General features: G+C 41.1%; 2 protein-coding genes across 2 annotated transcripts; one reads left to right on the top strand and one right to left on the bottom strand.

Moving 5' to 3' along the window:
* Positions 1-57,730: 57,730 nt before the first annotated feature.
* Positions 57,731-126,630, bottom strand: LOC308241081 (uncharacterized protein; the record flags this gene model as incomplete). The annotated part of the gene is made up of 2 exons (XM_080654641.1): positions 126,144-126,630; positions 57,731-57,781 (listed from the first exon to the last, which is right to left on the bottom strand). Exons 1-2 carry the CDS (start codon positions 126,615-126,617, stop codon positions 57,731-57,733), a joined length of 525 nt encoding a protein of 174 aa, XP_080510767.1. The 5' UTR covers positions 126,618-126,630.
* DORIP1 (dopamine receptor interacting protein 1) lies at positions 126,237-140,163 on the top strand. Its single transcript, XM_080663840.1, has 5 exons — positions 126,237-126,563; positions 129,745-130,269; positions 132,821-132,910; positions 135,612-135,746; positions 138,231-140,163. Exons 2-5 carry the CDS (start codon positions 129,746-129,748, stop codon positions 138,412-138,414), a joined length of 933 nt encoding a protein of 310 aa, XP_080519966.1. The 5' UTR covers positions 126,237-126,563; position 129,745; the 3' UTR covers positions 138,415-140,163.
* Positions 140,164-141,500: the final 1,337 nt, after the last annotated feature.

Genomic DNA, 141,500 nt, shown 5'->3' with positions numbered 1-141,500 from the left:
CAAAAGCCATAACAAGAGACAAATAAGGTCACTTCATAATACTAAAGGGAATGACTCAATAAGAAAAAATAGCCCTTGTAAACATATAAACATATAAGAGCACCCATGTACATAAAAACTCTTAACAGACTTTAAGGAGAGATTGACAGCAATACAGTCATAGTAGGGGACTCTAACACCCCACTGACATCATTGGATAGATAGTCCAGACAAAAAATTAACAAGGAAACAGAGGCCTTAAATGAGACAATAGATCAGATGGATCTAACTGATATTTACAGAACATTTCACCCCAAAGCAATGGAATATACATTATTTTCAAACACACATATGACATTCTCAAAGATAGACCATGCATTAGTACACAACACAAGTCTCTACAAATTCAAGAAGATTGATAGAACACCAAGCATTTTTGCAAGTCACAATGGCATGAAGTTAGAAATCAACTACAATAAAAAAAAAACACTCAAATACATGGAGGCCAAATAGCATGTTATTAAATAATGAATCAGTTACCAATAAGATCAAGCAAGAAACTGAAACCTTCCTGGAAACAAATTAAAATGAACACACAACCAACTAAAACCTATGGGACACAGCAAAAGCAGTCCTGAGAGGGAAGTTCATAGCACTACAAGCCTACCTCAAGAAACAAGAAACTGGACAATAAAATATATGACCCTATAAGTAAGTTAATTAGAAAGAGAACAACAAGAAAAAAGCCAAGAAGAAGTAGAAGGAAGGAAATAATAAAGATCAGAGCAGAAGTAAATGACATAGAGACAAAACAGAAAGTACAAAAGATCAATAAATCAATAGGTGGTTGTTGTTTTTGTTAAGATAAACAAGATTGATGAATCCCTAGCCAGACTCAACAAGAAACAAAGAGAGAGAGCTCAAATACATAAAATCAGAATTGAAAGAGGCATTATAACAATGGACTACCATAGAAATACAAAGGATTGTAAGCAAATACTATGAACAACTGTATGCTAACAAACTGGACAATCTGGGAGAAATGGACAAATTCCTAGAAACATACAATCTTCCAAAACTCAATCAGGAAGAATTAGAAAATATGAGTAGGCAAATAAAAAGTGATGAAATTGAAGCAGTAATTAAAAAACTTCCAGAGAGAAACCAAGAGGTAAACACCTAAACTGCTGCCTCGCACAACAATATCAAAACAACTAAAAGACAAAATGGACACGATCTAGAACCACAGGAAAGCTGGCTGAGTGGAAATTTTACTACTAGAAGAAAAGAGGAAAGCACATTGAACTCAGAGGACCTGCAAAACGGTGAGGTACAGAGACTTGCACGCGGAGAGGATGGGCAGCTGTGTGCACGGGCGGCTGAGTGCGCGGCTGGCTTTCTAAAGCAGGAGGGAGAGAGAAGCTCCTGACTGCACTGAACTCCAGTCCTGGGTGAGACGCTGGGAAACCAGACTCATTCGGGGAGAAACTGGACTGTCTGGCAGCAGGCGAAACTCGAGGGCGGCTTTCTCTCAGAGGTGCTTGCAGCGATTACTGAGGGACACTGAGACCCAGGGGCCTCACAGGGCAGGGCTGATGGGAAACGAAGGCTGTCTGCTCCACCCTGAAACTCCGCCCCATCCAAGTTAAGAACAGAGGTTTTTGCAATTTTGCAAGTCTTGTCTCATAAGACTGTCTCCAGCACAGAAGTTCTCCCAGCGTAGACACAGCTGATCCTCACAGCCAATTGGCCTGGAGGTCAATTCCTCCCAGTGATACCAACAACAATCAAGACTTAACTACAACAAGGCTAAGCACACAGTCCACAAAGGGGTGCACCAAGAGTGTCCACCTCAGGTAACTGGGGAGGCTGAGCCACTGTGCCCTAGAGGACACCTACCACACAAACCTACTCTACCAACTCAGGGAAGCAGCAAAAATGCGGAGACAAAGAAACAGATCACAAATGAAAGAAATGGAGGAAAACAAACGACTGGATATAGAGTTCAAAACCACGGTTATAAGGTTTTTCAAAAATTTCCTAGAAAACGCCGATAAATTTAGCGAGACCCTCAAGGATATGAAAAAGGACAAACTAGAAATTAAGCATACACGGACTGAAATAAAAAATATTATACAGAGGAAAAATGGTGGCGGAATAGACAGACGTATTCTGAGCCTTGTCCCGGAGTAGAAAGAGAAAACAGCAGAGGGTCGCACGAGGAGTGTTTGTTGGCAAGTTAAGGGACAGCTAAACTCCAGAAAAAGGTGGGGGACTGCTAGAAGGGGTTCCCCTGACCTGACAGCCCCCACTGCGGCTGGGTCCCCTCCCGGAGCTGCAGGCTTGGACGCGGAATCTGCGCCATCTTGAACGGGAAAGTGGAGCTTATAGGAAGCCTGAGAATCCACAACTGCGGCACCCACGGAACAGTTGCGAGCCCCAGAACACTGGTCACCAATTGGCGCAAATATGCGGATTCAGAGGAGCTCTACACTCCACCACAGAAAGGTCAGATTTAGCCTGGGATAAGGTGAGGTCTCTGGTCCTGGCGGGAGAGAGGAACGCACGTTTTGTGGGAGCTGGAGGACCAGGGAAGACTGAGCCTAGAAAAATCCGTGGCTGTTGGGGCTGGCGTGATCCGTGAACGTGGAAGGGGGTCCTCAGAGCTGCTAACAGAAGGGATCTCTAAAAAGCAACTCATTTTGATCTAAAGTGCATGGACAGCCTAAGAATTCCAAAGGTGTGCCAGCTGCTTAGACTTGCGCGCAGACCCATTGCTTGCACACTTGGGCTTTTTCCTCTTCAAATCCTTGCTTCTGATTACTAAGCCCAATACATAGGATCACCCAGTTGGGGAAACCCTGGGAGACTGCAGGGGAAAGTTGTTTTTCTGGAACCTGGGGATCGAAGCGGGGAGTGACCATCAGAGAGCCAGCTCTGAGGCAGCCCACTCCCACAAACCAGTAGTGAGTGCCACAGGGAAAGAAGACTCTAACACTGACTAGAGAGGCCATATATAGACCCGGAAGTCAATCCAGAAACACTGCTACCCAGGGGCTGAATCACAAATTGACTCTTGTATAATCAAAAATAAAGGAATACGAGAAATTAAGACACACCGTCTGCTTAAAATCAGGACTGGTTTACAACACTGAAAAGTAGTGGAACACAGGGAACTGCAATACTGTCCGGACTGAGAAACAGGCAAGCCAAACAGAACAACAGAGGAAGTGAATGACCTTCACTACTCCACATTTTATTTTTATTTTTTATTTTTTTATTTTCATTTTTTGCATCTTTTACTCAAGAAACTAATTTTTTTTCTTTTTTGCTCACTTGATTTTACTTTTTTAATTATTACATTTTTATTTTCAATCTGTATTATTACTACTTCTATTTTATGTTTTTTTTTTAAGTGTCATTTTATTTTCTCTTCATTTTACTTTGGGATTAGTGTTCTACATTCTATTTTCATGTTTCCTTTAGCATCGTTTTACTTTATCTCAACTCTACCTTTATGCCATCACACTCTTCCTAACCTTCCCCTTTTCGGTGTCCTGTTTATCTTACCCCTTTCCTGCTTTAGATTTCCCCTATTCTTTCTGTTTACCCCCTATTAAAATTTCACCGTACTTACATATCTAATCTCCAATCCCCTGCTCCAAGTCCTTACACACCTCACTCTTTGCTATCTTAACTATCCAAAAAATTGTTTTTCTCTCTGTCCTTTTGTAGTTGTTTGCTTGAATGTTGATTATATCGAATTTTTATGCTTTTTGTGAGATTGTTTTGCTTATTCTTCTTTTGTTTGTTTATTTTTTTGTTTGTTTTGTGCTTCGGTTTTCCCTTGCCTCACTCAATATTAGTTGGTATTGTAGTTTGTATTAATCCCCAGGTACTTGTTGCTGGCATTTACTGGGATTAGTGATTGTTCTATTGGAGTTTTATACCCATATATATATTCTGTTCCCGTTTCTCTTTTAGTCTCTTTCTTTTCTCTCTTACTTTTTTTTCCTTTTCCCAATTTCATTTTGACACTCCTTTTTTTTCTTTCTCTCTTTCTTTTTCCTCTTCTTCTTTTTCTCCTATCACCTAATTTACCTTTCTCTGGTGGTCACCTTTATTGGAGGTTATTAATATCGTGAATACATTTCTGTTCAGTGCCTTGTGTGTTGTACGTGGTAGTGCTGTATTTTGTGCATTTAAATCAATGCAGGAGAGAGAGAACTACATAACCAGACATCCAGAGAAGAGAGACCATGGGAAGACAAAGAAACAGCCCGCATATGAAAGAAAAGCAGGCATCACCAGAAAAGGAAGTAAATGAAATGGAGGCAAGCAAACTTCCAGAGAAAGAATTCAGAGAAAAGGTCATAAGGTGGCTGAAAAAAATGGAAGACAAATTCGACAATACGAGCAAGAACCAAGAGGAAATGAAAAATGACATCGCTCCTGTAAAGAACTCAATAGAAAACATCAAGAGTAGACTAGAAGATGCAGAGGACCGCATCAGTGAGCTAGAAGACAAGATGGGAAAAAATACCCAAGTAGAGCAACTCCTAGAAAAAAAAATTAAAAGGCATGAGAAGAGCCTAAGGGAACTTTGGGACAACACGAAACAAAACAACATCCGCATAATAGGGGTTCCAGAAGGGAAGGAAGCTGAGCAAGGAATAGAAAACCTCTTTGAAGAAATAATGACAGAAAACTTCCCTAATATAGGGAAGAAAAAACTCACACAAATCCAAGAAGCTCACAGAGTCCCAAGCAAAATGAACCCCAAAAGAATGACGCCAAGGCACATCATAATTAAACTGGCAAACACCAACGACAAAGTAAGAATCTTAAAAGTGGCAAGAGAGAGACAGAAAGTTACATACAAAGGAACCCCCATCAGACTAGCAACTGATTTCTCAACAGAAACACATCAGGCCAGAAGGGAATGGAATGAAATATACAAAGTCATGCAAATGAAGGTTCTGAATCCAAGAATACTGTACCCAGCAAGGCTCTCAATCAAAATTGAAGGTGAAATCAGGAGCTTCACAGACAAAAAAGGACTAAGGGAATTTATTACCACCAAACCAGCAATGCAAGAAATGCTAAAGGGTCTGCTGTAAAAAAAGAAAAAAAGAAAAAAGAAAGAAAGAAAGAAATAGGAAGCGAAGAAGGAACACAGGGGTAAAGAATAGGAATGGCGACAAATAAGTACCTATCAATAATAACTTTAAATGTAAATGGATTAAATGCCCCAATCAAAAGACATAGGGTAACGGATTGGATAAGAAAACAAGACCCATATATCTACTGTCTACAAGAAACCCACCTCAGAAAAAAAAGATGCACACAGATTGAGGGTGAAGGGATGGAAAAAGGTATTCCAGGCAAATGGAACTGAAAAAAAAGCTGGGGTAGCAATACTTATATCTGACAAATTAGATCTCAAAGTGAAGGACATAACAAGAGATAAGGAAGGCCACTTCATAATACTAAAGGGAGCAATCCAACAAGAAGAAATAACTCTGGTAAACATATATGCACCCAATACAGGAGCACCCAAATACATAAAAAAACTCCTGGAGGATATTAAGGGAGAGATTGACAGCAATACAATCATAGTAGGAGACCTTAATACCCCACTATCACCATTGGACAAATCCTCTAAACAAAAAATCAGCAAAGAAACATCAATCCTAAATGACTCACTAGAACAGATGGAATTAATTGACATCTTCAGAACATTTCACCTCAAAGCCACAGAATATACATTCTTCTCAAGTGCACATGGGTCATTTTCAAAGACAGATCATATATTGGGACACAGGCAAAGTCTCTTCAAATTCAAGAAGATAGAAATCATATCAAGCATCTTCTCAGACCACAGTGGCATAAAACTGGAAATCAACTACAATAAAAACAACCCAAAGAAATCAAACACATGGAGACTAAACAGCATGCTATTAAACCATGACTGGGTTACCAGAGAGATCAAGGAAGAAATAAAAAACATCATGGCAACAAATGACAATTAAAACACTACAATCCAAAATCTATCTGGAGAGGGAAGTTCATAGCTCTACAAACCTACTGCAAAAAACAAGAAACAATGGTAATAAATTACCTAACCCAACAACTCAAAGAGTTAGAAAAAGAGCAACAAGAAAAGCCCAGTGTAAGCAGAAGGAAGGAAATAATAAAGATCAGGGCAGAGATAAACAACCTAGAGACCAAAGAAACAATACAAAAGATCAACAAAACCAAGAGCTTGTTCTTTGAAAGGATAAACAAGATTGATGAACCTCTAGCCAGGATCACCAAGAAGCAAAGAGAGAGGACCCAAATAAACAAGATCAGAAATGAAAGAGGTGAAATAACAACAGACCCCACAGAAATACAAAGGATTGTTAAAAAATACTACGAACAACTCTATTCCAACAAACTGGACAACCTGGAGGAAATGGACATATTCCTAGAAAAATAAACCTTCCAAAACTCAATCAGGAAGAATCTAAACAGCTCAATATGCCAGTAACTATGGAAGAAATTGAAGCAGTCATCAAAAAGCTTCCGGCAAACAAAAGCCCGGGGCCAGATGGCTTCACAGGTTAGTTTTACCAAACATTCAAGGAAGAACTAAAACATATCCTCCTCAGACTATTCCAAAAAATTCAAGAGGAAGTAACACTTCCAAGCTCCTTCTATGAAGCCAGCATCACCCTAATACTGTGTTCCCCCAAAAATAAAACATCCTCTGAAAATAAGACCTACTTACAGGTTTCCTTCTGAGTGAAATATAAGGCATCCCCTAAAAAAATAAGGCCCCCAGGCTTTGTCTCAGAATGAAAATTAATGTACCGTAAACTGTTCGCTAGGGCCACCCCGACTGGCATCTAGCAACCAGTGACGTTACGCAGAGTCCTGACGTCACTGCTGTGTGGAGGCGGAGCGGAGGTCGGAGTGAGCGGTGAGCACGGGGCGGGAGAGAGGAGGAGACTTTCGCAGATGCATGTAGAAGAACAGGAGGATTAGAGCGGATGGGATGTGGCAAAGGTGGTGAGTGCTGGTCTGTCTCTGGTGACACTACCTGATGCTCGTGGCCACCTTCATGATGACTGAAGGTTCTCAGTCAGTGGCAGACCCTGCTCCAGCCCAGATCCAGGCCCCAGCAAGCCCAGTGATAGTCCCCAGGCAGGCCCCAGGGGGTAAATGTCTGATAAAGGGGTAGGGGGGATGTCTGGTGAAGGTGTTCAGTGGCACAGAGGTGGGGGGAGGGGGATCACTTAAAATGACACAGGAGGATCAGAGGGGGCAATCAAAATGACAAAGGAGGATCAAAAGGGGTTACTAAAATGGTAATCCCCCTCTGATTCTCCTGTGCTATTTTGATTCCCCCCTCTGGTCCCCCCTGTGTCATTTTGAGTGATCCCCCTCCCCCGACCTAGATACCCCAATTCCTTTTTTTTTTTATCCCTAGAAATGAGCGCAAAAACAAAAAGCTACTCCATGGAGTACAAGAAAGGAATCGTGGAAGACTCTGGGGGCCAAAATCTTACTGCTTTCTGCAAAGAGAAGATATTGAGTATCCGATTGGTCCGAAAATGGCGAGCAGAGTATGGTAACCTCATTGAACAAGTGGACAAGGGAAATGCTAAAAAGCGCAAGTGTGGATCAGTTCGGCAACCATTATTTTCCGAGCTGGAAGACCTGATCTGTGAATGGGTTGTTGACAGGAGAGCAAAGGCTTTGGTTGTGAATAGGGCTCAGATTCAAGAATTTGCCCTTGCAATGGCACCACAGTTTGACATAGCCCCCAAAGACTTCAAAGCATCACAACACTGGCTGGATAATTTCCTTCAACGAAGTAAACTGTCTTTAAGAAGATCTACAACATTGTTTAGGTTGGAAGATACTCAAGTTATTAAGCAAGCACTTGCATTCAAGTCCTTTATTGATGATGCTGACTTCTCTAAATACAATCTTTCCAACATGATTGCTATGGATGAAACTGCAGTGTTTATGGGCCAATCATCTCAAACAACAATTGAACAGCGGGATGCCTCCTTAGCGTACATTCCCTCCACTGCTTACGAAAGTGCACGTGATTCATGTATTTTGGCAATTCCTCTGGATGGCACTAAAATCCCACCTTTAATCATTTCTAAGGGCAAGAAGGAAAAGATTGAACATGTTTTGGGCATTTTTATTCTTGAAACTGAAAAAGCCTGGGCCACACAAGCAGTTATAAGGAAGTGGGTCGATTTAATGCTGCCGCTTGTTATGCGAGGGAGCCAAAGAGGTCTGCTAGTCTGGGATGCAGCCAGCACTCACCACGCTAAAGACATGAAGACATTTCTTCACGAAAGAAAAATAGATCAGATAATGATTCCCGCAGGAATGACGGCCTATCTCCAGACTCTTGATATTGCAATAAACAAGCCATTCAAAGACAATTTGTGCATGGAAATTAATGACTACATTGAAAATAGAATGGAGAGAAATCAGCGTGGAAACTTTGTGAAAACTAAACTGCAAGAAGTTGTGACTTGGGTGAAGAATTCATGGGAGAAAATCACTGACAGTTGCATTGCAAATGCACTGCGAGCAGGCTACCTTGACAAGAAGTACTCATTTAAAGACAGTGCTATTGCTAACCATGAGAGATTTGGTCCACTGATTCTGAAAGAAATGGAGTCACAAGAAATTCACCAGGAAATTCAGGAATTGGATTGTTATGATGATGTTCCAGAAGATGATGACATGATTGTCATTGAATAAATGAGTAAATTCTTGATACTGTAGGATTCACAGTTCGTCTGGTTTGTGTTGACAACTACCGTACTACCGTACCGTATACAGGTAATAAATTTCCTTTATTTCATTTAACAATAAATGTGTACCGTATTCTTCTTCGTGGAAAAAATAAGACATCCCCTGAAAATAAGACCTACCGTGTCTTTGGGGGCAAAAATTAATATAAGACATTGTCTTATTTTCGGGAAAACTGGGTACCAAAACCAGATAAAGACAACACAATGAAGGAGAATTACAGGCCAATATCCCTCATGAATGTAGATGCCAAAGGCCTCAACAAAATTCTAGCAAATTGGATCCAGCAGTACATCAGAAAGATCACACACCATGACCAAGTAGGGTTTATCCCAGGAATGCAAGGATGGTACAATATCCGCAAATCAATAAATGTGATATATCACATAAACAAATTGAGAGATAAAAATCACATAGTCATATCAATTGATGCAGAAAAGCATTTGACAAAATCCAACACCCTTTCTTGATAAAAACTCTCAACAAGGTGGGAATAGAAGGATCATACCTCAACATAATAAAAGCTATATATGATAAACCCACAGCTAACATCATACTCAATGGGCAAAAACTAAAACCATTTCCCCTAAGAACAGGAACAAGACAGGGATGCCCACTCTCACCACTCCTGTTCAACATAGTACTGGAAGTATTAGCCATTGCAATTAGACAAGAAGAAGAAATAAAAGGCATCCAAATTGGAAAAGAAGAAGTAAAGCTGTCCTTATTTGCAGATGACATGCTATTGTACATAAAAAACCTGAAAGACTCCATCAAAAAACTAACAGACTTAATAAATGAATTTGGCAATGTAGCAGGATACAAAATTAACGCCAAGAAATCTATGGCATTTCTATACACCAATAGTGAACTTACAGAAAGAGAGACTAAAAAGGCAATCCCATTTACCATAGCACCAAAAAAAATTAAGATACTTAGGAATAAACCTAACCAAGGCGGTAAAAGACCTATATGCGGAAAACTACAGGACACTGAAAAAAAGAGATAGGGGAAGATGTAAACAGATGGAAGAACATACCATGTTCATGGATTGGTAGAATCAACATAATTAAAATGTCCATACTACCCAAAGCAATCTATAGATTCAATGCACTCCCCATTAAAATACCAACGGCATATTTCACAGACCTAGAAAGAACTCTCCAAAAATTCATCTGGAATAAAAAAAGACCCTGAATAGACACAGCAATCCTGAGAAAGAAGAATAAAGTAGGAGGGATCTCAATACCAGATTTCAAGCTGTATTACAAAGCCACTGTCCTCAAAACAGCCTGATACTGGCACAAGAACAGACATATAGATCAATGGAATAGAATAGAGAATTCAGATATCGACCCAAACCACTATGCGCAATTAATATTTGACAAAGGAGACATGAACATACAATGGAGTCAAGACAGTCTCTTCAACAAATGGTGTTGGGAAAATTGGACAGATACATGCAAAAAAAAAAATGAAACTAGATCACCAACTTACACCATACACAAAAATAAACTCAAAATGGATCAAGGACTTAAATATAAGACGGGAAACCATAAAAAATACTAGAGGAATCCACAGGCAGAAAAATCTCAGACATATGCCAAAAGAACTTCTTCACTGATACTGCCCCTAGGGCAACGGAAGCCAAAGAGAAAATAAAAAATAGGACTACATCAAAATAAAAAGCTTTTGCACAGCAAAAGAGACCATCAACAAAACAACAAGAAATCCTACTGTATGGGAGAACGTATTTGCAAATGTTATCACTGATAAAGGTTTAATCTCCAATATCTACAGGCAGCTTATACAACTTAATAAAAGGAAGATAAATGATCCAATAAAAAATGGGCAACGGACCTAAATAGAATCTTTTCGAAAGAAGACAGAGGGAAGGCCAAGGGACACATGAAAACATGCTCAAAGTCACTAATTATCTGAGAGATGCAAATCAAAACGACAATGCCATACCATCTCACACCTGTCAGAATGGCTATCATCAACAAATCAACAAATGACAAGTGTTGGTGAGGATGTGGAGAAAAAGGAACCCTCGTGCACTGCTGGTGGGAATGCAGACTGGTGCAGCCACTGTGGAGAACAGTATGTAGTTTCCTCAAAAAACTGAAAATGGAACTCCCCTTTGTCCCAGTAATCCCACTCCTAGGAATATATCCTAAGAAACTAGAAACACCAATCAGAAAGGATATATTCATCCCTATGTTAATAGCAGCACAATTTGCAATAGCTAAGATTTGGAAACAGCCTAGGTGCCCGTCAGCAGATGACTGGATCAGAAAACTATGGTACATCTACACAATGGAATACTTTGCTGCCATAAAAAAGAAGGAATTCTTACCATTTGTAGACACCTGGATGGAATTAGAGAACATTATGCTAAGTGAAATAAGCCAGTCAATGAAAGAAAAATACCACATGATCTCACTCATTTGGGGATAATGAAAAACAGTATAAACTGATGAACAAAAAGATAGATACAGAGGCAGTAAAGCATCAAACAGACTGTCAAATTACAGCGGGAAGGTTAGGGAGAGGTGGGGGAAATAAGAGATCAACTGAAGGACTTGTATGCATGCATATAAGAGTAACCAACAGATGCAAAACATTGCGGGGTGAGGGCATGTATGGGATTGGGTTGGGGGGGGGGCAATGGTAAGATATGTACACATATAATACCTTAATAAAAACATTTTTTTTTAAAAAAAATACTATACAGAGACCTAACAGCAGACTAGAGGACCACAAGAATCAAGTCAAAGAGTTGAAATACAAAGAAGCAAAAAACAGCCAGAAAAGCAAAAAGAAAAAAGAATGCAAAAATATGAAGATAGTGTAAGGAGCCTCTGGGACAACCTCAAGTGTACCAACATCCAGATTATGGTGGTGCCAGAAGAAGAGAGAGAACAAGATACTGAAAACCTATTTGAAGAAATAATGACCGAAAATTTCCCCCACCTGGTGAAAGAAATAGACTTACAAGTCCAGGAAGCACACAGAACCCCAAACAAAAGGAATCCAAAGAGGACCACACCAAGACACATCATAATTAAAATGCCAGGAGCAAAAGACCAAGAGAGAATATTAAAAGCAGCAAGAGAAAAACAGTTAGTTACCTACAAGGGAGCACCCATACGACTGTCAGCTGATTTCTCAACAGAAACTATGCAGGCCAGACGGGAGTGGCAAGAAATATTCAACATGATGAATAGCAAGAACCTACAACCAAGATTACTCTACCCAGAAAAGCTATCATTCAGAATTGAAGGGCAGATAAAGAGCTTCACAGATAAGAAAAAGCTAAAGGAGTTCATCACCACCAAACCAGTATTATATGAAATGCTGAAGGGCATTCTTTAAGAAGAGGAAGAAGAAGAAAACAGTAAAGATAAAAATTATGAACAACAAATACATGTCTATCAACAAGTGAATCTAAAAATCAAGTGAATAAAAAATCTGATGAACAGAATAAACTGGTGAATATAATAGAATCAGGGGCATAGAAAGGGAGTGGACTGACAATTCTCGGGGGGAAAGGGGTGTGGGAGGTGAGGGAAGAGACTGGACAAAAAAGTACACCTATGGATGAGGACAGTGGGGGGGGAGGTAAGGGCAGGGGTGGCAACCGGGTGGAGGGGAGCTATGGGGCGGGGGGGAAGAGGAACAATTGTAATTATCTGAACAATAAAGATTTATTAAATTTAAAAATAAAAACAAAAAAAATAATAAAAAATAAATAAATAACTTTCAGCAAACAAAATCCTGAACTGCATGGATTTACAGGTGAATTTTACCAAACATTCAAAGAAAAATGAATACCTATCCTCCTCAAACTATTCTAAAAAAGTCAGGAGAAAGGAACACTTCTTAACTCTTCTTATGAATCAGCATTATCCTAATACCAAAACCAGACAAAGACATTACAAATAAAGAGAATTACAGGCCAATATCCCTAATGAACATAGATGCTAAAATCCTCAGCAAAATTCTAGCAAATCAGATCCAGCAATATATTAGAAAGATTTTACACCATGATCAAGTGGGATTTATTCCAGGCATGCAAGGCTGGTAAAATATTCTCAAATCAATAAATGTAATATATCACATACACAAATTGAAAAATAAAAAACACATGATCATATCAATTGATGCAAAAAAAAAAAGTATTCAATAAAATCCAGCACCCTTTTTTGATAAAAACTCTCTGTAAAGTGGGAATAGATGGTTTATACCTCAACATAATAAAAGCCATTTATGACAAACCTACAGCCAACATAATACTCAATGGGCAAAAAGTTAAAGCATTTTCCTTAGGAACAAAACAAGGATGTCCACTTTCACCACTCTTATTCAACACTAGAGGCCCGATGCACAAAATTCATGCAAGGGGCTCAGTCCCTGCCACTGCAGTGGCTGCCTCTGCCTTGGCCCCCATTCCACGGTGGCTGGGAGCCTCTTCCTCAGCCCCTACTGCCACAACTTCATCTGGAAGGACATCCGGAAGGACATCTAGAAGAACATCAGGTTGGACGTCAAGTCTAATTAGCATATTGTGCTTTTATTATTATAGACTAGAGGCCTGGTGCATGAAATTCGTGCACTGGGAGGGGCTGTCCCTCAGCCCAGCCTGCACCCTCTCTAATCTGGGACCCCTCAAGGGATGTCCGACTGCTCGTTTAGGCCCGATCCCACCAGGCAGTCAGACATCCCTCTCACGATCCAGGACTGCTGGTTCCCAACCACTCACCTGCCTGCCTGCCTGATTGCCCCTAACTGCTTCTGCCTGCCAGCCTGATCACCCTTGAACCACTCCCCTGCCAGCCTGATCCACACCTAACTGCTCCCCTGCCAGCCCAATTGCCCCTAACTGCCCTTCCTTGCCAGCCTGGTCACCCCTAATTGCCCTCCCCTGCTGGCCTGGTTGTCCCTAACTGCCCTCCCCTGCAGGCCTGGGTTCCCCCACAACTGCCCTCCCCTGCTGGCCATCTTGTGGTGGCCATCTTGTGTCCACATGGAGGCAGCCATCTTTGACCACATGGGGGTGGCCATCTATGACCATATGGGGGCGGCCATCTTGTGTGTTGGAGTGACAGTCAATTTGCATATTGGCTCTTTATTATATAGGATTTTCATATACATTTTACTAATTTCCTTTCATCTCTGACTCTCCTATTATACAGAAAGGGCAAATAGCAATATTAAGATATTTCTTCTTATTAATTCTCTTTCAATGTGCATGAATTTGTGCACTGGGCCACTAGTAAATAAATAAATAAGTAATAAAAAATAATTTTTTTTAAATATTCTGAATGTTCTTATCTTGCCACATATGTTTTCAAGTTAAATGATTATTATGCAGCATCAGGTCTCCATGAATTACCCACATGGGGTTAAGCTAATTTGTTCCAGGAATGAGGACCTGTACTTTTCTCCCCGTGCAATGCAATGGGAGAAATTTGTGAAACCTGAGAAGAGGAGGGCATAAGGGACTCCTGATCTTGCTGTGTATGCTCTACTTCTGTTATATTTTCAATAATTAAACTATGTCATAGGGTTCTGGGAAACTGTATAAAAACTTTCTTATTCAGAACAGTGAAAACTAGATAATTAAAGGAAGAAAATACATAGAAATTAAATAAGAATTGTAATTGGTAAATGGAAAATAAATCCTTGAGAGAAAGATGTCTATTAAAATTATATTCTCATTAGTTTACTTTTATCTAGACTATAAAAGAAAAAAGTAGAAATCTACTTCACAAAAATGTCAGGTATCATATCTTTTTATCACGGTGTGATTGCACTTATAATGTATTCATCAGACTTGTTGACTCAAGTTATTACATTCGATATAAATTAGCTAAATTGTTGGAATACAGATTCACACTCAAAGAGAGCATGAATTTTAATATCCAATTTTATATCATAATTCTTGAGAAATTTTACTATGGTTGGAGATTCATCCTGGAAGGGCATGGTAGAATATTTTTCCCATTTGTATTTTGCATGACAAAACCAACAGGTCCGCTACTTATTCCTAACTAAAATTGAATTGTCTAGAATTGTATTAACTGTCACCCTCTAAAGAGCTTATCTCATATCTCACAGTTTAATTGAATTGTTTTCTGAGACAGCCATTTATTTTCAATTTCATTAGACCATTAGTGCTCATATTAATATTCTTTTATTCTCTGTCCTCAAAACTTAGCTCATTTTAATTTTTAGTCTAAAATGACCATGTTTTCCCTTCTAACCCAAAATTGAAGTGAACTGTACTTATGCTATCATTTGACATCTTTCCATCTATAATTCCATGGATAAGATAAAAAGCACTTAGTAAGAAAAGCAATGAGTGCATCATTTATATTTGCAAGTGATCAAAATCATAAAGGGGCAAAGCAAATTTAATTCTACATACCAATGATTCTTAAGTTATGTACCTGGAGATAAATCAGTTTATTTAGTCATGCCAAACTCATAGCTGTAAGTACTGTGACCAAAGATAGCCCTTGGGAAGCAAATAAACCACTCAACAAAATTTACTGTAAGTCAAGTATACAGGGGTGGGCAAAGTAGGTTTACAGTTGTGAGTTTGTGAAATACAGAATTTACTCCTGTATTATAATTTATTAATTTTTGTATTTTGTTTAACAACTGAAAACCTACTATTGCTCACCCTGTGTATAACCACAAATACTTTGAGAACATTAAAAATGAAAATAGGATTATGCTGGGAAAAATGTTATCCAAAAGCACATCACAATTTATTGAAGTTTTAATCATTCTTGCTACTATATTAGACACTGCAAAAATATTAAATTTTGGTTTAAATATAGTTACAGTGCAAGTGTAAAAAGGAATAAAAAAAGCAAAAATATTTTCAATATTATTTTATTATAAAAAAGTTTGTCATAAGCTTCCAGTCAAGATGGTGGCATAGGTAAATGTGGTACTTGAACCTCCCACAAACACATCAAAATTACTACTAAACTACAAAATAACCATCATTCAGAAAGACCTGAAATCTAGCTTACCAGAGTCCTACAACTAAATATATAAAAAAGAAGCTACATCATGACTGATAGAGGGGCAGAGAGACAGAAAGTGTGGTCCCATACCCAGGAGTGGCATATAAAAATCAGGAGGAATATCTTGGCTGTGGAGGACCCCTGAGGATGGAGGGGTCCCAGCCCCACACCAGAACCTTCTGCCCAAGATTCCAGTGCCAATAAGAGAAGTTCCCATAACTTCTGGATATGAAAACCAGCAGGGGTTGTGGCTGAGTAAGACAAAGGGATTCTGGAGTCCCAGGCAATTCCTCTAAAAGAGCCCAGGCACAGACTTACTTGATTCACTCCCTCTGAGTTCCAGCACCAGGGCTGCAGCTCAAAAAACACCATGAAAATACAGGAGGGACTAAGTTGTCTGGCATTAGGGTGAGAGCTACCGTGGCAGCTTTCTCTCAGACAGAAGTTCTGGCAGAGGCCATTTTTCCTTTTCTGAACCCTCCTCAACAGAGCTGGCAGGTGGGTTCTATATCTGAGTCTTCATCAACTAGCTGTAACTGCTTACGCCACCCTGGTAATTCCCTGAAACCTTGCCCCACCCAACTTGGGGGCCCACCCAAGCTGTTTCCAGTGGCATTTCCATACCTGTGCCGCGCCAGCACAGCCAAGGGTTTGGCGAGCCTAAGGGAGGGCCGATGAAGGATAAAGAAAAAGACAGACAAAGAGAATAAGCTGGGTCTAGGTCAACCATGGGCAAACTACGGCCCGCGGGCCGGATCCGGCCCGTTCGGCTGTTCTATCCGGCCCACGGAGCCAAGAGCGGAGGGTTCTCTTGCTCTCCCCTCCGCTCCTTTACTTTGAATTTATATTAGTTCACACAAACACTCCATCCATGCTTTTGTTCCGGCCCTCCGGTCCAGTTTAAGAACCCATTGTGGCCCTCGAGTCAAAAAGTTTGCCCACCCCTGGTCTAGGTTGATCTTCTGTGCCTTGCTGAGGCCACAGAACAGATCCAGACTGCAAAGCTGATGCTTTATTTATAGTCAGGGGCAAACAAGGTAATTTACAATGTTCTTGTAAGTTTCACTTGTTTTGGCAGCACTTGCTGCACCTCCCACAGCCCATTAGCTACCCAGGAAAGATCTAGGGAGCAGTCACAAGATCAAGCTTAATTATGCTTAGAGGACTGTGCCCTCCAAGCTGGGACTTGTTGGCGACTTTGCCAGCAGGTCAGTCCGAGGCTTAACCCTATAACTGCTTCCTACATCTCGCCCTTCTTTTAATTTTAAGCTACTAATAATGGAAGCAAAACTTAAACATCAAGAACAAAGTTCTGACTATTAAAACATTAACAAAACAATGCCAATGCAAAACCCAGATATGGCTATTAATAAAACAATGCCAATGCAACACAATAATAATAGAGAAATCAAACTACAGTAACATTTTTCTACTAAATGAAAGTTTCTTTTACTGATTTACTCAAGAGTCCTCGTACTTGGCTGCACAAGAGTTTGCAGAAGACTGGCAGCTAACCAATGCGAGCATGGCCAGAAACATGGTGGAGGGAGTAGCTTGCACTTCTTGCTTTTCTGCCATCTGCTAGGCCTCAGTTGTTAACTTCTTCAGCTGACCCCATGTTGGCACCTCAGTCTCTTGCGTAGCCTTCGTCATCTTCCTTTTCCGCTTTGCTGTCATCGGGACAACTCTCAGTTTTTTGAACGATGGGACAAGGAGCTTCTCTGGATCCACTGTAGTGACGCACATAACGCTCTGGCATCCAATTGGCTGTGCTGCTCCTTCTGGAAAGATACAAACACAACCTCTTCCCCACATCATTACTGGATCTGGTCCAAACCATTGTCCAGTTTGTGCATCCTTCCATCAGGCTAACCCTGCGGAGGCTATTGTATGGGAGCTCGATGCCTTTTGGCTGCTGTATGACCCTCTGCATCGCAATTCAAAAAATTTAAAGTGTAAAGAACATGACTGAGTTTGTTTTGAGGTGACACGTAACATCCGTCTCCCCCTTTCTGTTTTAGTAATTGTATTTTAAGAGTACGATTTGCTCTTTCCACTATTGCTTGACCTTGAGGATTGTAAGGGATACCAGTTTTATGACAAATTTGATATTGCTGACAAAAATGTTGAAAAGCAGAACTAGTGTATGCGGGTCCATTGTCTGTCTTTAGCTCTAAGGAAGGACCTAGTACTGCAAAGGCAGCTATGCAATGATTAATTACATGGTTGGCACTCTCTCCCGTTTGGGGAGTCGCAAAGATAAAGCGGGAGCAGGTATCTACATTAACATGTACCCATCTATGCTTACCAAAATCCGGTATGTGGGTGACAACCATTTGCCAAATTTGATTAGGTTTAAGACCCCTAGGATTAACCCCCAATGATTGTACAGGGCAATCAATGAATTACACACTGAGAGCACTGTGTAACAATTTGATGAGCTTGCTCCCTAGAAATACAGAATTGTTTGCGTAAGGCAGCAGCATTTTGATGATGCAAAGCATGGGAGGACTGGGCAAGAGAGAATGGGGTAGCCTCTTGCATTACAGCAAGGAGGCGATCAATAGCATCATTGCCTATAGCTAATGGACCAAGGAGACCTGAATGAGATCAGATATGACCAATAAAGCAGGGAAACTGTCGTTCTCTAATGACTTTTTGAAGGTTGAAAAATAAATGAAAGAGTTCCTCTGAATTAGTGTGCCCTATAGTAGCTGTTTCAATAATTTGGGCCATACTTACCACATAGGCACTATCACTATATAGGTTAATGGGCTCCGTAGCAAAATCTGTCAAGGCATAGATAAGAGCTTGTATTTCTACCCGTTGTGCTGAAATATAAGGGGTTTGAAGGACCTTTGCACCTCTGCTGCAGTAGTACCCAGCTTTTCCAGAACTGGATCCATCTGTAAAAATGGTTAGTGCCTGAGGTATAGGTTGTGACTTCACTATCTTTGAGAAGGTAAAGGTAGTAAATGAGAGAAATTGTAAAACCTTATTTGCTGAATAATGGTTACCAACCTGTCCGGAGAAATTAGCAAGTGCAACTTGCCAATTTGTTGATAGTTGCTAGAGCCAGTCTTGCTGTATAGCTGTAAATGGCACTACATAAGGTCAGGGTCTTGGCCCACTAATTGGCCTGTTCGAAGGTGGGCTCGAGCTATTAGCTGGGAAACCGAATCATGGAAAGGAGTTAATACCTTAGTTGGAGAATGAGTCAAATATAGCCATTCAACAACTCCAGTGCCAAATGACCCCAGTGGGTGTATGTGTTGTAGGGAAAATTAAAACCTGTAAGGGAAGGGAGTAATCAATTCTAGTAAGTTGTGCTGAACTTAAGGAATCCTCAACTTTATGTAAGGCTGTCTTGGCTTCCTCTGTCAAGCAGCGTGGGGATGACGAAGATGAATCTCCCCTTAGTATATGAAATAAAGGGCTTAAGTCAGCAGTGGTTAATTTTAAAGCAGGTCGAACGCAGTTAATATCGCCTAATAATTTTTGTTTTGTTTTGTTTTAATTTTTTTATTAAGGTATTATATGTGTACATATGTTCTTATAAGTTTCACTTGTTTTGGCAGCACTTGCTGCACCTCCCACAGCCCATTAGCTACCCAGGAAAGATCTAGGGAGCAGTCACAAGATCAAGCTTAATTATGCTTAGAGGACTGTGCCCTCCAAGCTGGGACTTGTTGGCGACTTTGCCAGCAGGTCAGTCCGAGGCTTAACCCTATAACAGCTCCCTATACATACTAAAGGCCTGTCTTGGATCATGCTTAAAGCTTCCCTAAAAGACCTCAAACAAGAAGCATCTGGCCTCTGCATGCCCTATATCTCTTACTAAGTGGCCACAGGCTGACACTGGCAACAGCTGGCCTTGCTTCACAGCTTGGTCTCTCCTGTGTACTTCCAAGTCCAGCACAAGTAGCAGACATCTACAGATTGCTTTATAGCTCATACCAGGTGGCCCAAGGCAGAACACAGACAGTGGCTGACCTTGGCCTGCACCTCCCAGGAGGTCCCAGAGTCATTGGAAAGCTTCAAACCATGTCAAAGCACCCAAGCAGCTTACACACTCAAGGGGCAGACTCAGGACACCACAGCCCCACTGAAGTAAATACTGTGAGTAGATCCCTGCACAGCTGATCCTCCACAGTGGTCATTGGTCAGTGGTCACAGCCAGTACTTGCATCCAATCAGCCTGGGTGGTAAATCCCTCCCATTGAAGTGCCAACAGCATTCCAGGCTCAACTACAAGAAGAGGATATACACAGCCCACATGGGGCAGGGGTGGAAGACTACACCTGTAGTGCCCAGCTTGGGTGAACGGGGAGTGCCATGGACTCTATAGTACACCTACTATATTAGACCACTCCACCAAGCCTCAGAGACATAGTAACTCTACCTAATACATAGAAACAAACACAGGAGGGCTACTAAAATGAGGAGGTATGTTCCAAATGAAAGAACAGAGCAAAACTCCACAAAAAAGAACAAAACAAAATGGAGACAAGCAGAGTTCAAAACACTAGTTACAAGGATGCTCAATGAACTTAGAGGAAGAGTAAATTAACTTTAGTGAGAACTTCAACAGCATAAAAAGGGACATAGAAACCATAAAAAAGGACCAGTCAAAAATGAAGGATACACTAACTGAAATAAAAGAATAATTTACAGAGAATCAACAGCAGAGAAGATGAAGCTGAGAAATGAATCAGAGATTTGGAATATAAGGAAGCAAAAACCCAATCAAAACAGCAAAAGAAAAAAAAAATGAGGACATTGTAAGGAGCGTCTTGGACAACTTCAAGCATACCAACATTCGCATCATCGGGGTGCCAGAAGGAGAAGAGAGAACAAGAAATTGAAAACCTATTTGAAAAAAATGACAGAAAACTTCTCTTACCTGGTGAAAGAAGTAGACTTACAAGTCCAGGAAGTGCAGAGAGTTCCAAACAAGAAGAACCCAAAGAGGCCCACACCAAGACATACCATAATTAAAATGTCAAAGGTTAAAGACAAAAAGAGAATCTTAAAAGCATCAAGAGAATAGCAGTTAGCAGTTATGCTCTGACCAGTAGGTTAGCTTGCTGCTGGGGTCTGCCAATCAGGACTGAGTGAGGCAGGCCGGACATGCCCTGGAGCTCTCCTGCGGTCCCTCTCCAGCTCTGATCATGCACCAGTGGGGTCCCTCAGCCTGGCCTGTGCCCTCTTGTAATCCAGGACCCCTCAGGGGATGTCAGAGAGCCAGTTTCAGCCCGATCCTGCAGGCCAGGCTGAGGGACCTCACCAGTGCATGAATTCGTTCACTGGGCCTCTAGTCCTATATAATAAAGAGCTAATATGCAAATGGTCATCACACCCTCACATCATCACACCATCACGCCATCACGCCGTAACTGCTCAGACACTCAACACTGGGGAGAGAGGAATGGGGACCAGCCAGGCACAAATGAGCTCTCCAGAGAGGAATGGGGACCAGCCAGGCTGTGGACCAGGAGAGGGACAAGCCACCCACCCTGCAGTCCCAGGCACCAGCAGCTGCACCTGCGCCTGTGGCCTGGGAGAGGGACAAGCCACATGCCCCGTTGTCCCAGGCGCCAGCGGCTGGGGCTGTGCCTTTGGCTCGGTAGAGGGAAAAGCAGTCCACTCCATGGTCCCGAGCACCTGTGGCTGCGACCCAGGCAAAGCCACCCACCCATGGTCCCCTGTGGCTACAGCTGGCCCCGGCGAAGCTGGCCCAGGTCCTGGGTGCCTGCAGCCAGCCAGAGGGAGGGAAACCTAGGTCCCGGGTGCCTGTGACCAGCCAGAGGAGGGAATCCTAGGTCCTGGGTGCAGGATGATGCAGAGGCGGTTAGGGGTGATCAGGCCAACAGGGGAGCAGTTAGGGGTGATCAGGCTGGTAGGGGAGCAGTTAGGGGTGATCAGGCAGGCAGGCAGAGGTGGTTAAGGGTGATCAGGCAGGCAGGCAGAGGGGTTAGGGGTGATCAGGCAGGCAAGCGGTTAGGAGCCAGCGGTCCCGGATTGCGAGAGGCAGTCGGACATCCCCCAAAGGGTCCCAGATTGGAGAGGGTGCAGGCTGGGCTGAGGGACCCCCCTGCCCTGTGCAGGAATTTCGTGCACCAGGCCTCTAGTATATGATAAACACTCAGATAATATCATACTCAATATCAAAAAACTGAAAGCTTTTCCTCTAAGATCAGGAACAAGACAAGGATGTCCACTCTCACCACTTTTATTCATCATAGTGCTGCAAGTTCTAGCCAGAGCAATAAGGCAAGAGAAAGAAATAAAAGGCAATAAAATAGAGAAGGAAAAAGTAAAACTGTCACCTTTTTCAGATGACATGATTCTATATATAGAAAACCCTAGAGACTCCACCAAAACTATTAGAAACAATAAACAAATACAGTAAAGTTACAAAATCAATGTGCAAAAAACCATTGCCTTCCTGTGTACTAACAATAAAATTTCAGCAAAGAAATAGAAAAAAAACATTTTGCAATTGTAACCAAAGGAATAAAATACCAAGGAATAAACTTAAAGAATGTGAAAGACCTATATACTGAAAATTACAAAGTATTATTAAAAGAGATTAATAAAGACACAACAAAATTGAAAAATATCCCATGTTCATGGATTGGAAGAATCAACATAGTTAAAATGGCCATATTACCCAAAGCAATATACAGAGACCCACCTCAGAACAAAGGACTCGCAAAGACTGAAAGTGAAAAAAATTTTCAGGCAGATGGAAATGAAAAAAAAAATATGGGGTAGCAATATTTATATCTGACAAAATTGACCTCAAGAGGTCGAGGAGGAAGATGATGGCTGGCAGGATGAAGGTGAGGGAGAGGAAGTGAGTGAGTGAGGGGATGAAAGGAGAGTGTGTGGATGTGTGTGGTGAGTGTGTGAGTGAGTGAGGGACAGTTAAATCCCCGTAGGAGCAGCAGGGGCTGGCAGACCAGGCTCTCCTGGACAGGGAGAGACTACCACCGCTGCGGGCACTCCCCAGACTGCGGGACTCCAGCACGGAGCCCACACCATCTTGAAGGGGAGAACAGCCTTTTTTAGGAACTCATCAGCACCACCAACCAGACAGGCCCTGGAACTGCCCGAGACCCAGCAGCCACCCCAGTCAAAATCGTGCTGCCCCACCCGCAGACCCGTGGACCCTGGGACCTCCACCTCCAAAGGTGCACCGCTCGGCAGCAGTAAGTGCGACTCCCCCTCCCCAGCTGCAGAACTCCGGACTCCACATTCTTGAGTTTCCAGCATGTGCAGACATCCAGGACACACCACTCCGTAGGCAGTGCCTGGGAGCCACTGGAAGCTCCCGCAGTTGTGATTTTGTACAGACAAGGGCGCGTGGCCCTGCAGTAGAAATTCTGAACTCTCTCTTCCTGAATAACTACCCACGGACACCCCAGGTGTGCAACTTCAGTGCCAGGGCCCCTCAGAGTGCATCAGAGCTCTGCGCAGGCAAAGGCACCTCTACTCTCGTGCATTTCCAATGAGCAGGCCCCGAGCCCAGCTATCCACAGCACACTCTGAGGAACAGCTGTGAGACTCTGCTGGGTGTGATTCTGCACAGAAAAGCGCGTGCTGCCCCACTGTAGAAATTCTGAATTCCCTTTTCCTAAATAACTGCCCACAGCCACCCCAGCTGCTCAACCTCAGTGCCAGGGCTCCTCAGAGTGCATCAGAGCTCTGCGCCAGCAAACACACCTACACAGATGCGCATTTCCAACAGGCAGGCACCCTGAGCCCATCTATCCACAGGGCGATCCTGGGAGCCACTGGGAGCTCTCCCTGGGTGTGATCTTGGACAAACAGGGGTGCACTCTCTCCCAGCAGTAGAAATTCTAAATTCACTCATCCTGGATACCTGCCCACAGATGCCTCAATTACATGGCTACACTGCCAGGGCCCTTCAGAGTGCTTCAGTGTGCCTCGCTGGCAAACGTACTGCGGGTGCACCTGTGAGCAGTCACTGGGAGTGAGCACCTAGCCACCACAGGTGCAGCAGCAAAAGCTGAGTCTGCCCACCCCACAACTACAGAGTTTCGGACACTACAGTCATGCCTTTCTAGAGCGCAGGCCCCCTTAGCCCCATCACCAAAACAGATAGTTCCTGGGTGCCACAGTGAGTCCCTCCTAGGCACGCATGATTTCAATCAAGGGTGCAAGACAGCAAAAATTGGTACACCCCCCTCCACGGTTGCTGACTTCTAGATACCACAGTTGTGCCTCTCCAGCTTGCAGGCCTACATCAAGAGAAGCCAACTAGGTCAAGTAGGGAGCTACACCAGATTACCAAGCCCTAGACCTGGGAGTTTACACCAGTAGCACCATCCCCAAAAGAACCTGGGTAGCAAAGCAATTGGATCTACAATTAAAACATTACAGGAAAACATGGGAAGACAAAAAAGCAATCCCAAAAGGAAAGAAAAAGAGGAATCACCAGAAAGAAAGTTAAATGAACTTTAGGCTAACAACATACCAGAAAAAGAATTCAGAGTAATTGTTCTAAGGATGCGCAAACGGCTGGATGACAAATACACACAACTCAATGAGAACTATAAGGAGCTGAATGAGAATGTCGCCAACATGAAAAGGAACCAAGAGAAGATGAAGAACGACATAGCTGCAATAAAGAACACAATGGAAGGCTTAAACAGTAAACTAGAAGAGGCTGAGGACCGCATCAGCGAATTAGAAGACAAGGTAGGAAAAAACACACAAACACAGCAGCAACTGGAAAGAAGACTTAAAAAGCAAGAGGAGAGCCTAAGGGAGCTTTGGGACAACACAAAACAAAACAATATTAGAATAATAGGAATACCAGAAGGAGAGGAAGAGAAGCAAAAAATAGAAAACCTGTTTGAAGAAATAATGACAGAAAACTTCCCTGATATTGGCAAGAAAAAAACTATGCAAGTCCAAGAAGTACATAGAGTCCCAAACAAGTTGAACACCAAAAGACCGACACCAAGACACATCATAATTTAATTGGTGAACACCAACGACAAAGTAAGAATCTTAAAGGCTGCCAGAGAGAGACAGAAAGTTACCTACAAGGGCTCTCCTATTAGAATATCAACTGATTTCTCAACAGAAACACACCAGGCCAGAAGAAAATGGAATGAAATATACAAGGTGATGCAAAGCAAGGGTCTGAATCCAAGAATACTATACCCAGCAAGGCTATCATTCAAAATTGAAGGTGGAATCAGGAGCTTCACAGACAAAAAAGGGCTAAGAGAGTTTATCGCTACCAAGCCAGCAATGCAAGAGATGCTAAAGGGACTGCTGTAAGAAAGAAGAAAGAGAAAGGCAAAAAGAAACACAAACACTAAGGAAAAATATGACAACAAACATGTACTTGTCAATAATAACATTAAATGTAAATGGATTAAATGCACCAATCAAAAGACATAGGGTAGCAGAATGGATAAGAAAATACGACCCATATATTAGCTGTCTATAAGAGACCCACCTCAGAGCAAAGGATTCACACAGACTGAGAGTGAAGAGATGGAAAAATATTTTTCAGGCAAATGGAAATGAGAAAAAAGCTGGGGTTGCGATACTTATATCTGATAAAATAGACCTCAAAGTAAAGGCCATAACAAGAGATAAGGAAGGCCACTACATAATACTAAAGGGAGCAATTCAACAAGAAGATATAACTCTGGTAAATACATATGCACCCAATGCAGGAGCACCCAAATACATAAAAAAAACTCCTGGAAGATATCAAGGGAGAGATCGACAACAATACAATAATAGTAGGAGGCTTTAATACACCACTGACATCACTGGATAAATACTCTAGACAAAAAATCAGCAAAGAAACAGCAATTCTAAATGACACACTAGATCAAATGGACCTAATTGACATCTTCAGAGCATTTCACCCCAAAGCCATGGAATATACATTCTTCTCCAGTGCACATGGGACATTTTCAAAAATAGACCACATACTGGGTCACAAGCAAAGTCTCCCCAAATTCAAAAAGATTGAAATCATATCAAGCATTTTCTCAGACCACAATGGCATAATATTAGAAATAAACTATAATAAAATCATTCCAAAAAATTCAAACACTTGGAAGCTGAATAGCATGCTATTAAACAATGATTGGGTGAGCAACAAGATCAAAGAAGAAATTAAAAACATCCTGGAGACTAATGACAATAAAAACACAACAATGCAAATGCTATGGGACACAATGAAAGCAGTCCTGAGAGGGAAGTTTATAGCTCTACAGGCCTACCTCAAAAAAAAAAAAAAAAAAAAAGAAAGAAAAAATGGTAATAAATCATCGAACTCAAAACTCAAAGAATTAGAAAGAGAGCAACAAGAAAAGCCCACAGTGAGCAGAAGTAAGGACATAATAAATATCAGGGCAGAAATGAATGACATAGAGACCAAAAAAAACAATACAAAATATCAACAAAACCAAGAGCTGGTTCTTTGAAAGGATAAACAAGATTGATGAACCTCTCGCCAGGCTCACCAAGAAGCAAAGAGAGAGGACCCAAATGAACAAAAACAGAAATGAAAGAGGTGAAATAACAACAGACCCCACAGAAATACAAAGGATTGTTAAAAAATACTATTAACAACTCTATTCTAACAAACTACACAACCTGGAGGAAATGGACACATTCCTAGAAAAATACAACCTTCCAAAACTCACTCAGGAAGATTCTAAAAATCTCAGTAGGCCAATAACTATGGAAGAAATTAAAGCAGTCATCAAAAAGCTCCCAGCAAACAAAAGCCCGGGGTCAGACGGCTTCACAGGGGAGTTTTACCAAACATTCAAGGAAGAACTAAAACCTATCCTCCTCAGACTATTCCAGAAAATTCAAGAGGAAGGAACAGCTCCAAGCTCCTTCTATGAAGCCAGCTTCACCCTAATACCAAAACCTGATAAGAAGAAAACACAATTAAAGAGAATTACAGCCGAAACCGGTTTGGCTCCGTGGATAGAGCGTCGGCCTGTGGACTGAAAGGTCCCGGGTTCAATTCCGGTCAAGGGCACGTACCTGGGTTGCGGGCACATCCCCAGTGGGAGGTGTGCAGGAGGCAACTGATCGATGTTTCTCTCTCATCGATGTTTCTAGCTCTCTATCCCTCTCCCTTCCTCTCTGTGAAATATCAATAAAATATATTTTAAAAAAAAATAAAATAAAGAGAATTACAGGCCAATATCCCTCATGAATATAGATGCCAAAATCCTCAACAAAATCCTAGCATATCGAATCCAGCAGTACATCAGAAAGATCATACACCATAACCAAGTAGGATTTATCCCGGGGATGCAAGGATGGTACAATATCTGCAAATCAATAAATGTGATACATCACATAAACAAATTGAGAGAAAAAAACCACATAGTCATATCAATTGATGCAGAAAAAGCATTTGACAAAATCCAACACCATTTCTTGATAAAAACTCTCAGCAAGGTGGGAATAGAAGGATCATACCTCAACATAATAAAAGCCTTATATGATAAACCCACAGCCAACATCATACTCAATGGGCAAAAACTAAAACCATTTCCCCTAAGAACAGGAACAAGACAGGGATGCCCACTCTCACCACTCCTGTTCAATATAGTGCTGGAAGTACTAGTCATTGCAATCAGACAAGAAGAAGAAATAAAAGGCATCCAAATTGGAAAAGAAGAAGTAAAACTGTCCTTATTCACAGATGACATGATACTGTACATAGAAAACCCTAAAGATTCCATCAAAAAATTACTAGACTTAATAAATGAATTCGGCAATGTAGCAGGATACAAAATTAACGCCAAGAAATCTATGGCATTTCTATGCACCAATAATGAACTTACAGAAAGAGAGACTAAAAAAGCAATCCCATTTACCATCGCACCAAAAAAATTAAGTACCTAGGAATAAACTTAACTAAGGAGGTAAAAGACCCATACGTGGAAAACTAAATGACACTGAAAAAAGAGATAGAGGAAGACATAAACAGATGGAAGAACATACCATGTTCATGGATTGGTAGAATCAACATCATCAAAATGTCCATACTACCCAAAGCAATCTATAAATTCAATGCACTTCCCATTAAAATACCAATGACATATTTCACAGACCTAGAACAAACTTTCCAAAAATTTATCTGGAATTAATAAAGACCCCGAATAGCTGGAGCAATCCTGAGAAGAAGAACAAAGTAGGAGGAATCTCAATACCAGATATCAAGCTGTATTACAAATCCACTGTTCTTAAAACAGCCTGGTACTGGCACAAGAATAGACACATAGATCAATGGAATAGAATAGAGAACCCAAAAATTGACCCAAATCACTATGCTCAATTAATATTTGACAAAGGAGGCACGAACATACAATGGAGTCAAGACAGTCTCTTCAACAAATGGTGTTGGGAAAATTGGACAGATACATGCAAAAAAATGAAGCTAGATCACCAACTTACACCATACACAAAAATAAACTCAAAATGGATAAAGGACTTAAACATAAGACGGGAAACCATAGAAATACTAGAGGAATCCACAGGCAGAAAAATTTCAGACATATGCCGAAGGAACTTCTTCACTGATACTGCCCCTAGGGCAATGGAAGCCAAAGAGAAAATAAACAAATGGGACTACATGAAAATAAAAAGCTTTTGCACAGCAATGGAAATCATCAATAAAACAAGAAAGCCCACTGCATGGGAGAACATATTTGCCAATGATATCAACGATAAGGGTTTAATCTCCAACATTTACAGGGAACACATGCAGCTTAACAAAAAGAAGATAAACAACCCAATCAAAAAATGGGCAACTAATCTAAAAAGACACTTTTTGAAAGAAGACAGAAGGAAGGCCAAGAGACATATGAAAACCTGCTCAAAGTCACTAATCATCAGAGAGATGCAAATCAAAACAACAATGCGGTACCATCTCACACCTGTCACAATGGCTATCATCAACAAATCAACAAACAACAAGTGTTGGCGAGGATGTGGAGAAAAAGGAACCCTCGTGCACTGCTGGTGGGAATGCAGACTGGTGCAGCCACTGTGGAGAACAGTATGGAGTTTCCTCAAAAAACTAAAAATGGAACTCCCATTTGACCCAGTGATCCCACTTCTAGGAATATATCTCATGAAACTGGAACACCAATCAGAAAGGATATATGCACCCCTATGTTCATAGCAGCACAATTCACCATAGCTAAGATTTGGAAACAGCCTAAATGCCCATCAGCAGATGAGTGGATTAAAAAACTGTGGTATATCTACACAATGGAATACTACGCTGCGGTAAAAAATGGTGTTCCTACCATTTGCAACAACATGGATGGAGATGGAGAGTATTATGTTAAGTGAAATAAACCAGGCAGAGAAAGATAAATATCACATGATCTCACTCATTTGTGGAATATAATGAACGGCATAGACTGATGAACAAGAACAGATCCAGAGACTGAGAAACGTTGAACAGCACGTCATACCTCAGGGAAGGTGGGGGAGGGTGGGGGTAAGATGGAGAGATCAACCAAGGGACTTGTGTGCATGCATATGAGTCTAATCAATGGACACAGACAACAAGGGGGTGGGGCATAAGTGGGGGGTAGGGGGTTATGGGAAAATAAGGACACATATGTAAAAAATAACAATTTAAAAATAATTTTAAAAAATTATTAAAAAATTATATTAAAATAAAATATTAAATCTAATCCATACTAGTAGTCACCATAACCTTAAGAGAAATTGTTTCATGTGACAAAGATTTTTAAATGAAACTCTCTGTAGCCCAAAAATTATTTTGGAAGGAAACAAAGAGAAGTTTCCTGCAAAAGTCTTAAGGATTGTAAGTGAAAGTCAATATATTTGGCCTCTTGAACTAAAGTTAGTAATTTGTGACGGGAAACCAAGATGGCGGCATAGGTAAACACCTAAACTGCTGCCTCGCACAACAATTTCAAAACTACAACTAAAAGACAGAACGGACACCAACCAGAACCACAGGAAAGCTGGCTGAGTGAAAATTCTACAACTAGAAGCAAAGAGAAAAGCTCACAGAGAATTGGAGGTACGGCAAAGGGGCTTTGTGCGCGCAGAGAGGAAGGGCGTCTGAGAGCCTGGCTGACTTTCTCTGGCGGAAGGGGGAAGGAAGCCTCCGACCGCACTGAACCCCAGTTCTGACTGCACTGAACCCCAGTTCCGGGCGAACCCCTGGGGACCCACGCTCTTACTGGGGGAGTCTGGACTCTCGGGCGGAGACTCGAGCTGAAAGGCAGAAGTCTGAAGGCGCACGTGGGCCAGTGCGCACAAAGGCTGCGGAGGTTGCCACAGGCTTTCCCTAGTGGAAGGGAGTCAGAGGAGCCTGACTGCACTGAGCCCCAGTTCTGACTGCAGTGAACCCCAGTTCCAGGCGAGCCCCTGGGGACCCACGCTCTTGTGGGGGGAGTCTGGACTCTCGGGCGGAGACTCGGGAGCCGGGGAAGGCGGAGGACTGAAAGCGCACATGCGCGCAAGGGCATGGCTGACAGGAAGCCAAAACTGAGACTCCACCCCATCCAAGCTGAGCACAGAGGCTATTGCAATTTGGCAAGTCTAATCCTATAAGGCTGTCTCCAGCACCGAACTTCTCCCAGCATAGACACAGCTGATCCTTACAGCCAACTGGCCCAGAGGTCAATTCTTCTCAGTGATACCAACAACAATAAAGACTTAATTACAACAAGGCTGTACACACAGTCCACAAAGGGGTGCACCAAGAGTGTCCACCTCAGGTTAACTGGGGAGGCAGACCCACTGGGCCATATTGGAAACCTAGCACAAATATCTACCTTACCAACTCAGGGAATCAATGAAAATGCGGGGTCAAAGAATCAGATCACAAACGAAAGAAATGGAGGAAAACAAACGACTGGATATAGAATTCAAAACCACGGTTATAAGACTTTTTAAGAATATCCTAGAAAAGGCCGATAAATATAACGAGACCCTCGAAGATATGAAAAAGGACCAACTAGAAATTAAACATACACTGACTGAAATAAAAAATATTATACAGAGACCCAGAAACAGAATAGAGGAACACAAGAATCAAGTCAAAGAATTGAAATACAAAGAAGCAAAAAACACTCAACCAAAAAAGCAAAAAGCAAAAAAAAAAATCCAAAAAGTTGAAGATAATGTAAGAAGACTCTGGGACAACTTCAAGCGTACCAACATCAGAATTATGGGGGTGCCAGAAGAAGAGAGAGAGCAAGATACTGAAAACCTATTTGAAGAAATAATGACCGAAAACTTCCCCCACCTGGTGAAAGAAATAGACTTACAAGTCCAGGAAGCACAGAGAACCCCAAACAAAAGGAATCCAAAGAGGACCACACCAAGACACATCATAATTAAAATGCCAAGAGCAAAAGACAAAGAGAGAATATTAAAAGCAGCAAGAGAAAAACAGTTAATTACCTACAAGGGAGCACCCATACGACTGTCAGCTGACTTCTCAACAGAAACTATGCAGGCCAGACAGGAGTGGCAAGAAATTTTCAATGTGATGAATAGCAAGAACCTACAACCAAGATTACTCTACCCAGAAAAGCTATCATTCAGAATTGAAGGGCAGATAAAGAGCTTCACAGATAAGAAAAAGCTGAAGGAGTTCATCACCACCAAACCAGTATTATATGAAATGCAGAAAGGTATTCTTAAAGAAGTGGAAGAAGAAAAAAGTAAAGAGAAAAATTATGAACAACAAATACATATCTATCAACAAGTGAACCTAAAAATCAAGTGAATTAAAAACCTGAGGAACAGAATAATCTGGTGAATATAATAGAATCAGGGGCATAGAAAGGGAGTGGACTTATAATTCTCAGGGGGAAAGGGGTATGGGGGGTTCATGAAGAGAATGGACAAAAATCATACACCTATGGATGAGGACAGTGGGGGGGAGGTAAGGGCAGAAGGTGGGGTGGGAAATGGGTGGAGGGGAGTTATGGGGGGAAAAAGGAGAAATAATTGTAATAATCTGAATAAAGATTTATTTTTAAAAAAATAAATAAATAAATAAATAAATAAATAATAAATAAATAAAGTTAGTAATTTGTGTTTTTGCCTCCCTGACAAAGTTTATATAAAGTTACAAAAAGAAATTGACAGCCAGTTTGAAACTGAATTGCCATGGCCTAGAGCAAAGAATATCCTTACATGATATTATTCTACAATGTTATTATAATTTTAGATATTTACAATAGCATATTGTACAATTATACCAAACAAACTTACAAACTAATTATTTGAATGTTTGGCAGCAATTTAAAAAAAAAAAAAGGACATGAAAGGATATAATCCCTTTCAGAAGTAATTAAGGCACTGGGAAGGAACTTGAGCATTCTATATTGGCCACCTCTTGCCTTTTGTGCCAAGAGGGACCCTCTTCTCACAATCCAATTGCCCTCAGCTGTTGCCTGAGCTTTCTGTTCATGATGAGCTTGAAGCCTCGTAGTGGCTGGTACCATGGATCTGTCTCTCGCCCAATCGTGTGAGCTGGGCCCTCCCTGGAGAAGAAACCTGAGTTCCCCGAGATATGTGATCAGTACTGGGGCCCCGCCAGCAGGCCAGGGGATCCCAAGGCAGGTGCTGGGCGTGGAGGTCATGGGGGCATAGGCTACCAAAGAGACAGAACTGAACCTCACATCACCCTGCTTGGCCCCAAAGGATGAATGGTTAGCCAGAGATGGGTAAGATTCCTCAGGGAAGGAACAACCTAAGACAGGCACAGTTGCAGAGGGGCCATCAGGAGAGAACTTGGGGATCAATAGAGGTGGGGCACAGACCCTCACCCCCCCAACCTTGCAAGGGCCTGAACTCTCACCCCATCTGAGGGAGGTCTCCTGCCCCCATGGCTGCTTTGCTTCCCACACCCAGCTCAGATCGAGACACAGGTGACAGACAGAGACTTGGCCGACAGCAGCTGCCCTATATCTAAATCCAGCCTAGCACCAGGAATGCTCAGGGCCTACTCAAGAATGCAAATAATCCTTTCCACTAATATTTACAGGGTAAACTAAGATTGTTGGTAGAGTATTAAATTTGACAGTAAAATAATAAAGTTTTCAGATTAATTTAAATAGGCTAATTGAAATAAGTGAATATTCAAGAAAATTTAATTGTATTGGACAAAAAGCTGTTCCTAAAGTGGTAACTAAAATTTCTATTGGTAGTTCATCTCATGGTAAAATTCCTGAACATGCAATGAAACTAAAGCAGTCATATTTTTGTGCAAAAAAATAAAATTTAAAGTTATCAAGACTGCATTATAAAATTTACAAAAGCCTCCATTAATCAAAAAAGGGGGGATAGTAAGGTAATATCATGTAAGGAAAAATATCCTATAAGTAAATTACATCTAGAAAATTTTTACTTCATAAAATTAATTTTCATTTGTAATGCTAACAGCAAGACACCCCTGAAAAACACACATGGTGTCTAAATAAGACAAAGGAAAATCGTTTGGGCAAAAATAAAAAGGATCCCAAATCAATTATATAGAAAAGATTTCTTTATTAACTTTTGGTCAAGAATATGTTTGTATATTTTCAGAAAACAACTCCAAGACCATGTGGATTCCTGCAACAGAGAGGAATTGACAGTTCTGCTCCAACCACGAAGACAAGAGGAGAAACAGTCCAGAGATGGAAGACGCTGACGACGCCTTGCCACGCTAGTAGTCAGCAGCTGTGAGATGCAGCAGGTTGCTTAGGACCAAACCAGAGAGGGTCGGACCTGCATTGCCACCATGTGCCCACCATCCAGATATCATTGCTGACATGTACACATAAGGAACTGTTTGACATTGAAACGGGGACTCAGAACTGTTGGACATTGAAATTGGGACTCAAACATTTTTTGTTATTATATGTTTATTTCTAGTCTGCAGAGGCAAGATTTTTTAAAGGAAAGAAATGGGGAAAAAATAGATACAGAGGCAAAGAAGCATTGAACAGACTGTCAAACTACAGCGGGAAGGCAGGGAAGGTTGGGGGGGGGTGCTGTAAGAGATCAACCGAAGGACTTGTACGCATGCATATAAGCATAACCAATGGATACAAGACACTGGGAGGGAGGGGCAGGTAAAGGCATGTACTGGAGGGTAGGGGAGGCCAGGGGGGAGGTCAATGGGGAAAAAAAAGTAGACATATGTACTACTATTTGTAATACTTCAAACAATTTTAAAAAATAAAATTTCATTTAAAAGAAGAAAAATAAACATATTGAAGGCAGAAAAAAATTAAAACCATCAAAAAAAAAAAACAAAAAACAAAAGAGATAGAGGAAGATATACACAAGTGAAAGAATATACTGTATTCATGGAATGGTAGAATCAACATCATTAAAATGTCTATACTACCCAAAGCAATCTATAGATTCAGTTTAATCCCCATTAAAATACCAGTGGCATATTTCACAGACCTAGAACAAACTCTCCAAAAATTTATATGGAATAAAAAATAGACTCTGAATAGCCACAGCAATCTGAGAAAGAAGAACAAAGTTGGAGGGATCACAATACCAGATAACAGGTTATACTACAAAGCCACTGTGCTCAAAACAGCCTGATACTGGCACAAGAACAGACATATACTAGTAGACCAATGGAACATAATAGAGAACCCAGAAATCAACCCAAGCCATTAAGCTCAATTAATATTTGACAAAGGAGGCAAAAGCATACAATGGAGTCAAGACAGTCTCCTCAATAAATGGTGTTGGAAAAATTGGACAGATACATGCAAAAAAATGAAACTAGACCACCAACTTACACCATACACAAAAATAAACTCAAATTGGATAAAAGACTTAAATGTAAGATGTGACACCATAAAAATCTTAGAAGAAACCATAGGCAGCAAAATCGCAGACATCTCTCGTAGCAATATGTTTACTGATGCATCTCCTAGGGCAGTGGTCAGCAAACACATTAGTCAACAGAGCCAAATATCAACAGTACAATGATTGAAATTTCTTTTGAGAGCCAAATTTTTTAAACTTAAACTTCTTCTAATGCCACTTCTTCAAAATAGATTCGCCCAGGCCGTGGTATTTTGTGGAAGAGCCACACTCAAGGGGCCAAAGAACCGCATGTGGCTCGTGAGCCGCAGTTTGCCGACCACTGTCCTAGGACAATGGAAACTAAGAAGAAAATAAACAAATGGGACTACATCAAAACAAAATGCTTCTGAACAGCAAAAGAAACCATCAACAAAAACAAGAGAGCCCACTGCTTGGGAGAACATATTTCCCAATATTAATCTGACAAGGAGTTAATCGCCAAAATTTATAGGGAACTAATACAACTTAACAAAAGGAAGATAAACAATCCAATTTAAAAAATGGGCAAAGGATCTAAATAGACAATTCTCCAAGGTGGACATACAGAAGGCCAAAAGGCAAATGAAAAAATGCTCAAAGTCATAAATCATCTGTGAGATACAAATCAAAACAATGAGGTACCACCTCACACCTGTCAGAATGGCTATCATCAACAAAGGATAAGTGTTGGTGAGGATGTGGAGAAAAGGGAACCCTAGTACACTGCTGGTGGGAATGCAGCCACTGGAGAAAACAGTATGGAGTTTCCTCAAAAAATTTAAAAATAGAATTCCCATTTGTTCCATTCATCTCATTTCTAGTAATATATCCTAAGAAATCAGAAACACCAATTAGAAAGAATATATGCACCCCTATGTTCACAGCAGTGCAATTTACAATAGCTAAGATTTGGAAACAGCTTAAGTGCACATCAGCAAATGAGTGGATTAAAAAACTGTGGTACATCTTTATAATAGAATACTATACAGCTGTAAAAAAGAAATAACTCTTACCATTTGCAACAGCATGGATTGACTTGAAGAGCATTATGCTAAGCAAAATAAACAAGTCAGAGAAAGATAAGTATCACATGCTCTCACTCATATGTCTAATAACCAACATAAACTGATGAACAAAAATAAATCCAAAGACATAGAAGCATCAAATAGACTGTCAAACCCTAGAGGGAAGGCAGGGGATGGTGGGTGGGTGGGTGGGTGGGAAGAGATCAACCAATGAACTTGTGTGCATATATGCACAACCCAGGAACACAGACAATAGGATGGTGAAGACCTGGGGTGGGGGGCAGGGGCAAGCTGGGAGAGTTCAATGGGGGAAAAGGAGGACATATGTAATACTTTCAACAATAAAGATTTTTTAAAATAGGAGAAAATAACTTTTAAAATATACAAAAAATAATTTTAAAATTTGAAAAAATAATTTGCTGAATCCAAGAGACTCTTTGGATACACTTAGAGAGTATTATAATTAGTTAATAACTAATTCCCAAGAATTAATCATTAAACAATATAAAGCCAGTCATTTATAAAAATAACTAGGGGCCCAGTGTGCGAATTTGTGCACCTTGAAAGGAACTGTGGGCCATGAGGCTGCGGTGGGCACAGGGGCGGGTCTCAGTCCATCCTCCGTGCCCCCGCCCAGCCCCTCCCGCCACAGCCCTCAGTCCCCTCTCTCCTGGCAGCCCCGCTCCTGCTGCCATCGCTCCCACATGCTGATGGCATTGGCCCTGCTCACACCCGCTGATGGTGCGAAATGATTGGAACTGGTTCCAGGCATTGGTAGCAGATGCAAGAGATGGCTGCCTGCCCCGATTGGCCCTTAGGAGCAGTGGGAGGTGAAAAAGCCCTGAGGGGTGATCGGGGCCAGCAGCCACCGCTTGCACCCACTGACAGCGCCAAGCGATCGGGGCTGGCGGTGGGTGCCAGCAGCAGGTGCGAGCGGCTGCTCCAGCACGGGCAGTGGGTGCAAGTGGGGCTGGCGCTGGCACTAGGTGCAAGTGCCAGGTGCGACCGTGGTGCGGGGGAGCAAAGAATTTTCAGTAACCACCAGAGGCTCGCCCCGATGACAGTGACTGGTGCCCGCCTTGGTCTGGCACCCCCGCTCACCTGCTCCACCATCCCACTGTGCCCAACACCCGCCATGTTCTGCACTCTGCCACCTGCTGCCAATGCCCACCATGTTCCGCATGCCCCCTAGTGGTCAGCACACATCATAGCAACCGGTTGTTCGGTTGTTCCACCATTCAGTCTATTTGCATATTAGGGTTTTATATATAGAGATTCCTTATGTACAATAAAGTACCTAAAATTTTCTATTTTATTAGATAAAGATACCATAACAAACTGTATCTCATTGGATTACCTTATCAGTAAACAATTTTAAAAACTATGTGAGCAAAAATATTAACCAATCATTTATATTTAAGTACCAGAACCAGGGCTGCCAAATCCAGTGGACTTTTCTCTGTTCTGATCTTATTCAACCTTCCAGTATTATTTCCCAATCTCAAGTCTTCTCTTTCCTTGGTTTCCAGGACTCCATTCTCTCCAGGTTTTCTTACTGGTCATTTCTCCTCCATCTACTTTGTAGCTCTTCTTCCTCTACCTCAAAATTTTGAAGTGCTCCAGTGTTTACTCCTGGGTGCTCCTCTCTTCTCTGTCTTCATTCTGTAAGTCACCTCATCAATTTTCACAGAAGTATAGACTAGTTGTATGCTAATGATTCCCAAATTTGGATGTCTACCTCAGACTTTTTCCTCTGAGCTCCAGACTCAGACAATAGCTATTTAAAACTTTTACTTAAAGATCTTACAAACATCTCATTTTTAACATATCCAAAATGGTACTCTGCATCTTATTTATCAATTGATCCTATCTAAGTCATCCTTGCATTCCCCCTTTCTCTTGTGCCCCTCAACCCATCTCCAAAAACATCTTGAATCTACCCAAATCCCTTTTGTTCCTCTGCACCAGTTGCATGATAGGTGTCCATTATCTCTTACCTAGATTACTATAACTGTCTCATCCCTGATCTCATTTCCACTGCCCTACAACAACCCACTAGATACATGGATTCAAAAATAATCCTAACACATGTTTTGAACCAGTCATTTCCTTTCTTTTTTAAAATATATTTTTATTTATTTCAGAGAGGGAGAGAAAGAGAGAATCATCAATGATGAGAGAGAATCATCAATCGGCTGCCTCTTGCACACCCCTTACTGGGGATCAAGTCCACAACCCGGGCATGTACCCCGACCAGGAATCAAACCATTACCACCTGATTCATAGGTCGATGCTCAACCATTGAGTCTCACCAGCCAGGCAGTTCTTAAAACCTTTCTGTAACTTCCTGTTTCACATGTAACAAAATCTAAACTCCTTAACCTTTCCACAATAGCTTATAGTATCAACCCCCATCTATGTTTCCATCACTCTCCACCTTGCTCTGAAGCCTCTAGTCACTCCTCCTGTAAATCATCAAGCTCTTTCTACCTCAGGAACTTTGCATACACTACAGGTGTGGATAGATTCCAGATTTATTTTTGGAGATGGATTGAAGGACATGAGAGAAAGGGGAGATTCAAGGATAACTCCTGTTTGGTCTTCCTTTCACTCTTCACATGACTCTCCACATAGCTAGCTCTTTAGCCAGCCCTAACATCATTGAGCTCAAGCCTATCAACACTCTCAGACTGTCCCCTGCCACTCTATAGCCCTTCGTTAGGATCGGTGGGACTTCCAGCACAGGAGCAAATAGAGAAGGAAGAGCTCTGCTTGGAGATGTGGGACAGTGAGTGTTATAGCACATATGAATTAAAAAGTCATCAACAAGACAGTAACCCACAAAATGAGTCTATCTTTATTAAGATAGACTGTACATAATTTTCTTGGTTCTGAACTCCTAGTCAGCTTGAAAAAAGACTACTTAGTCTATCCCATTGTGATAAACACAGTCAAATATAATAAACTAGAGGCCCAGTGCACGAAATTCATGCATGGGGGAAGGGATCCCCTCAGCCCAGCCTGCACCCTCTCCAATCCAGGACCCCTCAGGGGATGTCCGACTCACAATGCGGGACCGCTGGCTCCTAAATGCTCACCTGCCTGCCTGCCTGAGCGCCCCTAACTGCCCTCCCCCCCCCCGCCAACTTGATCACCCTTGACCACCTCTGACTGCCAGCCTGGTCGCCCCTAAATGTCCCCATGCTGGCCTGGTCACCCCTTAGTGCCCCCCCTGCTGGCCTGGTCACCCCCAACTGCCCCCCCCCCCCGCGCTGGCCTGGTTGCCCCTCACTGCCCCCCTCCCCTGCTGGCCTGGTCGCCCCACACAGCCTGCTGGTGAGTCGTTTGGTCATCCCTCGCTAACCCCCTGCTGGCCTGATCGCCCCACACAGCCTGCTGTTTGGTTGTTACTGTGAGGGCATCTCTTATAATGGTATTAATATCAACTAGTCCAAACTCAGCTCCACAGAAACCCAGGGGCTCTTTGCCTTCTTTAGAGAGGCTGTGCACTCTGCCAGTTTTCTGCTGTCCTCCCAGTTCCAGAAATTGGTTATGCCTATGTGTTCTATTTCTCAGAGAGCTCTAGACAAGAAGCTACCACAGTGCCTGTATTAAAAATACCTCTAATTCTAAAAGAAGGGAATTTCTTTGGGAACCTAAATTCAGGACATAATAGAATAGGTAGAACATTCTCCTCTCCTTGCATGAGGTAGTAGGAAGACACAAAACACCTAACAGTAATGTTCCATAAACACTTCATGACACAGAAATTACCAACCTCCATCCACTTGCCTTAGACATCCTCTTTGGAAGTGAACAATCAAATTTTCTCACACCTGGCAAGGTCAACATCCTGTCTAGACATTACTTTGGTTCTCAGAGATCCGGAGTGGAAAATGATACGGATAAAGGAAAAAACAAGCTTTGTATTTTAATATCTGAAGTTACTGCCATGAATAAATGAGCAATATTTGTCTCATATCCCCTGTCAAAGATTGAGACCACTATTTAAAATTCTAAAATTGAGAGCACAAAGATAAAATTAATGCTTATTTTAAGTACTAAAAAGCTATGCTGGTTGGGCAGAACAAACTTCTGATCTTATAAAGCATTCTTGGGAAATGCTTATTGATTATAGAGGTGAGAGTAAGTTGACATCAACCTTAAAAGCATATTTATGTTGGTTACAAAGGCAGCAATTTTATGTCAGCTTTAAAAGTGTGTTCACTGGAGTGAAGCCACTACCCATTAGTAATCATTGTCACAAATCAATGACAGGTTTAAAACCAGTTCCAATCTTACCATAACTATATAATTGTCAATTATTTTCTAGAAGTGTGGAAAGGTGTTTTTTGTTTGGTTGGTGGGGGGAGGTATTTATTTATTTTGTTTTTTGTGTTGTTTATTTTATTTTATTTTTTTTACTCTCAATCTTCTGATCCTCTCTCAGCCAAAGCTGAAGGAAAGATCACCAAAACTGTCCGCACCTTCACCATTGTTGTAGATTCTCTTCGTAATTGATGTTTAATTTGTGAACCCTAATTTTCAGTTTGTTTATCAACATGATTTTACCTCTATTAGTTTTTGGATCATCTGTTAGGAGAGTGGTGTATAGAAACATTCAAGATGCTGGATAATAGACATGACATAACTGTGAAGAAAACAAGAATAACTAAGATACTATAAGAAGGCACTCTGGAACCATGGCCTATGATTTCACACACTGGACCAAGAAAACAAGTCTCAACAACTTCTTAATATGTAGATTGTTGCCCTGGCCAGTTTTGTTCAGTGGTTGGAGCATCGGCCCACAGACTGAAGGTTCAATTTCAGTCAAGAGCACGTAGCTTGGTTGCAGGCTCGATCCCTGGCCCTGGTCAGGGTGCATGTGGAAGGCAACCAATCGATGTGTCTCTCTCACATTGATGTTTCTCTCTGTCTCTCCCCTCCCTTCTACTCTGTCTAAAAATCAATGGAAAAAATATTGTCAGGTGAGGATTAACAACAACAACAACAACAAAAATGTAGATTGGTTCACAATCCCCAACCCTGGTGTTAATCCAGGTACAAAATAAAGTGTTACTAATGGTATAGAGTCCCTGCTGGCTGGCCAGAAGAAAAGTAAGTCTATTATTTCATCTGTAATAATTTGAGCTAAACAATGTAAATGTTCATTCCACTCACTGTATTATCTACAAGGTTGGGAACAAAATTTGAGACCATCTGGATTATTCTACTATGAATGGAATTAGTTTGTCCCACAAGACTCTTTGGAGAGTTATTACCCATACTACTAGTAAAAGTTTTATCCCTTTAGACATTTTTTTAGAAGATATAGTCTATTGAAGCTATAGGGGAATCATTCGATAGAAATTATCTAACTAGACAACTGCGGCACCCATGGGACAGCTGCGAGCCCCAGAACAACGCTCCCCAATTGGCGCAAACACACCGGTTCAGAGGAGCTCTACACTCCACAACAGAAAGGTCAGATTTCGCCTGGGATAAGGTGAGGTCTCTGGTCCCGGCAGGAGAGAGGAACGCGCGTTTTGCGGGAGCTGGAGGACCAGGGAAGTCTGTGCCTAGAAAAATCCGTGGCTGTAGGGGCTGGCGTGATCTGTGAATGTGGAAAGGGGTCCTCAGAGCTGCTAACAGAAGGGCTCTCTAAAAAGCAACCCATTTTGATCTGAAGTGCAGGGACACCCTAAGAATTTCAGGCTGTCCAGACTTACGCGCAGCCCCAGAGTTCCCCGGGCGCCTAGGCTTACGCGCAGTCCCGGAGTTCGCACACTTGGGCTTTTTCCTCTTGAAATTCTTGCTTCTGATTACTAAGCCCAATACATAGGATCACCCAGTTGGGGACACCCTGGGAGACTGCAGGGGAAAGTTGTTTTTCTGGAACCTGGGGATTGGAGCGGGGAGTGACCATCGGAGAGTCAGCTCTCAGGCAGCCCACTCCCACAAACCCGCAGTGAGTGCCACAGGGAAAGAAGGCTCTAACACTGCCTAGAGAAGCCATAGATAGACCCGGAAGTCAATCCAGAAACACTGCCACCCAGGGGCTGAATCACAAATTGACTCTTGTGTAATCAAAAATAAAAGAATACGAGAAATTAAGACACACCGCCTGCTTAAAATCAGGACTGGCTTACAACACTGAAGAGCAGTGGAATGCAGGGAACCGCAATACTGTCTGGACTGAGAAACAGGCATGCCAAACAGAACAACAGAGGAAGTGAATGACCTTCACTACTCCACATTTTATTTTTATTTTTTATTTTTTTATTTTTTTATTTTTTTATTTTCATTTTTTGCATCTTTTACTCAAGAAACTAACTTTTTTTTCTTTTTTCATCACTTGATTTTACCTTTTTAATTATTACATTTTTATTTTCAATCCATATTATTACTACTGCTATTTTATCTTTTTTTATTTTAAAGTGTCATTTTATTTTCTCTTCATTTTATTTTGGGATTAGGGTTCTACATTCTATTTTTATCTTTCCTTTAGCATCGTTTTACTCTATCTCAACTCTACCTTTATGCCATCACTCTCTTCCTAACCTGCCCCTTTTCGGTGTCCTGTTTATCTTACCCCTTTCCTGCCTTAGATTTTCCCTATTCTTTCTGTTTACCCCATGTTAAAATTTCACCCTACTTACATATCTAATCTCCAACCCCCTGCTCCAAGTCCATGCACACCTCTCTCTTCGCTGTCTTAACTATCCAAAAACTTGTTTTTCTCTCTGTCCTTTTGTTGTTGTTCACTTGAATGTAGATTATATCGAATTTTTATGCTTTTTTGTGAGATTGTTTTGCTTATTCTTCTTTTGTTTATTTTTTTGTTTGTTTTGTGCTTCAGCTTTCCCTTGCCTCACTCCATATTAGTTGGTGTTGTAGTTTGTACTAATCCCCAGGCACTTGTTGCTGGCATTTACTGGGATTAGTGATTGTTCTATTGGAGTTTTATCCCAAATATATATAGTCTGTTCCCCTTTCTCTCTTAGTCTCTTTCTTGTCTCTCTTATTTTTTTTTCTTTTTTTTTCTTTCCCTTTTCCCAATTTCATTTTGAAACTCCTTTTTTCTTTCTTTCTTTCTTTCTTTTTCCTCTTCTTCTTTCTCTCCTATCACCTAATTTGCCTTTCTCTGGTGGTCACCTTTATTGGAGGTTATTAATATCATGAATACATTTCTGTTCAGTGCCTTGTGAGTTGTACCTGGTAATGCTGTATTTTGTGCCTTTAAATCAACACAGGAGAGAGAAAACTACATAAACAGACACCCAGAGAAGAGAGACCATGGGGAGACAAAGAAACAGCCCGCATATGAAAGAAAAGCAGGCATCACCAGAAAAGGAAGTAAACGAAATGGAGGCAAGCAACCTTCCAGAAAAAGAATTCAGAGAAATGGTCATAAGGTGGCTGAAAAGAATGGAAGATAAATTCGACAATATGAGCAAGAACCAAGAGGAAATGAAGAAGAACCAAGAAGAAATGAAAAATGACATCGCTGCTGTAAAGAACTCAATAGAAAGCATCAAGAGTAGACTAGAAGAAGCAGAGGACCGCATCAGTGAGCTAGAAGACAAGATGGGAAAAAATACCCAAGTAGAGCAACTTCTAGAAAAAAAAAATTAAAAGGCAGGAGGAGAGGCTAAGGGAACTTTGGGACAACACGAAACAAAACAACATCCGCATAATAGGGGTTCCAGAAGGGAAGGAAGCTGAGCAAGGAATAGAAAACCTCTTTGAAGAAATAATGACAGAAAATTTCCCTGATATAGGGAAGAAAAAACCCACACAAATCCAAGAAGCTCACAGAGTCCCAAGCAAAATGAACTCCAAAAGACCGATGCCAAGGCACATTATAATTAAATTGGCAAACACCAACGACAAAGTAAGAATCTTAAAAGTGGCAAGAGAGAGACAGAAAGTTACATACAAAGGAACCCCCATCAGACTAGCAACTGATTTCTCAACAGAAACTCATGAGGCCAGAAGGGAATGGAATGAAATATACAAAGTCATGCAAAGGAAGGGTCTGAATCCAAGAATACTGTACCCAGCAAGGCTCTCAATCAAAATTGAAGGTGAAATCAGGAGCTTCACAGACAAAAAAGGACTAAGGGAATTTATTACCACCAACCCAGCAATGCAAGAAATGCTAAAGGGTCTGCTGTAAAAAAAAAAAAAAAGAAAAAAAGAAAAAGAAAGAAAGAAAGAAAGAAATAGGAAGCGAAGAAGGAACACAGGGGTAAAGAATAGGAATGGCGACAAATAAGTACCTATCAATAATAACAATAATGTAAATGGATTAAATGCCCCAATCAAAAGACATAGGGTAACGGATTGGATAAGAAAACACGACCCATATATCTGCTGTCTACAAGAAACCCACCTCAGAAAAAAAGACGCACACAGACTGAGGGTGAAGAGATGGAAAAAGGTTTTCCAGGCAAATGGAACTGAAAAAAAAGCTGGGGTAGCAATACTTATATCTGACAAATTAGATCTCAAAGTGAAGGACATAACAAGAGATAAGGAAGGCCACTTCATAATACTAAAGGGAGCAATCCAACAAGAAGAAATAACTCTGGTAAACATATATGCACCCAATACAGGAGCACCCAAATACATAAAAAAAGTCCTGGAGGATATCAAGGGAGAGATTGACAGCACTACAATCATAATAGGAGATTTTAATACCCCACTATCACCATTGGACAAATCCTCTAAACAAAAAATCAGCAAAGAAACATCAATCCTAAATGACTCACTAGACCAGATGGAATTAATTGACATCTTCAGAACATTTCACCCCAAAGCCACAGAATATACATTCTTCTCAAGTGCACATGGGTCATTTTCAAAGATAGACCATATGTTGGGACATAGGCAAAGTCTCTTCAAATTCAAGAAGATAGAAATCATATCAAGCATCTTCTCAGACCACAGTGGCATAAAACTGGAAATCAACTACAATAAAAACAACCCAAAGAAATCAAACACATGGAGACTAAACAGCATGCTATTAAACCATGACTGGGTTACCAGAGAGATCAAGGAAGAAATAAAAAACATCATGGCAACAAATAACAATGAAAACACTACAATCCAAAATCTATGGGACACAGCAAAAGCAGTCTTGAGAGGGAAGTTCATAGCTCTACAAGCCTACTGCAAAAAACAAGAAAAAATGGTAATAAATTACCTAACCCAACAACTCAAAGAGTTAGAAAAAGAGCAACAAGAAAAGCCCAGTGTAAGCAGAATGAAGGAAATAATAAAGATCAGAGCAGAGATAAACGACCTAGAGACCAAAGAAACAATACAAAAAATCAACAAAACCAAGAGCTGGTTCTTTGAAAGGATAAACAAGATTGATGAACCTCTAGCCAGGCTCACCAAGAAGCAAAGAGAGTGGACCCAAATAAACAAGATCAGAAATGAAAGAGGTGAAATAACAACAGATCCCGCCGAAATACAAAGGATTGTTAAAAAATACTACGAACAACTCTATTCCAACAAACAGGACAACCTGGAGGAAATGGACATATTCCTAGAAAAATATAACCTTCCAAAACTCAATCAGGAAGAATCTAAACAGCTCAACATGCCAGTAACTATGGAAGAAATTGAAGCAGTCAAAAAGAGCTTCCGGCTAACAAAAGCCCGGGGCCAGACAGCTTCACAGGGGAGTTTTACCAAACATTCAAGGAATAACTAAAACCTATCCTCCTCAGACTATTCCAAAAAATTCAAGAGGAAGGAACACTTCCAAGCTCCTTCTATGAAGCCAGGATCACCCTAATACCAAAACCAGATAAAGACAACACAGTGAAGGAGAATTACAGGCCAATATCCCTCATGAATGTAGATGCCAAAATCCTCAACAAAATTCTAGCAAATCGGATCCAGCAGTACATCAGAAAGATCATACACCATGACCAAGTAGGGTTTATCCCAGGAATGCAAGGATGGTACAATAACCGCAAATCAATAAATGTGATACATCACCTAAACAAATTGAGAGATAAAAATCACATAGTCATATCAATTGATGCAGAAAAAGCATTTGACAAAATCCAACACCCTTTCTTGATAAAAACTCTCAACAAGGTGGGAATAGAAGGATCATACCTCAACATAATAAAAGCTATATATGATAAACCCACAGCTAACATCATACTCAATGGGCAAAAACTAAAACCATTTCCCCTAAGAACAGGAACAAGACAGGGATGCCCACTCTCACCACACCTGTTTGACATAGTATTGGAAATATTAGCCATTGCAATTAGAGAAGAAGAAGAAATAAAAGGCATCCAAATTGGAAAAGAAGAAGTAAAGCTGTCCTTATTTGCAGATGACATGATATTGTACATAAAAAACCCAAAAGACTCCATCAAAAAACTAATAGACTTAATAAATGAATTCGGCAATGTAGCAGGATACAAAATTAACGCCAAGAAATCTATGGCATTTCTATACACCAACAGTGAACTTACAGAAAGAGAGACTAAAAAAGCAATCCCATTTTCCATCGCACCAAAAAAATTAAGATACTTAGGAATAAACCTAACCAAGGCGGTAAAAGACCTATACGCGGAAAACTACAGGACACTGAAAAAAGAGATAGAGGATGATGTAAACAGATGGAAGAACATACCATGTTCATGGATTGGTAGAATCAACATCATTAAAATGTCCATACTACCCAAAGCAATCTATAGATTCAATGCACTCCCCATTAAAATACCAATGGCATATTTCACAGACCTAGAAAGAACTCTCCAAAAATTCATCTGGAATAAAAAAAGACCCCGAATAGCCACAGCAATCCTGAGAAAGAAGTATAAAGTAGGAGGGATCTCAATACCAGATTTCAAGCTGTATTACAAAGCCACTGTCCTCAAAACAGCCTTGTACTGGCACAAGAACAGACATATAGATCAATGGAACAGAATAGAGAATCCAGATATCGACCCAAACCAATATGCGCAATTAATATTTGACAAAGGAGGCATGAGCATACAATGGAGTCAAGACAGTCTCTTCAATAAATGGTGTTGGGAAAATTGGACAGATACATGCAAAAAAATAAACTAGATCACCAACTTACACCATACACAAAAATAAACTCAAAATGGGTACAGGACTTAAATATAAGACGGGAAACCATAAAAATACTAGAGGAATCCACAGGCAGCAAAATCTCAGACATATGCCAAAAGAACTTTTTCACTGATACTGCCCCTAGGGCAATGGAAGCCAAAGAGAAAATAAACAAATGGGACTACATCAAAATAAAAAGCTTTTGCACAGCAAAAGAAACCATCAACAAAACAACAAGAAACCCCACTGTATGGGAGAACAATTTGCAAATGTTATCACTGATAAAGGTTTAATCTCCAACATCTACAGGCAGCTTATACAACTTAATAAAAGGAAGTTAAATGATCCAATAAAAAATGGGCAACAGAACAAATAGAATCTTTTTGAAAGAAGACAAAAGGAAGGCCAAGAGACATATGAAAACATGCTCAAAGTCACTAATTATCTGAGAGATGCAAATCAAAACGACAATGCGATACCATCTCACACCTGTCAGAATGGCTATCATCAACAAATCAACAAGCGACAAGTGTTGGCGAGGATGTGGAGAAAAAGGAACCCTCATGCACTGCTGGTGGGAATGCAGACTGGTGCAGCCACTGTGGAGAACAGTATGGAGTTTCCTCAAAAAACTGAAAATGGAACTCCCATTTGACCCAGTAATCCCACTCCTGGGAATATATCCTAAGAAACTAGAAACACCAATCAGAAAGGATATATGCACCCCTATGTTCATAGCAGCACAATTTACAATAGCTAAGATTTGGAAACAGCCTAAGTGCCCGTCAGCAGATGACTGGATCAGAAAACTATGGTACATCTACACAATGGAATACTATGCTGCCATAAAAAAGAAGGAATTACTACCATTTGTAGGCACCTGGATGGAATTAGAGAACATTATGCTAAGTGAAATAAGCCAGTCAATGAAAGAAAAATACCACATGATCTCACTCATTTGGGGATAATGAAAAACATTATAAACTGATGAACAAAAAGATAGATACAGAGGCAGTAAAGCATCAAACAGACTGTCAAATTACAGTGGTAAGGTTAGGGAGAGGTGGGGGACATAAGAGATCAACTGAAGGACTTATATGCATGTATATAAGAGTAACCAACGAATGCAAAACATTGGGGGGTGAGGGCATGTATGGGAGTGGGGTGGGGGGGGGCAATGGTAAGATATGTACACATATAATACCTTAATTAAAAAAATGAAAAAAAAAGAAATTATCTAACTAATAGCTCCATAGAACAATTAGCCAATTACTTAGTTGGTATTACCAACCACTTACTTGGTATTAAAAAGCCTGATTTACACACAGATAAAAGAATCCAATAGCTGATAAGAGATGCATTCAACCTTATTATAACTGTAGGTTTATTTCCTTTGAGTTTGTCATTACAGTCACTATTATATCCCAAGAACATCTGTAGCCTCAACTTGCAGTACAAGGACAGTTTCCTTTATTTATATATTGTCTAAAAAAATAATCATGGGTAAGGCTAATAAAACACATATTTATACCAATCTTTAAATTGGCTGCACTAGCAATAGCTTGGGAGAGCTGAGTTATAGAGTTGTGGTAATAATTATCCCTAGACTCATGCATGTTATTATTGCAGTAAAAGAACTATGATGGATTAACTCAGAAATGTGTAACCTTAAACCAGTAAAGAAGAAAAATATGACATAATTTGTTATTACATGATATAGCAATAGAGATACAAATGCTCTTTTTTACCACTCCCAACCTCTGGTAATTTATACCATAACCAGCAAGAAAGTAGGAACACTTTGAAATGCTCAAGTTGATGAGACCTTAAAAGTAAAGCAGTATGACTGACAGACTGAGACTACTATTCTCCTGAGCTCTGTCCTCAGCAGGTAGGAAGTGTATAAGCCCAAAATAGTCACCCTTGCCTCAGAGGTTGACAGGCATTTAAGTTCAGCTCCAGAAATAGTAAAAATTACCATGAATGAATGGAATGGGTCACTAACTATTTTTAATTTAATTTATTGGAATGACACTGGCTCATAAATCATACAGGTTTCAAGTATACAACTCAATAAAATATCATCTGCATACTACATTGTTGCCCATTGCCCCAAAGCAGTTTCTTTCCATCCCCATTTATCTCCCTTTGCCCACTTCCACCTCCCTCCAACCCCCTTTTCCTGGACTATCACCACACTATTGTCTGTGTCTAAGAGAGAGAGAGAGAGAGAGAGAGAGAGAGAGAGAGAGAGAGAGAGAGAGAGAGAGAGAGAGAGAGAGAGAGAGAAACTTTGCTTAATCCTTTCACCTTCTTTCATCCAGCCCACAACCCCACTTCCCTCTGACAGCTGTCAGTCTGTTCCATGTACTCATGACTCTGTTTCTATTTGGTTCATCAGTTTACTTTGTTCATTAGATTCCACATATAAGAACATTTGGTATTTGTCTTTCCCTGACTGGCTTATTTCACTTAGCATAATACTTTCTAGTCCATTCATGCTATCAAAATAGGTAAGATTTCCTTCTTTTTTTAAAAAAAAAAAAGTTTTTAACAACTTCAGAGAGGAAGGGAGAGAGAGATAGAAACATCAATGACGAGAGAGAATTATTGATTGGCTGCCTCCTGCATGCCCCCTACTGTGGAATGATCCCCCAACCCGGGAATCAGACTGTAACCTCCTGATTCATGGGTCAATGCTCAACCACTGAGCCACACCAGCCAGGCAAGATTTCCTTCTTTTGAACAGCTGAGCAGTATTCCATTGTGTAAATGTACCACAGCTTTTTTATCCACTCATCTACTGATGGGCACTTGGGCTGTTTTCACATCTTGGCTATTGTAAATAACGTTGCAATGAACATAGGGGTACATATATTCTTTTAAATTAGTGTTTCAGGTTTCTTTAGATATATTCCCAGAACTAGGATTGCTGGGTCAAAAGGAAGTTCCATTTTTAATTTTTTGAAGTAACTCCATACTGTTCTCCACAGTGGTTGTGCCAGTCTGCATTCCCACCAGCAGTGCACAAGGGCTCCTTTTTCTCCACAGCTGCACCAACACTTGTTTTTTGTTGATTTATTGGTGATAGCCATTATGACAGGTGTGTGGTGATATCTCATTGTGGTTTTAATTTGCATCTCTCTGATGATTAGTGACTTTAAGCATTTTTTCCTATGTCTATTGGCCATCTGTATGTCCTCTTTGGAGAATTGTCTATTCAGGTCCTTTGCCCATTTTTTAATTGTATTGTTTGGGTTTGGGTTTTGTTTGTTTGTTTGTTTGTTTTTGTGTTGTATTGTATTAGTTCTCTATATATTTTGGAAATTAACCCCTTTCAGATGTATCATTGGCAAATATGTTTGCCCATACAGTGGGCTCCCTTTTCATTTTGTTGATGGTTTCTTTTGCTATACAAAAGCTTTTTAATTTTATGTAGTCCCATTTTTTTATTTTTTCCTTTGTTTCCCTTGCCCAACGAAATATATAGACAAAAATATTGCTATGAGAAATGTCTTAAATTTTACCATGCTTTTTTCTATAGTTTTATGGTTTTGTGACTTACATTTAAGTCTTTAATCCATTTCAAGTTTATTCTTGTGTGTGGTGTAAGTTGGTGGTCTATTTTCTCTTTTTTTTATGTATCTGTCCAATTTTCCCAACACCATTTACTGAATAAACTATCTTCACCCCATTGTATGTTCTTGCCTCCTATGTCAAATATTAATGGGTCATTACATATTTTAAATACAACCTAATGAATGGACTATTGAAGCATTTGGTCCTGCCATAGAAACATCACCTCTCTGTACACTCATATCTGCATGGTTCCTGTCTCTCCTCTCTTACTCTTCCCCATTCATGACAACATTTAACTAAAATTTTAAAACTTTGCAAGTATGCTTTCAAATCATTCCCCCTTAATCCATCATTTTTTTAGTCTAATAGAACCTGTGTTTCTAGGTGACCAAGTCTATCTGATTGAACCAGGAGAGGGGAAAGGTCTTTAGGTCATAAGTGAAAGAATTTAATTAGATGATATCTTGGGTACATAGATTAATATCTTCAAATACATTCCCATCATATACAAACTGCTAATAAGAATGAAGCCACTGGCTTCAGTTACCACGTCCTGATATCATTCTCAGTGACCTCTGTTTTAGGGAAAGTGATAAAGGTCCAGAAGAGTGCAATCTCCCCAAGCAGCTTATGAGATATCTATTGGGGCAGCTCCTAAGAGCAGGGCCAGGAGCTACAGATAAGACATTGGATCTTGCCACAGGATTAGATATAATGGTGTGGTTGTAGAATGAGATCTTGATATTTGGAGGTTCATCAATTAGAATACTCTTTTCCGTTTCCAAAGCACAGCCAAAGATGTGGTCAGAGCTGTCAACGTGATACTTTGCAAAACTCTTCAAACCTTTGTGGAACTGATGTAAATGGCTCTACTTCATAAGACTGGGTTCTTCATTTACTTAGCAAAGGATACTAAAATAAGTAAAAATGAAGTGATAAAGTAGAAACACATATGCAACTTCCAAGACCCACCAAAGTTCCAAACTGGGGCACAAAGTCCACTTCCTCACAACACTCAATATGAGATTGATCAGTGAAACTCTAAATGTGGTTGAAAGAGGCATACACAGGGATAAAAAGTAAGAAGAAAAGGTGTCAGAAGAACAGGAGACCCTTTGATAGGGGAGATCATGTCTATGAGGAAACTCTACCATCTCCATATATAAATAGATCACAAGAACTCTTGAGCACATTATAATCCAGTGCAGCAGCAGCATTTGCACACTGGAGCCAACTCCGAGTCCCAAGGTAAAGCTGGATCACTGATTGTGGGATAGTACTGCCAAGTGAGGAGAACTGTCTTTTAAAGATGAGATAAAGGATCCCTGTCAAATTTCAGGGTTGGCCCCAAGCCCTTGAACAAGTCGCATTAAATAGAGAAGCTACACTTTCTCTTCCACACTCTAACCTGTGTATGGTGTGGGATATATTGCTTTAGCCTGAACTAAAGGACTCCACATATGATTTCAGGTGTACTTGACAAGCTAACAGCAAATCTGTCTTTTGGACAGCAAATTACTCCTCCGTTCTCTGACATATGCATGGTCTTTATACACAAGCTAATACCCACAGCAAGCAAAACCAATGACATGCTTTTACCCCTTATAGATTTGAATCTTACCAAGGCTTTTTTCTTTTTGGGGTATACTAAAGATACACTTATTTTTTCTTTCCACAAACAACAACCAAAGAAAGAAAGAAAGCTAGTAGTTTGCTTATAGAACTCAATTTTTTTTAATTTAACAAACAATGAGCACCTACTTTTTGTCAAGCAATTTAGGAAGAGTATTTAAAATAAAATAAATCTGAAAATTAGATGGTACTTCCAACTAAAGCCCTCCAGAATTTTGTTGTTTTAGAATTGAAGGTGCTATATAATGTTAGGAACAGTTGGTCTTTAAAAAGTATCCAAAACAGGGTACTCCCAAGAAAGAGAACATGATTGCTCTCACTGTCTCTTGCTTAAAACATCAAGTAAATTTCAAATTGGTGTCCCTGCCCAGCCGGCATGGCTCTATGGTTGAGCATCGACCTATGAACCAGGAGGTCCACAGTTCAATTCCCAGTCAGGGCACATGCCCAAGTTGCAGGCTCGATACCAGTGAGGGGCATGCAAGAGGCAGCCAATCAGTGACTCTCTCTCATCATTGATGTTTCTATCTCTCTCACCCTCTCCCTTCCTCCTAAGATCAATAAAATCTTTTTTTTAATTGGTGTCCCTACCTCCTATCTATTATCTTCTCTCAAATCCAATTTTCCCATGCTGTCAGAGCAATCTCTCTTAAAAAGAAAAAAAAAAAAGCCACAATCTTAGCACCTCCATTTCTCCTCTTTTCTTTCCTCAACAATCTATGTATATAAAAGCCAAGCAACTGAACAGCAGAATGACCAGAATGACCAGTGGCTATGACGCACACTGTGGCAGCCAATGGGCCAGACCAGTGGCGGGGCCAGCCAGCCAACCGCCCACAGCACCTCCACCCTGCTGGCTCCACCCCTGATCACTGAAGTCTGACCTTCAGTGATTCTAAGTAAGTAAACGCTCTCCAGCCTTCGTAGACCAGAAACCTGAATGACCAGTGATCAGGAGGAAAACTGCTCATGCTCTAGACCAGGGGTGGACAAACTTTTTGACTCAAGGGTCACAATGGGTTCTTAAACTGGACTGGAGGGCCGGAACAAAAGCATGGATGGAGTGTTTGTGTGAATTAATATAAATTCAAAGTAAAGGAGCGGAGGGGAGAGCAAGAGAACCCTCTGCTCTTTCGGCTCCGCGGGCCGGATAGAACAGATGAACGGGTCGGATCCGGCCCATGGGCCGTAGTTTGCCCACGGCTGGTCTGGACCATCAGTCAGGTGTCCAGGAGAGGTGCCCAGCGCAACCACCATCTTCCTGCATTCTCTCTCCACTGCTTACTACAAAAGAGGGTAGCCACAACACAACACAGCCTCTCTTTAGAGGGTTTGTCAGCAGGGAACTAAACCACATTACCAGTCTAGGGAGAGGCTTAGAAATGAAAGCTGTGTCCCTGACACTAAGGCACCTTTGAAGCTTCAACTCATTGGAAAGCCAACAGCAAACGTGTATACACCCTGCAAAGATCTTTGACACTAATAACTCCCTCCCCACCTCCCCCGTCAGCCCTGCTCCCGATTGCTCTGCCCCCCCCTCAATCAGGGGCGGGCAGCCAGACCCCACCCATGCAAGAATTCGTGCACCGGGCCTCTAGTCGTACATAAAGTCTAAACTTCTTATCATAGCTTCTCAAGCCTTCTATCATCTGACTCTGACTCCTCTTTCCAACCTCATCCCCTCCTTTGCAAAGGCTAGAATATCCCCCCAAGCTACAAACTAGAAGTTTAAAAAATTCTATTAATTTTGTTATAACTTCATATTATTTGTGGCAGCTGGGATAATAATATGGTAGCTCTTTCTTGGAAACGGCATGTCAAAACCCCAAAGAAACCAATGGTTGGACTCTAAACCAAAACATAGCCCTTAAATTAGGAAGCAGCCTCATTGCTATGAGCAGTGGAATTTTTTAGGAAAGCTACTTAGAATATTATCTGTGCCACAATGAAGGAGATGTGGGCCAGCATTTTAATGAACATCATAAAATCTGCTGAGAATAAGCAGTGAACACAAACCCTAACCTAGTACTCCTCAGGGCTGGAATAATGTAATGGTTCAAAATGGACCCTGGGGTCTTATGCTGCATTGTTCTCTCTGAATGGTCCCTTTATTTATGGGGACAATCATAAATAAAGTTCTAGGTAGGCAATTTGGCCTGAACTTTGTAAAAAAAAAAAAAAAAAAAAAAAAATGAGGGGATGCTACTTTCCTTTCTGGCATGCCCACCGCCTGGTCTGGACCCCTCTTGCTGCTCTGTGTCAGACCTGCCACACTATGCACCATGCATCACCATCTCTCTTTATCTCCCTCCCACCCAGCCCAATGTGATTCACAGTTTCTCAGTGCCCTACTCCCAACTAGAAGTTGACTGAAGTATTGATCCCAGGTGTTCCCCTGTAATAGGTTATACATCCACTCCCTTAGCCAAGTCACTTCGTAGTGCCCTCCCACTGTGGGTAAAATACACTTTTCTGCCCCTTCAATACTGACATTGCTTTAGCCAATGAATGTTAGTGGATGTGACATAAACAAAGACCTTAAATGTGACTTCATAGTTTGGCTTGTGTTTTTGTGCTCCTGTGGTTTGGCATGAGAAAAATAACGTTTCCAAGTAGCTGCTGGTCCTAGGAGAATAAGAAATTTGGGGTAGCAGATATAAATGCAACTGACCCAGTCAAACCCAGCAGAGCCAACCTGCAGCCCCATGAGCAAAAATATACAAATGTTTGTATTTGTAAGACACTGAGTTTTTGAGATGGTTTATTACTCAGAATTATTGTGGCAAAAACTGAATACACTAGTAAACCAGTTTTCATGAGGGCAATAATGATCCGTATTACCTGTCATATGCCAAGTTTTTATCTATGCAATGGAAATAGGAAGAACTTAACTTAAATGGTTATAGCGAGAAATAAATGAGATAGCAATTGCAAAGCCCTTAGGTAGGGATTGGCCCACGGAAAAATGCAACATAGTCATTTTGAGATTATTTCATTAATCTGTTACCTTTCTAAGTTTATTTGTATTTTCAGATGTTTTCCCAAAACAGATGGTTAAATTTATAAGTACAGCTTCTAGTTAAGACCTCTTGACTACTCTCTGCCCACTAAACCACAAGATCAGTTTGGAAATGCCCAAAGGATAGAAAGATTTAGGGATAGATAGCTGAAAGAGGGGAGAGAAAACAAAAGAGTATTTACTTAGAAAATTTGGGAGGCAAATATACTTGGGAGAACAAATATTCATGCCAAACAGTCTCCAGTAAGATAAGTAGCTTGATCAAAATTCTATAATTTTAATCTCCTCTGACCAACACAACCAAGATAAGCCTCAATAAGTTCTTCCTAGCACTAAGCATTTGCCTCCAACAAAGCCTCTGGTCTGATTTACAACTCTTCAAAGTTGACCTTTGAAGGAAGCTTTACTATACCCTAGGAACATAGAGGCATTATGTTAGAATTACCACTGATTCATTCAGGTCTTAAAGGAATTATGTATTTTATAAATTCTGACTAAATATGACTATTAAAGTCAAAACACTTCCCACAAACAAATTGCCATGATGTTTTTTATTTCTTCTTTGATCTCTCTGGTAACACAGTCATGGTTTAATAGCATGCTGTTTAGTCTCCATGTGTTTGATTTCTTTGGGTTGTTTTTATTGTAGTTGATTTCCAGTTTTATGCCACTGTGGTCTGAGAAGATGCTTGATATGATTTCTATCTTCTTGAATTTGAAGAGACTTTGCCTATGTCCCAACATATGGTCTATCTTTGAAAATGATTCATGTGCACTTGAGAAGAATGTATATTCTGTGGCTTTGGGGTGAAATGTTCTGAAGATGTCAATTAATTCTATCTGGTCTAGTGAGTCATTTAGGATTGATGTTTCTTTGCTGATTTTTTGTTTAGAGGATTTGTGTTTTCAAATTTAGAAAATTTGTCCTTTTCTTTTTCTAAACACTTCACATGATTTAAACAAAACCCCTTTATGCTCAGTTTACCTAGTATTTTAAAATAGGACACCACTTTAACACAGAGGGATGAATTTCTAATGGTAAACTTGGAAACAATATGTCAAATAAATAGTGGAGAGAGATTTGAGAGGGAGAGGAAGCTTTATAAGACCTGGCAAATCACAGCAAATAGCTATCCCTTTATTTCATCTACTGACCCAGCCAATAATGGCTGAATCAGGACAAAACTGCAATTGATTTCCAAAGAACCTGAAAAATCTATCTATATAAAAGCCTAAGCAACCATCGCAACCGAACAGGCTACGTGGGGCGACCAGGCTGGCAGGGGTGTTAGTGAGGGGCAACCAAATGATCGAGCAGCAGGCTGCATGGGGCAACTCAGCTGGCAGGGGGGTTAGCAAGGGGTGACCAAACAACCAAGCAGCAGGCTGCATGGGGAGACCAGGCCAGCAGGGGGGTTAGTGAGGGGCGACCAAATGACCAAGCAGCAGGCTGCATGGGGATACCAGGCCGGCAGGGGGGTTAGTGAGGGGCGACCAAACGACTGAGCAGCAGGCTGCATGGGGAGACCAGGCTGGCAGGGGGGGCAGTTGGGAGCAACGAGGTCGGTGGCTGGTGGGGGGGGGAGTTGGGGGTGATCAGGCCGGTAGGCAGAGGCGGTTAAGGGTGATCAGGCTGGCAGGTGGGGCAGTTAGGGATGATCAGGCAGGCAGGCAGGTGAGGATTAGGAGCCAGCAATCCCGGATTGTGAGAGGGATGTGCAACTGCCCATTTAGGCCTGATCCCCGGGCCTAAACCAGCAGTCAGACATCCCCCGAGGGGTCCTGGATTGGAGAGGGTGCATGCTGGGCTGAGGGGACCCTGCCCCCCTTGTGCACAAATTTTGTGCACCGGGCCTCTAGTATGCTATAAGTATTTCTTTTAGAAAAAGTAATAGTTCCAATATGAGTAATTTTTATCATCCCTTGGGCATCAAGATTCCAAGTCCTGCTTTCATGAATGCCTATTCTGAAGGAATCCAGTGTTTTCTATAAGACAATGGAAGGACATTTATTGGGCACCTACTATGTACTCTACTAGGGGACTTACAACATTATAAAGTAGGTACAGGGCCAGCTTCATGAGCATGTGACAAGTACAATCACATAGAGCCGGGATCTCAGAGGGCCCTGCGTGTGTTTAAAAGTTCTGCTGTTGCCATCTTGAAACTTTTAAGAATTTTATCTTGGATAATGGTTTTTTGTTTGGTGTGTTTTTTTCAGCTTGTGTTTTATAAGTGAAGTTGAGTGGGACAATGGAGCATGCGTAAGAGCAAAGTAGGTATATGCATGTGTCAGCTGTAACTTGCCATTTCAAGTTACCCAAATAAGCTTCTATAACATGCTTTTTTGGGTCTCACTAAAACCCAAAATATAGTTGGTCCACCAGAATTCTGTGGTCATATTCCATAGAGCACACCTGTGAAAGATCAGAGTCCATGCTCTACCCTTTTGAACCAGGACTTGCTTGGAACAAAAAATAAGGTAATGGTACTCTAAGAAACATGAAGGACCTAGGAATCCTATCACATTCTTTTTTTATCCTGTTACTTCCCAGTACCACTAATGCTGAAAATGATGACACAGGGGGGGGGGGAAAGGGGAAAGATAAGGCAACTCACTTGGCTTCATTTTAGTCCTTCCTTCCAGGAATTGAAAGTAGAGAGTGTTGGTAAAATCTGCACATATAAATAAGTAAAATAAAAAGTTAGTTTTGTGCAGTTTTTCCCCCACTGCCGGCCTGCTTGCCCCCAACTGCCCCCCCTGCCAGCCTGATTGCCCCCAACTGCCCCCACTGCCAGCCTGCTCACCCCCAACTGCCATCCCCTGCCAGCCTACTCGCCCTCAACTGCCCCCCCTGCCAGCCTGATCTCCCCTAATTGCCTCCCCCGCTGGCCTGCTTGCCCCCAACTGCCCCCCTGCCGGCCTGATCATCCCCAACTGCCCCCCCCCAGGCGGCCTGCTTGCCCCCAACTGCCCCCCTGCCAGCCTGCTCACCCCCATCTGCCCCCCCCGCCAGCCTTATCGCCCCCAACTGCCCCCCTGCCAGCCTGCTCACTCCCAACTGCCCCCCCTGCCAGCCTACTCACCCCCAACTGCTCCCCTGCCAGCCTGCTCACCCCCATCTGCCAGCCTGATCGCCCCTAATTGCCTCCCCTGCCGGTCTGCTCGCCCCCAACTGCCCCCCTGGTGGCCTGCTCACTCCAATCTGCCCCCTCTGCCGGCCTTATCACCCCCATCTCCCCCCCTGTCAGCCTGCTCGCCCCCAACTGCCCCCCTGTCAGCCTGCTCGCCCCCAACTGCCCCCCCTGGCAGCCTGCTCACCCTCATCTGCCCCCCCACCAGCCTTATTGCCCCCAACTGCCCCCCTGCCAGCCTGCTCACCCCCATCTGCCCCCCCTGCCAGCCTATTGCCCCCAACTGCCCCCCACTGCCAGCCTACTCACCCCCAACTGCCCCCCCTGCCAGCCTGCTCACCCCCAACTGGCTCCCCCTGCTGACCTGCTCGCCCCCAATTGCCCCCCCCTCCCCCGCCAGCCTGATCACCCCCAACTGCCCTCCTCTCCTGACCTGATCGCCCCTAACCACCTCTGCCTCGGCCCCGCCACCATGGCTTTGTCTGGAAGGACGTCCGGAAGGTCTCCCGATCTAATTAGCATATTACCCTTTTATTAGTATAGATAGTTAAGGGATCATAATTCTTTGTTACCTGTAAATGGTCAGTGAGAGAGTTATCTTTTTATCACACATACGGGGGGAGAAAGTGTTTATAAAGCTAGAAAATACAAATTAGGATACAGATCCTTACTTTTATCTTCTTGAAATAGAAGTTACCACCTATATATTCAAGGTATTTTTTGTTTTGTTTTGTTTTGTTTTGTTTTGTTTTGTTTTGTTTTGTTTTTTCAATATTTCCCCGTAGAATTGTGGAGCTACTTCCACAGCTGGAAATGTGAAATATTTGTGTCAAAAAATTTATCACAGCAACTCTTCCTTTGAAATTTTCAGAGAATTGATATATTTCATAGCTATTTCCAGACACAGAACACAAAAACTGTTGTCAATAAAATTTCCTCTAAGAATGATGCAGCAAAGATGTTACTGTCAGAAAAACAATAAATTCTTCAATGATAATTTCTATAAAACATTTCTGAAAGTATAGGATTAACACTACATAAATATTCTTACTTGAACAACTTGAGAAGACATGCATAAACATAAACTGTATTAATAGGTTTAAAATTTATACTACATGAAGTCTTAAAAAATATTCCTTGTGATATTTAAATCCATGGAATCATACTGCTAGCCAAATAATAAAAGGAAAAGTGGAGATTGCAAAGACACACAACCAGAGACTTTAGACCAAACCTAAATGTAGTATATCGCCATAAAATATTTTTAAATAAGATAGAAATTATTTTTCTTATGCCAAAAGCTGCTCATCTGGTCTCCATTTCCAAAGGAAAGAACAGTGAGCTTACTATATGAGGAAACTAAAAGCAAATGGCATTCTTATTTATAAGATGGTGCTTGAGAAAGTATATGATTTTAATTTAAAGAAGCATAATTAGGTAAATATAATGTAATAAATATGGTGTTTGCAATATTATGACATTGATATTGTGATAGCCAGCTTTCCAAGATTGTCCCAATAATCATAGTCTCATACTTCTGCCCTTAGATAGTCTTCTCCCACTCTGAATCATGGCTAGCCTATGTGACAAATACTGCAGAAAAAAAAGACATTCCAGCTTCAGCCTTATTCTGCCTTGGATTACCAGCCATGCAGAATGCCAGTCACATGTAATGAAGATGCTCAAGCAGCCTATTGAGAAGCCAAACTAAAGAACTAAGGCCTACCACCATTATCCAGGACCAACTTGCCAGCCACATGAGCCAACCACTTTATATACAAATCCTCCATTCCCCATCAATCCTTTCTATGACTGCAATCTCATGAAATACCCCAAACTAGAATCATCTAGATAAGCTAGCTGCTACTGAATTTCTGACAATAAATAATAAATATTTATTGCTTAAAGACCCAAAGTTTTAAAGTAATTTGTTGTGCAGCAACAGATGACTAATACATGGCTTTCTAAGCATGATAGGTAGATGTTCTGACACAGGAAATCTACATTTTGGTGAGATCAGGAGAAATTAATTATTTGCTTTACAAGTTAATTAATTCAATTTTATCAGGTTAGCCAAAAAGTGATGAGTTCCTAGATCACTCATGTCCACTGGATGTCCAACTCACAACAGTGTTACTCCTAACCCAAAATGCCTATTTAATTATTTACAATGGGAAGTGGACCAGCCATTGCTCAGAATGCTAGGTGCTTTCAAAAGGACAAGTTAAAATCTAATGATTGTTTTATAAGGTTAGAAGTAAGAAAGTGGATCATTAGGTATTCTTACAGAATATGCCCATGAAATATAGGAATTGAATTTTAAAATTCTTTCTTCTGTCTAGTATATCACTTTTAAAAGAACAGAGTCAATAGAAACAGAGTACTCTTTAAGCCTGCAAGTATAATAAGTTACAGGGGTCTTTAAAGTAATCAATAATAAAACTATAACAGCTTGGCCAGTGTGGCTCAGTGGTTGAGCATCAACCAATGAACTAAGAGGTTGCTGGTTCCATTCCTAGTCAGGGCACATGTCTGGATTGCAGGCTCAATCCCCAGTAGAGGGGGTGCAGGAAGCAGCCCATCAGTGATGTTTCTTTCTCATCAATGTTAACATATATACCTCTCCCTTCCTCTCTCTATACAAATCAATAAAAACATATTTTTTAAAAGAACTATAATAGTTATTAAGAGACTAAGAAACACTGGAGTACAACCTTAAGTTTTCAGGGAGAGCATTTATACTCTCCCATAAAACATCTCTTCATTTTACAATAGAAACCCCTGCTGCTCTGCCCCAACCATACCAGCATGCTTCTGTGTTGAAGGTGCTGCTGGGACCCATCTACAACAAAGCCCCCAATTTTCCTATCCCTCAGAATGACTCTCTACCATATAAATGTACAACCAACTCAGGCAGACCCAACAAGCAAAGTTACTTTGCCTTTGCTTTTATTTACTTCTTCTTCCTCCACCCCCAAATTCTTGTCCCAGTGCCTTTTTCTTCCAGAAAGCTAATTCATTTAATGTCTGATAATCTATTTAATGTATTATCCTTCCCAGTGGACTTGCATTTTACCAGGTAAAATGCCTATCTAGACATTTTTCAGGTTTCAGGGCCTCTGATAAGGTCGTGATTTTTAAGTTTTAATATGTATAAGAACTATTAAGAACTTTAAAAATGCAATTCTTGCCGAAACCGGTTTGGCTCAGTGGATAGAGCGTCGGCCTGCGGACTGAAGGGTCCCAGGTTCGATTCTGGTCAAGGGCACGTACCTTGGTTGCGGGCACATCCTCAGTAGGAGGTGTGCAGGAGGCAGCTGATCGATGTTTCTCTCTCATTGATGTTTCTAACTCTCTATCTCTCTCTTCCTCTCTGTAAAAAATCAATAAAATATATTTAAAAAATTAATAAAAATAAAATAAAATAAAAATGCAATTCTCTGGTCTCACTCCTACAGGTGTTCAATGCATTGCATTAATCTACAGCAGGGCCCAGAAACCTGCATTTATAACAAATGGGAATCTGAAGACCACTCTTTGATTATATGTAATGGGAGATATTTTGGGACTAAGGAAATATGAATTATTAGTAACCACCAGCAAATAAAGCTTCCTCACTCTTTCTTCAACCTCCTTGCAATTATAGTTATTTCATTTCTGATCCCATTGGAATTATCCTGCTGTTCACCCTGCAAACCCAGACCCACAAGTGTCCACTTTCTCAACAGGCATTCAAATTATAGCTTGGTTCAGATGGACTTCATGTTAAAGTTAGGCTGTTGTTCTCAGGCTCTGAGAGTTATGCTAGGGACATAAGTGATCCATATGCCATGATTCCCTAGCTTAAGGCTCTTCCTTATTCTATCCTTTCAGCCTACCCTCAAGGATTTCCAAGCTAGATAAGCTGTCAATCACTGATGATCACAGACCCCCTTCTGCCAAGCCAGGTCCTTCACATTGACTCTCCTGAGGCCCTGTTTTTCCAGAAGTAATTAATAGACCACTCACATCTTCTAACACTTGGGAATGGAATCCAAAAACACACGTTTATAAGTTCCCCAGTTGCACTCTGTATAAGAATCATTAGTATTAAGCAATTTATCAAAATTGCCTAATGATAAAAAGCATCACTAGGTGAAAAAGACAGTTTCCCAGACCTTACCATCCAATGATTCCGATTGGGGAGGGGAAGGCTTTGTTTTTGACAAGTGTCCCACGTAATTCTATTATTTAGGCAAACTGGAAAACTCTGTCATAAAGTAATTCCTTAAGACTTTTACACTAGGATAGCTTTCTGAGTTCAGTTTTATATGAGGTTGAACATTAAACCTAGATGCATGGAGCTAGCTGGTATTAGAGAAGTAATCCTCAGAAGATAAATAGTTTATGTTAACATAAGAAACATTCAAACCTGTGAAGAAGTTTTGTGAGTTTATTTGAGCCAAACTGTTGAAAAATGCCAGGAAGAAAATCTCAATGAATTGAGATAATGGTCCAGAGACTGGCAGTTTTTCACCTTGTTTTATACATTATAATCAAAAGAAGAGCCATAAGTGGGTTATCTGAAAGCCATTGGTAATAGATTAGGAGGTGGGAGAAAGCAAAGCAGGGAACCCTCTGGGATTGACACATACTTCTTTTACTTAGGTTGGTGCAAGATAGTTAACAGTCAACAACTAACTCAATAACAATGAGGGGATTTGTGGTCTCCCCAGAACAGTGTCTGTGTTTTGACGTTGTCCAAAAAAAGGAAAACTAGGAAAAACCAAGATGGCAGTATAGCTAAACACCTAAACTGCTGCCTCGCAAACAATTTCAAAGCTACAACTAAAAGACAAAACGGACATCATCCAGAACCACAGGAAGGCTGGTTGAGTGGAAATTCTACAACTAGAAGGAAAGAGAAAAGCATACTGAGACTCACAGGAACTGCAGAAGGCAGAGGTACGGAGGCGCACGCGTGGAGAGTGCTGGCAACTGAGTACGCGGCTGGCTTTCTCAATCGGGAGGGAGACAAAAGCTCCCGACTGCTCTGAACTCCAGTTCCAGGCAAGACTCTGGGGACCCAGACTCATACACGGAGAAACTGGACCATCTGGCAGCGGGCAGAACTCGAGGACGGCTTTCTCTCAGAGGTGCTTACAGTGATTACCGAGGGACACTGAGACCCAGGGGCCTCTTAGGGCAGGAATAACAGGAAGCCATTGCTGTTTGCTCCACCCTGAGATCCCGCCCACAAAGACATTGCTGTTTGCTCCGCCCTGAGACTCTGCCCCATCTAAGCTGAGCGCAGAGGCTTTTGCATATGAATGGCCTGGTCCCTTGAATTCTAAAATTAACTAACAAACTGCAACTGAGTCACTGAGACCCAGAATATCCAAAAGAAGGCCCAAGGCCCCACATCAGCTTGCATTGCTTCACAGCTGGGCCTCATCTGGGCACCTCCAAAACCCAAACAAAAAAGAGGAATCTGCAGATCTCTCTGTAGCTCCTGCTGGGTGGCCTTAGGCAGAGGCTAAATTAGCACCTCCTTGGAGATCCAAGAGCCAGTGCACCCAGTGGTCAGAGTGGGACCATCCAGATTACAACTCCTCAGATCCATAAGGGACACACTCTTGCCCCATAAGGGTGTCTCCAGCACAGAAGTTCTCACATTGTAGACACAGCTGATCCTCACAGCCAGTTGGTCTGGAGGTCAATTCCTCCCAGTGACACCAACAACAATCAAGGCTTAACTACAATAAGACTGTGCACACAGCCCACAAAGGGGTGCACCAAGAGTGTCCACCTCAGGTAACTGGGAAGGCTGAGCCACTGGGCCCTATAGGACACCTAGCACACAAAGCCACTCTATCAACTCAGGGAAGCAGCCAAAATGCAGAGACAAAGAAACAAATTACAAATGAAAGAAATGGAGGAAAGCAAACTACTGGATATAGAGTTCAAAACCACAGTTATAAGGCTTTTCAAGAATATTCTAGAAAAGGCCGATAAATTTAGTGAGACCCTCGAGGATATGAAAAAGGACCAACTAGAAATTAAGCATACACTGACTGAAATAAAAAATAATATACAGAGACCAACAGCAGACTAGAGGATCGCAAGAATCAAGTCAAAGATTTGAAATACAAAGAAGCAAAAAACAGCTAGAAAAGCAAAAAGAAAAAAGAATGCAAAAATATGAAGATAGTGTAAGGAGCCTCTGGGACAACTTCAAGCGTACCAACATCCGAATTATGGGGGTGCCAGAAGAAGAGAGAGAGCAAGATATTGAAAACCTACTTGAAGAAATAATGACAGAAAACTTCCCCCACCTGGTGAAAGAAATAGACTTACAAATCCAGGAAGCACACAGAACCCCAAACAAGAGGAATCCAAAGAGGACCACACCAAGACACATCATAATTAAAATGCCAAGGGCAAAAGACAAAGAGAGAATATTAAAAGCAGCATGAAAAAAACAGTTAATTACCTACAAGGGAGCACCCATACGATTGTCAGCTGATTTCTCAACAGAAACTGTGCAGGCCAGACGGGAGTGGCAAGAAATATTCAAAGTGATTAATAGCAAGAACCTACAACCAAGATTGCTCTACCCAGCAAAGCTATCATTCAGAATAGAAGGTCAGATAAAGAGCTTCACAGAGAAGAAAAAGCTAAAGGAGTTCATCACCGCCAAACCAGTATTATATGAAATGCTGAAAGGTATTCTTTAAGAAGAGGAAGAAGAAGAAAAAGGTAAAGATAAAAATTATGAACAACAAATACATATCTATCAACAAGTAAATCTAAAAATCAAGTGAATAATAAATCTGATGAACAGAATAAACTGGTGAATATAATAGAATCAGGGGCATAGAAAGGGAGTGGACTGACAATTCTCAGGGGGAAGGGGGTATGGGGGGTGTTGGAAGAGACGACAAAAATCATACACCTATGGATGAGGACGGGGGGGGCGGGTAAGGGCAGAGGGTAGGGTGGGAACTGGGTGGAGGGGAGCTGTGGGGGGGGGGGGGAGAGGAACAACTGTAATAATCTGAACAATAAAGGTTTATTTTAAAAAAGGAAAATTATGTTGACATTCCAAAAAGACAATAGGCTCACTTAAGCTAAAGACTGACCTTTGTCAGAGAAGATACTGGCCTAGGATATGACTACCCGTCATAAACTATTTTTAGTTGAAAATTTTTAATTTCAGGGCATCCTTTGTGGTTATTTTAGGTCTCTGAGTTTGCAAGGCCACCAGGCAGGCCTTCCCTGAGTTTGTCAGATTAGCAAGTGCCCCCTTTTCGTCTCTTACATGCAAATATTTTCAATGGTAATGAAGGAATTTTTAAACAATGCTTGAGCCTTTAAAAATTCATGTTGCAAAAGTGAGATTTATCAATTCCCTTTTAAAAAATAAATGTCTTCAGCCCTATCCAGTTTTGCTCAGTGGATAGAGCATTCGACCTGCAAGCTGAAAGGTCTGAGGTTTGATTCAGGTCGGGATTGTGTACCTCGGTTGCGGGCACATCCCCAGTGGGGCAGGGGAGGTGCGGGAGGCAGCTGATCAATGTTTCTAACTCTCTGTCTCTCTCCCTTCCTCTCTGTAAAAAAATCAATAAAATATATTTTCAAAAAATAAAAAATAAATGTCTTCAATTTTTTAAATCATGTTTCAAATTTAGCCTTCCAAATAAAGCATTTAAATGGGGAAAATCGAGGGAAGTCACACTGCAAGACAGTGTGTGAGTGAGAGAACAAAGGGAGAGTGTGTGGTCACACAGGGAGTGTTTGTTGGTGAGTTGAGGGACAGCTATACTCTAGGAGACTGTGGGGGACAGCCAGTTGGGGTTCCCCTGACCGGGCAGCCCCCACTGCTGCTGGGTTCCCTCCAGGAGCGACCAGCTCTGACATGGAGACCACGCCATCTTGAAGGGGAAAGTGGATGTTAACGAAAGCCTGAAAATCTGCAACTACGGCACCCAGCGAACAGTGGCGAACCCAAGAACACCCATTCCCAAGTGGCATGAGCACGTGGATTCAGAGGAACTCTGAACCTCCACACAGAAAGGTCAGATTTCACCTGGGATAAGGTGAGGTCTGTGGTCCAGGCAGGAGAGAGAAATAGCACGCTGCGGGAGCTGGAGGACCTGGGGAAGTCTGCGACCAGAAAAATCTGTGGCTATTGGTACTGGCGTGATCCACTAATGTGGAAGGTGGTCCACAGAGCTGCTAACAGAAGGGAACTATTAAAAAGCAACCCATAGAGGAGGGGAAAATGGCGGTGGAATAGACAGACGTATTCCGAGCCTTGTCCTGGAGCAGAAAGAAAGAACAGCTGAGGGTCACACGAGGAGTGTTTGTTGGCAAGTTAAGGGACAGCTAAACTCCAGGAGAAGGTGGGGGACTCCTAGGCAGGGTTCTCCTGACCAGGCAGCCCCCACTGTGGCTGGGTCCCCTCCCAGAGCTACGGGCTAGGACACGGAGACTGCGCCATCTTGAAAGGGAAAGTGGAGGGGTGAAACCAAGATGGCGGCATAGGTAAACACCTAAACTGCTGCCTCGCACAACAATTTCAAAACTACAACTAAAAGACAGAACGGACACCATCCAGAACCACAGGAAAGCAGGCTGAGTGAAAATTCTACAACTAGAAGGAAGGAGAAAAGCTCACAGAGAATTGGAGGTACGGCAAAGGGGCTTTGTGCGCGCAGAGAGGAAGGGCGGCTGAGAGCTTGGCTGACTTCCTCTGGCGGAAGGGGGTTAGGAAGCCTCGGACCGCGAGCTGGGAAAGGCAGAAGTCTGAAGGCGCACACGGGCCAGTGCGCACAAAGGCTGCGGAGGTAGCCATAGGCTTTCCCTAGTGAAAGGGAGTCAGAGGATCCTGACTGAGCCCCAGTTCTGACTGCAGTGAACCCCGGTTCCAGGCGAGCCCCTGGGGACCCACGCTCTTGTAGGGGGAGTCTGGACTCTCGGGCGGAGACTCAGGAGCCGGGGAAGGCGGAGGACTGAAAGTGCGCACGCGCGCCGCGCCGGTGCGCACAAAGGCTGCGGGGGTTGCCACAGGCTTTCCCTAGTGGAGGGGAGTCAGAGGATTCTACTGCACCGAGCCCCAGTTCTGACTGCACTGAACCCCAGTTCCAGGCGAGCCCCTGGGGACCCACGCTCTTGTGGGGGGAGTCTGGACTCTCAGGCGGAGACTCGAGCTGGGGAAGGCGGAGGACTGAAAGCGCACATGCGCGCAGGGGCGGGGCTGACAGGAAGCCAAGACTGAGACTCCACCCCATCCAAGCTGAGCACAGAGGCTATTGCAATTTGGCAAGTCTAATCCTATAAGGCTGTCTCCAGCACCGGGCTTCTCCCAGCATAGACACAGCTGATCCTTACAGCCAACTGGCCCGGAGGTCAATTCTTCCCAGTGATACCAACAACAATAAAGACTTAATTACAACAAGGCTGTACACACAGTCCACAAAGGGGTGCACCAAGAGTGTCCATTAACTGGGGAAGCAGACCCACTGGGCCATATTGGAAACCTAGCACAAATATCTACCTTACCAACTCAGGGATCCAGTGAAAATGCGGGGTCAAAGAATCAGATCACAAACGAAAGAAATGGAGGAAAACAAACGACTGGATATAGAATTCAAAACCACCGTTATAAGACTTTTTAAGAATATCCTAGAAAAGGCCGATAAATATAACGAGACCCTCGAAGATATGAAAAAGGACCAACTAGAAATTAAACATACACTGACTGAAATAAAAAATATTATACAGAGACCCAGAAACAGAATAGAGGAACACAAGAATCAAGTCAAAGAATTGAAATACAAAGAACCAAAAAACACTCAACCGAAAAAGCAAAAAGCAAAAAAAAAAACCCAAAAAGTTGAAGATAATGTAAGAAGACTCTGGGACAACTTCAAGCGTACCAACATCAGAATTATGGGGGTGCCAGAAGAAGAGAGAGAGCAAGATACTGAAAACCTATTTAAAGAAATAATGACCGAAAACTTCCCCCACCTGGTGAAAGAAATAGACTTACAAGTCCAGGAAGCCCACAGAACCCCAAACAAAAGGAATCCAAAGAGGACCACACCAAGACACATCATAATTAAAATGCCAAGAGCAAAAGACAAAGAGAGAATATTAAAAGCAGCAAGAGAAAAACAGTTAATTACCTACAAGGGAGCACCCATACGACTGTCAGCTGACTTCTCAACAGAAACTATGCAGGCCAGACGGGAGTGGCAAGAAATTTTCAATGTGATGAATAGCAAGAACCTACAACCAAGATTACTCTACCCAGCAAAGCTATCATTCAGAATTGAAGGGCAGATAAAGAGCTTCACAGATAAGAAAAAGCTGAAGGAGTTCATCACCACCAAACCAGTACTATATGAAATGCTGAAAGGTATTCTTAAAGAAGAGGAAGAAGAAAAAAGTAAAGAGAAAAAATTATGAACAACAAATACATATCTATCAACAAGCCAACCTAAAAATCAAGTGAATTAAAAACCTGAGGAGCAGAATAATCTGGTGAATATAATAGAATCAGGGGCATAGAAAGGGAGTGGGCTGATAATTCTCAGGGGGAAAGGGGTATGGGGGGGTTCATGAAGAGAATGGACAAAAATCATACACCTATGGATGAGGACAGTGGGGGGGAGGTAAGGGCAGAAGGTGGGGTGGGAAAGGGGTGGAGGGGAGCTATGGGGGGGAAAAGGAGAAATAATTGTAATAATCTGAATAAAGATTTATTTAAAAAAAAAAAAGAAAAAAAAGAAAGGGAAAGTGGAGCTTATCGGAAGCCTGAAAATCCACAACTGTGGCACCCACGGAACAGCTGTGAGCCCCAGAAAACCGGTTCCCAATTGGCGCAAACAGGCGGATTCAGAGGAGCTCTACACTCCACCACGGAAAGGTCAGATTTCGCCTGGGATAAGGTGAGGTCTCTGGTCTGGGCGGGACAGACAAACGTGCGTTTTGCAGGAGCTGGAGGACCAGGGAAGTCTGTACCTAGAAAAATCCGTGGCTGTTGCGGCTGACGTGATCCGTGAATGTAGAAGGGGGTCCTCAAAGCTGCTAACAGAAGGGATCTCTAAAAAGCAACCCATTTTGATCTGACGTGCAGGGACAGCCTAAGAATTTCAAAGGTGTGCCAGCTGCTTAGACTTGCGCGCAGGCCCATTGCTCACACACTTGGGCTTTTTCCTCTTCAAATCCTTGCTGCTGATTACTAAGCCCAATACATAGGATCACCCATCTGGGGAAACCCTGGGAGACTGCAGGGGAAAGTTGTTTTTCTGGAACCTGGGGATCGGAGCAGGGAGTGACCATCGGAGAGCCAGCTCTGAGGCAGCCCACTTCCACAAACCGGTATTGAGTGCCACAGGGAAAGAAGGATCTAAATATAGGCTAGAGAGGACAAATAGATCCAGAAGTCAATTTAGAAACACTGCCACCCAGGGGCTGAATCACAAATTGACTGTTGTGTAATCAAAAATAAAAGAATACGAGAAATTAAGACACACCGCCTTCTTAAAAATCAGGACTGGCTTACAACACTGAGGAGCTGTGCAATGCAGGCACCTGCAATACTGTCCAGACTGAGAAACAGGCATGCCAAACAGGACGATAGACGAAGTGAATAACCTTCACTACTGCACATTTTATTTTTTTCATTTTTTATTTTTATTTTCATTTTTTGCATCTTTTACTCAAGAAACTAATTTTTTTCTTTTTTCCTCACTTGATTTTACCATTTTAATTATTACATTTTTATTTTCAATTGGTATTATTACTACTAATATTTTACCTTTTTTAAGTATCATTTTATTTTCTCTTTATTTTACTTTGGGATTAGTGTTTTACATAATATTTTCATCTTTCCTTTAGCATCGTTTTATTCTATCTCAACTCTACGTTTATGCCATCACTCTCTTCCTAAACTTCCCCCTTTTGATGTCCTGTTTATCTTACCCCTTTCCTGCTTTAGATTTTCCCTATTCTTGCTGTTTACCCCCTGTTAAAATTTCATCCTACTTATATATCTAATCCCCAATCCCCGGCTCCAAGTCCAACCACACCTCTCTCTTCACTGTCTTAACTATCCAAAAAATTGTTATTCTCTCTGTCCTTTTGTTGTTTGCTTGAATGTTGATTATATCAAATTTTTATGCTTTTTTGTGAGATTGTTTTGCTTATTCTTTTTTTTTTTGTTTCTTTGTTTTTTTGTTTGCTTTGTTTTTGTTTGTTTTTTGCTTCGGTTTTCCCTTGCCTCACTTGACATTAGTTGGTGTTGTAGTTTGTATTAATCCCCAGGTACTTGTTGCTGGCATTTCCTGGGATTAGTGGTTGTTCTATAGGAGTTTTCTCCCCATATATATAGTTTTTCCCCTCTTCTCTCTTAGTTTCTTTCTTGTCTCTCTTACTTTTTTTTCCTTTTCTCAATTTCATTTTGATACTCCCTTTTTCTTTCTTTCTCTCTCTCTTTCTTTCTTTCTTTCTTTTTCCTCTTCTTCTTTCTCTCCTATCCCCTAATTTGCCTTTCTCTGGTGGTCACCTTTATTGGAGGTTACTAATACATTTCTGTTCAGTGCGTTTTGTGTTGTACCTAATTGTGTTGTATTTTTGTGCCTTTAAATCAATGCAGGAGAGAGAGAACTACATAACAAGACATCCGGAGAAGAGAGACCATGGGGAGACAAAGAAACAGCCCGCATATGAAAGAAAAGCAGGCATCACCAGAAAATAAAGTAAATGAAATGGAGGCAAGCAACCTTCCAGAAAAAGAATTCAGAGAAATGGTTATAAGGTGGCTGAAAAGAAGGGAAGACAAATTTGACAATATGAATAAGAACCAAGAGGAAATGAAGAAGAACCAAGAAAAAATGAAAAATGACATCACTGCTGTAAAGAACTCAATAGAAAGCATCAACAGCAGACTAGAAGAAGCAGAGGACCGCATCAGTGAGCTAAAAGACAAGATGGGAAAAAATACCCAAGTAGAGCAGCTTCTAGAAAAAAAAATTAAAAAGCAGGAGGAGAGGCTAAGGGAACTTTGGGACATCACGAAACAAAACAAAATCAGCATAATAGGGGTTCCAGAAGGAAAGGAAACTGAGCAAGGAATAAAAAAAAAAACCTGTTTGAAGAAATAATGACAGAAAACTTCCCTGATATATAGAAGAAAAAACCCACACAAATCCAAGAAGCTCACAGAGTCCCAAGCAAAGTGAACCCCAAAAGAATGATGCCAAGGCACATTATAATTAAATTGGCAAACACCAACGAAAAAGCAAGAATCTTAAAAGCAGCAAGCGAGAGACAGAAAATTACATACAAAGGAACCCCCATCAGACTAGCAACTGATTTCTCAACAGAAACTCATGAGGCCAGAAGGGAAGGGAATGAAATATACAAAGTCATGCAAAGGAAGGGTCTGAATCCAAGAATACTGTACCCAGCAAGGCTCTCAATCAAAATTGAAGGTGAAATCAGGAGCTTCGCAGTTAATAAAACTAAGGGAATTTATTACCACCAAACCAGCAATGAAAGAAATGCTAAAGGGTCTGCTGTAAAAAAAAAAAAAAAGAAAAAAGAAATAGGAAGCGAAGAAGGAACACGGGAGTAAATAATAAAAATGGCGACAAACAAGTAACTATCAATAATAACTTTAAATGTAAATGGATTAAATGCACCAATCAAAAGACATAGAGTAATGGACTGGATAAGAAAACACGACCCATATATCTGCTGTCTACAAGAAACCCACCTCAGAAAAAAAATACGCACACAGACTGAGGGTGAAGGGATGGAAAAAGGTTTTCCAGGCAAATGGAACTGAAAAAAAAGCTGGGGTAGCAATACTTATATCTGACAAATTAGATCTCAAAGTGAAGGACATAACAAGAGATAAGGAAGGCCACTTCATAATACTAAAGGGAGCAATCCAACAAGAAGAAATAACTCTGGTAAACATATATGCACCCAATACAGGTGCACCCAAATACGTAAAAAATCTCCTGAAGGATATCAAGGGAGAGATTGACAGCACTACAATCATAATAGGAGATTTTAATTACCCACTATCACCATTGGACAAATCCTCTAAACAAAAAAATCAGCAAAGAAACATCAATCCTAAATGACTCACTAGACCAGATGGAATTAATTGAAATCTTCAAAACATTTCACCCCAAAGCCACAGAATATACATTCCTCTCAAGTGCACATGGGTCATTTTCAAAGATAGACCATATGTTGGGACATATGAACAGTCTATTCAAATTCAAGAAGATAGAAATCATATCAATCCTCTTCTCAGACCACAACGGCATAAAACGGGAAATCAACTACAAGAAAAACAACCCAAAGAAATCAAACACATGGAGACTAAACAGCATGCTATTAAACAATGACTGGGTTACAAGAGAGATCAAGGAAGAAATAAAAAACATCATGGCAACAAATGACAATGAAAACACAACAATCCAAAATCTAAGGGACACAGCAAAAGCAGTCTTAAGAGGGAATTTCATAGCTCTACAAGCATACTGCAAAAAACAAGAAACAATGTTAATAAATTACCTAACCCTACAACTCAAAGAGTTAGAAAAAGAGCAACAAGAAAATTCCAGTGTAAGCTGAAGGAAGGAAATAATAAAGATCAGAGCAGAGATAAACGACCTAGAGACCAAAGAAACAATACAAAAGATCAACAAAACCAAGAGCTGGTTCTTTGAAAGGATAAACAAGATTGATGAACCTCTAGCCAGGCTCACCAAGAAGCAAAGAGAGAGGACCCAAATAAATAAAATCAGAAATGAAAGAGGTGAAAAAACAACAGATCCTACCGAAATACAAAGGATTGTTAAAAAATACTACAAACAACTCTATTCCAACAAACTGGACAACCTGGAGGAAATGGACATATTCTTAGAAAAATATAACCTTCCAAAACTCAATCAGGAAGAATCTAAACATCTCAATATGCCAGTAACTATGGAAGAAATTGAATCAGTCATCAAAAAGCTTCCAGCAAACAAAAGCCTGGGGCCAGAAGGCTTCACAGGAGAGTTTTACCAAACATTCAAGGAAGAAATAAAACCTATCCTCCTCAGATTATTCCAAAAAATTCAAGAGGAAGGAACACTTCCAAGCTCCTTCTATGGAGCCAGCATCACCCTAATAACAAAACTTGATAAGAAGACAACACAATTAAAGAAAATTACAGGCCAATATCCCTCATGAATATAGATGCCAAAATCCTCAACAAAATTCTAGCATATCGAATCCAGCAGTACATCAGAAAGATCATACACCATAACCAAGTAGGATTTATCCGGGGGATGCAAGGATGGTACAATATTCGCAAATCAATAAACGTGATACATCACATAAACAATTTGAGAGAAAAAAAACACATAGTCATATCAATTGATGCAGAAAAAGCATTTGACAAAATCAAACACCCTTTCTTTATAAAAACTCTCAACCTGGTGGGAATAGAAGGATCATACCTCAACATAATAAAAGCTATATATGATAAACCCACAGCTAACATCATACTCAATGGGCAAAAACTAAAACCATTTCCCCTAAGAACAGGAACAAGACAAGGATGCCCACTCTCACCACTCCTGTTTGACATAGTACTGGAAGTATTAGCCATTGCAATTAGACAAGAAGAAGAAATAAAAGGCATCCAAATTGGAAAAGAAGAAGTAAAGCTGTCCTTATTTGCAGATGACATGATATTGTACATAAAAAACCCGAAAGACTCCATCAAGAAACTAACAGACTTAATAAATGAATTCGGCAATGTAGCAGGATACAAAATTAACGCCAAGAAATCTATGGCATTTCTATACACCAACAGTGAACTTACAGAAAGAGAGACTAAAAAAGCAATCCCATTTTCCATCGCACCAAAAAAATTAAGATACTTAGGAATAAACCTAACCAAGGAGGTAAAATACCTATACGCGGAAAACTATAGGACACTGAAAAAAGAGATAGAGGAAGATGTAAACAGATGGAAGAACATACCATGTTCATGAATTGGTAGAATCAACATCATCAAAATGTCCATACTACCCAAAGCAATCTATAGATTCAATGCACTCCCCATTAAAATACCAACGGCATATTTCACAGACCTAGAAAGAACTCTCCAAAAATTCATCTGGAATAAAAAAAGACCCCGAATAGCCACAGCAATCCTGAGAAAGAAGTATAAAGTAGGAGGGATCTCAATACCAGATTTCAAGCTGTATTACAAAGCCACTGTCCTCAAAACAGCCTTGTACTGGCACAAGAACAGACATATAGATCAATGGAATAGAATAGAGAATCCAGATATCGACCCAAACCAATATGCGCAATTAATATTTGACAAAGGAGGCATGAGCATACAATGGAGTCAAGACAGTCTCTTCAATAAATGGTGTTGGGAAAATTGGACAGATACATGCAAAAAAATGAAACTAGATCACCAACTTACACCATACACAAAAATAAACTCAAAATGGGTACAGGACTTAAATATAAGACGGGAAACCATAAAAATACTAGAGAAATCCACAGGCAGCAAAATCTCAGACATATGCCAAAAGAACTTTTTCACTGATACTGCCCCTAGGGCAATGGAAGCCAAAGAGAAAATAAACAAATGGGACTACATCAAAATAAAAAGCTTTTGCACAGCAAAAGAAACCATCAACAAAACAACAAGAAACCCCACTGTATGGGAAAACATATTTGCAAATGGTATCACTGATAAAGGTTTAATTTCCAACATCTACAGGCAGCTTATACAACTTAATAAAAGGAAGATAAATGATCCAATAAAAAAATGGGCAACGGACCTAAATAGAATCTTTTCGAAAGAAGACAGAAGGAAGGCCAAGAGACATATGAAAACATGCTCAAAGTCACTAATTATCTGAGAGATGCAAATCAAAACGACAATGCGATACCATCTCACACCTCTCAGAATGGCTATCATCAACAAATCAACAAACGACAAGTGTTGGCGAGGATGCGGAGAAAAAGGAACCCTCGTGCACTGCTGGTGGGAATGCAGACTGGTGCAGCCACTGTGGAGAACAGTATGGAGTTTCCTCAAAAAACTGAAAATGGAACTCCCATTTGACCCAGTAATCCCACTCCTAGGAATATATCCTAAGAAACCAGAAACACCAATCAGAAAGGATATATGCACCCCTATGTTCATAGCAGCACAATTTACAATAGCTAAGATTTGGAAACAGCCTAGGTGCCCGTCAGCAGATGACTGGATCAGAAAACTATGGTACATCTACACAATGGAATACTATGCTGCCATAAAAAAGAAGGAATTACTACCATTTGTAGGCACCTGGATGGAATTAGAGAACATTATGCTAAGTGAAATAAGCCAGTCAATGAAAGAAAAATACCACATGATCTCACTCATTTAGGGATAATGAAAAACATTATAAACTGATGAACAAAAAGATAGTTACAGAGGCAGTAAAGCATCAAACAGTCTGTCTAATTACAGCAGTAAGGTTAGGGAGAGGTGGGGGAAATAAGAGATCAACTGAAGGACTTGTATGCATGCATATAAGAGTAACCAATGGATGCAAGACATTGGGGGGTGAGGGCATGTATGGGAGTGGGGTGGGGGGGGCCAATGGTAAGATATGTACACATATAATACCTTAATAAAAATTTGGAAAAAAAAATAAAAATAAAAAATAAATAAAAATTCATCTGGAATAAAAAAAAAAAAGACCTCAAATAGCCACAGCAATCCTGAGAAAGAAATATAAAGTAGGAGGGATCTCAATACCAGACTTCAAGCTGTATTACAAAGCCACTGTTCTCAAAACAGCCTGGTACTGGCACAAGAACAGACATATAGATCAATGGAATAGAATAGAGAATCCAGATATCGACCCAAACCACTATGCAAATTAATCTTTGACAAAGGAGGCACGAACATACAATAGAGTCAAGACAGTCTCTTCAATAAATGGTGTTGGGAAAATTGGACAGATACATGCAAAAAAATGAAACTAGATCACCAAATTACACCATACACAAAAATAAACTCAAAATGGATATAGGACTTAAACATAAGACAGGAAACCATAAAAATACTAGAGGAATCCACAGGCAGAAAAATCTCAGACATATGCTGAAAGAACTTCTTCACTGATACTGCCCTTAGGGCAATGGAAGCCAAAGAGAAAATAAACAAATGGGACTACATCAAAATAAAAAGCTTTTGCACAGCTAAAGAAACCATCAACAAAACCACAAGAAAGCCCACTGTATGGGAGAACATATTTGCAAATGTTATCACTAAAAAAGGTTTAATCTCCAACACTTACAGGCAACTCATCCAACTTAATAAAAGGAAGTTAAATGATCCAATAAAAAAATGGGCAATGGACCTAAATAGAATCTTTTCGAAAGAAGACAGAAGGAAGGCCAAGAGACACATGAAAACATGCTCAAAGTCACTAATTATCTGAGAGATGCAAATCAAAATGACAGTGAGGTACCATCTCACACCTGTCAGAATGGCTATCATCAACAAATCAACAAACGACAAGTGCTGGCGAAGATGCGGAGAAAAAGGAACCCTCGTGCACTGCTGGTGGGAATACAGACTGGTGCAGCCACTGTGGAGAACACTATGGAGTTTCCTCAAAAAAAATTAAAATGGAATTCCCATTTGACCCAGTAATCCCACTTCTAGGAATATATCCCAAGAAACTAGAAACACCAATCAGAAAGGATATACGCACCCCTATGTTCATAGCAGCACAATTCAACATAGCTAAGATTTGGAAACAGCCTAAATGGCCATCAGCAGATGAGTGGATTAGAAAACTATGGTACATCTACACAATGGAATACTACGCTGCTATAAAAATGAAGGAATTCTTACCATTTGCAGCAGCATGGATTGATCTGGAGAGCATTATGTTAAGTGAAATAAGCCAGGCAATGAAAGAAAAATACCACATGATCTCACTCATTTATGGAAAATAAAGAACATTATAAACTGATGAACAAAAAGATAGATACAGAGGCAGTAATGCATCAAACAGACTGTCAAATTACAGCGGGAAGGCTGGGGATTGTTGGGGAGGGAGAGAAATAGATCAACCAAAGGACTTGTATGCATGCATATAAGCACACAAATGGACACAAGACACTGGGGTGGTGGGATAAGGACATGTGACAGTGTGAAGAGTAGGCTGGGGGAAGGTCAATGGGGAAACAAAGGAGATATGTGTACTACTATATGTAATACTTTAAACAATAAAAATAAATAAATAAATAAAAATAAAAAAATCAGGGGTCCTCAAACTTTTTAAACAGGGGGCAAGTTCACTGTCCCTCAGGCCGTTGGAGGGCCGGACTATAGTTTAAAAAAAAAAACTATGATCAAATTCCTATGCACACTGCGGGCCCGGGACGAGTCAGCTACTAAGCAGGACAGGCAGCGGCACCCGGCGGGCTAGATAAATGTCCTCGGCGGGCCGCATGTGGCCCACAGGCCATAGTTTGAGGACCCCTGAAATAAATAAGTGGGGAAAATCTTTGGCAGAAATGTTATGATATATACATACATTATATTATATTTATTATATAAATAACATTATCTTTATACTTCATTATAATACATTATATAAAATTATTTAAACTACTTATCTTTAAAATACTATTCTAAATAAATAACTACTACTGAAGGGTGGTATTTTTTCATTCAGTAAAAATTTATTAATTCCTGTTTACTGGGCACTGTTCTAAAATTGAATTAAGCTTAATTCAACACAAAGTCCCTGCCTTTGTGAAACTTACATTTGTCATATTGTCATGAAAACAATAAACAATGTAATGTCAAATGGTGATAAAAACAAGGGAGAAATCTAGAATATGGAAGTAGGAAGTGATAGAAGAGAGGAAGTGCCACATTTGATAAAGAATGGTTTCTCTAAGAAGTAAATGAAACAAGGAGAAACCAAGATGGCGGCATAGGTAAGCACCTAAACTGCTGCCTCGCACAACAATTTCAAAACTACAACTAAAAGACAGAACGTCTATAACCCAGAACCACGGGAAAGCTGGCTGAGTGGAAGTTCTACAACTAGAAGGAAAGAGCAAACAGCATTGAGAGGTGCACAAGTGCTGAAAAGCTGAGGTACAGAGACACGCGAATCTGGCTGGCGATGGGTGACTGAAAGTGCTGCTGTTTTCAACCCGAAGGGAGATACGCTCCCGATTACTCCGAACTCGTTTCTGGGGAGACGCGGGGGACCCAAACTCCTACGGGAAGAAGCTGGACTGTCTGCCGTGGGGTCGGAAAGTGAGGGAGGCTTGCTTGCAGGGCTGCACGCAGGAACAATTGTTTATTGTGTTGGGGCGCGGGACCCGTGGGGACACGGTCGGAGACGCAGAGCCACAGAGCCTACTTACTGGCAGCCATAGCTGTTTGCCACGCCCTAGCCTAGTCACACCCTGAGACCCCGCCCTGCACAATCTACAAACCCACCCAAGCTCCAAGCAGCGGCTTTAGCATATGAATGGCCTGCCCTATCGCAGCTTAACCTAGCAAACTTGCAGCCCAGGTCAGACAGCTCCAAAACCTCCAAACCCCAAGCAAAGAGGAGAAAACTGTAGTTCTCGCTGTAGCTCCTGCTGGGTGGCCTCAGACAGTAGCTGACCTGCACCCCATTGGAGATCCAGAAGCCAGTGTACCTAGTGGTCAGTGTGAGACACCAGATTTCAACTCCTCACATCCATAAGTGATACATTCAAGAGGCAGACTCAGTGAGCACCAAAGCCTCACTGAAACAAGTCCTGCACCATAAGCGTGTCTCCAGTGCAGCAGTTCTTCCATTATAGACACAGCGGGTCCTCACAGCCAATCGGCCTGGAGGTCAATTCCTCCCAGTGTACCAACAGCAATCAAGGCTTAACTACACCAAGACTTTGCACTCAGCCCACAAAGGAGTGTACCAAAGGTGTCCACCTCAGGTGATTGGGGAGGCTGAGCTACTGGCCCCTATAGGTCACCTACCACACAAAGCCACTCCATCAACATAAGGAAGCAGCAAAATTCAGAGACAAAGAAAGATGTCACGAATGAGAGAAATGGAGGAAAGCAAACTAATGGATGACATAGAGTTCAGAACCACATTTATAAGGTTACTCAAGAATCTTCTAAAAACCGCCGAGAAACTTGATGAGACCTCCGAGGAGCTTAGTGAGACCTTCAAGGACCTTAATGAGAATGCCAAAAAAATGGAAAAGGACCAGTCAGAAATTAAGCATACACTGTCTGAAATAAAGAATATACAGAAACTCAACTGTAGATCAACGTACCCCAAGAATCAAACCAAAGATCTGAAATATGAGGAAACAAAAAACACCCAACCAGAAAAACAAAAAGAAAAAAGAATCCAAAAATATGAAGATAGTGTAAGGAGCCTCTGGGACAACTTTAAGCGTACCGACATCCAAATTTTTGGGGTGCCAGAAGAAGAGAGAGAGCAAAATATTGAAAACCTATTAGAAGAAATAATGACAGAAAACTTTCCCTACCTGGTGAAAGAAATAGACTTACAAGTTCAGGAAGCACACAGAACCTCATACAAGAGGAATCCAAAGAGGACCACACCAAGACACATCATAATTAAAATGCCAAGGGCAAAAGACAAAGAGAGAATCTTGAAAGCAGCAAGAGGAAAACGGTTAGTTACCTACAAGGGAGCACCCATACAACTGTCAGCTGATTTCTCGGCAGAAACTATGCAGGCCAGAAGGGAGTGGCAAGAAATATTCAAAGTGATGAACAGCAAGAACCTACAACCAAGATTACTCTACCCAGCAAAGCTATCATTCAGAGTTGAAGGTCAGATAAAGAGATTCACAGACAAGAAAAAGCTAAAGGAGTTCATCACCACCAAACCAGGATTACATGAAATGCTGAAGGGTGTTCTTTAAGAAGAGGAAGAAGAAGAAAAAGGTGAAGATAAAAATTATGAACAACAAAATGACATCAAATACATACCTACCAACAAGTAAATCTAAAAATCAAGTGAATAAAAAATCTGAAGAACAGAATGGACTGGTGAATATAATAGAATCAGGGACATAGAAAGGGAGTGGACTGACAATTCTCAGGGGGGGGTGTGAGGGGTGCGGGAAGAGACTGGACAAAAAGCTTACACCTATGGATGAAGACAGTGGCAGGGGGTAAGGGCATGGGGTGGGGTGGGGAATCAGGTGGAGGGGATCTAGGGGGAAAAAAAGAGGAACACCTGTAATAATCTGAAAAATAAAGATTTATTTTTTAAAAAAAAAGAAGAAGTAAATGAAACAAGGGACAGACATATCTGGGGGAAGTGCATTCCAGATAGAGAGAGAACAGCAAGTGGAAAGGCACTGGTGCAGTAGGGAAGCTAATAAGACCAGATGTCTATATTTCTCCATCCAGAGATCCTTCACTAAATAACACTACCTCTAAGTCACTAGGGACGCCACAATGGTCTTTATGCCATATACACTCTCTAGGTTTGAGGGTGAATAAAAAGCCCAGAAGTCACCATGCTTCCCAGATTGGAACAGATGTACCCCTCACATATACAACATTGACCCAGGATCTCAGTGTATCATAGTTGGAAGAGTTCTGATCTAGGGATCAGGAAACCTGGAGTATATTTTTAAATATTCTGAGTTAAATGTCAATGGGTCTCTGCCATCATTCAAATAGACCTCCCCTAAATCTCCAAATATCTTTGGAATTTAATTTTAGTGGTATAAACCATTGACTCCCTAATATAAATAGTGAGAATGGGAAGAGGGATTCAAATTTTGGATAATAAGACCAGTCATCTGGTGTAGCTCCTTTTATGAATTATTCAACAATAATAAAATCACAAAAAGTTGGAGAAACCAAGATGGTGGCATAGGTAAACACCTAAACTGCTGCCTCGCACAACAATTTCAAAACTACAACTAAAAGACAGAACGGACATCATTCAGAACCACAGGAAGGCTGGCTGAGTGGAAATTCTACAACTAGAAGGAAAGAGGAAAGCTCACGGAGAATCAGAGGAGCGGCAAAGGGCTGAGGTACGGAGACGCACGCTGAGAGAAAGGGCGACTGAGTGCCTGGCTGACTTTCTCTGGCAGGAGGGGGAAGGAAGCCCCCAACTGCACTGAAACCCAGTTCCGGGTGAAACCCTGTGGACCCAGGCTCATACAGGAGGACTCCGGACTGTCAGGTAGAGAGAAAGTCACATGGAGACTCGGAAACCCGGGGGAGCCACGGCAGGTCTGGAGGCGTGCACGTGCACACGCGAGTGCTCGCAGAGAAAGCTGAATGTGGAGGTTGTTGCAGGCTTTCCCTAGCGGAAGGGAGTCGGAAGCTCCTGACTGCACTGAACCCTAGTTCTGACTGCACAGAATTCTATTCTGGACGAGCCCCTGGTGACCCATGCGCTTACAGGGGGAATCTGGACTGTCAGGCGGAAACTCAGGGGAGTCGCGGAAGGCAAGGCTGACAGGAAGCCAAGACTGTCTGCTCCACCCTGAGACTCCGCCCCATCCAAGCTGAGCACAGAGGCTTTTGCAATTTTGCAAGTCTAATCCTATAAGGCTGTCTCCAGCACCGAACTTCTCCCAGCATAGACACAGCTGATCCTCACAGCCAACTGGCCTGGAGGTCAATTCCTCCCAGTGATACCAACAACAATCAAGACTTAACTACAACAAGGATGTACACACAGTCCACAAAGGGGTGCACCAAGAGTGTCCACCTCAGGTTAACTGGGGAGGCCGACCCACTGGGCCATATAGGAAACCTAGCACACAACGCTACCCTATCAACTCAGGGAAGCAGTGAAAATGCGGAGACAAAGAAACAGATCACAAATGAAAGAAATGGAAGAAAACAAATGACTGAATATAGAATTCAAAACCACGGTTATAAGGCTTTTCAAGAATATCCTAGAAAAGGCTGATAAATTTAGCGAGACACCTCGAGGATATGAAAAAGGACCAACTAGAAATTAAACATACACTGACTGAAATAAAAAATATTATACAGAGACCCAACAGCAGACTAGAGGAACGCAAGAATCAAGTCAAAGATTTGAAATACAAAGAAGCAAAAAACACTCAACCGGAAAAGCAGAAAGAAAAAAGAATCCAAAAAGTTGAAGATAGTGTAAGGAGCCTCTGGGACAACTTCAAGCGTACCAACATCCGAATTATGGGGGTGTCAGAAGAAGAGAGAGAGCAAGATACTGAAAACCTATTGGAAGAAATAATGACTGAAAACTTCCCCCACCTGGTGAAAGAAATAGACTTACAAGTCCAGGAAGCACACAGAACCCCAAACAAGAGGAATCCAAAGAGGACCACACCAAGACACATCATAATTAAAATGCCAAGGGCAAAAGACAAAGAGAGAATCTTGAAAGCAGCAAGAGAAAAACAGTTAATTACCTACAAGGGAGCACCCATATGATTGTCAGCTGATTTCTCAACAGAAACTATGCAGGCCAGACGGGAGTGGCAAGAAATATTCAAAGTGATGAATAGCAAGAACCTACAACCAAGATTACTCTACCCAGCAAAGCTATCATTCAGAATGGAAGAATCAGATAAAGAGCTTCACAGATAAGAAAAAGCTAAAGGAGTTTATCACCACCAAACCAGTATTATATGAAATGCTGAAAGGTATTCTTTAAGAAGAGGAAGAAGAAGAAAAAAGTAAAGATAAAAATTATGAACAACAAATACATATCTATCAACAAGTGAACCTAAAAATCAAGTGAATTAAAAATCTGAGGAACAAAATAAACTGGTGAATATAATAGAATTAGGGACATAGAAAGGGAGTGGACTAATAATTATCAGGGGGAAAGGGGTATGGGGGGTGCAGGAAGAGACTGGACAAAAATCGTACACCTATGGAGGAGGACAGTGGGGGGGAGGTAAGGGCAGAGGGTGGGGTGGGAACCGGGTAGAGGGGAACTATGTGGGGGGGGGAGGAGAAACAATTGTAATAATATGAACAATAAAGTTATTAAATTAAAAAAAAAGAAAAAAATTACAAAAAGTTTTAATTTACTAGATGGTATTCTATCACAAAATGGTTAAACTATTGAGGAATATAACTTGAAGTTGGAGTTAGGAAATGCTACATGGTCTCCAGTTTGTGCACCTATATAGAATTCCTTTCTTTGGTAGTGTCATTCTTGGGGAGATAAACTAGTGATTTATCAAAGAACTCGTGATTTTTATAGTCTTCATCTGAGACAGCAAGAAATAATAAAAAAAGTACTTGTATTTGGAAGACATAAGACCCAAGTTCAAATCCCAGCTGTCATTAATTGGCTATGCGACTCTGAGCAAAGACCTAATATTTCTGTATTTCATAATATTTCTGCCTCAACCATAAAAAAAAAAAAAAGATGAGTTCTTAACTCTGTCTGGTGTTTCTAAGTGGTAGAGCATCCCAGTCAGGGGTGCATACTTGGATTGCAGGTTCAATCCTGTCAGGACTTGTGCAGAAGGCAACTGATGTGTAGAACTCTTAAAATGCAATTACTAAAACAGAAAGGGGGAGATTGATGTTATGTGTCACCTCAAAACAAACTCAGTCATGCTCTTTATACTTTAAATTTTTTGAATTGCGATGCAGAGGGTCATACAGCAGGCAAAAGGCATTGGGTCTCTTGCACAATAGCCTCTGCAGGGTTACCTCGGTGGAAGGATGCATAAACTGGACAACAATTTGGACCAGATCCAATAATGATGTGGGAAGAGGTTGTGTTTGTATCTTTCTAGAAGGAGCAGCACAGCCAATTTGGGTGCCAGAGTGTTATGTGCGTCACCACAATGGACCCAGAGAAGCTCCTTGTCCCATCATTCAAAAGACTGAGAGTTGCCCTGATGACAGCAAAGAGGAAAAGGAAGATGACGAAGTCTACGCAAGAGACCAAGGTGCCAACATGGGGTCAGCTGAAGAAGTTAACAACTGAGGCCCAGCAGATGGGAGAAAAGCAGGAAGTGGAAGCTACTCCCTCAATCATGTTTCTGGCTATGCTAGCATTGGTTAGCTGCCAGTCCTCTGCAAACTCTTGCGCAGCCAAGACCTAGGACTCTGAGTAAATCAGCAAAAGAACTTTCATTTAGTAGAAAAATGTTACTGTAGTTTGATTTCTCTATTATTGTTGTGTTGCATTGGCATTGTTTTATTAATAGCCATGTCTGGGTTTTGCATTGGCATTGTTTTGTTATTGGGTTTTGCATTGGCATTGTTTTGTTAATATTTTAATAGTCAGAACTTTGTTCTTGATATTTAAGTTTTACTTTCATTATAGTAGCTTAAAAATAAAAGAAGGGTGAGATGTATGGAGTGGTTACAGGGTTAAGCCTCGGACTGACCTGCTGGCAAAGCTGCAAACAAGTCCCAGCTTAGAGGGCACAACCCTCTTAGCATAATTAAGCTTGATCTTGTGACTGCTCCCTAGATCCTTCCTGGGTAGCTAATGGGCTGTGGGAGGTGCAGCAAATGCTGTCAAAACAAGTAAAACTCACAAGAACATTGTAACTATGGTGACAACTACCTTGTTTACCTCTGACTATAAAACAAAGGCTCAGCTTGCAGTCTGGATCTGTTCTGTGGTCTCAGCCAGGCACAGAAGTTCTACCTAGACCCAGCTTATTCTCTTTGTCTGTCTTTTCTTCATCCTTCATGGGACACCCTCAGGCTCGCCAAACCCTTGGCTGTGCTGGCATGGCACAGTCAGGCACCTTGCTTGGAGATTTATATGATATTTAATCCCTACAACAACCTTATAAAGTAGACTTATTATAATTACCACTTAACTGTGAGGTTTTTATAATCTTTTTTCCCATCCCTATACAGTGTCATTTCCTACCTCCCTGATTTTGCTCACACACTCTCCTCCACTAACCCTTACCACTTTATCCCACACATATCCTTTGCCTTACCACTTGCCCGCCTCTCTCCGTGCCCTCCCAACTGGGTTAGGAATGCTTCCTCTATTTCCCCATAAAATACTGTTCACATCACAATCATCACATACAAAATTCTCTTTTATGTATCTCTCTCCCCATTACACTGTGACCTCTTAAGAGCCAGGGCCACCTCTTCCTAAGAGTTACAATACAGCCTCATACATAGTAACTGGCACAAATAAGTGTTCCTAGGGATGAAGGAAATACTAAAAAATTAGATAAATAAAATCATTAGAGAAGCATACAAACATACAAAGATATATTATATGTGGACAACCATATCACAAATTGGAACAAGACATCCAGCAATAGGGACATGGTAAATGCATTCTGTTTCCTCCATAATTTGTCTCCTGTGTTTTCCAAGATATTTAAAGTCATGGAAAGATGCTACATTAAACAAGTAGACACAAAATTACATACATAATACTACTACAATTGTGTATTTAAAAATAACCTTATGTATAGAAAACATACTATATATAAAAATATCAACAGTAGCTGTGTGTGGATAGGTAAATTGTGTATAATTATTTTTATAAATATTTTTACACACTACACATTCATTTTTTACAAATTAGAAAATTCAGAGAAACAAAAATAAAAAATCTATATATATGAAAGCCTAAGCAACCGTTATGACCGGACGACCAGCCGGTAGCTATGACGCACACTGACCACAGCCAACCTCCCACGGTCCCTCCCCTGGTCAACCAGCCCTGATCAGGACTGGGCAAGACAGACCTGATCAGCCCCAATCACTGGCCAAGCCAAGGGACCCCATCCGTGCATGAATTAGTGCACCAGGCCTGTAGTTTAAACATAATCCCACAATAGATATGTGTGTAGATACATAGACAGATATGTAAGTTTTATTTAATTGGTTAAACATGGTAGGGTACAAACAGAAAATTTCTTTTTTACCACCTTCTTCAGATTGGATCTGTCAGCTCTCCCTTCTCCTCCCCTTGATGAGTGGATCACATTGATTTGCCACGTCACTTTCAGCTATAGCAATTGTTCATCCTCTCCCCTACTTCAGAACTGATCCAAGGATTTGAGACCTACAGGGGCCAGGAGCCAGAGGGAGGAGACTTTTGTTCTTTCTTGCTTTACCTCTTCCCTCCTCCTTCTGCCTGAGACAGGATGTTAAATTCAACTAGCAAGAGGGATGTGGGGGAAAAAAAAGGCTTTTTTACTCAGCTGATGACCTTGTGTCAATTACCAGCTATCATGCCAAGCAACCAAAATCTAGTTCTCTCTCATGGGGTAAAGAACATTATTTTCATCGTTATTTAAACACAGCTGTGCACCTCCATGGCACCATCCTGACACCAAGGATGTTCTCAAGGATACAAACACTCCCCTTAGTATCTATCTTTTGGTGGTTCACCCACAGCTTCTTTCTGCTGAAGCCCCTCCCCAGAGCAAGCAGCCCTCTTGGGTGAGACACTTTAGAAAGACATTAAGACCCTCCTCAGTGTCTACTTGGCTCACAGAACTCACAAATCTTTGTCCCCTCCTATTCCCATTTCTGCCCTATCTCAGGCAGCCTCCCAAAATCAGGACTGTTCAAGTTAGAGTCAGTCACCCGTTTAAATCTGCCTTATATTTGTCCCCAATGTCCTGGGCACAGGTATCCAATTCTCATACAATCTTTCAAGTGGCCCTAGCCAGTTTGGCTCAATGAATAGAGCATGGCCTGCAGACCTGAAGGGTCCCAGGGTCAATTCCAGTCAAGGGCACTTGCTGGGATTGCGGGCTCAATCCCCAGTAAGGGGTGCAGGAGGTGGGCTCAATCCCCAGTAGGGGGGTACAGGAAGCAGCCGATCAACTATTCTTTCTCATCATTGATGTTTCTATCTCTCTCTCCCTCTCTGAAATCAATAAAAATATATATTTTTAAATCTCTCCAGTGCCACATCTATGAATTTGTGCTGTTCAGCAGACATCCAGCAGAGGAGCAAAATGCCGTCTCCCCTTCTTACAAATACTCCTCCAACCTCACTGAGGAGTCCTCTTATGGCTCTCTCACTGGGCTCATGAAGAAGATTCAAAGACCCATCTACTACAAACTACCTTCAAAGAATCCTCCCAATAATGTACAGGCTGTATGTAAGCAGACTGCTGCTGACAACATATACTGGGCTGGGCTGGTCCAATATCTCACAACAAGTCTTCTGGCACATCACCTAGCACCTCTTTTGAAAATGTGGTGGTACTTGATCCTCACCTTTGAGGATCAAGCCAGAATTCCATGGCAACAGAAAAATTGTCATTCCACCAGTTATGTACATATACTTTTACAAAAATGGTATTTTATGTATACATTAATAAGCATATGTCTCAAAATGTATTGGCCTATTATGTCCTTGGTATTAAGAGAAATAAAAATATGAATATGATAAAGTCTCTGTCCTTTTAGAAAGCTTACAATCTACCAGGGAAGATAAGACATAGAATAAATAACTGTGATAAAAAGCATTAAAAGCCCAGCCACTGTGGCTCAGCGTTTGAGCATTGACCCAGGAACCAACAGGTCCCAGGTTCAATTCCCAGTCAGGACATATGCCCAGGTTGCAGGCTCAATCCCCACTAGGGGGTGTGCAGGAGGCAGCTGATCAATGATGTTTCTCTCTCGTCGATGTTTCCATCTATTACTCTCCCTTCCTCTCTCTCTAATAAAATCAATTAACAAAAAACATATTTTTTAAAAAGTATTACAAATGCCATAAAAGTGACAAAAGCAAAGCATTTTAAGTGATACACAAACAGAACATTGTTTCCAGTGCAGAGTATAGAGGACCATTTTTCAGGAGAGCTTAAATTTCAGCCAGATTCTGAAGAATTGGTAAAGCTCAGTAGTGTAAAATGGAGGTGGGAGAACACATATTCCAGAGACAGGAACTTCATGAGCAAAAGGGCAGAGACTAAAAAGCATGACTTTTCTTCAGGGAATACTGAGTAATCTAGTTTTCTGGGGAATACAATATTGTGGAGTAGAACTGTGACAATGTCTTGGGCCTATGTTACAAGGGATAGCTAGAGAACTTAGACTGTTCATTTGGCAGTAGGGAGTCACTGAAGAATTATGAATTACAGAGATACCACGCTGTGCAAGGAAGGCCTTAAGGCAAGAAAGAAAGTATCATGGAAGCATAGGCAATAATCCCTGCCTGAACTAGAATGGTGGCAGGGGGACGCACACTAGTTCAGGTGGCAATCCATAACCTTTCAAGTAGTCAGCCCATCAATCTCCCTGATAAGAGCAGTAAAGCCTCGCTGGAGAGACTGGCTTCACTGTCCGCCAGTAATGAAGGATTTGCACTGAGAATACGAATTCCCACCTTCTATCCCTCTTAAGGCCAGGGTAATGCATTTTCAAAGAGGCTGTCTAGTGTGAACAGTCAGGCTGAAATCATGGAAAGAAACAAAGTTAACTAGCTCATACGGGAATCAAACTTACCAACAGAGACAAAGAGCCACAGGCACAGGTCTACAGGCTTAAATTACAGGACAGAGGAAATGGATGGCAAGTGGACTAACATCTTCTTGAACCTGCCTTCCTAATAAAATTTCCCATAATAGCAAAACATTGGAATGATGATTGTAAGTAATGATCTCTGCTAATTGAGAAATAACAATAAATGCTACCTATGGATTGTGAATATTTAGACATGTGGTGCTAATTTGAAGTGCTATATAGCACTCAATTTCTGTACTACGTACCCTAATAACGTGTCGATGTGACTAGGAATTCATGTTGTAGGCTGCCTTCATTTTTATTATCATTAAAACACCACGTTTAATGGATGCTTTGACTTTGCAGCACCCTAAACCGAATCCAACACCCTGTAGCTATCTTGATGTTTTACAAATTTCACTTTGATGCCAGATATAATTAGTAATCAAATGTTTCAAGATTAGGTCAAAGGGGAAGTAATGAAAGGAGAAGACACTATCATTGGCAAAATGAAGGTCATCTTTATAGAAGCAGGAATACCAATTGTGATGTATAGCAGAAAAATATATGAGCTTCTTGGATGGTACTGTACTGCCCTCTGGAGGCACAGCAACATACCTATCACATGCAGCATGGTTAAAACTGTTAGAACTGAAAATCTAGCAAGTACAATTAAGGTAAACCAGAAAAGATGTGAAATTCTAGAGTAATCTTTTCCAAGATCTTCTGCCTCAACAGGAAATAAAATTGGCATCTGAATCAAAAATAAAGGTAAGGGTGTTTTGAAGTACAGGATATGCATTTTCCCAGAAATCTTGAAATGTAAGGGCAAGAGAATTAACAACGGAACTTGAAGTAGTATGAAGATCAATATATATGTGGGCAAAAAGAAACTGAAGGAGGGGACAATAAAAGAAAAAGTTTTCTGGGAAGGCAAGCACCATTAATGACTTTAATAGCAAAAGATAGTTCAAAAGATGGGGGTGGGAGAGAATGAGGAGTTTCAGTTATAAGGAGTAGGTTCTGAGACCTAATGTACAGCATGGTGACTACAGTTGATAATAATGCATTGTGTACTTGAAATTTGGTAAGAGAGTAGACTCTAAGTTCTCACCACACACATGCCAAAAGAAATGATAAATTTGTTAGGTGATAGATATGTTAATTAGCTTGATTGTGGTAATCATTTCACAATATGTACATATATCAAAACATCACATTATATTTTTTAAATATATAGTTTTTATTTGTTAATGCTACTTCAATAAAACTAGAAAATAATATATGGGCTGTGAAGCTAGATAAATTCCCTTCCCCAGGCAACAATTAAGACCCCCCCCCCCCAAAAAAAAGGACAGCCTTCATAACGTCTTTGGTCATTTTGGAGGGGATGGGAGTGTTAATCCTCACCTGAGGATATTTTTTCTATTGATTTTTAGAGAGTGGAATGGAAGGAGGGGGAGAAAGAAAGAGAAAGAAACATCAATGTGACAGAGACACATCCATTGGTTACCTCCCACATGTGCCCCAACCAGAGTCAAGAACAAACCTGCAAGCCAGGTACGTGCCCTTGACCGGGAATCGAACCTGTGACCTTTTGGTGTGTGGGCTGATGTCTACCACTGAGCCACACTGGCCCAAGAGCATATCTCTGCTCATTTTAAATAATGCCAAGATTTCTCCCCTATGGCAGATGCCTCTGAAGCCTGAGTCACATCCCCTCAGCCTACTCCTGAATCCAGCAGCAACTTTGGGGGACAGTCTACATGAGCTTAGACTAACCCAGAAGTAATTGTACTAACAGAATGTTGGAATATTCTATTAAAGGTCAGCTGAGGCACCAATTCAAGAATGGTACTCTGCAAGATAGGTACTCTGTTCTCCAGGATGCAGTACATGAGTTCAACCAATGGCTGATAGAGAGATCTGTGACCCAGTAGCTGAATATATAAGTACAGAACCAAGAGAAGGATGTAGTATTGGCCCCTCTCTCCATCACTCCAGTGACTCCATGTACAGAATGTGGCTTTCCTCTTCACCATCCTGGGCTCTCTGATCTTCCACCCTGGTTCTCAGTGGGAAGGGGGGAGGAGGACGGCATTTCCACCAGGAGGCATGGCAGGACTGTGCTGAATCTGAAGCTACAAATAAAGACCTGATCATTTTGGGATCCTTATGCCAGTGGCCCAGCAGACGACACAAAAAGTTACTATGTTGCCCGGCTGATGTGGTTCAGTGGTTGAGTTTCAACCCAGGAAACAAGAGATCACTGGTTTGATTCCCAGTCAGTTCACATGCCCAGATTGCAGGCTCAATCCCCAGTGGGGGTGGCATGCAGGAGGCAGCCGATTGATGATGTTTCTACCCCTCCCTCTTTCTCTCTCTCTAAAAAAATCAATAAAAACATATTTTTTTAAATTGACTATGTTGCAGAGGCAATAAACTCTGATTATCATGAGGAGCCAAGGTTGCTGCTATGTAATGGGAGCATGGAGAGGTATATAAGTACCTGGGATGTTCACTTGCATCTTCTGGTGCTTTCATGTCCAGTTACCACAGCAAACAGTCAATTGCAACAACTAACACCTGATAAGAGCAAGACAGCCAAGAGTTCAGACACCTCAGAGATGAGTCTGTCTGGATCACCCTGCCAGATAAGCAAACTACACCCCCAAGTGCTGAGTAAGAGAAATCTGGAATGGAAAAAAATATCAGTCATGCCTTATGACCCACTGCCACAGCAGGGACTAAACCTTGTTCTTCTAACCCTCTATAGTAAGTCTTACATAGTTTGAGGCCTGCCACCTCCTAAAGACTCAGTGAAAAAGTGGACTTAACATGAGGTACATGTGAATATGAGCTATGTGAGGGGTGGACAACAGTAAATGCCTCCTGTGTGTCTACATCTCATCCTCAAGGCCCACCTCTAATTTCAGCCATAATGGTGGCAGACAGCTCCATGTGACCCCAGACTCACCTCCAGCCTCTTGCATTAAAAGCAACACCACACTTCTTTCTCCTGCTCCCACAATTCACTTCCCAAATAAACTATCTACATCCAACTCCTAGTCTCTGGCTCTGCTTCCTGGGGAAACCAACTTGTAACAAGCATTTCTCTTCTTCCATCCTCACTGCCTTTGTACGGCTATTGCTGATTTTACTTCTACCACCCCAATCCTGCTGCCATTAACGTCTTCCACCACTTCTCCGATTTCCCATCACCCTTGCCCCAAAAGAAAGCCTCAGAAAACCAGCAGTTCTGTCCTTCAAAGGCCTGTGCTCAGGTACCAGACCTCCACAAATGAATCACTTAGTTGAGATTCTTTTTAAATACATTATATGAAGGCTCTCCAGTCTGCCTACATTTTCAAGTATAGAATATTTAGCACAATGACTGTCACAATCTCAAAAACTGTTAGTTGTTTTTCCGTCAATACCAGATAATCATTAATCAATGAATAATCAAGAGATATAGAGCATTACTATCAAACCCAGCCTGCTGGCTAATGCTTCTCCTGTCATCAGTGAACAGGAGAGGAGGTTTATAGTACTAGCGTTTCCCTTCTCCTTGCCATACCTTTTGCTACCCAAGTGGTTCTGTACATTCCCAGGGTAAAGGTGGAGAAAGATAAGAAAATATACTTTACTCTTTTCCCTAAATGCCACATATCAAATACTGGTTCATGTGTTTCAGCCCAGACCTATCTATGTGTCTTGGAATGGAGTTGTGACTGATGCTAGGCTCTAGGGAAAGACTTTTACCCTGTAACCAACCAATTGGTTGTATCTCACCAGGCACTGCTCCTGCTGTATAAAGTTCTCAGAGGAAAGACTATACCCTATGCAATATACAAGTCCATCAGTGGTCATTCATGAAAGAATAGTAATTAGGTAGTAAGAGATGGAGGAAGGGAGGTGGGATGGAGAAGAGAGAGAAAAAGCAGCCATCATGTGGTGTGCTGAGGTCCTCACTGCTAATAGCAAATAGCTCACCAGGACTTTTAAATTCCTCTGTTGTTGTGATGCATATGTGTCTGTTATAACTAAGATATAATCCTCAGGGTTTTATGAAAAAAGACCTCTGGCACCCTTTGGCACAACAATGGGGCTAATTCAAACCTGACTTAAGCCTATGGTCTTAAACCCTATAAAACAAGTGTTGTCACAAGGAAAGCCCCTAACCTTGATGATACTTATTTGAGACTCTCTGGATAAAAATAAAAAAAAAGTATAAGCATAAGCAGGTTCAAATATTCTCCTCATCCTTGAAGTATATCCAGTAGTAACACACACACACACACACACACACACACACACAGGCCCACAATTTTATCCAAATGGAAATCCAAAGTTTACTAAAAGAATTTATACAACAAAAGATAAAAGAACATTGTTTGGCTTTGGGGGCTTATATAACACTAGAGGCCCGATGCACAAAAATTTGTGCAAGAGTAGGCCTTCCTTCCCCCAGCTGCCAGCACTGACTTCCCTCCAGCACCAGCTTCCCTCCGGCACCCAGGACCCGGGCTTCCCTCCTCCAGCCACCAGCAGGCACCCAGGACCTGGGCTGGCTTCCCTCAGGCCACCCACAGGCACCCGGGACCGGGCTGCTTCCCTCCAGCCACGGCTTTGTCAGGAAGGATGTCCAGAATGACGTCCAGAAGACGTCCATTCTAATTAGCATATTATCCTTTTATTATTATAGATAGGTTCTGAATTAACTTTAATCTCATGATGAAATGTACCAATTGCCAAATGTTCATGGACTTAATCAATACTAGGGATTTCCACTGCATTTAAACAAGGTACACCCTCTACTCCTAGGAAAGTGAAGTATAAAATAGGGAACAAATAAGTATGCCTCATCTTAACCATTGGTCCTACTGCCTTGTCCACAGATACAGCACTACCTTGAATATATCATGGTGGACATGGACGCTCTAACCCAATGAGTAATAAGTTAAAATTAAATTAAGTTGCTGGCACTTGACAAAATGGTATACCATGAACCTTCTCCCCCTGCTAAAATAGTTAATATGGCCCAATGTAAATTAAAATATTCAATTATTGAAATTCATTATATAAGACCATTTACAGAAGGGGTGATTGTCCTCACTGCCTGTATCTTAACTTGGAAAGAATAAAAGGTGCCTCATGGTGAATTACCACAACCTTAAATGCTGTGGCCTGACCCATCAGGGCTCCTATACCCAATGTTGATGAAATTACTGGCTATCCAATCAACAACTGATGAACATTTTGCTACTATAGATTTGACTAATACATTCTGTTCAGTGACTATTTCAACAGCCTCTCAGCTGCAGTTTGCCTTCACCTCCAAAAGGGAAGAATATAACTTTACTCAGCTGCTCATGGGACACCTCAACAACCTTAATATCATACACAATCTTTGCAGGCAAGAGCTTAACTCTATCCAATTTTTCTTAGGATCACAGGTATGACATTATATTGGTGAGATTCATTGTAAGTACTCATTTGGGACATACAATTACTCACAAAGGAACTCAGAAAAGAGATGAGCCATCATCCCACACATAATACAAAGCCCCACTGCTTCAGTTAATTCCTAAAAAGTATTTAGTAAACCAAGGGCTATTTTATCCCAGACACTGTCAAGAAACAACTATTGACCATCCCAGCACCCACAATATCTTTTCATTCTTTTTGGGTTCTGAAAACAACATATTTTTCATTTACAAATTTTACTTAAGTCCATTTATACTATTACTTGCAAATCAGCCTACCTTAAATGGTCCCCCTCCAACAAAAGACTAGAATCTATCCAAATTGCAACACAACAGGCATTCTCATTAGTGCCCTAGAGACTCCTCTATAGAAGTTTCAACAACCTCACCTTAAGCCTCTTGGAGTCTCTGGACCCACCTGTAAGGGTCACAAGTTGTCAATATGTTTCTTTTTTTTTTTTTTTAATCCCCACTCAAGGATATTTTTTCCATTAACTTTTTTTTGAGAGAGAAACATCAATGTGAAAGGGATACATCAATTGATTATCTCCCACACTCACCCCACCTTGGGTGGGTGATCAAACCTTCAACGCAGGTACATGCCCTTGACCAGGAATCAAACCCATGACCCTTTGGTGCAAGGGCCAATGCTCTAACCACTTAGCAACACTGACCAGGGCTGTCCATATGTTTCTTTAGCAAGAAACTGCTCTCCTCAGCCTATGCTATACACCATTAGAGCAGCAATTGCTAACCACTTACTTGTCTCTCTTGGAACAAAAGCTCTCACAGGCTCCAAGTTCACGATCTAGGCCCAGCTGTCCATCATTCCTTGGGCCGTGGAAACAGCACCCCACAAGCTCTGCAGCACCCCACTTGCTACAGAATGGAGCCAAACCTAAACCCTCAGGCATATTCCACCTGAAGGAGTGGGTGGCTTCCCTTAACCTAATTTTTTTTGCCAGATGTTATGATGCTGAAGGTCAAACCCCTCCCAGATTCCTTAGCTACCTGGAAGACCCCTTGGGATCAACTGAGTGAACAGCAATGTTAGTTCGTGCACTTTATAGTATTTCTTGGGCAGAAGGAACGGATCCTAGATGGAAGGGCAAAGAGTTTGAAGGAATAAAAAGCAATTAAAATGGTAAGTATGTGGGTAAATCTAAATGAATATTGACTATACTGAGCAATAATAACAAAATATTAATATTTTATGGGGTTTCAAATGTATATAGAATTAAAATACAATAATAGTAGCATGTAAGTCAAGAGGGAGTTAAAGTGTTCTAAGGCCCTAACAACACTTAGGAGGAAAGTAAATGTATAAATTAACGTTAAACTCTGTTGAGTCAAAAATGCATGTTATAATTTCTAGGGTAACTGCTAAAAGAATAGTAAAAGAATATTTACCTTTCAATCAATCAAAGGAAAAACTGGAATAATAACATAATAAGTCCAAAACATGAAAGCAGAGAAAAAGGACATAGAATAGGTAGGAAAAATAGAAAGGCATGATAAAGATATGCAATAATTAAATATAAAGTAAATATTCCTATTAAAAGATAATATTAATTATATTGGATTAAAGAAACAAAACCCAACTATGTGCTGTTTATAAGTTATACATCTAAAATGCAACATACAGAAAAGTCAAAAGCCCAACAGAACACAAAAAGCTATACCATGCAAAAACTAACAGAAAGCTGACATATTACTATATTAATATAAAAAATAGACTTTAAAGCAAAAAGTATTATAGAGATATAGAAGGTTACTTTATCATCTTCAAAGGTTCACTTCACCGATGAGTTAAAACAATCTAAATTTCTGTACCCCCTAGATCCCACTTTTCATTGTTAAGTTCCCATGGAGAAATCAAAGTCCAAAAATATCTAATATACAAAAGGCTAATATGCTAAGTGTCCCTCTGCCCATCCAACTGGTCACTATGACACGCACTGACCACCAGGGAGCAGACACTCAATGCAGAAGCTGCTGTGACGCACACTTGCCATTTACAGAGAAACGGCACCATGGACCTGGCGCTGACAAAGCAACACTCAGCTTCCCCAAAGTGGGACACAGGCCCGCCACCACCCTGGAGTGACAGCCCACCAAATCAGAGCCGATGCTGCAGAGACACCATGGAGCAAAATGCGGCCCACAGCCCAGCTCAGCCCAGAAACAGTGGCTGTGGGCTCTGGGTAATGACGTCATGTAGCAACACCTGGCTTTCTCTCCCTAGTGACTAGCCTCCTTGGAGTTTCTTCAGCCCAGGAACACAACTTGCTTTATAGCCAGGTGCAAACATTTTACACTCTATGTCTGTGAAGCTTTTCCTGTGCCTCATCTCATTTGATCCTCACAGAAGTCCTGGAGTAGGTAGATAGGAGACTGGGTGGAATCCTATATTCTTTTCATTAGCCACAAAACAGAAATTTAGAAACTTGACTGAAAAGAAGTAAGAAATGGTGAACCTTGAAAATGACTTCAGTTTTTCTCACTGTGCAGAATATAGTCAAACACTGCTGCAGTTAAATATTTTACCCTTTGTTCTCCCTGCGTGATCTACAATAATAATCTGCTTCATGTTGATATTTACTGCTGCATTGCTGACAATTACCTGAAAAAGAAGTTAGCGTGCTTCACTGGGCTGGAAAAAGTTTAGCTACATCAGAAAGCAGGTCTAATTAAGCAAGTTTATTATCCTATATAATAAAAGGATACTATGCAAATTGGCCAAACGGTGGAATGACCCATCACTATGATGCGCACTGACCACCAGGGGCAGATGCTAAACGCAGGGGCTGCTTCCTGGTGGTCAGTGTGCCAGAAGCCAGACTCCTGGCTGTTGAGTGCATCGGCAGTGGTAGGAGCTTCTCCTGCCTCTGCGGTAGCACTAAGGATGTCCGACTAATGGCTTAGGCCCACTCCCTGGGGAGCGAGCCTAAGCCATCAGTTGGACATCCCCCGAGGGTTCTCAGACTATGAGAGGGCGCAGGCTGGGCTGAGAGACACCCCCCTCTGAGTGCATGAATTTCGTGCACCAGTCCTCTAGTATATCTATAAAAGGCTAAGTTGACTCACACATGTGTGATACATATAAAGCTCTCACTGGCGCCAATCGTACACGTGTGTTTCAATCTGTCATTGTCAATTGTGAATTTGGTTGACACTTCTATTATAAAGAAAGGGCAAATAGTGATATTAAAATGTTTCTTCTAATTAATTTCCTTTCAAGGTGCACACATTCATGCACCAGGCCACTAGTGAAGAAATAAAAGTGGCAAGGAAACTGGAGCCCATAGTTCTCCCCTTCAATCTTTAATTTTGCTCAGTGTCCATAGTAGGGTAGCCTCAGAGGACTGGCTGCCTTCTTCAGCTGATGCCTAGCACTCTTCCCCTAGAATGAGTGGTATTCCTTTGGCACCACTCTAAATTAAATTAATCCTAACATCAACCTGCAGGTGTCTAATTTCTGTCCTTCAATATGTCAGTAAAACACACATGAATAACAATGCCATCCCCTATCTATTTTAAAATTTAGAACCAAATGTGATAACTGCCCAGTGGCATTTTCCAGACAAATCCAAGTTCCCTACCATGCCCATGGCAGAGAACTGGTATTATCTGAGAAAAGGAGGGCAGACCAAACAAACAAACAAAAAAACCAAGACTCTGTGGTTTCTGTCTTGCCAAGATGCTGGTCAGTCCACCCTAAACATTTGGAGACTCAGCTCATAAAATTAAATGCAACTGAATTCAATTAAGTCCAAGGCTTACAGAAACTCAAGGTGTTGGTAATTTGTGAAGTTGCTGCTATCTTCTTTTTCCCTGGGGTCCAAGGAGAAGCAAGAATCTCTGCCGAGGGCTTCTCACCAAAACTTGATTTTCCTTAGATTTTTCATTCCCAAGGCCTTAGTTAATCTTCACTAGTCCAGGGGCAAAAATAAAATAAAAAATCCTAATCCCTTGCTACTGTCTAGATTTCCATTGCAAAAGAACCTGATCTTCCTTGGAGAACAAAACTTGCCCTTGCTGAAAGACCAGAGACACAGGGTGAGGAGGAGAATGGGCTTGTGCTACCTAATTGTAAAGTACATTCTCACAAAGCCTGAGCACCGAAGATCTGCCGTTTTGACGTTGGTTTTCTCTGATCCCAGAGAGTTTGCCCTCTCCCTATGTATTCTGTTCATAACATCTGACATTGTCTCTGAAAGACTACAAGCTCCCAAAGAGGTTCTCCTCGCCCTGAGAAAATACTTCTCTCCCCTTAGCAAGACAAGATCCCTGCTTGCTCAATCAAACCTGTTCTGACCCCAAAATGAACCCTATTTTTTTTTTTTTTTTTTTTTTTTTGCCAACCCCAGCCATGGCCCCATGCCAGCAATACGATCTGCTGCAGCTGGGCTGCCACAATTGAAGCCTGCTGCTGCATACCACACAAAAGCCTAAGTCTTCCCACACAGCACTGTGACTCTAAAACTCCAGGCTCTCTGTTTATACTCACTGGGCCCCACAGTGAACAGCAACATTTAGGCATGCAAAGTGAGGTTTGAATGACATTAGGCTGGCATTAAACTCAGATCCTGCCCTATCCTCACCTCTCCTGCCTGCACATTTTCCAACCATGAGAGCTATAGTTAAGAAACAGTAACCAGTGGGAAAATTACTCCTTTATTAACAGCCAACCCAGCACCCAATAACTCCCAATGCTGAGGTCTGACAGAAGCTGGGTTGAAGAATATGGCTTAGTCCTAAAGGTTTATAAATCAAAAATGGCAAGACTCACAGAGAAAACAGACTCTGCCATTATGTAACCACCCAGTTGCAGACATGAAATGGAAGAAAAAGATAGACAGACAATCTTGTCTAGACAGTTCAACATGACAACTCAAGATGCAAAAGACATGGAAAATGCCTGGCCTCTTCTAAAAAGACAGGACCTGCTTGGGTGTGTTTACCACATCAGGATAGGATAAACAAAACAGGACACCACTCATAGGTATTGACATTTATTTATTTTTATTTTTTTATATATTTTTATTGATTTCAGAGAGGAAGGGAGGGGGAAAAGAGATAGAAACATCAATGATGAGAGAGTATCATTGATCGGCTGCCTCCTGCACGACCCCTACTGGGGATCAAGCCCGCAACCTGGGCATGTGCCCTTGACCGGAATTGAACCCGGGACCTTTTGAGCAGGCCGACACTCTATCCACTAAGCCAAACCAGTTACCTCAAAAATTAAAAATTGGCCCTAACTGGTTTGGCTCAGTGGATAGAGCATCGGCCTGCAGACTGAGCGGTCCCGGGTTCGATTCCGGTCAAGGGCATGTACCTTGGTTGCGGGCACATCCCCAGTAGGGAGTGTGCAGGAGGCAGCTGATCGATGTTTCTCTCCCATCAATGTTTCTAACTCTCTATTCCTCTCCCTTCCTCTCTGTAAAAAATCAATAAAATATATTTTTTTTTAAATTAAAAATTGAATTGCCTTATAACCCATTGATTCCTCTTTTGGGAATTTATCTGAAGAAACCAGAAACACTAATTCAAAAGAATATATGTACCACTATGTCCATTCCAAGATTTGGAAGCAGCCCAAGTGTCCTTCAGTAGATAAGTGGATAAAAAAGCTGTGGTTTTACACAGTGGAATTCTACTCTGCTGTAAAAAGGAAGAAAGTTTTACCTTTTGAGACAGCATGAATGGACATGGGGAACTTTATGTTGAGTGAAATAAGTCAGTCAGAGAGGACAAGTACCATATGATTTCACTCATATGTGGAATTTAATGAACAAAATTAAGTACCAAGCAAAATGTAAACAAACTCATAGAGAGTAGGTTGACAGCTCGGAGGTGGAGGGGAGTTGGGGGTGATAGAGGGATTGAGCAAAAAAGGAAAAAAGAGAGAGAACTCATGAACATGGAAAACAGTGTGGTGATTGTGGGGGTGGTGGGAAATAGATAGAGGGGGAAGAGGGCATAGAGAGGATAAATGGTGATGGGAAAAAATAATTTTTAAAATAATAAAATAAAATAAATAAATAAAAAGAGAAGTTATCTATTCCACGCAGACCCAAAATATGGTGGTGTGAAAGGCACCGAGTAACTTCAATAAATAAATATCCATTAATAAAGGAAGAAAATAGGAAGTCACTAAGTCACTGAAATTATAAAATACAGCTGGGCATATGCTTCAGTTCGTGATTGGGGCCTAATCCTGCTTAATAGGAAATGATTTTCCATTTTTGGTTCTTCCCTCTGAGATCTTGGTTTTGCCCTCCAAGCCATTCTTCCTTTTCCTTAGAACTATACCATTTCTCTCTTTTTTTTAATTTATTGGGGTAACATTGGTTAATATGATCATATAAGTTTCAGGTATGGTTTTCTATGTTACAGGATCTGTAAATTGCACTGTGTGCCCACCACCCAAGTCAAATCTCCTCCCATCACTGTATATTAGGAACCCCGTCACCCTCCACACCCTTCTCTCTGGCAACCACCACACTGCTGTTTGTGTTCATGAGTTGCAGTTTTCCCACATATGAGTGAAATCATATGGTATTAGCTTTTTCTGACTGACTTGTTTCACTTAGAATAATGTTCTCAAGGTTGTTGCAAATGGCAGTATTTATTTCATCCTTTCTTCTGGCTAAGTAGTATTCTACTGTGTATATGTATCACATCTTCTTTATACAATCCTCCATCGCAGGACACTTTGGTTGTTTCCATGTCTTGGCCGTGAATAATGCTGTAATGAACACAGGGGTGCATATATCTTTGAGAATACATTATTTTGACATTTTCAGATATGTACCCAGGAGAGGGATTACTGGGTCATATGGTAGCTCTATTTTTAATTTTTTGAGGAATCACCAGACTCCTTTCCATAGTGGTTGTACCCGTCTACATTCCCACCAGCAGTGAATGAGGGTTACCTTTTTCCCCAAACCTCTCCAATACTTGTTATTGCTTGTTTTGTTGATAATAACCACTCGAGCAGGTGTGAGGTGGTATCTCATTGTAGTTTTGATTTGCATTTCCCTAAATGCTAGTGAGATTGAACATATTTTCATCTATCTATTCGCTGTTCTTGGGAGAGGTGTATTTTCAGGTCCTCTGCTCACTTTTGGTTTTGTTTTGTTTTTTGAGTATTTTATATTTTAACTAGAGACCTGATGTACAAAATTCGTGCAAAAGTAGGCCTTCCTTCCCCCTGGCTTTCGGCACCAGCTTCCCTCTGGCACCCAGGACCCAGATTTCGCTCACAGCCCTAGCTTCATACAGAAGGTCATCCGGAAGGACGCCCAGTCTAATTGGCATATTATGCTTTTATTATTATAGATATTTTTTATTATTCTTTAGATCTTTATTGTTGAAAGTATTATAGATGTCTCCTTTTATCTCACTTGATCCCATCTATACCAAATCCACCCCTGCCAAGGCCTTCACCACACTATTGTCTGTGTCCATGGGATATACATATATAAATACTAGTTCTTTGGTTAATCTCTAACACCCATCCATCCCCACCTTTCCTCTGAGATTTGACAGTTGGTTCCATGTTTCTATGCCTCTGAATTTATTTTGTTCATCAATTTATTTTGTTCATTAGATTCCACATATGAACGAGACCACGAGATACTTGTCTTTCTCTGACTGGCTTATTTTACTTATCATAATACTCTCTAAATCCCTTCATGCTGTCTCAAAGGGTAAGAGATCCTTCTTCTTTACTGATGCATAGTATTCCGTGGTGTAAATGTTCCACAGCTTTTTTATCCACTCATCTACTGATGGGCACCTGGGCTGTTTCCAGATCTTAGCTATTGTAAATTGTGCTGCTGTGAACACAGGGATAGATATATTCTTTCTGATTGGTGTTTCTGGTTTCTTAGGATATGTTTCTAGAAGTGGGATCATTGGGTCAAATGGCAGATCCATGTTTCATTTTTTGAGGAAATTCCTGTATTCTACAATGGCTGCAATAGTATCATTCCCACCAACTGTGTGCTTGGGTTCCCTTTTCTCCACATCCTTGCCAGCACTTAGCATTTGTTAATGGTAGCCATTATGACAGGTGTGAAGTGGTAAATAGGTGATTATCATTTTGATTTGCATCTCTCAGATGATTAATGACTTTGAGCATTTTTTCTTACATTTCTAGGCCATCTGTATGTCCATTTTGGAGAAGTGTCTATTTAGGTCCTTTGCTCATTTTTTTAATTGGATTGCTTGACTTCCTTTTGTTAACTAGTATGAGTTCCTTATACATTTTGGATATTAACCCTTTATCAGATGTATCATCTATCTATATAAAAGGCTAAGTGACCGACCATACGTCCGTCTGACCATCTGGTACATATGACACAAACTGGCAATCCTATCTAATAAAAGAGTAATATGCAAATTAACCATCACTCTGCTACACCCACAAGCCACGCCCACCAGCCATGCCCACCAGCCAATCAGGAGCGAATATGCAAATAAACCCAACCAAGATGGCTACGGCCACAGAGAGCAGGAGGGAGGCTTGGGTTTCCCCGGCAATGGAGGAAGACAAGCTTTCCGCCTGCCCTTACCGGCCTAGGCCTCCACTCAAGGCTACAAAGTTTCAATGATAGAAGATACATAAACCCAAACAGAAATGGCAGCAGCCATGGAGCTGGAAAGAGCAGGAGGCTAGGGTTGCCCCCAGTGATGGAGGAAGCCAAGCTTTGTGCACACCCTGGCCGGCCCAGGCCTCCGCTTAAGGCTACAAAGTTTCAATTATAGAAGATACATGAATCCCAACAGAAATGGATGCTGCCTCGGAGTAAGCAGAAGGCTTGGCTCCGCTCCAGGCTACAAAGTTTCAATTGTAGAAGATAAATAAACCCCAGATACCAGGGCCTCCGCTTGGGTCGCCGGGGGGCGTGGCCAGCCTGCAAACCACCACAGGCCCCTCGCCCAGGCCGCCTCACGCCCCAAGGGAACCCCCACCCTGATCTGGGACATCCTTCAGGGCAAACCAGCTGGCCCCCACCCATGCACCAGGCCTCTATCCTATCTAATAAAAGAGTAATATGCAGATTGACCATCACTCCAACACACAAGATGGCTGCCCCCATGTGGTCAAAGATCCTGCCCCCATGTGGACACAAGATGGCCACCACAAGATGGCCAGCAGGGGAGGGCAGTTTGGAGGGACCAGGCCTGCAAGGGAGGGCAGTTGTGGGCGATCAGGCCAGCAGGGGAGGGTAGTTGGGAGGGACCAGGCATGCAAGGGAGGGCAGTTGGGGGCCATCAAGCCTGCAGGGGAGGGCAGTTAGGGGTGACCAAGCCAGCAGAGGAGGGAAGTTGGGGGCGACCAGGCCTGCAGGGAAAGGCAGTTGGGGGGAACCAGGCCTGCAGGGGAGGGCAGTTAAAGGCAAACAGGCTGGCAGGGGAGCAGTTAGGCATCAATCAGGCTGGCAGGGGAGTGGTTAGGGGGTGATCAGGCTGGCAGGCAGAAGCGGTTAGGGGTAATCAGGAAGGCAGGCAGTCCTGGATTGTGAGAAGGATGTCCAACTGCCCATTTAGGCCCGGTCCCTAAATGGGCAGTCGGACATCCCTCGAGGGGTCCCAGATTGGAGAGGGTGCAGGGTGAGCTGAGGGACACCCTCCCCCCCATGCACAAATTTCGTGCACCGGGCCTCTAGTTTAAAAATAAACATTGATTCGCACATTTGCGATACATATAAAGCTCTCGCTGGTGCCAATCTCACGCGACAACAGAATGTATTGGAAGACCATGTATTGGCACTTTGTTATTGTTATATCATGTTGTTGTTGTTTATTCATTAGTCAATTTATCAATCATTATTTTTATCAATGTTGTTTCTGTCTTGTTTTTGTTATTTTTATATCATGTCTTTGTTGTTTTTATATCATGTTGTTATTGTTTATTTATTAATAAATTTATATATTATTCTCATATACATTTTACTAATTTTATTTCATTTCTGACACTTCTATTATAGAGAAAGGGTGAATAGTGATATTAAAATATTTTGTATTTTAATTTTATACTATATTATATATACTATTTTGACATGTAATTTTTTGCAGTAACATAATTACCACATGAATCTTTCTTCTAATTAATTTCCTTTCAATGTGCATGAATCTGTGCACCAGGCCACTAGTTGGCAAATATATTTCCTATACAGTGGGCTCCCTTTTTATTTTGTTTGATGATTTCATTTGCTGTGCAGAAGCTTTTTATTTTGATACTAGAGGCCTGGTGCACGAATTCATGCACCAGTGGGGTCCCTCGCCTGGCCTGCGGGATTGGGCCAAAACTGGCTCTTCAACATCCCCTGAGGGGTCCCAGATTGCAAGAAGGTGCAGGCCAAGGCACCCCACCGGTAAACTATAAGGGCTGGGAAGGGACATGGGAGGTTGGCCAGCCAGGGAGGGTTCCTGGGCATGTCTGGCCCATCTTGCTCAGTCCTGATCAGCTGGACCCCAGCAGCAAGCTAACCTACTGGTCAGAGTGTCTGCCCCCTGGTGGTCAGTGCACATCATAGTGAATAGTTGAGCGGCCTTAGCATATCATTAGCATATTACACTTCAATTGGTTGAACAGACAACCAGATGACTGGACACTTAGCATATTAGGCTTTTATTATGTAGGATAGTCCCACTTGTTTATTTTCTCCGTAGAGTCCCTTGCCCTAGGACAGTGGTTGGCAAACTGCAGCTCACGAGCCACATGCAGCTCTTTGGCCCCTTGAGTGTGGCTCTTCCACAAAATACCATGTGCAGGCGTGTACATATAGTGCGTTTGAAACTTTGTGGCCCATGCGCAGAAGTCGGTTTTCAGCTCTCAAAAGAAATTTCAATCGTTGTACTGTTGATATTTGGCTCTGTTGACTAATGAGTTTGCCGACCACTGCCCTAAGAGATATATCAGCAAACATATTGCTACGAGAGATGTCTGAGATTTTGCTGCCTATGGTTTCTTCTAAGATTTTTATAGTTTCACGATTTACATTTAAGGTTTTTTATCCATTTTTAGTTTATTCTAGTATATGGTGTAAGTTGGTGGTCTAGTTCAGTGGTCAGCAAACTCATTAGTCAACAGAGCCAAATATCAACAGTACAACGATTGAAATTTCTTTTGAGAGCCGAAAACCAACTTCTGCGCATGGGCCATGAAGTTTCAATCGCACTGTACATGCGCGCCCACACATTGTATTTTGTGGAAGAGCCACACTCAAGGGGCCAAAGAGCCGCATGCGGCTCGCAAGCCACAGTTTGCCAACCACTGGTCTAGTTTCATCTTTTTGCATGTGTCTGTTCAGTTTTCCCAACACCATTTGTTGAAGAAACTGTCTTGTCTCCATTGTATGCTCATGCCTCCTCTGTCAAATATTAATTGAACATAGTAGCTTGAGTGGATTTCTGGGGTCTCTACTCTGTTCCATTGATCTATATACTAGTTCTTGTGCCAATACCAGGCTGTTTTGATTACAGTGGCTTTGTACTATAACTTGATATTTGGTATTGTGATTCCTCCAACTTTGTTCTTCTTTCTCGAAATTGCTGCTGCTATTGAGGGTCCTTTATGGTTCCATATAAATTTTTGTAGTATTTGTTCTAGATCTGTGAAATATGCTGCTGGTATTTTAATAGGGATTGCACTGAATCTGTAGATTGCTTTGGGTAGTATAGACAATTTAATGATGTTAATTTTACCAAGCCATAAACACTGGATATTCTTCCACTAGTTTATATCTTCCTCTATCTCTTTTTCAATGTCCTGTCATTTTCTGAATACAAGTCTTTTACCTCCTTAAGTTATTCCTAAGTATCTTAATTTTTTTTGTTGCAATGGTAAATGGGATTTTTTTTTTTAGTTTCTCTTTCTGAGAATTCATTATTGGTGTATAAAAATGCCTTCACTTTCTGTGTTAATTTTGTAGCCTGCTACATTGCTGAATTCATTTATTAAATCCAATAGTTTTTTGGTGGTGTCTTTAGGGTTTTATATGTACAATATCATGTCATCTGCAAATAAAGACAGTTTTACTTCCTCCTTTCCAATTTGGGTGCCTTTTATGTTTTCTTCTTGTCTGATCACTGTGACTAAGACTTCCAGTACTATCTTGAGTAAGAGTTATGAAAATGGATATCACTGTCTTGTCCCTGTTCTTAGGGGTAATGGTTTTAGGTTTGCTCATTGAGTATGATTTTGGCTGTAGGTAAGTCATATATGGTCTTCATTATGTTGAGGTATGATCTCTCTATTCCCACTTTGCTGACAGTTTTTATCAAAAATGGGTGTTGGATTTTGTCTAATGCTTTTTCTGCGTCTATTGTTATGACAATGTGATTTTTGTCTTTCAATTTGTTTATGTGATGTATCATGTTTATTGATTTACAAATATTGTGCCAGATGTGCATCCCTGAAATAAATCACACTTGGTCATGATGTATGATCTTTTTTTAATATATTGCTGGATCCAATTTGCTAATATTTTGTTGAGGATGTTAGCATCTATGTTCATCAGGGATATTGGCCTGTAATTCTCTTCCCTTGTAGTGTCTTTATCTGGTTTTGGTTTAGAGCAGTGGTCGGCAAACTCATTAGTCAACAGAGCCAAATATCAACAGTACAACGATTGAAATTTCTTTTGAGAGCCAAATTTTTTAAACTTAAACTTCTTCTAATGCCACTTCTTCAAAATAGACTCGCCCAGGCCATGGTATTTTGTGGAAGAGCCACACTCAAGGGGCCAAAGAGCCGCATGTGGCTTGCGAGCCGCAGTTTGCCGACCACTGGTTTAGGGTAATGCTGGCCTCATAAAAAGAGCTTAGAAATGCTCCTTCCTTTTGGATTTCTTAGAATAGTTTGAGGAGGATGAATGTTAGTTCTTTGAATGTTTGGAAAAACTCCCCTGTGAAGACATCTGGACCAGGGCTTTTGTTTGATTGGAGGTGTTTTTATTTTGTTTTGTTTTTTATCACTGCTTAAATTTCATCATTTATGATAGGCCTATTCAGGTTTCTGATTCTCCCTGATTCAGTTTTGAAACATTGTATTTTTCTAGGAATTTTTCCATTTCATCTACATTGTCCATCGTGGTATCTATATATATAAAAGGCTAATATGCAAAGTGTCCCCTCGGGAGTTTGACCGGGAGACTGGGAGCTCAATCGTTCGCTATGATGTGCACTGACCACCAGGGGTCAGCGCAGAACATGGCAGGTGACCAGCTGCAGCAGAGCACTGAGGGAGTGAGGGAAGGAGGAGGCGGGGAAGTGGGGAGGTGGGGAGGTGGGAGGCAGGGAGGCAGGGAGGCAGGAAACCTGACCGACCCTGATTGCCAGCCAGGCCTAGGGACCCTACCAGTGCACAAATTCCGTGCACCAGGCCTCTAGTGTTCTTATAATCTGGTACTGTGATCCCTCCAATGTAGCTTCCACATGATCTGCTGCCATATTTGTAGCCCTCCTCTGCCCACTTTTTGATTGGGTTGTTTGTGTTTGGTGTTGAGTTTTATGAGGTTTTTTTTTATGTATTTTGGAAATTAAACCTCTGTCAGAGCTACTGTTTGCAAATATCATCTCCTATCTGGTTGGCTGCCTCTTTGTTTTGTTAGTTTCTTTTGCTGTGCAGAAGGTTTTTAGTTGGATATAATCACATTCATTTATTTTTGCCTTTACTTCCCTTGCCTTTGGGTCAAGTTCCTAAAATGTTCGCTACAACCAAGGCCTATAAGTTTGGTTCCTATATTTCCTTCTATGTAACTTATTGTTTCAGGTCTCATATTTAGGGCTTTGGCACATTTTGAACTAATTTTTGTATATGGGGATCAAAGTGTAATCCAGTTTCATTCTTTTGCACGTGGCTTTCTAGTTTTCCCAGCCCAGCACCATTTATTGAAGAGACTATCTTTAATCCACTGTGTTTCTGGCTCCTTTGTCAAAAATTATCTGTCCATATATACATGGTTTTATAGCTGGGCTCTCTACTCTGTTCCATTAATCTGTGTATCTCTTTCTCTACTAATAACATGCTGGGTTTTTTGGGGGGTTTTTGTGTGGTTTTTTTTTAAAATATATATTTTATTGATTTTTTTATAGAAAGGAAGGGAAAGGGACAGAGAGTTAAAAACATTGATGAGAGAGAAACATCGATCAGCTGCCTCCTGCACATCACCCACTGGGGATGTGCCCGCAACCAAGGTACATGCCCTTGACCAGAATCGAACCTGGGACCTTTCAATCTGCAGGCCGATGCTCTATCCACTGAGCCAAACCGGTCAGGGCAATAACATGCTGTTTTGATTATCATTGTTCTGTAGTATAATTTGAAGTCAGGTAACATGATACCTCCAGCTTCATTCTTTTTTCTCAGGATTGCTTTGATTATTTGGGGTTTTTTGTAATTTCATACAAATCTGATGACTTCTCATTCGATTTCTTGAAAATATGACATTGGCATGTTGATGGAGATTGCATTAAATATGTATATTGCTTTGGATAATATGTCCATTTTAACTATGTTGATTCTTCCAATCCATGAACATAGGATATTTTTCCCTTTTGTTGTGTCTTTTTCAACCTCTTTTATTTTTTTAAATATATTTTTATTTATTTCAGAGAGGAAAGGAGAGGGAGAGAGAGATAGAAACATCAATGACAAGAGAGACTCAATGATCAGTTGCCTCCTGCATGCCACACACTGGGGATTGATTGAACCCACAACCCAGGCATGTGCCCCAACCAGGAATCGAACCATGACCTCCTGGTTCATAGGTCAATGCTCAACCACTGAGTGACACTGGCTGAGCCAACCTCTTTTACTAATGCTTTGTAATTTTCAGTATATAGGTCTTTCATGTTCTTTGTTAAATTTATTCCTAGGTATTTTATTCTTTTGGTTGCAATTGCAAAAGGAACTGTTTTTTTCTTTTTCTTTTTTTTTTTTTTTCTTTTCTGAAGTTTTGTTGTTAGTGTAAGGAAGGCAAGCGATTTTTTTAAATATATGTTTTATTGATTTCAAAGAGGAAGGAAGAGGAAGAGAAAGATAGAAATATCAATGATGAGAGAGAATCATTGCTCAGCTGCCTCCTGCATGTCCCCTTCTGGAGACAGAGCTTGCAACCCGGTATGAGCCCTAAGCTAGAATCGAACTGTGACTTCCTGGGTCATAGATCAATGTTCAACAACTGAGCCATACCACCCAGGCAAGGCAATGGATTTTTGCACATTGATTTTTGTATCCTGGAACTTGACTGTATTTGTTTATTGTTTCTATAAGGTTTTTGGTGAAGTCTTTAGGGTTTTCTATATACAGAATCACGTCGTTGACAAAAAGTGACAGTTTTATTTCTTTCTTGCCTATTTGGATGCCTTTTATTTCTTTCTCTTGCCTTATTGTTCTGGATAGAACTTCCAGCACTGTGTTAAATAAGAGTGGTGAGAACGGACATCGTTGCCTTGTTCCTGATCTTAGAGAAAAAGCTTTCAGTTTTTCACCATCAAGTCTGATATAAGCTAAGGTTTTATCATATATGGCCTTTATTATGTTGAGGTACTTTCCTTCTATTCCTATTTTATTGAGTGTTTTAATCATAAATTCATGTTATATCTTATCAAATACTTTTTCTGCATCTATTGATAAGATCATATGATTTTTATCCTTTCTTTTGTTAATGTGGTGTATTACATTGATTGATTTGAGTATTTTGAACCATCCTTGTGCCCCTAACAGCCGTGGGCAAACTACGGCCTGCAGGCCGGATCCGGCTGTTCTATCCGGTTCTCTTGGTCTCCCCTCCGCTCCTTTACTTTGAATTTATATTAGTTCACACAAACACTCCATCCATGCTTTTGTTCTGGCCCTCCAGTCCAGTTTAAGAACCCATTGTGGCCCTCGAGTCAAAAAGTTTGCCCGCCCCTGCCCTAGAATGAACCCCACTTGATCATGATGTATTATTTTTTTATGTACTCTTGTATTCTATTTGCTAGTATTTTGTTTAGGATTTTTGTATCTGCATCTGTCAGATACTGGTTTGTCATTTTCCTTTTTTGTGTTATCCTTGCCAGATTTTGGTACCAAGGTTATATTGGCCTCATAGAATGTGTTAGGAAGTATTATTTCTTCTTCAATTTTTGGGAAGAGTTTGAGAAGGATTGGTTTTAAATCTTTGAACCTTTGGTAGAATTCGCTGGTAAAGCCATTTGGTCCTGGACTTTTATTTTTTGGGAGGTTTTAGTTTTTGTTTTTGTTTTGTATTTCAACTGACACTCTATTTCCAACTTTTATGTTATACATGGGATTTCTTTGAGTGAGGGGGAGGTTTTTTATTTCTTTGAGTGAGGGGGAGTTGTTTCAATTTCCTTACTGCTGTTTGGTCTATTTCAATTTTCCAATTCTTCATGATTTAGTCTAGGAAGGTTACATATTTCTAAGAACTTATCCATTTCTTCTAGGTTATTGAATTTGGTGCCATGTAGTCTTTCATAATATTCTAGTATGATCTTTTGTGTATCTCTGATGTCTGTGATGACTTCTCCTCTCTCATTTCTGATTTTGTTTCTATGGAGCTTTTCCCTTTTTTCCTTAGTGAATCTAGCCAGGGGTTTGTCAATTTTATTAATAATTTCAAAGAACCAGCTCTTTGTTTCTTTTTTTTTTTTTTTTTTTGTATAGTCATTTTGTTCTCCATTTTATACAATTCTCTCGAATTTTTATTATTTCCTTTCTTCTGCTGACTTTGGGTTGCTTTTGTTCTTTTTTCTAGTTCTTTCAGATGTGATGTTAGCTTGATTACTTGGGATTTCTCTTATTTCTTGAGATAGGCCTGTATTGATACAAACTTCCCACTTTTTACTGCTTTTGCTGCATCCCAGAAGACTTGATATGTTGTGTTGTATTTTCATTCTCATTTGTCTCCATATATCTTTTGACCTCATCTGTGAAAGCTGCAACCTGCACAGCTAGGGTTCGGGATCTGGAGAAGGACCGCACACAAATGAAGATACCAGACAAGAAATATGAATCTGGAAATTACAGGGGGCCAGGCGGAGAGTCTTTCTCTAGCGGAAAGGCTTCACTGGAGCCCAGGCCCGGTTAGCTTTTTATTCACTTTTAGAATACACATCTGGCCCTTAGTCAGGCAGGCAATTCCAGTAGCAGACAGACTATCTTAACAGTCAGTAAACATTAGTAAAGATTCACTTTGAGACTATTAGGTCAGGAAATTGCATGAGTCACCATTGTCTCGACAGAACAATTGGTGCATAGCTTTTAGCCCTTGCCAAAGCTCAAGGTCCATCAGCCTTCTGGGTTCCCTGTTTGCACTTTCATAATAGTGTAGACAATGCATAGCTTCCAGCACTCATCTTTTATTTCTTCTTTGACCCAAGCATTTGTTAGCAATATGTTGTTTAATCTCTACATATTTGTGGGTTTCTTTATTCCCTTTTTACAGTTGATTTCTAATTTCAAGGCATCGTGGTCAAAAAATATACTTGGTATAATTTCAGTTTTCTTGGATTTGTTGATGCTAGCTTCGTGACCCAACATATGGTGTATCCTTGAGAATGTTCCATGTGCACTGGAGAAGAATATATAATCCTATCTAATAAAAGAGTAATATGCAAATTAACCATCACTCCACTACACCCACAAGCCACACCCACCAGTCACACCCACCAGCCAATCAGGAGTGAATATGCAAATAAACCCAACCAAGATGGCTACCGCCACAGAGAGCAGGAGGGAGGCTTGGGTTTCCCCGGCAATGGAGGAAGACAAGCTTTCTGCCTGCCCTTGCCGGCCTAGGCCTCCACTCAAGGCTACAAAGTTTCAATGATAGAAGATACATAAACCCAAACAGAAATGGCGGCAGCCACGGAGCTGGAAAGAGCAGGAGGCTAGGGTTGCCCCCGGTGATGGAGGAAGCCAAGCTTTCCACCCACCCTGGCCGGCACAGGCCTCTGCTTAAGGCTACAAAGTTTCAATTATAGAAGATACATAAATTCCAACAGAAATGGCTGCCACCACGGAGCAAGCAGAAGGCTTGGCTGCGCTCCAGGCTACAAAGTTTCAATTGTAGAAGATAAACCCTAGATACCAGGGCCTCCACTTGGGTCACCTGGGGGCATGGCCAGCCTGCAAACCACAACAGGCCCCTCGCCCAGGCTGCCTCACGCCCCAAGGGAACCCCCACCCTGATCCGGGACACCCTTCAGGGCAAACCAGCTGGCCCCCACCCATGCACCAGGCCTCTATCCTATCTAATAAGAGAGTAATATGCAGATTGACCATCACTCCAAACACACAAGATGGTTGCCCCCATGTGGTCAAAGATCCTGACCCCATGTGGACACAAGATGGCCACCACAAGATGGCCAGCAGGAGAGGGCAGTTGGGAGGGACCAGGTCTCCAAGAGAGGGTAGTTGTGGGCGATTAGGCCAGCAGGGAGGGCAGTTAAGGGTGACCAAACTGGCAGAGGAGGGAAGTTGGGGCGACCAGGCCTGCAGAGAAAGGCGGTTGGGAGGGACCCAGGCCTGCAGGGGAGGGCAGTTAGGGGCAAACAGGCTGTCAGGGGAGCAGTTAGGCATCAATCAAGCTGTCAGGGGAGTGGTTAGAGGGTGATCAGGCTGGCAGACAGTAGCGGTTAGGGGCAATCAGGAAGGCAGGCAGGCGAGCAGTTGGGAGCCAGCCGTCCTGGATTGTGAGAGGGCTGTCCGACTGCCCGTTTAGGCCCGATCCACTGTGATCAGGCCTAAACGGGCAGTCGGACATCCCTCAAGGGGTCCCAGATTGGAGAGGGTGCAGGCTGGGCTGAGGGACACCCCCCGCCCCCGTGCACGAATTTCGTGCACCGGGCCTCTAGTCTTCTATAAATGTCAATTAAGTCCATTTGGCCTAGTGTTTCATTTAAGACTGATATTTCTTTATTGATTTTCTGTCTAGAGCTGTTAATGGAGTATTAAGGTCCCCACCTATGTTTTTTTTTTTTTTTTATCTGTTTCTCCCTTTAGTTCTGTGAGTAATTGTTTTTATATATTTCGGTGCTCGCTCTTTGGGTGCATATATATTAAGAAGTGTCATGTGTTTTTTTAATATTGTGTCCCCTTTTCATTATAAAGTGTCCATCCTTATCTCTTATTGTATTTGTTATCTTGAAATCTATTTTGTGAGGTATAAGTATGGCTACACCTGCTTTTCTGTGGATGTTATTTGCTTGGAGAATCATTGTCCACCATTTTACTTTGTTTGGTTTGGTTTTTTGTTTCTTTGTTTTTAATATTTTTTATTGATTTCAGAGAGGAAGGAAGAGGGTGAAAGAGATAGAGTTATCAATGATGAGAGAGAATCATTGACCGGCTGCCTCCTGCATGTCCCCTCCTGAGAATGGAGCCCACAACCCGGGCATGTGCCCCGGGCATGTGCACCAAACTGTGATCTCCTGGTTCATAGGTCCACACTGAGCCACTGAGTCACACCATTTTACTTTGAATCTACCTTTTCTTTACTCTTTAAATGTGTCTCTTGTAGGCAGCATATAATTGAGGTTTGTTTTTTGATCCACTCTGGTACTCTGTGCCTCTTTATTGGTGAATTCAGACCATTTATACTTAGGGTAATTATTGCTGTATGAAGATTTCCTAAAGTCATTTTATCTTTTGTTGTCTAGGAGCTCTGTACCTCCATTGGTTCTTTCCTTTGTGTTTCTGTATGTTAGGTTTTGTTGTTGTTGTTTCTTTGTTTGTTTGTTTTGGTGGTATTCCATACTTCTTTCCTCTTTTTTTAAGCTATGTGTCCTGGTTTGTGGATGTTGTGTGTGGTTACCATTATATTTATAAAAAATAAAGTTGCATATATACAGTTTTTTTTTTTCTTTTGAGTGCATCTGATCTTCATCCTCCTTTGCCAGTTCATATCTATGCCCCCTCCCCTTTTATGTTTTTGTTGTCACAAATTATCCCTGCTTATGCTGTATGGTTTTTGGTGATCTTATATGTAGTGTTGTGGCCTTATCTTCTTTGTTTCAGGTAAAATAATTCCCTAGAGTATTTGCTGCAATGGAGAATTTCTGGTGATAAAATTCCTCAGCTTCTCTTTGTCTCAGAATGTCTTTATTTCTCCTTCATATTTAAAGCATAATTTTTCTGGATTTATTATTTATAGCTGGTAATTTCTCTTTTTCACATGTTTGAATATTTGGTTCCACTCTCTTCTGGCTTGTAGAGTTTCTGCTGAGAGGTCAGATGAAATTCTGATGAAATTTTATTTTGTAGGTAACTGCCTTATTTTCCCTGGCTGCTTTGAGAATTTTTTCTTGGTCATTAATTTTTGACAGTTTTAATACAAAATGCTTTGGAGAGGGCCTCTTTGGATTGAAGTAACTAGGTGTTCTGTTTGCTTCTTGGATTTGAGGATCTAGTGTTTTCCATAGGTTTGGGAAGTTCTCATCCACTATTTGTTTGAATAGACACTGTTCCTTTCTCCCTCTCTTCCTCTTCCAGAATTCCTATTATTCTAATACTGCGTTTTCTGATGTAGTCAGATAGTTCTCACAGAGCTCTTCTATTTTTCTTTATGCTTACGCCTCTCCCTCTGCATCATTTCTAGATTCCTATTTTCAATATCACTAATTTTTTCCTCCATCAGGTTGGCTCTGTTTTCTATGCTCAGTAGTTCACTCTTAATCTTCTTAATTGCATGTGTCATTTCCAGGATTTCTGATTGGTTCTTTTTTAAAGTTTCAATCTCTTTGGTAAAGTACCTGTTTTGTTCATTGATTTGTTTCTCAGTGCATAGCATTGCCTGTCAGTATTTTCTCGCATCTCATTGAGTATTTTCAGAACTGCAATCTTGAAATCTCTGTCATTTTTATCACATATTTACATGTGTTCCAGTTTGCTTTCTGGGAATTTTTCATTTTCTTTTTTTTTTAATTTATATTTAATTGATTTTTTTACAGAGAGGAAGGGAGAGGGATAGAGAGTTAGAAACATCAATGAGAGAGAAACATCGGTCAGCTGCCTCCTGCACACCCCCTACTGGAGATGTGCCCACAACCAAGGTACATGCTCTTGACCCTAATTGAACCTGGGACCTTTCAGTCTACAGGCTGACGCTCTATCCACTGAGCCAAACAGGTCAGGGCTTCATTTTCTTTTTGATCATCCTCGTTACTGTGGTTATTCATGGTATTTGCTGTTCTTCTTAGTCTAGGAATGTATATCTATTTATATTAATGTCCTATACCAGCTTTCTCTGAATAGGTCTTTCTACTATTTCCCATAGATGGCACTGAATCACAAGATTTTTTACGCCCATGGTCTCCCAGATTTGCCTTCCAGGGCATCCTTAAGACTGTACAGCCGCACTGCTTAGGGATGGAGTTTATTTTGCTCTCACAGTGACCCCTGACCTCTGTGGGGTCCCACCACATGCACCCCACCTGTGGATCAGTCACTGAGTGAAACAGCAGTTCTACTGCAATAGTTCTTGGTTTGCAGGTAATGTACTCCTTGACCGGAAAACAAAGGGAACAGCGAGTTTTAGGAGTCCAAGTGGTGGCAGAGCTCTTTGGTTCCATTTCTTTGTCTGAAACCCCACTACCCAGTCCCACAGTGGAGAGCCTCATGGCAAAACCCAATGTTCTGTCAGGTGTCTGTTTGCTTAGTCCCTGTTCCATCCACTTGCCCTGCTGAACTGCCCCCTGAAGCTCTCTGTCCTTCCTGAGGGAAGCGCCTGCTACCACCAGCTTCCTCCCCTCTCCAGGCTGAGCCACAAGCTCTTGGCTGCAGAGCTGCATCTGTGGGCCATCGGAGCTTTCCACCCTTCTTGTTTGCCCATTTATTCCTGGTTGCGTGCCTTTAGATATTTCAATGTGCAGGTCTCTCAGGTGTGCCTCTGTATTAAGCAGGGAATTCTTCATTGAATTATAGTTGGTTAACTTGTTAAAATTTCAGGGAAAGAGCTCAAGGGGATCTCTCATGCCACAATTCCTCTGTCAGTCAGAACTATACCATTTCTGAAGCTGTGTAGCCTATTCAGCCTGCTTCCTGCCCATAGATGGTTGAAAGTCCAAAAGTCTCTCTTCATTTCATGCAGTCTCTGGTTTGGTTTTGGGGGGTGGCGGATTTAAGTCCAAGCTGATATAATTACTGTACAAATTTCATGGGGTTTTTTGTGTGTATCAATTTATATCCTATTTCATAGATAAAAGTCACATCCATAAATTCCTTCTAAATGAGTCCTTTTCTACCTTGGGCTACCTGTGAGGTTGCTGTGGGGCAACGTCCCAAAGATTCTTAGAAACTGCAGTGTTTAAGAGAGAGAGTCTATACTATAAGTCTTTAAGAACATTACAATCCCTTTTATCTGTTTCTGAACTCTTAACAGAAAGTTTTATAAACATAACCTTGGCTTCATCCCTACCTTGAATCCATGCTTTTCTAATAGGGCCTTAGATTTTATCTTTGTCCTGAGGTTGTACTTTACTTTGAGTATGTTCTGCTGGGAGAAACTAAGGATGAGAAATAGTTTCATTTTCAGATCTTGTTCCTCTAAATTCTGTTTGAAATTGAATAGTTCCTTCTCTAGTATAGCTTTGTGTATTCATACTTTATGATTCACAGTTAAAAACAAACAAAAACCAGTTGAACCGTTCAACATTCTATCTCGAAATCTCCTAAACAGGATTCATCAGTTCATTAAATACATAATTATCCATATTATAAAATTTTCTAAAGCATGTGCCATGACACAACAAAATCTTCCATCATCTTCCAGTAAAATTTTCCTTACTTTCCTTTAAGTCCTCATTGACACCTTCCTCCATGGCCGTGAGGATTCTAACAGTCTTCTCAAAGTCCTTCCAACTTCTGCCTGACATCTTGTCGCAAAGCCAATGCCACATTTTAGGTTTTTTACAACAGCACCCCAAATTTTGTTCTACTTACTTAATGTTGTGTAACTACTTCAAAAAATAATTGCTTAAACCAATGATTTCATTATATCTCACAATTAAGAGAATCAGGAATTTAGGCAGGTTTTGGCTAGGTTATCTTTCCACTCCTTGTGGCATCCAAGGAAATCACTCAGTGGTATTCACCTGGTAAATGAGAGGCTTAGTGGGGTTCAAGACAGCTTCACTCACATATCTGATGCCATGGCAAGAGTGACTAGACTGCTTGGCTTCTGTTGACAGAATGTGGCCTCACCAGCCTGGTAAGTTTTTGCTGGAGGATAAGGACAGTAGATAGCATAATAAATGCGAGAAGTTCGTCAGCTAGGCTGAAAATCTGCATATTATTACCCGGTGCTGAACAGCTATAGTTATTTCCCCTAACCTGATAATCTTTTCCTGTTTATCAAACCTTACCTTTGATATGTATATCTGCTTTCCTAAAGGGCCAATGTGTTTTCCAGTAAATAAAAAGCCGTGGGTCCGGAGATTCGGGGAGCTTAGTCACTGGAGCTAAGTTTCCATCTGGCTCCCCCAAAATGCCTTCCAAATTTATATTTCTTGTCTAGTCTCTATTTATTTATGTGCAGCCCTTCTCCTGATTCCTGAACACTTGCTGCAGAAAGACTGCAGCAAGTTTTCTCACCTGGTGACTCGAGCTCTAATAACAAGTGTTCTAATGAATAAAGTACAAACTTCATGGTCTTTTAGGAACTAGCCTCAGAAGTCATAGTGTTTCATTTCTGCTGTATAGTATAGGTCAAAGAAATCGCTAGTCTACCCAGATTCAAGAAGAGGGGGCAGTGGGGAAAAGGTAAAAAAAATGTACAGCCATTTTTAAAAACAACATAGCAGATCTGTACTACAGAGAAGTTCTTCAGGCTGAAGTGAAATGATACCACATGGAAACTTGGATCTACACAAAAGAATGAAGAGCACCAGAAATGGTAAACATGTAGATAAATAAAAAGGATATTTTTTTAATTTCCCAAGTTCCCACATAGCATTAAAAATATATGACAACCACACACAAAAAAAACGGGAGTTAATAAAATGGATCTGACCTTAATCAATTGCAGAATCACTCATTTTATCAAGCAGCATGAAAATTGTCAATACTGTCAACCAATGAAGCAAGGGAGACAGAAAAGGTGCCACTTTCAAATAGTACAATAGCAGAAGTATTAACAACACATCATAGTATCAAAGGGAGGAGGGAAATGAACTCGAGTTTTTATTTCCCAGGTCTCTCTTTGAGGGGTCACTAAAAGCTGGTTGCATTTGTAAGATGGCCTCTTCAAACAGCCTCTCTGTCTCCAAGTTCAGATATCCTCCTCTCATATTTCCAGGCATTCTTACTACCGCAGGATACTCACTTTATTAAACCTTGGGATATAATCTGGACCTCTTTTAACACCTACCAACAAAGTTTATAGATTCAAAGCACAAATACAACGTCGGAAACGTGATAGTAAAAATAGTCTACTAATAATAATATGAGTCCCAAAATTATTTATGAAAATTAAATAGATCAACATCTATTTATGTATGTTTAAAGAAAAACATTACTATTAAATACTTATATGAAAAATTTTCATTGATTGTAAACCCATTCTCATTATTACAAAGAATTTCAACCTCAACACTTGTTAATGAAACAGCTACTAGATTTAGAATACAATTTTTAAAAATCAAATTATCTAAATTCTGATTAATGACAATTCTGTGAATTGAAGAAATGCAATGGAGAATTCATTTCTCATGCAAAAACTGGGCTAGACTTTTGAGGTTAGTTCAAAAAGGCCATGCAGAATTTGCTTTGTTCACTGATACACTTGCTGTTACAAACCTGGGTCACCATGTGAGAAGACACCATGCTGGAGAAGTCACATTCTGGTCAACAGAGATAGCTGAGCCCAGCCTTGTCTGTCAATAATAACTATCCAGAATCTGAGGAGCACATTATTAATACATCTTGAAGAGGATTTTGTGTACCCTTTTCAAGCATAAAACCTAGTATTAAGAAACCATGTTCAAAATTACCAGGTGGCAGAGTTTGGAAAACTGTTCAACAGTATCTACTAAAATTTAATATATGCATACCCTAAACCCAGTAATTTCACTCCTACACATATTCTCGACATACGTAAGTAACATAACACATGGACTAGAATTTCAAATCAGAACCTCTCATATTAGCCAAAAACTAGAAACTACCCAAATACCTATCAACAATAAATAGGACAAAAAACATTATATGCTATTTACAAAACAGAATACTAAACAGTAATAAGAACAAACTACATGGAACAACATAGATGAATCTCACAACCAATGCTGAGAGGAAATAAAGCTAGACACAAAAAGTACATATTGCATGATTCATTTCCATAAAGTACAAAAATAGGCAATCTATGCTACTAGAAATCTGGATAGTGGTTACACTTGGGGCAGCACATAATAATAGGAATGTGAGGTTGGAGTATTGGTAATGTTCTGCTTCTTGAACAGAGAGCTGGTTACATAAATGTGGTAGTTTAAAAACATGTCTATAGATCCTTTGACACTTCTCCCATCAGAAGGTAAAGTCCAATTTCTTCCCCTTGAATATTGGCTAGCCTTAGTGGCTCACCTCCATTAGACAGAAAGCACTGGAACTGACACTACATGATTTCCAATGCTAGATTAGAAAAGGCATTAGAGCCCAGCCAGTGTGGCTCAGTGGTTGAGTGCCAACCTATGAACCAGGAGGTCATGGTTCGATTCCCAGTCGGGGCATATGCCCAGGTTGCAGGCTCAAACCAGGGTGGGGCGAGCAGGAGGCAGCCAACTGATGATTTTCTCTCATCATAGATGTTTCTCTCTCTCTCCCTCCCCTTCCTCTCTGAAATCAATAAAAATATATTTTTTAAAAAAGAAAAGAAAAGGCACTAGAGCTTCTACTGGCTCTCTTTCTTTGGATACTCACCCTTGGTACCCAAACACCATGCTAGGAGAAAGTCAAGGAATCACATGAAGATATTCTGGTCACATAGGAAGCTAAGGTCCAGTCAATAGGTAGCATCAATAAGCAAACATGTAAGTGAGGAGCCTTCCAATGATTCCAGCCAAGCTCTGACCAAATTGCAAATTCATAAGCAAAATAAATATTGCTATTTTAAGCCACTAAGTTTAGGGGTGATTTTTTATGCAAATATACATAACTAGAACACACAAGTGAAATTTTGTGAAAATTCATCAAGATACATGCATAATCCTATCTAATAAAAGTAATATGCAAATTAACCATCACTCTGTTACACCCACAAGCCACGCCCACCAGCCACCCACCAGCCAATCAGGAGCGAATATGCAAATAAACCCAACCAAGATGGCTACGGCCACAGAGAGCAGGAGGGAGGCTTGGGTTTCCCCGGCAATGGAGGAAGACAAGCTTTCCGCCTGCCCTTGCTGGCCTAGGCCTCCACTCAAGGCTACAAAGTTTCAATGATAGAAGATACATAAACCCAAACAGAAATGGCAGCAGCCACGGAGCTGGAAAGAGCAGGAGGCTAGGGTTGCCCCCGGTGATGGAGGAAGCCAAGCTTTCCGCACACCCTGGCCAGCCCAGGCATCCGCTTAAGGCTACAAAGTTTCAATTATAGAAGATACATGAATCCCAACAGAAATGGCTGCCGCCATGGAGCAAGCAGAAGGCTTGGCTGCGCTCCAGGCTACAAAGTTTCAATTGTAGAAGATAAATAAACCCCAGATACCAGGGCCTCTGCTTGGGTCGCCAGGGGGAGTGGCCGGCCTGCAAACCACCACAGGCCCCTTGCCCAGGCCGCCCCACACCCCATGGGAACCCCCACCCTGATCCGGGTCACCCTTCAGGGCAAACCAGCTGGCCCCCACCCGTGCACCAGGCCTCTATCCTATCTAATAAAAGAGTAATATGCAGATTGACCATCACTCCAACATACAAGATGGTTGCCCCCATGTGGTCAAAAATCCTGCCCCCATGTGAACACAAGATGGCCACCACAAGATGGCCAGCAGGGGAGGGCAGTTGGGAGGAACCAGGCCTGCAAGGGAGGGCAGTTGTGGGCAATCAGGCCAGCAGGGGAGGGCAGTTGGGAGGAACCAGGCCTGCAAGGGAGGGCAGTTGGGGGCAATCAAGCCTGCAGGGGAGAGCAGTTAGGGGTGACCAAGCCAGCAGAGGAGGAAAGTTGGGGGCGACCAGGCCTGCAGGGAAAGGCAGTTGAGAGGGACCCAGGCCTGCAGGGGAGAGCAGTTGGGGGGAACCAGGTCTGCAGGGGAGGGCAGTTGAGGGGGACCCAGGCCTGCAGGGGAGAGCAGTTTATTATGCATTCAGAGATTATAATAATCTGGCCACTCAGTGTATATCAGTAAGTGTTAGGTTGCAAAGACTAGAGACCAGATATCACTAACTTAAAATAAGAAATTTATTAGAAGGATGCGAGGTATAACAGAATTAAAGAAAAAGCCAAAAGCCCGGCCAGTGTGGCTGAGTAGTTGAGCATCAACCTATGAACCAGGAGGTCACAGTTTGATTCTCGGTCAGGGCACATACCCGGCTTGCGGGCTCAATCCCTAGTGTGGGGCGTGCAGGAGGCAGCTGATCAATGATTCTCTCTCATCATTGATGATTCTATCTGTCCTTCTCCTTTCCTCTTTGAAATCAATAAAAATATATTAAGAAAAGAAAAAGAAAAAGCTGAAAATCAGGTTTCCACTACCTTGGTTGATCAGAAGCTTCCTCCATCGCCGGGGGCAACCCTAGCCTCCTGCCAGATAATAATCTGGCCACTCAGTGTGTGTGTGTGTGTGTGTGTGTGTGTGTGTGTGTGTGTGTGTGTATTTTAGAGGCCCGGTGCATGAATTCATGCATGGGTGGGGTCCAGCCAGCCTGGCCCGGGGGAGGGGACATGGGCGGTTGGCCGGCTTGCCTGCTGGTTGAACTCCTGGTCGAGGGGGAAATTTGCATATTAGCCTTTTATTATATAGGATATACACTGAGTGGCCAGATTATTATGTATTCAGAGATCATAATAATCTGGCCACTCAGTGTATATCTCCAATGGTAAAACACTGTGTAACATACAATTGAGAACCAATAAATATTAAGTAAAATGTTTATAAATGACATTGCACAACTGATTTATGGACAAAAGCACAAAGGCAACACAGTGGAAAAGAATAGCCTTTCAACAAATGTTGCTGAACAATTGATTATTCATATGTAACAAATATGAACTTGAATGTCACGAACCATAAATATGAATGTCGCAAACCATAAATATAAATGTCGCAAACCATAAATAAAAATTAGCCCTAGCCAGTTTGACTCAGTGGATAGAAAGTCAACCTGGGGACTGAAGGGTCCTGGGTTCGATTCCAGTCAAGGGCACATGCTCAGGTTGCAGGCTCGATCCCCAGTAGGGGGTGTGCAGGAGGCAGCTGATCAATGATCCTTATCATTGATGCTCTGATCTCTCTCTCCCTCTCACTTCTTCTCTGAAATCAATAAAAATGTATATTTAAGCCCTGACCGGTTTGGCTCAGTGGATAGAGTGTCGGCCTGCAGACTGAAGGGTCCCGGGTTCGATTCTGGTCAAGGGCATGTACCTGGGTTGCAGGCACATCCCCAGTGGGAGGTGTGCAGGAGGCAGCTGATCGATGTTTCTCTCTCATCGATGTTTCTAACTCTCTATCCTCTCCCTTTCCTCTCTGTAAGAAATCAATAAAAAATATATTTTAAAAAAAAATGTATATTTAAAAAATAAATTCATGCCTTGGCCGGGTAGCTCAGTTGTTTAGAGTATCATCCTGATATGCCAATGTTGAGGGTTTGATACCAGGTGAGGGCACATATAAGAATCAACCAGTGAATGCATAAATAAGTGGAACAACAAATTGATGTTTTGCGCCCTCTCTCTCTCTCTCTCTCTCAAATCAATAAATTTTAAAAAATTTTTAAATTGTGGATATGGTAAATTTTTAAAAAATTAACTCAAAATGTATCATAGACCTAAATATACAGCCTAAACAAGAAAAATTCTAGAAGAACACAGGAAAAGGTCTTTGTGAGCCTAGAGTAGGTAAAGATTTCTTAGAAATTACACTAAAAGCACAACCATAAAAAATAGTTTGAACTTTATTAAAATTTAAAACTTATGTTCTTAAAAATGTACTGTTAAGAGAATGGGGGTGGGGGAAGCCACACACTGGAAGAAAATCTTTGTAAAGCCTATATCTGATAAAGAACTTGTTTCCAGAAAATATAAAGAACTCTGAAAACAAACAACCCAACTTTTTTTTTATCCTTACCCTAGGACATGCTTAGAGAGAGGGAGGGAGGGAGGGAGAGAAAGAAACATTGATTGGTTGCCTTCTGTATATGCCTCAACTGGGGATCGAACTCACAACTCAGGTATGTGCCCTGACTGGGAATGAAACCAGCAGCCCTTTGGTGCACGGGTAGACACTCAACCAACTGAGCCACTCTGGCCAGGCACAACCCAATTTTTTTAATGGAACAAAGATCTGAACAGACACCTCACCAAAAAAAAAGATATACAGATGGCAAATAAGCACATAAAATGATGCTCAACTTCATTAATCACTAGGAAAATTCAAACCACAACAAGATATGACTATATACCTATTAGAACAGCTTAAATTAAAAACAATTGACATACCAAGTGCTGGTGAGGTTATGGAGGAAATGAAACTTGAACACCCTCCTTATGGGAATGTAAAATAGTACAACCACTCTGGAAAGCAATTCAGCAGTTTCTTACAAAGTTAAACATACATCTACCATGAGATCCAATCATTCCACCTCTAGATTTTTACCCCAGAAAAAATGGAAATATACAGGGTTGGCAAAAGTAGGCTTACAGTTGCATTGTAACATTCCAATAAAGCTACTGCAATAATCATAACCTGCATGTCTTTTTTTTACATACAAACAACTGTAAGTCTTTTTTTGCCCATTCCTGTATGTCCATATAAACAGTTGTATACACTGTTCATACTAGCTTTATTAGTAACAGCCCAAAAGTAGATGCAATGCAAATGTCCATCAACAGGTAAGTGAATAAATAAATTACAGTACATCCACATAATGGAATACAACAAAAAAAAACTAAAAGTAATGAACTATTGATACACAGAACAACATGGATGAATGTCAAGATAATGATGCTAAGTATAAGAATCTAGACACCCCCCAAAAAATAATACATACTGTCTGATTCTACTTATATAAAACTTTAGAAAATGCAAATGTATCTATCATGACAGAAAATGGATCAGTGGTTGCTTAGGTATGGAGGCAAAGAGGGATGGGAAAAAAGTTTAAAGGGACATGAGAAAACTTGAGGATGATGGATCTATTCACTTGATTGTAGTGATGGTTTCAAGAGAGTATACATATGTCAAAACTTATCAAATTACATACTTTAAATATGCTCCATGTATTTGTCAATTATACCTGAATAAAGCTGTCTTTTAAAAAACTGCAACTCAGGTATCAGACTTTAAGGGGAGCAGAAAAGAAGCAGAATGAAAATCTGGGTTAAAGGCTTCAGTGAGGTTTGTGAGTTATCCAAGTATGCAAGGAATTCATGATTCCCCTCCCTAGCCAAGCCTAAGCTGAATTTAATGGGCCCTGCTATTCTCCAGAAATGGTAACAACCACCATTATTGCGTCTGTTTTCTGGAAGAGAATGACCCAAACAGTATAAAATGAATTCCATGTTTTATGAGAGATTGTCAATTAAACATATAATCCAATTTATAAACATTTTAAAGAACTTTCTACTTGCAAAATGGTTGTAATATTGAGAGTGAACTTTTTTGCATGTGAATTCCAATACACACTAGTTATTTAATGAGCCTCAGTTTCCTCATTTGTGAAATACCATAATAAGAAAAAGCAGAAAAGAGCAGACTTTGACACAATTATTAATTCCTTTGGTTGGGGCAAAGCCATCTTTCTTCCCCCTCTGCTCTGAGAGATATCCATTTACTCCCATCTCCACCAGCAGTAATTAACTTCAGTAAGCCAAGCTTCTCTCCCAGCCTTCATCCTTCCATCACGAGACTCCTTGAGAGAGGTCTGAGGTCCACAGTCTGGCTGACCATTACATTGGTCAAGATGGCATTCTACCTCCACCAGACTCAGCTGTGACTAAGGACCACAATGATGTGCTGGGCTGACACTGAGCTCTCCGAATTGTGTGTTCTAAGCGTTGCACTTCACTTTCCAGACAATCATCTGTTGAATGACTAGATAGGGAAAATCTCAACATTATCCCATTTCTAATTGTAGGTGGAGGTAGTTTTCCAGGGTGGTCTGTGTTCTACAGAAGCAAAACCATGTGGGCTTTGACTCTTTAAGGAAGAATACAAGAACCAGGGCCTACTGAACAGCTATTATGGTTGAGTCCACAGACTACAGCATTAAGCAACTCCAGCTTAAAGTTCTGGCTGTCACTTCGTGTGTAGAGCCTTACCATATCCAAACCAAAATTTTTTCATCATGAATTAAAGCTATCTAATTTATTTAGATGGTGTTAACTTCTATTATAAATTACAGCATTTTGGCCAAGCATTACCTTCAACACTATAGACAGCATTTAATACACTAATTCAAAATTTTCCTAAACAGATACTTAAATCAAAAGCTTGAATAATTAAAACAAACTGAGAAAACAAAGCTTTCCCCCTCTAAGTTAAGAATTTGAGAAGGCGAGATCTAGAATCAAACAAATCAAGGAAGGTCCAAAAATGGTACAAACCTCAAAAAGCCTAACGGGCTTGGCACTAAGCTCCACCTCCGTGCAAACCCTGCCCACTTTGGCTGCTCCACTTTCCCTCCGACACTAGAACCACGCCCCTCTCTACGAGGTCCCGCCCCCCGCACCTGATATTCGCTCCCATTGGGTAAAGCTGAATGCTGTGTACACCCCCGACACACGCACGTTTGACTGGGGCGTCTTTGCGCCTGCGCAGCAGCACCGTCGGGCGTCTGGGAACTGGGGGCTGGGGGAAGGGAGGCGGAGGTCAGGCCGAATCTTCCTCCGTAATAAGCAACGCGTCCCGCGGTCCTGGCTCCGTGGATCCGGTCGGATCGGGCCTGGGCGCCGGAGCTGCTGTGGCTCCCGCCGCGGCGGGTGCGATGGAGGCCGTGCCGGAGCCCACCACTCTCGCCGGGGGAGGCCGAGACAGCCGGCGGTTCTAGTACATGAGTCGGCGGCGGCAGCGACGGCAGCCCGGGCTCTCCATGAGCGAGCGGCGGCGGCGACGGGTGCGGTGGCACCGGCGGTTTTCGGTCCCCGAGGAGGTACGAGGATTCGGCTTCCTGGTGGACGGAGGCTGTCGGGTGTGGAAACGCCATCCGCGGCCCAGTCCTCTAGCCCATTGCCAGCAGTCCCAGGCGCTCTGCGGGGCCACTGCCCGGACGCAGACAGTGGCGTCCAGCCTTTTACACCGGCTTCTGTTTCGGGGACCCGCCCGCATTGCGGAGCCAGTGCTTGGTGCCAGGCCTTCCAGGGTGCGGCGGGCAGGGGCAGGGGGCAGGGTGGGCGCGGCCGGAGGGCTGAGCTAGGTGCCCACCGCGCTCGCAGCGGGCACCGCTCTCTCCTCCCTCCTCCCCACCCCCCAAGCCCCGTGCCGCTTCGTGGTGGGGCGCGTGGCTGTTTTTCGTATTATTTCAGAGCGCTGATTCCAGACGGGACCTTTAGGACTCCCGAGCTTTTAGGAAGTCCGGCATTCAATACATTAGGGAAATGGTCTGGTTTTCACGACCAATGTGGAGTACAGATTGTCACCCTTGGAAATGACCGCAAAAAAAAAAAAAAAAAGGTGGTGCTGTGCCAAGGAAATACCGTATGAGATCAGAGCAATTCCGCAGGTTTATTCAAACTGGAGGGCCTGTTGAGGCAGGAAAATAAAGACAGCAGGATAACTCCTCCAGGATTTCTAACACAGTGCCTAATGAACAATCTTAGAAGGTGTGGCGAAAACAAGTCAGGGCTTTGCAGGCATTTCTTCATCTTTTTAAGTAATTTTTAGTTCTTTGGGACACATCACCACATTAGTGTTGATACTAGATTAAGTGCCGCCTTGTTCTTCCAGTCCTCTCTACCCCCCTCTTTTTTTTCCTGAAAAAGGCTAAAGAAGTTTCATTGCAAATATATAAAATTGTAGTTTAATTCTCTTAAAGTATAAATGTTGCTTTGTAGAGCTGTAGTTACTCTTCATTTGGTCATGCCCAAAAGATAATTTGAAAAAAAGTACTAGAGATTTACCATTCCTTTTCAATGTAGTATGTAGGAGTGTGAACTCAAGCTCTTAATCCTATGATTTTGCTACAAAGTTCTTTAAAATTCAACAGAAATAAATCAAACCATGAAGAAATTTATTTTCATTTTTAAAGTATTTGAATGTCTTATGATTTTTTTCAAATCTGCTCTGGATATGTTAGTTCTTAAGAAGAAGAAACTGAGTTTCTGTTTTCCTAGGTTCCAGGTTTACCACGCCCTCTTATTCCTAATTGGTTGACTAGAGCCAACCTGTTACTGACTATATATAAACATCTACATTTCAGACTAAATATAGTATTGAATACTTAAGAGTGGAGGATATCTTTCTTCAAGCCAAAAATACTGTGTGTTTATATATCATATAACTGAATTTTTAGTCTACTACTGTTGTAAAATCAACTTCAACTAAATTTTTCACGCAAATAAAATATAAAGGTCCAAAGTATTGAGTGTTGGATTCATGTTATGCTTGGGAGGGTGTGGCACTTGAAAAGATGGTCAAAATAAGACACTGACCTCAGTCACTCACTTCTCTTTTCCTATTCCTCAAATGCTTCCCTTTTTTCATGAAAAAATATACTTTTCCATAAAAGTAATATATTGGAAAGTACTATGATGTTTTTAGTTGACATTTTTTATCCCAAGTAAAGCAGTTTTCTATTCAGTTTTATTAAGACATCATTCTTTAATTTTTTTAAATTTTGTCCTATATACCATACATATGACATGAACATGTTTGTTAGAATACTGTCAATGACTTTAAAAACAGAATACTTAGCTACCCTCAAAGTTGGGGGAAGGATATGTACCAATTTAAACAGAGAGGACACCTCATTTCATTCCCAAATTGTGCAGAGAAGGGAATCAGGATACTTACCAAGTTCTGAATCAAATCTTCACAGCATGAAAAAAAAAGGGGGGGGAAATCTTCACAGCATGGCCTCAAATTGTAGGATATATAGCACGGTCCTAGATTGTAAGTAAAAATCCCAAAGCACATATAAATAATATTTGTATTAGCTGTGCTACTATTCAATTGAGTTCTCACAATTACTCTTCCTATGTTATTTTTCATAGCTAATTGGTCATCATTCTGTAGCCCAAATAAGGGTTCCATTACAGTTCATTTTATAAGTAAAATCACACATATTAACAAGAAAATGAAGCACAACTTGTATTTTGGAGGGTGGAAGAAGTTTACATTAGGAATACACAAAACCAAATTTAGATTGTATCATTAAATAGTTTTACCTTCATTTAAGATTTCTTATTACAGGGTTTTCCTGTATCATCAAAAAAAATCTGTGTTATAAAGGCCTCTCAAAAAAAAGGTTGCAGTTTCTTTTTTCCCCATCTTTATTGTTGAGAGTATTACAGATATCCCCCCCCCCCATCTTCCCCCCATTGCCCCCCTCTACCCGGTTTCCACCCGCCCCAGGCCTTCACCACCCTGTTGTCTGTGTCCATGGGCAATGCATACGTGCATATAAATTCTTTGGTTAGTCTCTTCCTGCCCACTCCCCCAGACTCCTTACCTCTAAGATTACCTCTGAGATTTGCCAGTCTGTTCCATGTTTTCATGCCTCTGGTTTTATTTTATTCATCAGTTCATTAGATTCCACATATAAGTGAGATTATGTGATATTTATCTTTCTGACTGGCTTATTTCACTTAGACCAAAAGTCTCCAGGTCCTTCCATGCTGTCTCAAAGGGTAAGAGATCCTTCTTTTTTAAAGCTGCATGGTATTCCATGGCTTAAATATACCACAGCTTTTTTATCCACTCATCTGCTGATGGGCACTTAGGCTGTTTCCATATCTTAGCTATTGTAAATTAGGCTGCTATGAACCATAGGGGTGCATATATTCTTTCTGTTTGGTGTTTTGGGATTCTTAGAATATATTCCTAGAAGTGGGTTTTCCTATATCACAGATTAAAATCTTCAGTATAATTAATATAAAAGCCTATCAAATAGCCATTCAGTACCTCAAAAAAAAGGTTACAGCTTTTAAGTGGTCTTTTCAAAGACCATGTATATTGCCCCCAAAATGACATAGCTAGAATTGTCTTAAGATATTTTTGTTGCATTGGGAGGCCATATAACCAAATTTAATTTAAATCTTTAGATAGCTTTATTTTCATTTAAACATATCATATGTAATCACATACATGTTCTACTTTTAATTTTTAAAATTCAGGATGAAGACACTGTTTGAAGAGATCAAAGCATCAATTAAAAATAACTATAATCAAGATCGCTCATTTTGGAGGCCTGTTCTTCCTTGGGGAGGTGTTTTTACTATCAAAGCTGGCCGCAAAGCAGTATCCTGTACACCACTCTATGTTGAAATAAGACTGAAAAATACCTGCACCATAGATGGATTCTTGATGTTATTATATGTCATTCTTCATGAAAATGAAAATTTTCCCAGGGAACTCTCTCTTCATTTAGGTAGAGAGTTTGTAGACTGTTTTCTTTATTTAATGGACACCTACAGTTTTACAACTGTGAAGCTACTTTGGATTTGGGACAAGATGGAAAAACAGCAATATAAATCTGAAGTTCATAAAGCTTCATTAATAATTGATTTGTTTGGGAATGAACATGATAATTTTACAAAAAATCTTGAAAATCTCATGTCTACCATACAAGAGAGTTACTGTTCCAATTGGCGATGCCCAATTCGAGTGCAGGAAGATCAGCAGCGTACAATTAATATAAAGTAAGTTCCTCTAAAAGTCTTTTATCTGCTCTAAAATTTGTTTTGTCACTTTTTTTTTAATTTTATTTTTTGTTAATCCTCACTTGAGGATAATTTTTCCATTGATCTTTCAGAGAGTGTGGAAGAGAGGGGAAGACAGAGAGAAACATCGATGTGAGAGAAACATATCAATTGGTTGCTTCCTGCAGGCTTCCCGACCAGGGCCCAGGCCAGGGAGGAGCTTGCAACCAAAGTTCATGCCCTTGACCAGAATCGAACTTGGGACCCTTTGGTCCGCAGGCCAGTGCTCCTTCCACTGAGCCAAACCAACCAGGGATGTTTTGTCACTTTTCGAAACAGTATACAACTTTTTTAATGAAGTGCTATAAATGTAAATATATAGTTAAAGTACTTCTTAAAGTACAACACTGTAATTACTTACACATAAATCAACCACACAAATTCAAGATTCTTTAGTCCCATGACAGAAATATCCAAACATTTTAGAATTTACTTTAGAAAACCAACTGATAACCATTTCGCTTGCAAAGTAATGAATTATTCAGAGTGCAAAATATATTGTCCTTGCTTTGATTTACTAATGTGATTTTGTAGATAATGAATTTCTGCATCACAAATGTAATCTCTTGAAGAACACTATTCAATATATGTTTCCAATATAATGTTTCACCTTTTAAATAGATCTATGTTGAGTGGGCTAGTTCTATATGAATAAGAGGATTGAGCCATGGCCAGTGTGGCTCAGTTGGTTGGTGGTGGGTTTGATTCCAGGTCAGGGCATATACCCAGGTTGTGGCTCCAATCCCCCATGGGGGCATATATGGGAGCAACTGATCTCTCTCTTCCTCCCTCCCTCCCTCCCTCCCTCCCTCCCTCCCTCGCTCTCTCTCTCACTCCCTCTCTCCCTCCCTCTCTTCCTCTCTTCCTCTCTTCCTCTAAAATCAATATTTTAAAAAAAGATTGAAAGTACTCCATGTACTTTCAGTAATTATAGACAGAAATCACAAACTTGGAACCTTAACACCTGGAGATGTGGCTATAAGGAGCATTTTCACTGATTAGGAAAGGTGCTGGTAGCCTAAGTATTTTTGGCTTTCAGAACGAAAGCAGACCTCCAGGCTAGTAAATGACAGGGAGGAAGGCCAAACTGGCAAGCCCTAGTGGAGTGTTAGGAAACGTTAAAGCCCCCAAGGGACATGAGCTGGAAAAGGGATAATTGTCAGTGGAAAAAAACAAGACCGAAAAACAAACCCAAACACATTGTTGTCAGAAATTGTATTTGGCCCTATGGTCCAGAAAAACAGTCTAATAGATTGTTCTCTTTGAAGAATATATCTCACATACAATAACTTACTAAGTTCATATTTCTTTATTGCACATTTACTTTAATATTATAATACTAGAGGCCCAGTGCACAAAATTTGTGCACTGGAGGGGTGTCCCTCAGCTCAGCCTGCACCCTCTCCAATCTGGGACCCTATGGGATAGGGCCTAAACCGGCAGTCGGACATCCCTCTCACAATCCAAGACTGCTGGCATAACCACCCTTCTGCCTGCCTGCCTGATTGCCCCTAACCACTTCTGCCTGCCAGCCTGATCGCCCCCAACTGCCCTCCCCTGCTGGCCCAATGGCCGCCAACTGTCTTCCCCTGCCAGCCCGATCACCCCCAACTGCCCTCCCCTGCCGGCCTGACTGCCCACAACTGCCCTCCCCTGCCGGCCATTTTGTGGTGGCCATCTTGTGACGATGTGGGGGTGGCCATCTTGGGAGGGTGTGAGGGCCACCTAGGCTTTTATTAGTATAGATCATGGAACACTGAAGATATTTTATTCTTTTTAGAGTCAGTGTCTCTTTCTGAAATATGCTTTGTCCATTTCCCTGTATTGCTGATATAAGGATGTTGATTTTCAAATCTATCAGGCAAAAAAGTTTTGTTACTTTAAACCACAATTTAAAGCATTTCAGGAATTTGTGTTTTTTAAAAAACTAATATTTTAATCTGCATATGTTTTGGAACTATAATGAAATATTTATAGTACCTTATTAATGCTAATATTTTGTGTTTCTCAATAAAATATTCTTATCTTATTTTACTTTTTTAAGCTTCTGCATATTTTATTTAATCCTATGTTTAAAACAACTTCTGAAATATGTGGGAAAAAGTTTTTTAACAAATCAGGTAAGTGAGGTCAACAGTGGCTGCAACTCAGGCTAGCAATTTTAGTAACTAATCAGCTGCTTTCCTGATTCTGGGTCCTAATTTCTTCCCTCTTCTGTTGAATCCTCTGGAAATTTTTTTAAAGTAACAACAACTGCATATTTCAGCATTAGTTGACAGAAAGATTTAATATTTCTTGGAAAGCTTCATGCATTGACATTTATTAAATTTAACTGGTTTCTCTACTATTTACAAGTACAAAGATGAGTAACAGGTTATACTTTTATTGGGTTTGCTAATAATGAATTGACCTGTAAATTTTGTAATCCTAATAATGTATTTGCCTGTAAAATGTTGAAGCAGTTCTTACATGCATTTTGCAATTCTTTTAGTCCTCCCCAAGAAATTCCACATGGAAACTTGATACGACTGGCTGTGGATGAGTTATTCTGTTCTAGGATTGAACTGTGTGAAGAGCGGGGGTGAGTATATGATAGACATTTAAGATGAAAGTATTCTGTGTTTTTTATAAAGAAACCTGGACTGATATCTTTTTGATGTTAATACTATATGAAATAGCTACTCATAAGTATTTAGGAAGTCTAACATTTTTAAAATCTTAACACCTTCTAGTTTCCTATACTTATTCTGCATTGTCATTACCAAGTAGAATATAATACTACTAGAGGCCCAGTGCACAAAATCATGCGCGGGTAGGATCCCTAGGCCTAGCCTGCGATCAGGGCCATCTTCCGCCTGCTCACCAGTCCCCAGTCCCACCCCGCTGCCACCCACCCTGGTTCCCCATTTGCTATCCATCGATCAGAGCCTGCGGGCTGGGGGGAAGGACCAAGAAGTCTGCCTTCCACCTGCTTGCCAATCCCCAGTTCCACCCTGCCACCACCCACCCTGGTTCCCCGTGGTTTCCCATCGCCATCAGAGCCTGTGGGCCTGGGGGAGGGACCAAGAGGTCGGCCTTTCCGCCCACTCACCAGTCCCCAGTCCCGCCCTGCTGCCAACACCCACCCCGGTTCCCTGTGGTTCCCCGTTCGCCATCCAGCTATCAGAGCCTGCAGGATCGGGGGAGGGACCAAGAGGTGGTCAGTGCACCTCATGGCGACTGGTCGATTAGTCGTTCTGGTCATTATGCCATTATGGTCGCTGGCCTTTTGTTATATAGGATAGTTAATTGATGAATACAAAGCAAATGCCTTTTCTTTTTTCCCCCACTGCTGAGTAGGTACAATAAAACCTTGCTTAACCGGAACCCAGATAGTCGGCACCCTCAATTAACTGGATTTTTTCTTCACTCCTCACTTAGGAGAAAGGTAAATTGTAACCAAAAAATTTAACTCGATAAAATGTTTAAAAAATAGAAATCCAAAGGGGCAGAAAGAATATATTCATCCCAACCTCTTAATTTCTATATCCACATTATTGTACAATGAGAATAAATATTTAGAATGATGATCTTACAGCTAATTAATCACTGAAGAAGGAAAGAATAAAATATTTTCAGTTAATTGTACTTAAGTTCAGAAAGTGAACTAATGTATTTTAGCAACCAATACTAAAGCAAAATGGTTTTCCTATTAATTTAGTTTAGTCAGTGATGTTTGTTAACCAAAATACTATACCCTGAACATTCCGGTTAATCGAGATTTTACTGTATAACTGTATTTGTTGAATTCTGATCCATATGCTTAATACCTGATGCTGCTAAGAAAACAGAATTTGCTTCATTCAATAGCAAAAGGAAGCAATTAGGGAATTATATCCAGTCTAAAGAGGCCTGTAAGAATCCTATTTTCACACCTCTGTCATTATTTCCCTTTGAAACCATCTTAGATAAAGAAAAATGTATCTAAAAATAAAAGCTACTCACTTTGATATGCCTAGATAAAGCAGCTAGCTTTTCCTGGAGTTTTAAAAGTATCATTTCTTGCATATAGAATCTCAGAACTTGTGAACTTCTGGAAATAGATATACAAGGATGTGCAAAAGTAGATTTACAGTTTGAATACAAATAAATAATACAATCCTATCTAATAAAGAGGGGATATGCTAATTGACCCTCATGCCGTTGCAAAGATGGCGGCGCCCACAGCCAATAAGGAGGGAATATGCTAATTGACTGCCCAACCCTCAAAGATGGAAGCACCCACAGCCAATAAGGAGGGAATATGCTAATTGACTGCCCCGCCCTCAAAGATGGCGGCTCCCAGAGCCAATAAGGAGGGAATATGCTAGTTGACTGCTATGCCCTCAAAGATGGCAGTGCCCACAGCCACAAGATGGTGGTGCCCAGTCTCCTCAGCCCCCCAGCTGCCCAGGGCCGGCCCGAGGCCCAGGCAAGCCTCAGATGGTGGCTGCCCAGCCACCCGGGGCTGGCCCGAGGTGCAGGCAAGCCTCAGATGGCAGCTGCCCAGCCATCCAGGGCCGCCCAAGGCTCAGGTAACCAGGGCTGGCCAAGGCTTGCACTGCTGGCAGTGGCAGCAGCAGAGGTATGATGGGGCATCGCCTTCCCCTGATCGCCAGGTCGCCTCCCACCCCTGAGGGCTCCCGGACTGTGAGGGGGCAGGCCAGGCTGAGGGACCCCCCCAACTCCAGTGCATGAATTTTCATGCACCAGGCCTCTAGTCTGTATAATAAAAGCCTAAGCAACCATTACAGCAGAACGACCAGAATGACCGGTCACTATAATGCACACTGACCACCAGGGGGCAGATGTTCAACACAGGAGCTGCCCCCTGGTGGCCAGTGCCCTCAGCCAGAAGCCAGGCTCATGGCTGGTGAGCGCAGCGGTGGTGGCAGGAGCCTCTCCCGCCTCCACGGCTGCGCTAAGGAGCAGCGAGCTGGCGGGTGGTAAGGAGTGAGAGCTCCTGGACTGTGAGAGGGCGCAGACTGGGCTGAGGGGACCCTACCACCCCCAGTGCATGAATTTCATGTACCAAACTGCTAGCACTAAATAATAATAGAAGAATAAACTGTTTCATGTACTCACAACTGTAAACCTACTTTTGCCCACCTTGTATAAGCTATTAATATGGCTACACTATTATTACCCATTCCTAAAATAGATATTTATGCTTATTATGACATGAAGTAATAGAGACAACCCAAAAGTGATAAAAGGCAGCTTTATTCCAGGTTAATAAAGTTCATGCCTACTTTCAATTTTAGGTGTGGTGGCTTAAGAGAATTCTCCCAACGAGTTTTCTGCCATGGGGCACCTCCTTTTGTTGTCTTAAATATGCAGCATTGGAAATCTGAAGATCTGGCATATGTACCCTATTATTTGGATTTATCTGATCACAAGTAGGTGGTTTTTTTTGTTTGTTTTATAAAATTAGTGAAAAATAAATTTATTTTATGTTTTTCTGCTATTCTGGTATGACTTTTTGTAGCCCAAAAGGAAGTATTATTTAGATCATAGCTATCTTTAAATTTGTGTATACTGAATAGGATCAGCATCTACTACAGGAAGTTGACAGGGTGCATATTGGTTAGGTGCTTGAATTATGGAATAGAAAGAATTGGGTTCAAACCCAGCCCCGCCGTTTATAAGCTATGTGACCTTGGACCAGTAAGGTCACATCCTATCTAATAAAAGAGTAATATGCAAATTAACCATCACTCTGCTACACCCACAAGCCACGCCCACAAGCCAATCAGGAGCAAATATGCAAATAAACCCAACCAAGATGGCTATGGCCACAGAGAGCAGGAGGGAGGCTTGGGTTTCCCCGGCAATGGAAGAAGCCAAGCTTTCCTCCTGCCCTTGCCGGCCTAGGCCTCCACTCAAGGCTGCGAAGTTTCAATGATAGAAGAGACATAAACCCAAACAGAAATGGTGGCAGCCACAGAGCTGGAAAGAGCAGGAGGCTAGGATTGCCCCTGGTGATGGAGGAAGCTTTCCACACACCCTGGCCAGCCCAGGCCTCACTTAAGGCTACAAAGTTTCAATTATAGAAGATACATAAATCCCAACAGAAATGGCTGCCACCACAGAGCAAGCAGAAGGCTTGGCTCCGCTCCAGGCTACAAAGTTTCAATTATAGAAGATAAATAAACCCCAGATACCAGGGCCTCTGCTTGGGTCGCCAGGGGGTGTGACTGGCCTGCAAACCGCCACAGGCCCCTCGCCCTGGCTGCCTCACACCCCAAGGGAACTCCCACCCTGATCCGGGACATCCTTCAGGGCAAACCAGCTGGCCCCCACCCATGCACCAGGCCTCTATCCTATCTAATAAAAGAGTAATATGCAAACTGACCATCACTCCAACACACAAGGTGGCTGCCCCAATGTGGTCAAAGATCCTGCCCCCATGTGGACACAAGATGGCCACCACAAGATGGCCAGCAGGGGAGGGCAGTTGGAAGGAACCAGGCCTGCAAGGGAGGGCAGTTGTGGGCGATCAGGCCAGCAGGGGAGGGCAGTTGGGAAGAACCAGGCCTGCAAGGGAGGCCAGTTGTGGGCCATCAAGCCTGCAGGGGAGGGCAGTTAGGGGTGACCCAGCCAGCAAAGGAGGGAAGTTGGGGGTGACTGGGTCTGCAGGGAAGGACTGTTGGGAGGTACCAGGCCTGCAGGGGAAGGCAGTTAGGGGCAAACAGGCTGGCAGGGGAGCAGTTAGGCATCAATCAGGCTGGCAGGGGAGTGGTTAGGGGGTGATCAGGCTGGCAGGCAGAAGCAGTTAGGGGCAATCAGGAAGGCAGGCAGGCGAGCAGTTGGGAGCCAGCAGTCCTGGATTGTGAGAGGGATGTCCGACTGCCCGGGCAGTCGGACATCCCTCGAGGGTTCCCAGATTGGAGAGGGTGCAGGCTGGGCTGAGGGACACACACCCCCGTGCACGAATTTCATGCACCGGGCTTCTAGTAGCTTAATAAAACCAGTTTACTTATCAGCTTTCTTATCTATAAGGCAGAGATGACAATATCTATCTGGGGTGCCATTACTGTGAGGATTTAATTTACATAGCACACGAAAATGTATAGGATAGTACCTATACACTAAGTGGCCAGATTATTATGATCTCTGAACACATAATAATCTGGCCACTCAGTGTATATATATTTATATTAGAGGCCCGGTGCATGAATTCATGAATGGGTGGGGTCCAGCCAGCCTGGCCAGGGGGAGGGGGCATGGGCAGTTGGCCGGCCTGCCTGCTGATCGAACTCCTGGTCAAGGGGACAATTTGCTTATTAGCCTTTTATTATATAAGATGTACACTGAGTGGCCAGATTATTATGCGTTCAGAGATCATAATAATCTGGCCACTCAGTGTATATAGTAAACAGTAAATTCTGATTATTACTGGTATTTCAAGTCAAAGTAGTAGTGAAGTCGTCATTTAAAAATAAAATGTTACTGGCTCTGGCCGGGTACCTCAGTTGGTTGGAGCATTGTCCCAATGCGCCAAGTTTGCAGAATTCAATCCCCAATCAGGCCACCTTTAAAAAAATTTTTAAATAAAATGTTACCATCATTGTTATAGATAAAAATATTTGCATACAAATTAGGACATACAGGGTTCCTTTAACTTTTTGTTTTAAAAGTTTTTTGTGTGTTTTCTCTTACTTAATAGAACCATATAGGTTATGAATTAAAATTTTTTTTAATTCTTAAATTATATCAATTTTTTAAATTCCTAAATGTTTTATTCCAAATTACCTGTTATAGTACATTAGTTTTATAGATGGATATCTCAATTTTTTTTCCTTAGTTAAGAATTTAAGGAATGTTTCTCTTAAGAACAAAGTATTGTAATTTTCTGCTACACTTTGTCATTGAATTTACAGGTATTTGTTGGAAGGTGCCACATTATTTAACAAAGAGGAACATCATTATTCTGCAGCTTTCCAAATTGATGGACATTGGATGCATTATGATGGCCTCAGAAATGTGAATTTAATTTTGTTAAATAAACCCCCAGAGTTTCTCCTCTTGTCATCATTGGTTTATATTCGAGCAGCAGAGAAATAAATATAGACTGATGCTAAATTTAATTGTTTTCCCTCCTGCCCATTGCTCCCTAAGATGAAGGGCTTTTATTTTGTATGTACTTGGTATCCAAGAAAAATAGTTCAACTATATTAGTTTCAGAGGTGTATTTTCCAGTGTATAGCCCCAGGTAAATATTTTATATGGAGAATCTATGCAAAAAATGTTTGTATTTCTTTTTTCTATATCGTGGGTTATTTTTATACAAGCATATTTTATGTTGAGAGAAAATATATCTTTGTATTTTTTATTTATATGTACCTCAAAGGTTTTTTTACAATTCTGTCCTTGAATCTAAGAAAATACTTTGTCATTGAATTATCAAAATTTTTGTTTATATTCAACTAAAACCTGGGTACAAGTCACTGTTTCAGTTTATATAAATTTCACAGTTCAAGGTGTATCTGACTTTATTTCTTTGCCCTACCTCACTATAATCCAAAGTGCACTATTGGATTAGTATGTATCTGAATGTACAAGTTATAGATGGCTTAGTCTATTATACCTGTCGTTTTGCCTAATTTTTAAAATTTTTGGTGAGAATAATTTTTCTGGGCTTGAATAATTTCTTTACAATGGCAAATTCCTTTAACCACTTGCTAAAGTATTATAAACCTGCCAGTGGATTTTAAGTGTTAACTAAGTTCTTGAGTGTAATTGGGGTTATTGTTCAAAATAAATTATATATAACTAATCTAAACATTTATTTCATATTTAATGTAATGGAAATTCTCCAATAGAAATGTATTTTGCAGATAAGACAACCATAAAAAAAATTAGGCAACTGGATGTTTACTAATGTTGGATTGACAGTAGAAATGTACTTTAAATATATACTTAAGAAAAAAATGGGTGCTTGGGAATATTTCTTTTCCTAGTAAGTCATATTGGCACAGCAAAAAAAATTTAAATTTTTGTAGTAATACCTGCTAGCTCCCTTATAAATAGTAAATTGGTAAGATCAGGCTTTGATTTGCAATATAAATCACTAGAATTGTATAGATAACAGAATATTGTGTTTCTCTTCAAAGACCCTAAGATCTCTCCCTCTTTTGTGATGTAAAGGAAAAAAATAAGTAATGTTCTTAAGGAAAAATACTTTTTGAAATTAATAACAATTTTTTTGTGTTTACATTTCATTTCTATCTTAGGTTTTGGGTTGAGATTGAGCACAACATATTGGAGATTTCTATATAACCCAGGTCACTGCCATATACCAAATTGCTAAGTTTTAATTTAGTAAATTAAGTCTTAAATCGGCATAGTGCCATGTTGAGAGAATTTGCCGAAGAATGGATAAATGTGAGTGAAACTTTGCTGAGAATGACTCATTTTGAGCAAATACTATGAAAATTCCTTTTTTACAAAAGATTAAAAATACTGATTTGTTTTACAAAAAAACTTCACCCCAGAGTTTATTTAAATAGTTCCCCATGTGTATTTAAATAGAATTTGATTTACAGTAAACTTTTCTGGGGACAACTTATTGCATGAATCAAAGTATACAGAAACACACATTCTAGCATATACATAAATGGTATCATTAACAAAATTATTCCTACTGCAGATTTATTTTTTTAGGAATTGCACTTTATTTGGAATGATGTTAGTTTATCACAAAACAGTGACTTACCTACCTCACAGGGTTGTTGTGAGGAATTAGATATTTGTTAAAAACTTGACTACCTTGAACATGCTAATAAACATATTTTTTCTACCTCTTTCATGTACAGGAAAGTCTCCCAGATTCTTACTAATGAACTTTTCAGACAAGATGGGGCGCATTCAGGGTGGTATGGCCATAGACTAATGAACTTTTCAGATCTTTTATTATTTAGACAGTAGCTCCTAGAGTAATGGATTTAATGTGTGATGGAAGTTAAGTATGTCTTCTGGACCCCAGATGGCTGGGTTTTTAAGATAATAGGTAGTTTATTTTTATGGTAATGGTTGATTGGTAGAAAGAAAAAGTTATTCCCTGCTGATCAAATAGTAGAAAAGGGGTGAAAAAGAATAAATTAGATTATTGGCAGAATGTTAAGGTGAGGGCATGGAACATTCTTTATAACCTTAAACACCCTTAGAGAAATTGGGATGAAGAGGCAAAGATCTGAGGGAATAATCAGAATATATTTTTAATCAAAATGCCACAAATCATAACTATACCTATGGGGAAAGCAAAAATGATTTTTAAACCCCGGCCTCAGAGAGGTATAAAGAATAACAGCAAATTTAAGGAGGAATTTCCAATTTCTCTTCAGAAAAAGAAACCTTTTCCCTCCCAATTTAGCAGATGATCTTACTTAGATGTATTCTTCAGGGTGACTTTTCATTATTAATTATTAGACTTTATTTAATATCTGAGGCCTTCTCACTGCATCTGATCCTATCAAAGAGGAAAACAACTAAAGTTAACTGTCTACAGGCAAGCTTTGCATGCTTACTAGGGTAAATTCTATATCTATTACATTCTTAGATCATGAGCAAACAACTAACCTATATAAGCAGATAACTACTATGACATAAACAAAAAGCTGTACTTGTTAAGCATATCAACAGTTTGAAAATAATTGTAATACCCTATAAAAGAAATGGTAAGCAATTCACGTAGAAATGACTGCAACAAGTATTAAACTATAGCCAAAGCAAACATGTATACACCGAGTGGCAAAAGTAGGTTTACAGTTGTTTGTATGAAAAATAATACAAGAATAAACTCTGTCTCGCCTACTCACAACTATAAACCTACTTTTGCCTCACCCTGTATTCTCCTCATCCTTTATTAATGCTCCAACATTTAAATCAGCATCAAATGTTTCTGCATTAAAAGCTAAACTCAAATAGATTTTGAAGTGCATCTTAATGATGCCTCACTAATAGGTTCCAACCCACCCAGCTGACCCTGGGTTCACTAGGGTCACCTGGACAGCCTTTAACTTCAAATTTTAATTTGATTCCAGGGAAAACATAAACTTTTACTCTATCTCTGGGAAATTGAGAAAGAAGTTAGTGGGGAATCTCTGTAGCAAAATAATTTCTTTATATGCTGATATCTACCTGAGGGGGTA

This window comes from Plecotus auritus (genome assembly GCF_963455305.1).
Source record: "Plecotus auritus genome assembly, chromosome: 1".
Classification (NCBI taxonomy): Eukaryota; Metazoa; Chordata; class Mammalia; order Chiroptera; family Vespertilionidae; genus Plecotus; species Plecotus auritus.
Note: the sequence above shows the minus strand (reverse complement) of the source record. Positions and strands in the feature narration are given on the sequence as shown.

Coding starts and splice junctions, on each gene's coding strand:
- DORIP1 (XM_080663840.1), top strand. CDS start 129,746: ATGAAGACACTGTTTGAAGAGATCAAAGCATCAATTAAAAATAACTAT. Junction 130,270..132,820: donor CAGCGTACAATTAATATAAA/GTAAGTTCCTCT, acceptor CAATTCTTTTAG/TCCTCCCCAAGAAATTCCAC. Junction 132,911..135,611: donor GAACTGTGTGAAGAGCGGGG/GTGAGTATATGA, acceptor TTTCAATTTTAG/GTGTGGTGGCTTAAGAGAAT.